Genomic DNA, 144,179 nt, shown 5'->3' with positions numbered 1-144,179 from the left:
GAAATTAGCGAAGCCCAGAAAGCGCTGCAGCTCGACGCGTGACTTAGGAACGGGCCAATCAATGACAGCCTGGACCTTAGCGGGATCCATCTTAATGCCCTCAGCGGAAATAACGGAACCGAGAAAAGGGACAGAGGCGGCATGAAAAGTGCACTTCTCAGCCTTCACATAAAGACAGTTCTCCAAAAGGCGCTGGAGGACGCGTCGCACGTGCTGAACATGAATCGAGAGAGACGGTGAAAAAATCAGGATATCATCCATGTAAACGAAAACAAAAATGTTCAGCATGTCTCTCAGGACGTCGTTAACTAGTGCCTGAAAGACAGCTGGAGCGTTAACGAGGCCGAAAGGAAGAACCCGGTATTCAAAGTGCCCTAACGGAGTGTTAAACGCCGTCTTCCACTCGTCCCCCTCCCTGATGCGCACGAGATGGTAGGCGTTACGAAGGTCCAATTTGGTGAAAAACCTGGCTCCCTGCAGGATCTCGAAGGCTGAAGACATAAGAGGAAGCGGATAACGATTCTTAACTGTTATGTCATTCAGCCCTCGATAATCCACGCATGGGCGCAGGGACCCGTCCTTCTTCTGAACAAAAAAGAACCCCGCGCCGGCGGGGGAGGAGGAGGAGACTATGGTACCGGCGTCGAGCGAAACCGACAAATAATCCTCGAGAGCCTTACGTTCGGGAGCCGACAGAGAGTATAATCTACCCCGGGGGAGTAGTTCCCGGAAGGAGATCAATACTACAGTCATACGACCGGTGTGGAGGGAGAGAAGTGGCCTTGGAACGACTGAACACCGTGCGCAGATCGTGATACTCCTCCGGCACCCCTGTCAAATCGCCAGGCTCCTCCTGTGAAGAAGAGACAGAGGAAACAGGAGGGATAGCAGACATTAAACAGGTTACATGACAAGAAACATTCCAGGATAGGATAGTATTACTAGACCAATTAATAGAAGGGTTATGGCGCACTAGCCAGGGATGACCCAAAACAACAGGTGTAAAAGGTGAACGAAAAATTAAAAAAGAAATGGTTTCGCTATGATTACCAGAGACAGTGAGGGTTAAAGGCAGCGTCTCACGCTGAATCTTGGGGAGAGAACTACCATCTAAAGCGAACAAGGCCCTGGGCTCCCTAACTGTCTGAGAGGAATGTCATGTTCCCGAGCCCAGGTCTCGTCCATAAAACAGCCCTCCGCCCCAGAGTCTATCAAGGCACTGCAGGAAGCAGATGAACCGGGCCAGCGGAGATGGACCGGAAAGGTAGTGCGTGATCCAGAAGGAGAGGCCTGAGTAGTTGCGCTCACCAGTAGCCCTCCTCTTACTGATGAGCTCTGGCTTTTACTGGACATGAGGTGACAAAATGACCAGCGGAGCCGCAGTAGAGACAGAGGCGATTGGTGATTCTCCGTTCCCTCTCCTTGGCCGAGATGCGAATACCCCCCAGCTGCATAGGCTCAGCATCCGAGCCGGCGGGGGAGGGTGGCAGTGATGCGGCAGGTGGCAGTGATGTGGAGAGGGAAGCAACGGAGAACGTGAGCTCCTTTCCACGAGCTCGGCGACGAAGATCAAACCGTCGCTCTATGCGAATAGCGAGAGCTATTAAGGAGTCCAGACTGGAAGGAACCTCCCGGGAGAGGATCTCATCCTTAACCTCGACGTGGAGACCCTCCAGAAAACGAGCGAGCAAAGCCGGCTCGTTCCAGTCACTAGAGGCAGCGAGAGTGCGAAACTCAATAGAATAATCCGTTATGGATCTATTCCCCTGACATAGGGAAGACAGGGCCCTGGAAGCCTCCTCGCCAAAAACAGAACGGTCAAAAACCCGTATCATCTCCTCCTTAAAGTCCTGATACTGGTTAATACACTCAGCCCTCGCCTCCCAGACTGCCGTGCCCCACTCACGCGCCCGTCCGGTAAGGAGAGAAATGACGTAGGCGATGCGGGCTGCGCTCCTGGAGTAAGTGTTGGGCTGGAGAGAGAACACCACATCACACTGAGTGAGGAATGAGCGGCACTCAGTGGGCTCCCCAGAGTAACACGGCGGGTTGTTGATCCTGGGCTCCGGAGACTCGGAAACCCTGGAAGTGGGCGGTGGATCGAGGTGGAGTTGGTGAACCCGTCTTGTGAGGTCGGAGACTTGGACGGCCAGGGTCTCAACGGCATGTTGAGCAGCAGACAATTCCTCCTCGTGTCTGCCTAGCATCGCTCCCGGGATCTCGACGGCGGAGTGAAAAGGGTCCGGAGCCGCTGGGTCCATTCTTGGTCTGATTCTTCTGTTATGAACTTGAGTGAAGACCCAAACGCGGTTTTAACAGAAAACAGAGTTCTTTAATAAAAACAGGAATGGCATAAATCCTCTTCCAACGTAGTCAATGGAACAAAAGAACGTAGTATAATGCAGGTTGCACCTGCCATGCAGACTCCGACAGGACAGGACAAGGTGGAAGCAAACGAGACGACAGCTTGCTTCTGGCATCAAAAAACACAAACAAGAATCAGACACTGAAAGTAGCAGGAACAGAGAAAGAAATAGAGACCTAATCAGAGGGGGAAGAGAGAACAGGTGGGGAAAGAGAGAATGAGCTAGTTAGGGGAAATGTAGAACAGCTGAGGGATGAGAGACAGAGAAGGTAACCTAAAAAGACCAGCAGAGAGAGAGAATGAAGAGAAAGGACAGGAACAGACATAACAAGACATGACAATACTACTCGCCAATGTCCAGACTCTTGACAACAAGGTTGATGAAATCCGAGCAAGTGTAGCATTCCAGAGGGACATCAGGGACTGTAACGTTCCTTGCTTCACGTTAACATGGCTTACTCGAGAGGCGCTATCGGTGTCGGTGCAGCCAGCTGGTTTCTCCACAAATCGCGCCGACAGAAACAAACATCTTTCTGGTAAGAAGAGGGGCGGGGGCGTATGCTTTATGGTTAACGAGACGTGGTGTGGTCACAACAACATACAGGAACTCAAGTCCTTCTGTTCACCTGATTTAGAATTCCTCGACCGCATTATCTGCCAAGGGAATTCACTTCGATTATAATCACAGCCGTATATATTCCCCTGGGTCTCAACCACACCCTGTGCAACTGGGTACTGGCCTTCCTGACGGGCCGCCCCCAGGTGGTGAGGGTAGGTAACAACATCTCCACCCCGCTGATCCTCAACACTGGGGCCCCACAAGGGTGCGTTCTGAGCCCTCTCCTGTAGCAGCAGCGCCTCTTCAACCTCAGGAGGCTGAAGAAATTCGGCTTGTCACCAAAAGCACTCACAAACTTCTACAGATGCACAATCGAGAGCATCCTGTCGGGCTGTATCACCGCCTGGTACGGCAACTGCTCCGCCCACAACCGTAAGGCTCTCCAGAGGGTAGTGAGGACTGCACAACGCATCACCGGGTGCAAACTACCTGCCCTCCAGGACACCTACACCAACCGATATCTCAGGAAGGCCATAAAGATCATCAAGGACAACAACCACCCGAGCCACTGCCTGTTCACCCCGCTATCATCCAGAAGGCGAGGTCAGTACAGGCGCATCAAAGCTGGGACCGAGAGACTGAAAAACAGCTTCTATCTCAAGGCCATCAGACTGTTAAAACAGACACCACTAACATTGAGTGGCTGCTGCCAACACACTGACTCAACTCCAGCCACTTTAATAATGGGAATTGATGTAAAATATATATCACTAGCCACTTTAAACAATGCTACTTAATATAATGTTTACATAAATAATGTAGGTTATCTCATATGTATACGTATATACTGTACTCTATCATCTACTGCATCTTTATGTAATACATGTATCATTAGCCACTTTAACCTAGGCCACTTTGTTTACATACTCATATGTATATACTGTACTCGATACCATCTACTGCATCTATCCTATGCCGCTCTGTACCATCACTCATTCATATATCTTTATGTACATATTCTTTATCCCCCTACACTTGTGTGTATAAGGTAGTAGTTTTGGAATTGTTAGCTAGATTACTCGTTGGTTATTACTGCATTGTCGGAACTGGAAGCACAAGCATTTCGCTACACTCGCATTAACATCTGCTAACCATGTGTATGTGACAAATGAAAATTGGTTTGACTTGAGCATACGTATTGATGAATCATTGTGACATGAAGTACAAGCGATAGTGTAATTATTGTGTAATAACTATGTAAAAGATGAATGAACGTGTTAAATTATTATGTGACGTGCAGTCATATTCAGGTCCTGATTGGTCAACAAGTTTATTTGACACATCGAAGTCTTCTCCTGGTCATCGTTTTCTTTTTGACACGCAAAGACCCAACCGGCGTTCCATAGAACTCCTGTTTGAGAATGAAACGACTGAACAGTATCGGCCAAAAATGTCACATCGGTGCATCACCAATTGATATTCAAATTGATATTACATTCTAAAATATGTGAGAACAATATGGACATTGCCTGACTAAATAGATTGGAGCATGATGGTTTTTCTGTAGCCCATGTGGCCGATGCAGGGACACATAATAAATCCATGAATAATAGTGGTAGCATGAATCTTACCATTTTAATCTCACCATCGTTGTTTTTATAATGAGAAAGTTACCAAAAACCGGGTTCCTTTTTATTGGAAGGATTTGTATGGAAAACAAAGTCGAAGCCAGAATTTGATGTTGTCGACCTCATAACAACTGCATGTGGTTTTATCTCAATAGAGTAACACAACACTCTTCAAATGAAGCGGGGGAAAACAAACAGAAGTGGCCACATCCCTCACAAAAACTGATTTTAAAAAATGAAATCACAGATTATTATAAGGGAGCAGGAAAACTGATGAATTGGCTACAATAATTACAAAGACTTTTCAAGCACCACATTGAGGAAATGTCTGGTTTTCAAGGTAGGCTTATTCCAGTACTTGAATTTCTCAGCTCCACATTCAAATAGGCCACTTCAAGCCCCTTGTATTGCTTAAAATTGCTGGTGTAACATGGGAACACTTATTTATCATGTTATTTCATTACCAGATCATACTGTCAATAAGCCCACTAGCCTATGTAATGTCACTATATCCAGAATAAATAGCATTGGGTGTTGAGCAATAGTCTAGCTTACACAACAGCACACAGTAGACATCTGAAAACATGAACACATTACTTGATGCTTTTCTGTTACATCTAACGAGACCCTGCTGTAAATCAACAGACGATCAACATCAATTCCCTAGGGATATTAGATCGAACGTGGCTCCATGCACAATGGTCTTCACCAGCATAACGAATGACATTCCTCACGAATACCCTTTTTATAGCACTACGCGCATGCGATGCAACAGCCCATCACAACAGCTATTCGTCACTTTACTGTCATTCAGAAAATTCCTTCCTGGATCAGATGATGACATGTGAAACTGTCAAGGCGTAATTAATCAGCTGGACACCAAATGCACATCCAACAAGTATTATGCATAATTATTGAAGAACCATGTTACTGACCGTATCGATTTCGGTTAAGTATCAAGGTAAGGTGACTATTTCGGTTACAAGTATTCGATTTTGCAATCACATTTATTATTTTGGATTTGTGTGCCCATGAAAACTGGTTTCACTCCGTAACATAAGACACAACATGTTACAGAGTTAGGCAGCATTTCTGAGATCTCTATACAAAAAAAGAATTGTCCAACAGCTAGATACAGGATTCTTACAGGGTTTAAGTTGAATGTCTAATTTAACTGATTAATGCTTAATATACGATATAACGACAACTTACACTGCCATACATGCAAGGACAGAAAACAAAATATTTTGTGTTACAAGATTTTGGACAAATCCATCGAGACACCAACCATGATAAAGGGTTAAACATGAATTGTATAGAATATAGCTATGATCTTATTAGCTTATAGCTATGATCCAACTTATCTTAATGTAAGACATGAAACTAATTGGTAGATTATTATCAATGACTTAACAGCTGTAACAAGGATACAAGTGAGAAATCCTCACTTGTATCCTAGTTTATAGAAAATACCCACAGACACAGTTGCATCTCACAGATATATTTGTTCACACAGTTTATTTTATATAGACTAATACACCTATTGTTTATAGTATGCACCATGTGTATGAGTTGTCCCAAAAGGGCAGTCCCATGGGACCCAACTCACATGGCTGAGTAGAGAACTAAAACTCCCTGTACTGCTGTTCTGTTTAACTGCTCTGTTCCAGCTGCATCCTCAGGCCCTGCAGGAAGAGGCCTCTCCCTCTTGCTCTAATGACAGGGTCTGTGTCACACACACACACTTTAGGTCCACAAACATGTGCACACAAACACCGCAGTGATATAAAAAGCCTATCCTGAGAACCAGTATAGCCACACAGTACACTGCTGCAGATGAACAACAATGTAGTTGGGCTGAGGGAGCCATCTCATTCTCACAATACTGCCAGAAAAACAGTCCGAGGTCTGCATCACTGAACTGTACAACAGCTAAGTTCAAGAAGCATTAGCCAAGCTCCACAGCCTCTAGCAGTCACACATCAAAACCAGTGGACCCACCAACATCTCGTCGTCAATAAAAAACACCAGGGTCTAGGTTTGACTGACTGTTCGGTTTCTCAGAGTGTGACAGATCTACAGAAATGATACAAGGCCAAGAAGAGGGAGAAAATATACAGTTGTTGTCGAGAACATGAAACAGGGTTATTTGGTTGTCCTCGTAGGAGAACCCTGAAGAATCCTATTTGGTTCCAGGTAGAACGCTGAGAGTTCCTCAGGGTTATCCAATGAGGACAGCCTTTTGAAACCATTTTTTCTAAGAGTGTAGCCTACAGTGGCTTGCGAAAGTATTCAACCCCTTGGCATTTTTCCTGTTTTCTTGCCTTAGAACCTGGAATTAAAATGGATTTTTGGGTGGTTTGTATCATTTGATTTACACAACATGGCTACCACTTTGAAGATGAAAAATATTTATTGTGAAACAAGACAAAAAAAAATGAACTTGAGGGTGCATTAGTCAATACATTGTAGAGCCATCTTTTGCAGCAATTACAGCTGCAAGTCTCTTATAAGCTTGCCACATCTTGCCACTAGGATTTTTGCATATTGTTCAAGACAAAACTGCTCCAGCGCCTTCAAGTTGGATGGGTTCCGCTAGTGTACAGCAATCTTTAAGTCATACCACAGATATTCTCAATTGGATTGAGGTCTGGGCTTTGACTAGGCCATTCCAAGACATTTAAATGTTTCCCCTTAAACCACTCGAGTGTTGCTTTAGCAGTATGCTTAGGGTAATTGTCCTGCTGGAAGGTGAACCTCCGTCACAGTCTCAAATCTTGGAAGACTGAAACAGGTTTTCCCTCAAGGATTTCCCTGTATTTAGCGACATCCATCATTCCTTCAATTCTGACCAGTTTCCCAGTCCCTGCCGATGAAAAACATACCCACAGCATGAAAGCCACCACCATGCTTCACTGTGGGGATGGTTTTCTCGGGGTGATGAGGTGTTGGGTTTGCGCAAGACATAGCGCTTTCGTTGATGGCCGAACAGTTAAATTTTAGTCTCATCTGACCAGAGTGCCTTCTTCCATATGCTTGGGGAGTCTCCTACATGCCTTTTGGCGAACACCAAACGTGTTTGCTTATTTTTCTTCTTTAAGCAATGTTTTTTTTTCTGGCTACTCTTCTGTAAAGCCCAGCTCCGTGGAGTGTACGGCTTAAAGTGGTCCTATGGACAGATACTCCAATCTCCGCTGTGGAGCTTTCCAGTTCCTTCAGGGTTATCTTTGGTCTCTTTGTTGCCTCTTTGATTAATGTCCTTGTCTGGTCTGTGAGTTTTGGTGTGCGGCCCTCTCTTGGCAGGTTTGTTGTGGTGCAATATTCTTTCCATTTTTTAATAATGGATTTAACAGTGCTTCGTGGGATGTTCAAAGTTTCAGATATTTTCTTTTTAGAACCCACCCTGATCTGTACTTTGTCCCTGACCTGTTTGGAGAGCTCCTTGGTCTTCATGGTGCCGCATGCTTGGTGGTGCCCCTTGATTTATTTTTTGAAACAAGTTATTTTTTTTCATTTCACTTTATCAATTTGGACTATTTTGGGTATGTGCAAATAAAAACCTATTTACATTACAGGTTGTAAACAAAATAGGAAAAACGCCAAACGGGATGAATACATTTGCAAGGCACTGTATATGTGAAGAAGTGAAGATGGCTTAAAAGGCTTGCTGCTGCTGCTGTATTATGTGATCCTAAATTAACGCTCCACAGATACTGTGGAAAAAAGCAGCCAGCCAACTGACAGAGCAACCGCATTTCATTTTACACCAAGCTACTTTTACTGACAGCAGCAGAATGACCACCTGCCTGGGACAATAACAGACCAGTATGAGGCTGGAGTGGGCCAGCAGCAGGATGTGGGATAGGGTTCAGTTAGTGAACTGTACTGTACAGGGTGAGGGGAAGGAGGGATAGACCATTACCTCACTACTTGCTCACTTTGTAGTACACACTTCAAAGAGGTGAGAGATCAGAGCTGCTAGAAAATGGTAAGCTGGTATGATTGGAGTGATGTCAGTTCCAACACAGGATGTCTACTGCTAGTGATGGTCTTGACTGTTTACTTGTGAATGGATGTGTCCATACATTAGTCAGAACACGTGCATGATGTGAAGGTGTACATATTTCTACATGAAGGCCTGTAGGAGTAAAGAAGATCAATGGTGTGACACAGCTCATAGAGAGAGAGCAATTGAAACTGTGTACATTAATTGAACTGCATGTAAGCATAAAGAACTACCCATGAAAGAAAGTATGCATGTGTGACCGACCGTGTGTGTGTGCGCGCGTGTACTCCCTTAAGCGTTAACCCACAGTGGATGACCAGAGGAATGGACTTCCAGTAGCTACAGCTGAAGTTGGAAGTTTCCATACACTTAGGTTGGAGTCATTAAAAGTAGTTTTTTAACCATTCCACAAATTTCTGGAAAACAAACTATAGTTTTGGCAAGTTGGTTAGGACATCTACTTTATGCATGACACGAGTAATTTTTCCAAAAACTGTTTACAGACTATTTCACTGTATTACAATTCCAGTAGGTCAGAAGATTACATGCACCAAGTTGACTGTGCCTTTAAACAGCTTGGAAAATTCCAGAAAATTATGTCATGGCTTTAGAAGCTTCTGATAGGCTAATTGACATAATTTGAGTCAATTGGAGGTGAATGTATTTCAAGGCCTACCTTCAAACTCAGTGCCTCTCTCAGCCAAGACCTCAGAAAAAAACAATTGTAAACCTCTACAAGTCTGGTTCATCCTTGGGAGCAATTTACAAAACGCCTGAAGGTACCACTTTCATCTGTACAAACAATAGTATGCAAGAATAAACACCATGGGACCACGCAGCCATCATACCGCTCAGGAAGGAGATGTGTTCTATCTCCTAGAGATGAACATACTTTGGTGTGAAAAGGACAAATCAATCCCAGAACAACAGCAAAGGACCTTGTGAAGATGCCTAGAGGAAACAGGTACAAAAGTATCTATATCCACAGTAAAATGAGTCCTATATCAACATAACCTGAAAGGCCACTCAGCAAGGAAGAAGCCACTGCTCCAAAACAGCCATAAAAAGCCGTTCCAAAAAGCAGTTTCCAACTGCACATGGGGACAATGATCGTACTTTTTAGAGAAATGTCCTCTGGTCTAATGAAAAAAAAATAGAACTGTTTGTCCATAATGACCATTGTTATGTTTGGAGGAAAAAGGGGGATGTTTGCAAGCCGAAGAACACCATCCCAACCGTGAAACACGAGGGTGGCAGCATCATGTTGTAGGGGTGCATTGCTGCAGGAGGGACTGGTGCACTTCAAAATAGATGGCGTCATGAGAGAGGAAAATTATGTGGATATATCTCTAGACATCCGTCAGGAAGCTAAAGCTTGGTCACAAATGAGTTTTCCAAATGGACAATGACCCCAAGCATACTTCCAAAGTTGTGGCAAAATGGCTTAAGGACAACAAAGTCAAGGTATTGTAGTGGCCATCACAAAGCCCTGACCTCAATTCCATAGGAAATTTGTGGGCAGAACTGAAAAAGCATGTGCGAGCAAGGAGGCCTACAACCCTGACTCAGTTACACCAGCTCTGTCAGGAGGAATGGGACAAAATTCACCCAACTTATTGTGGGAAGCTTGTGGATGGCTACCTGAAACATTTGACCCAAGTTAAACAATTTAAAGGCAATGATACCAAGTACTAATTGAGTGTATGTAAACTTCTGACCCACTGGGAATGTGATTAAATAAATAAAAGCTGAAATAAATCACTATTATTATTATTCTGACATTTCACATTCTTAAAATAAATTGGTGATCCTAACTGACCAAAGACTAGGATTAAACGTCAGGAATTGTAAAAAACAGAGTTGAAATGTATTTGGCTAAGGTGTATGTAAACTTCCGACTTCAACCTTATAACTAGGGTTACAAAGGGTCGGAAATTTTCCATGGGAAGATAAGCCCGGGAATTTGGGGAATTTTGCTTAAATTCCTCAAAAAATATTAGCTTATAACAGTGAACCTTTTTTGTGGGATACAAAAAGCAATTCTAGGTCTTGTGGCATATGTTGGTTAACCTATCCCCAATTCAATGGAATTGCAACCCTCTGCATGTGCAGTTCACTCTTACATCACATGTGCAGCTGATTCTCAAGATCTTGCACACTATTGAGATGCTATTGAGCCCACAATACTACACTGTCTAAGCCAAGGACTACATGCTTTCTGGTGAGTTTTGATTACAATACTGGGGGGAATATATTTTATATGACATACATGATTTTTTGTTAACTAGTAAATAGTAGCATACAGCATAGTGTGTTTAAATCACTTCTAACTTGTTAACAATTTTTGCTAGTTAGTTTTTGCTACCATGTGGATTTTAGATTGCTTGAGCCTGCTAACTGAGGAGTGATAATTCACCTGTTTCCATACATGTTTTATTTCTAAACAACTCCTTTGTAAAGACATCTAAAACATTTAACTGCTTAACTATTGCTTTGTACATGGAATTGTATTAGTTGTTTTTTTACTCTTTTTTCTAATGTTTACAGGAAAATACCACACATCTGATGTGGAGACTAGAGGTCGACAGATTAATCGGAATGGCCGATTAAGGCTCGTAAGCAGTCATTCAAACAGCACTTTTGTGCGTTTTGCCAGCAGCTCTTCATTGTGTGTCAAGCATTGTACTGTTTATGACTTCAAGCCTATCAACTCCCGAGATTAGGCTGGTGTAACCGATGTGAAATGGCTAGCTAGTTAGTGGGGTGCGCGCTAATAGCGTGACTTGGAGTAGTTGTTCCCCTTGCTCTGCATGGGTAATGCTGCTTCGAGGGTGGCTGTTGTCGCTGCGTTCCTGGTTCGAGCCCAGGTAGGGAAGAGGAGAGACGGAAGCTGTACTGTTACACTGGCAATACTAAAGTGCCTATAAGAACATCCAATTGTCAAAGGTTAATGAAATACAAATGGTATAGAGAGAAATAGTCCTATAATAACTACAACCTAAAACTTCTTACCTAGGAATATTGAAGAACCAACAGCTTTCATATGTTCTCATGTTCTGAGCAAGGAACTTAAACGTTAGCTTTCTTACATGGCACATATTGAACGTTTACTTCTCCAACACTTTGTTTTTGCATTATTTAAACCAAATTGAACATGTTTCATTATTTATTTGAGGCTAAGTTGATTTTAATTGATGTATTATGTTAAAATAAGTGTTCATTCAGTATTTTTGTAATTGTCATTATTACAAATTATTTTTTATTTATTTAATATTATTAGTAAACAAATATATATTATTATTATAATAACAAATATATATATTTATTTGTCTTGCTCGAGCTGTGTATGCAACTGGTTCACCTCTAATGCTCACAGGCAATGTGTATTGGAAGAGATTTCTGAATGAATGTTCTTCGCCCAGCATACACCCCTCCAACCAGACTACTTATCTACTCATTTGCTGGATGCAGATTTCAACAGAGGTCAAGTGAAGGTCAAGCAAATCATAGAGAAAGCAGACTATTGCAATCATCTCTGATGGGTGGACGAATGTTCGTGGGAAAGGAATAATTAACAAAATCATCTCCACCCCTAAACCAGTATTTTGCAAGATCAGACACACCAGCCTCTACATTGCAGATGAGCTGAAGGCAGTCATTAATAACCTTGGACCACAGAAGATATTTGCACTGGTGACAGACAATGCTGCGAACATGAAGGCTACTTGGTCTAAAGTGAAGGAGTGCTACCCTCACATCACAACCATTGGCTGTGCTGCTCATACACTGATTCTGCTCCTCAAGGACATCATGGTGCGGAAAACAATGGATACACTACGAGAGCCAAGAAATGGTTAGGTATGTGAAGGGTCATCAAGTTATAGCAGCAAGCTACCTCACCAAGCAGTGAGAAGAATAAGAGCACCACATTGAAGCTGCCCAGCAACATGTTTGACAGTCTCCTGGAGGGGAAGGAGTCTCCAAGAAATGGCCATAACACAGTCTGCCGATATGGACAGCTCCATCAAGAGGATCCTCCTGGATGATGTATTTTTGGGAGAGAGTGGTAACTCTATAACCTATAGCAGTAGCCATTGCACAGATTGAAGGAGACAATGCCATTCTGTCTGATGTTCAGACTCTGCTTGCAGGTGTAAGAGAAGAAATCCATACTGCCCTGCCCACTTCACTGTTGCTCCAAGCAGAGGAAACTGCAGCTCTGAAATACATCAAGAAGCGTGAAGACTTCTGCCTGAAGCCCATACATGCCGCAGCGTACATGTTGGACCCCAAGTATGCTGCAATAGCATCCTGTCTGGTGCAGAGATCAACAAGGCCTATGGTGTCATCACGACAGTGTATCGCCACCTTGGCCTGGATGAGGGCAAGGTTCTTAGCAGTCTGGCAAAGTACACTTCTAAGCAAGGGATTTGGGATGGAGATGCAATATGGCAGTCGTGCCAACATATCTCATCAGCCACCTGGTGGAAGGGACTTTGTGGATCTTGTTGTGGATCTTGTGGGTCCTTGTTTGGCAACACACACACACACACACACACCAAAGCACGCAATAGGCTGACCAATACAAGGGTTGTAAAATGTGAGGCTTTTTGGGCCTGACAACAAGCCATCCTCAACAAGGTTGGAAAGTGACAGTAAAGAGGAGGACTCAAGAGTCTGATGTTCAAGAGGTGGACATTGAGGAGGTCCAGGGAGAAGACATGGAAGCCTGAGAGGAAGACAACCAAAGCTTTAGTTTCTAGACTATCAACTTAGATGTATGTTGAAAATGTTTTTCGGAAGATGCGATTGATCATTCAATATTCCCTTTTGTTGTTCAGTGAAATCATCCCACGTGGAGAGTTAAATCATTTAACTAAAGTTCCATTTGTAACTAAACAAATGGTTTTATTTCTATTGGAAGGATTTAATCATTTGCAATTATGTCTACTTATGATAAGGTAAAAGGTTTATGTTTCTGTCTCCATATGATATGGTAAATATATCCAATGGGAAAAAAACATCTACATTTAAACGGTATTAATATTAATTCCCATGGAAAGTTTCCACCTCCGAATATTCCCCAGAACGTGCAACCCATAGCGGATGACCAGAGTGAGTCATACTTCCACAAGAATTCTGAATGACCTGATTGCCAGTCACTGTCAATCTGCTGCCTCTCTCCTAAAAACAGTATACTGTAGCTCTCTCCCTCACACAATCACTCCCTCTGTACCACTACAATAGCAGAACACTAGGAAATGACCATGTTATGTAACAGAGCAATGTTAAACACCCACAAAAACACTCTCTCTCGTACTGTTGGGCATTTCACTCTACAAGACAGATCACATTAACATTCGGTTTCAGTTTGAATTACAGTATGTGACAACCTCAGTCTTCAGCTCACCTCAAAACTCCTATAGATACCAGCTGAATCCTAACTTAAGATATCAATGTGGAACTCAGACTTTCACATCAAGCCTACATTGACATAAATAAGAGATTCGTATGACAACGTCAATTCCGTGCAGATTTTGATTGAATAGTAAACACAGCTTGGACTATGGTGGCACTGACCCGTATAAAAACACATCACACGTGGTGCTCTATTAAGTCATCCACTCATAGTGTCCTGGTGCTTCTATCCCAGTTTAGTAAACTAGGGCAGAAACCAGAAATAACATGTGACTCCAGTCTCTTCATCAGAGACAATCACGTAGGCAAGGTTCCGAAAGGTAGGGTAGTTCAGGCCACCCAGCCGATTTACTACAGACCAGCAGGGTGTGTATCTGGGTCAGGCTCACATCTGATTCACTACAGACCAGGAAGTTGTGTATCTGGCTCAGCTTCACAGCTGATTTACTACAGGCCAGGAGGGTGTGTATCTGGGCTACAGTATCTGGGTCAGCCTCACAGCTGATTTACTACAGACCAGGAGGGTGTGTATCTAGGTCAGCCTCACAGCTGATTTACTACAGACCAGGATGGTGTGTATCTGGGTCAGGCTCACATACACACGAATCTGGGCTTCGCTGTTTTTACCCAAACATGGATTCCTATTGGGTTCTAAAGTTACTGCAATGTTATTAATACATGTGTGCGTGTGTGTCAGGTAGGGTGCAGAGTAGAGGTCGACCGATTAAAATCGGCATGGCCGATTAACTAGGGACGATTTCAAGTTTTCATAACAATCGGTAATCCGCCTTTTTGGACGCCGATTACACTGCAATCCATGAGGAAACTGCATGGCAGACTGTCCACCTGTTACAGTAATGCAGCGTCAGAAGGACCTTGTGGCTACAAGGAGCCAAGGTAAGTTGCTAGCTAGCATTAAACTTATCTTACAAAAACCAAAATCAGTCTCCACGTAATCACTAGTTAACCTAGTAATATTGTCAACCATGTGTAGTTAACTAGCTTGTCCTGCGTTGCATACAATCATATCGGTGCCTGTTAATTTATCATCGCATCACAACCTACTTCATCTTTGCCAAATGGGTGATTTAACAAAAGCGCATTTGCGAAAAAAAGCACATTCGCTGCACAAATGTACCTCACCATCAATGCCTTTCTTAAAATCAATACACAGAAGTATATTTTTTTTAACTGCATATTTAGTTCAAATAAATGCATGTTAGCAGGCAATATTAACTAGGGAAATTGTGTCACTTCGCTTGCGTTCAGTGCACGCAGAGTCAGGGTATATGCAACAGTTTGGACTGCCTGGCTCATTGCAAACTGTTACTTGTCTCTGTTTCCAAGAAAGCTAAGGTAACTGAGCTAAGCGACTACCGCCCCGTAGCACTCACTTCCGTCATCATGAAGTGCTTTGAGAGACTAGTCAAGGACCATATCACCTCCACCCTACCCGACACCCTAGACCCACTCCAATTTGCTTACCGCCCCAATAGGTCCACAGACTACGCAATCGTAATCACACTGCCCTAACCCATCTGGACAAGAGGAACACCTATGTAAGAATGCTGTTCATCGACTACAGCTCAGCATTTAACACCATAGTACCCTCCAAACTCGTCATCAAGCTCGAGACCCTGGGTCTCGAACCCGCCCTGTGCAACTGGGTACTGAACTTCCTGACGGGCCGCCCCCAGTTGGTGAGGGTAGGTAACAACATCTCCACCCCGCTGATCCTCAACACTGGGGCCCCACAAGGGTGCGTTCTGAGCCCTCTCCTGTACTCCCTGTTCACCCACGACTGTGTGGCCATGCACACCTCCAACTCAAATCATCAACTTTGTGGACGACACTACAGTGGTAGGCTTGATTATCAAAAACGGCGAGACGGCCTACAGGGCGGAGGTGAGGGCCCTCGGAGTGTGGTGTCAGGAAAACAACCTCACACTCAACCTCAACAAAACAAAGGAGATGATTGTGGACTTCAGGAAACAGCAGAGGAAGCACCCCCCTATCCACATCGATGGGACAGTTGTGGAGAGGGTAGTATGTTAAGTTCCTCGGCGTACACATCACAGACAAACTGAATTGGTCCACTCACACAGACAGCGTCGTGAAGAATGCGTAGCAGTGCCTCTTCAACCTCAGGAGGCTGAAGAAATTTGGCTTGTCACCAAAAGCACTCAAACTTCTACAGATGCACAATCGAGAGCATCCTGTCGGGCTGTATCACCACCTGGTACAGCAACTGCGCCGCCCACAACCGTAAGGCTCTCCAGAGGGTAGTGAGGTCTGCACAACGCATCACAGGGGGCAAACTACCCTCCTGGACACCTACACCACCCGATGTCACAGGAAGGCCATAAAGATCATCAAGGACAAAAACCATGCGAGCCACTGCCTGTTCACCCTGCTACCTTCCAGAAGGCGAGGTCAGTACAGCAGGGAGCGAGTGACAGAAGCTGTTATTCAATCTCAAGGCCATCAGACTGTTAAACAGCAACCACTAACATTGAGTGGCTGCTGCCAACACACTGACTCAACTCCAACCACTTTAATAAATGGGAATAGATGTAAAATATATCACTAGCCATTTTAAACAATGCTACTTAATATAATGTTTACATACCCTACATTACTCATCTCATATGTATATACTGTACTCGATACAATCTACTGCATCTTGCCTATGCCGTTCTGTAGCATCACTCATTCATATATCTTTATGTACATATTCTTTATCCCTTTACACTTGTGTGTATAAGGTAGTAGTTTTGGAATTGTTAGGTTAGATTACTTGTTGGTTAATACTGCATTGTCGGAACTAGAAGCACAAGCATTTTGCTACACTCGCATTAACATCTGCTAACCATGTGTATGTGACATAAATTTGATTTGATTTCCTAACAAAGAACATAATTAACTTGCCAGAAATGTACATAATTATGACATAACATTGAAGGGTGTGCAATGCAACAGAAATATTTAGACTTAGGGATGCCACCTGTTCAACAAAATACGGAATGGTTCCATAATTCACTGAAAGAATAAACGTTTTGTTTTCAAAATGATAGTTTCCGGATTTGACCATATTAATAACCAAAGGCTCGTATTTCTGTGTGTTTATTATAATTAAGTCTATGATTTGAGATTTTATAGAGCAGTCTGACTGAGCGGTGGTAGGCAGCAGCAGGCTCGTAAGAATTTATTAAAACAGCACTTTACTGCATTTGCCAGCAGCTCTTAGCAATGCTTGAAGCACAGCGCTGTTTATGACTATCAACTCCTGAGATAAAGCGCCTATAAGAACATCCAAGTCAAAGGTATATGAAATACAGAAAAATAGTCGACGCGTCATAATTTCTATAATCACTACAACCTAAAACTTCTTAACTGGGAATATTGAACCACCAGCTTTCATATGTTCTCATGTTCTGAGCAAGGAACTTAAACATTAGCTTTTTTTTTTCATGGCACAAATTGCACTTTTACTTTCTTCTCCAACACTGTGTTTTTGCATTATTTAAACCAAATTGAACATGTTTCATTATTTATTTGAGACTAAAAAGATTTTATTGATGTAGTGTATGAAGTTAAAATAAAAGGGTTCATTGTTCAGTCAGTATTGTTGCAATAGTCATTCTTACAAATATATATATATAACATTTTTAAAACAAAATCAGTCAATTAATTGGTATTAGCTTTTTTGGTCCTCCAATAAATCCGTATCGGCGTTGAAAAGTCATAATCGGTCGACCTCTAGTGCAGAGCTGATGTGAAGGTCAAAAGTGACATTCCAGGATAGTATTACCAGCACGTAAGACGTAAAGAATGTAGTGAGGAGAGCCTCCCATTGTGTGGGTACGTGATACTGAGCTACGTGTCTCTCTTTGTATACTGGACCTTATAGCTGTGATTGCATGAGTTTGTCCCCATCCGTCTCTAGACCTTTTCCATATAACATAGAAACTAAAATCACACCCACCTCAAACAGAACAGCCGAAGTATAATTCAAATGTTTTAAATTATGTTTTAATCTGTAGCTGAAGTACCTATACCTATGCCCAGGCTTACTGCCCTTCTCTCTGCCCATCTATTCCATACAGTCACTGATGCTGTCGAGTGAGGAGGTCACCACATTTGGGGCCCAGCTGAGGCTGCTACTACCTTAGACACATGACAGCCTTAGAGCAGCAGAGAAAACACTCATCACACATTTTCACCTGGCTCTAACATGCACACACAGCTCTTCTCTTACTGCTCTGTTCTCTACTGGTCAGTACTGGTCTGGTACATGGTGTTGCTGTCTGTGTGACGTTTTGTATCTTAGGGCTTCGAGGCTGAGGCAGGTCTGTACTGTAACAGAGGCAGGAAGCCATCCTAGTCCCTCCCCGCCTGGCTCATTGTTTGGAAGGGCAGCAGCTAAGGCCATTTCCTGTCTGGGAAATGCTGAGGCACTGCATACCCCCCCGTACACCGAACCTAATATCACACCATCCTACCTGCCCCTACTGCAATGTCGGCCATTGCTACCCCGTCTCAAGAGAACAAGTAAATCTGAGAACACTGGGAGACAGTACTGTCACTGACCCTTTAGAGGGGGATTTCTGGTGACACCTCACACCAATACGCCAGGGGTGTTAATGACACACACAGAAACCCCCTAGAGAGACACACACATCAGGAATCATGTAGAAACTTCAGTTCCTGGCATCTTTATCTGAGTGCACCACTTCCCCAGAACCGATACCATTTAACTGGACTGTGTTTACAAGGCTAGAAAAACTATTTTATATAGGTCCTATCTGCTTTACACATTTATAATGTATTTTACCAGGTAAGTTGACTGAGAACTGTCATTTACAGAAACAACTTGGGGAATAGTTACAGGGGAGAGGAGAGGGGGTGAATGAGCCAATTATAAATTTGGGATGATTAGGTGACCGTGATGGTATGAGGGTTAGAATGGGAATTTAGCCAGGACACTAGGGTTAACACCCCTACACCCCTACTCTTACGATAAGTGCCATGGCTCTTTAGTGACCACAGCATATGGTCTCCCATCCAGGGACCAACCAGGACCAACCCTGCTTAGCTGCAGAAGCAAGCCAGCAGTGGGATGCAGGGTGGTATGCTGCTCCCGTCATGCCTCCACGGAGCAGAGCTTTGAACCCAACCTGTGGAGCGTGAAACAAACACAGACGCTCATATCCGACAAACAAGAACCTCTCCCTCTCTTAGCAACCAAACATGCATGAAGAGTTCTATTAGAACAGCTCTGACCAACAACCAGTGTTGTTATGGCGTTGCAGCATGGTTTCGGGTCATCTGCTGGCTTGAGACAATATCCAGGATGACCAAAATAACTTGTGGTTTCCTAGAATCAATGATATTTAGCAAGGCCACTCAAATACCCCACGCACATTTATAAACCTTCACCATAACAGAGTTCTATAAAGCAACAAACATGTTATTGAGCCTCCAAAAAGCCTTAAACGTTATTCCAACATTCATAGCGCTAAATGGACCGTATATAGTATTTGGCACTTGCTCAAGGCTGTATGATGTGAAGACATAAGCTCCTTTAAAAATAAAAATGTCATCCTCCAAAATATAAGCCCTTCTCATCCACCCCCACATAGTAGAACCTTAACACCCCTTCCCCAACATCACCCAAATTCTGCCCCTGGCATCATATAATTGCACCCCTCCCCCACTGACCTACCCACCCTATGAGTGTGTTCTGCAGGGCACCATGCCATCCTGTCACACTGTGTTTGTGTGAAGGGGAGGTGAAGAGGCAGAGGGGGGTACATTACTGTGTCAACACCCCCCTACAGCACTCCCCCCTACAACTTATACTTAACATATATGTTTCCCATGCCAATAAAGCCCAATGAATTGAATAGATAGAGAGAGAGAGCAGGGCACTGATACAAAGGCAGGGGAGAGACTGATAAGACACGGGTCAGTGGTTGTAGGAGTGGGGAGGAGGGAGGAGTGTGTAGTGGCGTGGAGTGTTTGTGGGGGTATTCTGTGTGTGTGAGATACAGTTGAGCCGTGACAGTGCAGTGTCAGGGGTTGCCAGCGAAACATCACAGCCAGAGGCAATTAACCCTCTAGTGGAATAGACGAGGGCAGGCAGATGGTATTAACTCGATTAGAGTTAGCACATTTCTCTAGAGAGTTCATTAAAGAACACCCAAAATGTACCAACTACAAAAAAAACACATTAACACCACCTTCAGCCCCCCCCCCCCAACCACACACACACACACTTAAACCCAGTCAGACACACAGACAATGTCAAAGTGTGTCTGTGTAGCTGTAGAGCTATAGGTGTAGGTCTGATGGTACCAGTACAGTCCTACCAGGGACTGACAGGTCAAAGACGGAGGGTGGGATTACAACCAGCCCATATAATCCCTAGTCCTAATCCCTGATTGTCTGCCACTCATTGGGTCACAGCAAATGGTTTCTAGAGCAGCATGTGTATTCGTGCTCCATTGTGCCACTCCAGACTTTTCTTTTTATTATAAAAAAAACACTATTTTAAAACACACACCCCTCACACACTGAGGTAACAAACTTGATTAAAAACACAATAAGAACACATGAAGACTGAGGATCTATACAGCTGTACCAACAACAAGACAATGGGTAGAGGCATCTAAATTCCATTATTTTGATTCAATTAACTTCACTGACTTAATAAATCAAGTGATTATTCAGCAATTAATTACCAAAGCAACAGTCCATAATTGCCACCCATTCCACTACTACTGCAACTGTCCACATTCCATAGGTTAGGCCTTGTGGAGTGTCTGCCCTGCATCTCACCACAGTAAACCTTTATTTCACGAGTTATACTGCAGTACAGGGGTAGACCACTAGATTCAGCCTGAGGTTTTGTTCACTGCAAATTGACCATAACAAAAAAAAATGTATTTGAAAATAATAATTTCATACCTTGATAACATTGAGACACAATCACATCTTTTATATATGTGGGAATACTTGGAAACAAGATTTCCACAATAAAACTCAGCTTTGGCTGAATTACTGGTGATTTCACAGTCTTTTCTTTTTTGAAAACTTTGGGGGCAAACTATGTATATATATTTTTTAAATCACTCACTGACAGTTTTGGCCCGTGGGCCACCTGTTGCCGACCCCTGCTATACTGAAACCCAATCTTCTGCTGTTCCAGCCCGTCTCTGGGGCATCACCTCCCCTGAACGGGGCCAGTAACAGTTCCATTAACAATGCATTAGCTCATTATTCTATCCCCAGACTATACTCCACCACAGCACCCACCGCAACCTGTTTATCCCATCACCACGGTTACCGTCACGGCGCCGAGCCCACCGTGTCTCGTCTAAGATCTAGACCTGATGATATAGGGATGTGTGTGTGAGTGAGCGATACTAAGGCTACACAATTAACTTTTGAAGTTAGTTTACCAACTGAGGGCGATGAGGTCTGTCTAAGACTTAACATGTGTGTAAGGGAGATATAATTGGAAAGAGAGAGAAAAGGAGCGCTAGACACTAGTGAGATAGGAAGTGTGTGTGTGTGTGTGTGTGTGTGTGTGTGTGTGTGTGAGGAAGAGAGGGGGATAGTAGATGTGTGAGTGTGTTTTTAACTCAGCTGTGGTTTATGACAGTTCTCAGGTGTGGTCCGTACACAGAACAGACAAACTCTACCCTCCAACACCCTATCCCTGGTTGCATTCCTGAGAATTCACAGCTTCCTGTAGGAGCGAGACATACGTACACGTCTGACAGGACATCCCAGGGAGGGGACAGAGAAATTAAAGCAGGTGTGTTTACAGGGCACCAGAGTGTATCCTGGCAGCCAGCCCAGTGGTGAAGGAAGAGTGCTGGGGCTGGACTGGAACTGAGGGTCATAATACAGGATCACACACACACACACACACACACACACACACACACATCACTGGGGAGGTGGCTCTTTAGGAACCAGGCTAAGCGCTGGCACACATCGCACCGAATTTGGATTTGCGTTCGTTGGTGTGCCGATCATTCAGTGTGTGGTGTTTAAGGGAGCAACTGCTGTAGACGTCTGACTGCCTAGACATGTCATGCGATTCCACATGTAATCATTGTGCACTCAATTTTTTCCCCGCAAAATTTCATTGAGGTGCTAAGTACTCTCAGCCAGCAAACGCTATTGGTGTGTCTGAGCCCTAACACATCTCACATCACAACACACAGAGAGAAAGAGAGAGTCAGGCTGTAGCTCCAGAATGTGAGTGAACGGCGTGAAACAATGCCAGAAATGCCCTTTGTCATGAGAGGCTGTTACCTTTCCTGACATATTCATCAGAAAAGGCCAATAAAATCTCTAGAACTGACTATTACACACAAACATAAATAACCAGAAAACAATGCTAAAATCAGATACATAACGTTACCACAACATTCAGAGAACATTCGCCACCAGTTGAAGTGGACGCCTGTCTTACATTTCTGCTTGGTTCCCATTTCCTCAAAAACCTCCCCTGGGAATCATTATGAAATCAATCAGGCTATTTCTGGAGACAACCAAAAAAGGTCTCGCTCAAGTCTGGGTGAGTTGAGCTCTGAGGTCAGGAAGGCAGAATGGTAATGTTGCCAGAGTGTCCTCCTCATCCCCTTTCTAATCCTACCAGCAATCTGATTAGACCCACATGACCTTGTAAGGCTAAACACCTTTAGGAGCATCATAACATCAAAGAGTAAGACAGAGCTTCATCTGTGTACATAATACTAGATGTCGACCGATTAGGACTTTTCAACGCCGATACCGATTATTGGAGGGCCATAAAAGCCGATACCGATTATTGGAGGGCCATAAAAGCCGATACCGATTATTGGAGGGCCATAAAAGCCGATACCGATTATTGGAGGGCCATAAAAGCCGATACCGATTATTGGAGGGCCATAAAAGCCGATACCGATTATTGGATGGCCATAAAAGCCGATACCGATTATTGGCGGGCCATAGAAGCCGATACCGATTATTGGCGGGCCATAAAAGCCGATACCGATTATTGGAGGGCCATAAAAGCCGATACCGATTATTGGAGGGCCATAAAAGCCGATACCGATTATTGGAGGGCCATAAAAGACGATACTGACTAATCGGGTGATTTTATTTATTTATTTATTTATTTGTAATAATGACAATTACAACAATACTGAATGAACACTTATTTTAACTTAATATAATACATCAATAAAATCAATTTAGCCTCAAGTAAATAATGAAACATGTTCAATTTGGTTTAAATGATGCAAAAACAAAGTGTTGGAGAAGAAAGTAAAAGGTCACATATTTTACATGGAACATATTGCAATGTAAGAAAGCAAACGTTTCAGTTCCTTGCTCAGAACATGAGAACATATGAAAGCTGGTGGTTCCTTTTAACATGAGTCTTCAATAGTCCCAGGTAAGAAGTTTTAGGTTGTAGTTATTATAGGAATTATAGGACTATTTCCCTCTATACCATTTGTATTTCATTAACCTTTGACTATTGGATGTTTTATAGTCACTTTAGTATTGCCAGTGTAACAGTATAGCTTCCGTCCTCTCCTCGCTCCTCCCTGGGCTCGAACCAAAAACAAAATTACAATTAGCGCACGCTAACTAGCTAGCCACTTCACTTCGGTTACACGAGCCTCATCTTGGGAGTTGATAGGCTTGAAGTCATAAACAGCGCAATGCTTGACGCACAACGAAGAGCTGCTGGCAAAAAGCACAAAAGTGCTGTTTGAATTCATGTTTATGCACCTGCTTCTGCCTACCACCGCTCAGTCAGACACTTAGATGCTTGTATGCTCAGTCAGATTATATGCAACGCAGGACACGCTAGATAATATCTAGTAATATCATCAACCATGTGTAGTTAACTAGTGATTATGATTGATTGTTTTTTATAAGATATGTTTAATGCTAGCTAGCAACTTACCTTGGCTTACTGCATTCGCGTAACAGTCTCCTTGTGGAATGCAATGAGAGGCAGGTCGTTATAACGTTATTGCGTTATTACTAGTTAACTGTAAGGTTGCAAGAACGGTTCCCCCGAGCTGACAAGGTGAAAATCTGTCGTTCTGCCCCTGAACGAGGCAGTTAACCCACCGTTCCTAGGCCGTCATTGAAAATAAGAATGTGTTCTTAACTGACTTGCCTAGTTAAATAAAGATTAAATAAAGGTGTAAAAAAATACAAATAAATCTGCGCACAAAAACACAGATTTCCGATTGAAAAATCGGCCTGAATTAAATCGGCCATTCCGATTAATCGGTCAACCTCTATATAATACTCAGTTAAATTTTTTTTGATGTCAACCTCCGTCACCTCCTCCTCAACCTCCGTCATCCCAGTGCAAATTCACAATGGTGATACACCCAGCAATGGTGATACACCCAGCAATGGTGATACACCCAGCAATGGTGATACACCCAGCAATGGTGATACACCCAGCAATGGTGATACACCCAGCAATGGTGATACACCCAGCAATGGTGATACACCCAGCAATGGTGATACACCCAGCAATGGTGATACACCCAGCAATGGTGATACACCCAGCAATGGTGATACACCCAGCAATGGTGACTTTACCATCTGATCTATAAAGAACAGAGTGGCCAAACCGACCACTATGAGGAGGAGTGTTCCAATGTTCGCTCAATTCAACTGTCATCGTTTTGTGTGGCACAGTGCTTGTCTGTATGTTTTAACTATGAGTGATGTCTCTAGTGAGTGGACACAGTAGTAGGAGTGTGCGCGCAACAGGTAGGGTGCAGAGCAGATGGCCAGAAGTGCCATTCCAGGATATTAAACAGCAGGTGTGTGTGTAACTGGGAGTAAACCCAGTCAAACAGTAAGGTAATTATCACCGCTAGTAATATCTAGCGATCCCCTGGCCACCTTGCTGTGTCAGCCGACCTGGGCCACGGCACAATCTCAGTCATTGAGCTCCACTGACAGGGAAATGGGGGCAGTGGGGAGGGGGTTAAAAGGGCACCAACATCAGATTCAGGCCACATACAGTAGTATTACATCGCAGTGTCAGTCTGCACATAGGTCCTAACATGTAGGTACCATGTAGCAGTAAGCTTTTGGTTTTAGGCAGATGAGCAAATATGAAACGGTGTATGGGATTTTCCTTAGCCGAGTAAGAATGTGTGTGTGAGAGAACGTGTGTATAATTTTGATAACCGTCTCACTGCAAAAGCAGAAGTGGCACAGACAGTGCTATCCTGTAGTGAGAAATCAAATCAAAGTTTATTTGTTAGGTAGACTGAATACAACAGGTTCATCTTACAGTGAAATGCTTACTTACAGGCTCTATACCAATAGTGCAAAAAAGGTTAGGTGATCAATAGGTAAGTAAAGAAATAAAAACAGTAAAAGGACAGTGAAAAACAGTAGCGAGGCTACACACGGTAGCGAGGCTACACACGGTAGCGAGGCTACACACGGTAGCGAGGCTACACACGGTAGCGAGGCTACACACAGTAGCGAGGATATATACAGACACAGGTTAGTCAGGCTGATTGAGGTAGTATGTTAAAGTGACAATGCATATATGACGAACAGAGAGTAGCAGTAGCGTAAAGAGGGGTTGGCGGGTGGCGGGACACAATGCAGATAGCCCGGTTAGCCAATGTGCAGGAGCACTGGTTGGTCGGGCCAATTGAGGTAGTATGTACATCAATGTATAGTTAAAGTGAGTGTGCATATATGATAAACAGAGAGTAGCAGCAGTGTAAGAGGGGTTGGTGGGGGAGGCACACAATGCAAATAGTCCAGGTAGTCATTTGATTACCTGTTCAGGAGTCTTATGGCTTGGGGGTAAAAAACTGTTGAGAAGCCTTTTTGCCCTAGACTTGGCACTCTGGTACAGCTTGCCATGCGATAGTAGAGAGAACAGAATGACTGGGGTGGCTGGGGGTCTTTGATCATTTTTAGGGCCTTCCTCTGACACCACCTGGTGTAGAGGTCCTGGATGGCAGGCAGCTTTGCCCCAGAGATGTACTGGGCCGTACGCACTACCCTCTGAAGTGCGGTCAGAGGCCAAGCAATTGCCCTTTACCAGGCAGTGATGCAACCATTTAGGATGCTCTCGATGTTGCAGCTGTAGAACCTTTTGAGGATCTCAATGCCAAATATTTTTAGTTTCCTGAGAGAGAATAGGCTTTGTCATGCCCTCTTCACAACTGTCTTGGTGTGTTAGGACCATTCTAGTTTGTTGGTGATGTAGACACCAAGGAACTTGAATCTCTCAACCTGCTCCACTACAGCCCTGTCAATGACAATGGGGGCGTACTCAGTCCTCCTTTTCCTGTAGTCCACAATCATCTCCTTAGTTTTGGTTACGTTGAGGGATAGGTTGTTATTCTGGCATCACCCGGCCAGGTCTCTGACCTCCTCCCTATAGGCTGTCTCGTCGTTGTCGGTGATCAGGCCTACCACTGTTGTGTCACCTGCAAACTTAATGATGGTGTTGGGAGTCATGCCTGGCCATGCAGTCGTGGGTGAACAGGGAGTACATGAGGGGACTGAGCACACATCCCTGGGGGGCTCCATTGTTGAGGATCAGTGTGGCAGATGTGTTGCGACCTACCCTCACCACCTGGGGGCAGCCCGTCAGGAAGTCCAGGATCCAGTTGCAGAGGGAGTTGTTTAGTCCCAGTCTCCTTAGCTTAGTGATGAGCTTCGAGTGTACTATGGTGTTGAACGCTGAGCTGTAGTCAATGAATAGCATTCTCACATAGGTGTTGCTTTTGTCCAGGTGGGAAAGGGCAGTGTGGAGTGCAATAGAGATGGCATCATCTGTGGATCTGTTTGGGCAGTATGCAAATTGGAGTGGGTCTAGGGTTTTGGGGATAATGGTGTTGATGTGAGCCATTACCAGCCTTTCAAAGCATTTCATGGCTACGGACGTGAGTGCTACGGGTCTGTAGTCATTAAGGCAGGTTGCCTTAGTGTTCTTGGGCACAGGGACTATGGCGGTCTGCTTGAAACATGTTGGTATTACAGACTCAGACAGGGAAATGTTGAAAATGTCAGTGAAGACACCTATCATTTGGTTAGCACATGCCTGGAGCACACGTCCTGGTAATCTGCCTTTTGTATGTTGACCTGTTTAAAAGTTCTTACTCACTTCTGCTACGGAGTGCGTGATCACACAGTCGTCCGGAACAGCTGATGCTCTCATGCATGCCTCAGTGTTACTTGCCTCGAAGCGAGCATAGAAGTGATTTAGCTCGTAGAATAGGCTTGTGTCACTGGGCAGCTTGCGGCTGTGCTTCCCTTTGTAGTCTGTAATAGTTTACAAGCCCTGCCACATAAGACGAGCGTCGGAGCAGATGTAGTATGATTCAATCTTAGCCCTGTATTAACGATTTGTCTGTTTGATGGTTCGTCGCAGGGCATCATAGCAGGATTTCTTGTAAGCTTCCGGGTTAGAGTCCCACACCCTGAAAGCGGCAGCTCTGCCCTTTAGCTCAGTGCGAATGTTGCCTGTGGGGACGACCTTCGATGCACTTATTGATAAAGCCAGTGACTGATGGGGTGTACTCCTCAGTGCCATCAGAAGAATCCCAGAACATGTTCCAGTCTGTGATAGCAAAACAGTCCTGTAGTTTAGCATCTGCTTCATCTGACCACTTTTTTATAGAATGAGTCACTGGTGCTTCCTGCTTTAATTTTTGCTTGGAAGCAGGAATCAGGAGGATAGAGTTGTGGTCAGATTTACCAAATGGAGGGCGAGGGAGATCTTTGTACGCGTCTCTGTTTGTGGAGTACTGGTGGTCTAGAATGTTTTTCCCTCTGGTTGCACATTTAACGTTGATAGAAATTTGGTAGAACTGATTTAAGTTTCCCTGCATTAAAGTCTCCAGCCACTAGGAGAGCCACCTCTGGGTGAGTGGTTTCCTGTTTGCTTATTTCCTTATACAGCTGACTGAGTGAGGTCTTAGTGCCCGCATCTGTCTGTGGAGGTAAATAAACAGCCAAGAAAAGTATAGCTGAGAACTCTCTAGGCAAGTAATGTGGCCGGCAATTTATCACAATATATTTCAGACGAGCAAAATCTAGAGACTTCTTCAGATTTCGTGCACCAGCGGTTTACAAATATGCGCAGACCACCCCCCCCCCCTCGTCCTACCGGAGTGTGCCGTTCTATCTTGCCAGTTCAAGGTATATCCCGCAAGCTGAATATCCATGTCGTCAATTCAGCCACGATTCAGTGAAACATTGGATATTACAGTTTTTGATGTCCCGTTGGTAGGATATTCGTGATCGTACCTCGTCTAATTTATTGTCCAATGATGGCACGTTGGCGAGTAATATTGATGGTAACGGCAGCTTTCCCACTCGCCGTCTGCGGGTCCCCATGAGGCATCCCACTCTGTGTCCTCTGTACCTGCGTTTCTTCCTCTTGCAAATAACAGGGATGTTGGCCCTGTCGGGTGTTTGGAGAATGTCCTGTGAGTCTTGCTTGTTGAAGAATAATCCGAGGTGAGTGATCGCTGTCCTGATATCCAGAAGCTCTTTTTTGCCATAAGATACGGTTGCAGAAACATTATGTACAAAATAAGTTACAAATAACGCGAAAAAAACAAACACATAATAGCACAATTGGTTGGGCACCCGCCATTTTAAGTGATCTTAGGTACAGTATTACAGCCTATTCATGTTAGAATTACAGTTAATGGTGCTGGTCCCATCTCTATGCCATATGTCATTTCATTAACAGTGGGATAAGGGGGTACTTCAATTGCTGGGGAAATCAACTGCCATCAATGGATTTCTCATGCAGCATAACCAAGCACACTTGGATTTGACCCTTCCTGGATCCCACACCGTGTAGTGCTTATTACACACATTCCCTCATCAGTATAGCCTGTCAGGTAGACTAATACAGTGCCTTGCGAAAGTATTCAGCCCCCTTGAACTTTGCGACCTTTTGCCACATTTCAGGCTTCAAACATAAAGATATAAAACTGTATTTTTTTGTGAAGAATCAACAACAAGTGGGACACAATCATGAAGTGGAACGACATTTATTGGATATTTCAAACTTTTTTAACAAATCAAAAACTGAAAAATTGGGCGTGCAAAATTATTCATCAGTCCCTCTCAAGTCTATGTATATAGGGAAGCAGCCTCCAAGGTGGTAGTGATGGCTATTTAACAGTCTGATGGCCTTGAGATTGAAGCTGTTTTTCAGTGTCTCGGTTCCAGCTTCTGTTTTTTAACCTTTATTTAACTAGGCAAGTCAGTTAAGAACAAATTCTTATTTTCAATGACGGCCTAGGAACAGTGGGTTAACTGCCTTGTTCAGGGGCAGAACGACAGATTTGTACCTTGTCAGCTCGGGGATTTGAACTTGCAACCTTTCGATTACTAGCCCAACACTCTAACCACCTCGCCTTCTGGATGATAGCGGGGTGAACAGGCAGTGGCTCAGGTGGTTGTTGTCCTTGGTGATCTTTCTGGCCTTCCTGAGACATCGGGTGCTGTAGGTGTCCTGGAGGGCAGGTAGTTTGCCTCTGGTGATGCGTTGTGGAGACCGCAAAACCCTTTGGAGTGTGCTGCGGTTGCGGGTGGTGCCGTTGCAGTACCAGGTGGTAATAGGAGCCCGACAGGATGCTCTCAATTGTGCATCTGTAAAAGTTTGTGAGGGTTTTAGGTGCCAAGCCAAATTTCTTCAGCTTCCAGAGGTTGAAGAGGCGCTGTTGCGCCTTCTTCACCACACTGTGTGGGTGGACCATTTCAGTTTGTCAGTGATGTGTACGCCAAGGAACTTGAAGCTATCCACCTGCTCAACTGTGGTCCGGTTGATGTGGATAGGGGGGTGATCCCTCTGCTGTATCCTGAAGTCCGCGATCAGCTCCTTTGTTTGGTTGACGTTGGGTGAAAGGTTATTTTCCTAGCACCACACTTCCAGGGCCCTCACCTCCTCCCTGTAGGCTGTCTCGTCGTTGTTGATAATAAGGCCTACTACTGTTGTGTCGTCTGAAAACTTGATGATTGAGTTGGAGGCGTGCGTGTCCACACAGTCCTGGGTGAACAGGGAGTACAGGAGGGGGCTGAGCATGCACCCTTTGTAGGGCCCCTGTGTTGAGGATCAGCGAAGTGGAGGTGTTGTTTCCTACCTTTACCACCTGGGGGCAGCCCGTCAAGAAGTCCAGGACCCAGTTGCACAGGGTAGGGTTCAGAACCAGGGCCTCAAGCTTAATGATGAGTTTGGAGGGAACTATGGTGTTAAAGGCTGAGTTAGTGTCAATGAACAGCATTCTTACATATGTATTCCTCTTGTCATGATTGGCAAGGCAGTGTGATGGCATCGTCTGTGGATCTATTGGGCCGGTAAGCAAATTGAAGTGTGTCTAAGGTGTCAGGTAAGATAGAGGTGATATGATCCTAGACTAGTCTCTCAAAGTACTTCATGATGACAGAAGTTAGTGCTACGGGGCGATAGTCATTTAGTTCAGTTACCTTTGCCTTCTTGGGTACAGGAACAATGGTGGACATCTTGAAGAACGATCTGGCCTTAATGGCCATATACTCTTATAAATCGCCACCCGGCACAGCCAGAAGAGGACTGGCCACCCCTCAGAGCCTGGATCCTCTCTAGGTTTCTACTTTTCTAGGGAGTTTTTCTTAGCCACTGTGTGTCTACATCTACATTGCTTGATGTTTTAGGCTGGGTTTCTGTATAAGCACTTTGTGACATCTGCTGATGTAAAAAGGGTTTTATAAATACATTTGATTTACATGAGTACAATACGCTCTAACAACTTTTCTGCAATGTTATGCCAATGTTCATGACATTACCTCATGATGACAAGGCTGATGGAATGTTGCCAACTGTAATTTAGTATCAGATTGCATATGATGTACTGAAACTCCCCTGCTACTACTTCCAAACGCATGAGACTAATGCAACAATATATTTTCTACTCCAGGTTATGAGGATGGATTATGGTCGCTCTGTTATAGTTACATGTAAACTATAAACTAGAGCCAATAAGTTGACTCCTCACTGAAATGTCCAAGGACACAACTAAACACACATAAATCATGTATGATGCTGTGTGCAATCCTTAACACATGCACATAAGGGGTAAACACAAAGACTAGGATTTACTGTCAAACCCATTGACAGCCCTTACTTATTAAGCTTGCATGGAAATTCAACATTGAATTGCACGTCAGGGAGAAATTAGCATTTGAATCTGGAAAGTTTCCTCTCGGGACATCGCATGCTTCGGGTGATAGAAATCTGAATGCACTACCAGGGCTTTGAAAGTTGACGGAATAATAGTTTCCTGTGGATATTGTCTCACATTACTACCGCCAAAAGGACCAACCACATTAACAACCGGTAAAGTAAATTAAAATATACTTGTATTCAACATTCTGGCATGTGGAGATCGCGAGAGAAAACTTTCCTGATTCAAATGCTCATTTCTGCCCGACGTAGAATTCAATGCAATTCAACGTCGGGTTTCCAGGAAATTACTAAAATAACCTCCTGAAAGAGCAATGGATTTAATTGCGGCATTGCGCAGTCATGCATGGCCCAGCCAATATATACTGAACAACAATATAAACAGTGTTGGTCCCATGTTTCATGAGCTGGATTAAAAGATTCCATACAATTTTCCATTTGTGCACACAACACTTTATGTCCCTGTTAGTGAGATTTTCTCATTTGCCAAGATAATCCATCCACCTGACAGGTGTGACATATCAAGAAACTGATTAAACAGCATGATCATTACCCAGGTGCACCTTGTGCTGTGGACAATAAAGGGCGGTCTTGCGGTGGGGTTGTGTATTGGGCTGGCATACGCTACAGACAACGAACATAATTGTTTTTTATCTATGGAAATTTGAATGATCCTTTTTAAAGGATACACAGGTGCACATCTGTATTCCCAGTCATGTGAAATTCATAGATTAAGGCCTAATTAATTATTTTAAATTGACTGATTTCCTCATATGAACTGTAACATCTTTGAAATTCGTGCATGTTGCGTTTCTATTTTTCTTCAGTATAAAATACTGGAGTTAATAGCGTGACTGCTCGTTGTATGACAGCCTAACATAGAAACTTTGTCCATGATAGGCTGCTGCAGTGAGTGTGACACCGAAATGTGAATAGTACGGATCTGGGAAATAATATGGGGATTTCCACGACATCTTCCCGACAAAATTCAAAGGAAAAGGCAGCGTGCTGTTCCGTCATTGTTTGACAAACATACAGACCGGGGGCGTTTATAGTAGTAGCATTAAGGCCATGCTATCTTTAATGGCCCACATTTCGTTGCCTACGCACAATACTGAACATCTGTCCCAAAGCTGATTCTCCGCATCGAGAAAAGCTTAGTCGTGCGCTAGACACGGCATGTCCATAAAATTCTCCATCACTGTCATGTTAATGTGTCTGGAATTGAAAAAACTTAATTCAAACATACTCCAGACATCAAGTTATCGCTTACACAGAATACAAAACCCTTCGTCTCCAAAAGACTACCTGAATTCCAAAAATCCATGCATTTTGTCGGGACTGCTGGGCGCAGGAGCGGAAGAGATTCAGAATAATTATACGGCATTGTCTATTCTTACCTGCTTCCACCGTATCTGATAAGTCGTAGTTTGATGCTGTCCTGGGGTATTCTTTGAGTTTCCTGGCGCTGAGGTTCAAAAACCCGGAGTTCGCTCCTTCTTCCAACGCTCTTTCCAAGCCGCGGTTGGGAGGCAGGTTATTGCCACTGATGTTACTTTGTATCGAGGCAGAAGCGAGCTGGGAATGGGGACGAAGGTCTGGTCCCAACGTCGCCATATTAGCCCCTGCTTTATTTAAAATAAATGCACTGCAATGACTGTATCCAAGCACAAACTATGGGAGAGACTCCAACGGTTTGCGAATTTCCTCTTCGACTGCCTCGGCTCCCACTGCGACTGCGCTATTTACAGTACTACATTGAACTCTTGCCAGACCAACGGCATACTGGTACATTTGGATTTTGCGACCCCTGCTGACGAAACATAAAACTTCCATAATTTATCTTCAAGACCTACGATGGCATGACTATCTGTACTGTAGCCTACCCATGTAGTTCATATGAACTGAGTGATACAGAACAATAACATATCTTAGGGATGCAGTCACAGTGAGTATGGGGTTTGAATGATTGAAAGGCCTGCACAATAACTTTACAGAATTACAATTACAGAAAAACTTTTCATACCATTCATTTCATGTTATATCTTGGCTGAGGATTCCTGGAGTTAGTTAAATCTGATAGAGAAACAGAGAGAGCGAGAGAGAGGGAAATACACACAGAGAGACAGAGAGAGAGAGGCCTCACTGCCAATGAGAGTGCTGAGTCAAGCGCTTGAATAACCTGCTTGCATCAGCAGATATACTGATCACTATGGGGGCTACACAATAAACACACATACACACTGACACACATACACATAAAGTGAGAGAGACAAACAGAGAGGTAGAGATATATGCCTTCAGATACAGATCCGAAAGAAGACAGTGAGTGAGGGTGGTGGAGTGACAGACTTGTCTCTGTTTTGTCATACCTCATTTCTCATCCTATCATCTTTCAGTCTGGTTACATCTGGAGTTAGTAAAGGCTTCTGGGATTCTATTCCAGACTAATCCTGCTTAAGAGAAATAGCCTATAGTTCTACTATTCCCAATATTCATGACTGTGACTATTTATTTTCAAGGCCTGAAAAGCATGTCCACATCATGTCACTTCCCACTGGGCACACACTGGTTGGATCAACGTTGTTTTCAAGTAATTTCAATGAAATTACGTTGAACCAATGTGGAATAGACATTGAATTGATGTCTGTGCCCAGTGGGTTATTTGTCACTTTCATCATTACTTCATCTTCTATTATTATCAGATGATAAGTACAATGCAAATAAATGGATACTCCTGATAGTTCCTCTTTTCTGTTCAAGCTGCATTCTGCAGTGACACAGGGTTCGATAGGCTTAGGGCTGATTTCTGCAACATCTCCTTCATGCTGAACAAAGCATTACTTGCCACTGCAGGGAACCTATCAGGACGACAAAGCAGAATTCCCTACTCTTGACCAAAACATTAATAAGGAAGACTATTACATATGGATTAGGTTCAATCTGTTTCTTTGTGCATGAAAACTCAATTCCCACCAGAGATGTGTGAGCTGTTGGAATGAATGTGTATAAGATTTAGTAGGCCTACTTGTCAAGTCCAATATATAATCATGTGTAGTTCTGAGACACTTCTTGGAGTTTGAGCCTTTGACCTTTGATAAAACATGTATTACACAAAGACATAGCTCACTCGCTATTTGAACTTGGAGTTTGTAAATTCAGAGCTTATTTAAAAATAGCGTATTTATCTAAAGTTATCATTCACTTCATCATTTGTTGAGGAACACCCCCAGAGAGACTTCTTGCGTCTGGTTTGAAAAGGGCATTGCTTTACCACAGACATTTCAACCCAACATTAAATACAGGAAGTAAAGATATCCTCCGACCCACTCCTTGCTCAACAAGTTGACCGTTTTACAGCTGTGTTATTTCAGATGTCATACGACAAAAAGACTCAGGTTCAACCATGTCCTTCATTTTGGAATCACACAAAATGGTGAGTACTTTATAGTTTGACAGAATATGAAATAGTTTCAGAGATTCTAAAGGGGATCACATATGTGATTGTTCTGAAGGTTTCAATACTACTTGTAGGTGTATCTTAACTTCAGTATAAATATAGGTTTGATGTCCCCATTGATATGTTGTTCATTTGTAATATTCTAATGACAGTAAAAAAAAATCTAAATATCCAAGTGATTTTTATTAGAATAATTCTGTATCATTTCAGAAGCTCGACAGAGTCAATGTCCTTCATGTCCATCCGTCAGTCAAACAGTGAGCTCTGACCTGCACTTTATTGTCCAACTCTAATATGGACTCACAAGATATCAAAAAGGTTGGTGTTCATGTGGAAATAGCCCCTTCACAATAAAGATATGGTTGTAATATTAATATCTTTTACAACATTTTATTGTATATGCCTTAATGGGAAAGTGACATATGAAGTCAAATAATCTGTCAAATGAACTTGTAATGTTGGAGATGAGAATATATTCTGTGAATACTGACTCAAACAACGCCACCATGCAAGTCTTATACATTTCAAGTTGATCTGAATATATATTTTCTGCTGGTAGTTTCCATTCAGGAAGTATAACAAGAGCTGTTGTTTTGAAGGAAATTGAGGTATAACTGCGTTCATAGAAAATCTTTCTCTCTCTCTCTCTCTGTGTGAAGTTGGTCAGTCGAGGCACTGCCTCTCCTCTTCGGAAATCCAACAATGTGAGCTGGTATGTGGACACTGTCCCCACATCCCCCTATCTAAGTCCACCACACGGACACTGCACTGAGAAAGAAAGCAGCGGGGAAGAAAAGAGCACAGGGAAGTCCTCTCATGATGATGATGATGATGAAGGACACTTTAAGAGTAATGAAGCACCCGGGAGTTACTTAAACAGGGAGAACCCCTCTCTGCTGACCCCAGGTGATGACAGATATCACCTGCCCAGAAGTAGCCCCGTTATCTCCTGCAGGAGGAAGTCCTTAACATGGCATGGAGATACAGGGCTGTCTCTGTCTGCATTGCCCCCTACTACTGTGGCCCCTCTGGGTCTTAGTAGTGACCCCCCATCAACATCTGACCGATATCATCTTCATCTTACTGAGCCCCCACTGGCAGCAGAGAGGTCAACTGGTACTGTAAAGGCAGAGTCTACCCCCTGTCCCTGTCCTACTATATCTCAGTCACATAAGCCACGCTGTGTCTCCATCTCTGCCAACCTGAACCGCCTGCTTACCAGCGGGCTCCATCTGCCCTTCAGGGGCTCCCAGGGGCCAGGGCTGGACCAGGAGGAGGGTCCCCGACTACGCTCAACCTCTGATGCCCATCCACAATTAGGTAACCTTTTCAGCTGTCCTGATATGGTAGACTTCACAGGTCTTTACAGGTGCAGAGGGAAAATAAGAAAGTGAGAACTCAAGGTTCCTTATGTCTAGTTCACTGATTGATATGTTTTTGTCATTGTGCTTTGACATTAAAGTGCCTATTAAGGATAAAAGACAAAGTGATATTACACACTGCTCTGCAGACATTATCAAGACTGGCTGTGACCTGGACAAGGTAAATTCCCTCTCTGAAACATATTCGGTTAATTATATTTGCTTATTTATATTTTGTTTATTTTTGAAGCATCTACAGTGCCTTCAGAAAGTATTCAGACCCCTTGACTTTTTCAACATTTTGTTAAATTACAGCCTTATTCCAAAATGGATCAATTATTTTTTTCCCTCAGCAATCTATACACAATATCCCATAATGACAACACGAAAACCGTTTTTTATAATTTTTTGCTAATTTATTGAAAATAAAGAACAGAAATACCTTATTTACATAGGTATTCAGACCCTTTGCTATGAGACTCGAAATTGAGCTCAGGTGCATCCTGTTTCCATTGATCATCCTTGAGATGTTTCTACAACTTGATTGAAGCCCAACTGTGGTAAATTCAATTGATTGGACATGATTTGGAAAGTCAAACACCTGTCTATATGAGGTCCCACAGTTGACAATGTATGTCAGAGCAAAAACTAAGCCATGAGGTTGAAGGAGTTGTCCGTAGAGCTCTGAGACAGGATTGTGTCGAGGCACAGATCTGGGGAACGGTACCAAACATTTCTGGAACATTGAAGGTCCCCAAGAACACATTGACCTCCATCATTCTTAAATGGAATAAGTTTGGAACCACCAAAACTCTTCTTAGAGCTGGGCACCCGGCCAAACTGAGCAATCGGGGGAGAGGGATGGTCACTTTGACAAAGCTCTAAAGTTCCTCTGTGGAAATGTGAGAACCTTCCAGAAGGACAACTATCTCTGCAGCACTCCACAATCAGGCCTTTATGGTAGAGTGGTCAGATGGAAGTCACTCCTCAGTAAAAGGCACATGACAGCCTGATTGGAGGCAGCTAAAGGCAGCTAAAGTCTCTCAGACCATGAGAAACAAGATTATATGGTCTGATGGAACCAAGATTTAACTGTTTGAACTGAATGCCAAGCGTTACATCTGGAGGAAACCTGGCACCATCCCTACGGTGAAGCATGGTGGTGGCAGCATCATGTTGTGGGGATGTTTTTCAGCGGCCGGGACTGGGAGACTGGTCAGGATCGAGGCAAAGATGAATGGAACAAAGTACAGAGAGATTCTTGATGAAAACCTGCTCCAGAGCGCTCAGGACCTCAGACTGGGGCGAAGGTTCACCTTCCAACAAGACAACAACCTATGCACACAGCCAAGACAATGCAGGAGTGGCTTTGGGATAAGTCTCTGAATGTCCTTGAGTGGCCCAGCCAGAGCACGGACTTGCACCCGATCAAACATCTCTGGAGAGACCTGAAAATGGCTGTGCAGCAATGCTCCTCATCTAACCTGACAGAGCTTGAGAGGATCAGCCGAGAAGAATGGAAGAAACTCCCCAAATACAGATGTGCCAAGCTTGTAGCGTCATACCCAAGAAGACTCGAGGCTGAAATCGCTGCCGAAGGTGCTTCAACAAAATACTGAGTAAAGGGTCTGAATACTTATGTAAATGTGATATTTCATTATTTTAGTTTTTATATATACATTTGCAAAAATGTCTAAAAACCTGATTTGCTTTGTCATTATGGGGGTTACATCCTTAGAATAAGACTGTAACATAACAAAATGTGGAAAAGGTCAAGGGGTCTGAATACTTTCCAAGGGCACAATATAAACTCTGACATGATGCTTTATGCCTGGTGTGTAGGAGAATGCTCATTTCATAGTGGTGGACATGGTGCTGGAGGCCTTGGAGGGGGTGAAGTGGGCTGTGAGTCTGAGTCAGAAGAGCTGTGGGGCTATGGGGAACCATACAGAGGCCTCAGAGGACTCAGGGGCCCAAATCGGCATCCACCCCTCAAAGACACACTCTCTTGTTTCCACTGACAGTGGATATGAAGGTAGGGAGCAAGAGGATGTAGTAATGAAAGAGGGCTTTAAAATAGTAATGAATTGTCATGAAATTGTCATTAACATTTTGGACCAGATCACGTTGAATGCTTTCCTTTCATTGCCAACCAATGTTCTTGGTGTGTAGAGAATTTATGCAAACACAACCAACCCACCTGGTCATATCAGATGCGTGGTCATAGAGGATTTAGATAGAAAGCCATTTAGGGGTGTGGTAGACAAGGCCCTGACAGAGAAGGATGTCAGTGGGACAATGTGAGAGAAGCGTGTTCTCTGAGTTAATGTTTTTCATATCACCTCTGTTTGCATTGTAGGTTGTGGCGCAAACAATAGACCAATAACCAGAGGCGCTAATATGTCCTTTAAAAGGTAGAAACAAACAAACAGCTACAACCATCACACCTCTGATTAACTGTGATAGTATTCATCATAGTCTACATACAACAGCCTACAAAATCATTCCTATTCATCTTGAGTCTTGTTCTTACCCCCATTATGTCCATACTCAGTTCCCTGGGTTTTCCCATAATGCGCTGCTCTGCTGAGGGCCTAGCCCAGCAGCTGGTGTGTGACTTCAGGAAGCAGTGGTTTCCCACACAGGAGCTGAAACGCGGCCGTCAGAGCATCAGAACCTCGCTGCAGGAAGTGAGAATCACTGTGGTTACAAAATGCCCCTGCTATCAAACACACAAATACAAAAGCAAATTTTAACAGGCATACTTTCTGTTGACAGTTCTATTCCGGCTAGCAGGAAAATTGCAATAGAGTAGATTTGTGAAATATCGTCACTGACACACGAGGAATGACTGTGAAATGGAAATTACTTCAATAGGATGTTTACACCAGACAGGAAGTGTTTACCAATCAATGTAGCAATTTGACTGACTGTCCTACTCAATCCCCAGCTTCCTGGAGGAGTTTGTATGGTGAGTGATGCCCGTCTTAGTCTGAGTGAGGAGATCAGACAGAGAACCAGGATGAGGGGAACTCTGAACTGGGCCCCGCCCCGGTTCCAGATCATCTTCAGCGTCCACCCCACCCAGAGGTCAGTATGGTGTCACACTGACTTCACTGATGATGACTATTCCTACAGGGGATGGGCTTGTGCAAAAGTTTAACATTATTCTCATTGTGTCATGGTATTACTCCCTTTCACTCTCTGTACAATACATTTGTTCTCTTCATTTGTATGTGAATCAATCTGCAATAAGTCTGTTAATGTTTCCTTCATAATTCTGTCTCCTGCCCAGGCGCAGTGAGGTTGTTGCCTCCCAGCACTTCCTCTGTGCAGGCTGTGGAACTGAAATAGAACCCAGTAAGTACTACTCTAGTCCAGAGAGCTGGACACTCTGGGTGATCCACATGGAGCCACAGCAAGCCCTTTAATGTCAAAACTGAGGCAGAGCTCTGTACATATTTCCTTTGCCGTGTGGCGCTCTGAGCTTTCATGTTTCTGGGTGGTTGTGGAGGAATTCTCTGGCGTGTGTGACTGGATGATTTACAGAGCTCACCTGCTGTATATTACCTGTGAGAGGAACAGACACACTGCATACAGTCTCACTCTTTCTCACGCATGCACACACACACACACACACACACACACACACACACACACACACACACACACACACACTCTCTGCTGGGCTTTCACTAACAGAGGCCTGCAGGTCTGCTAGGAGATGATGTTGTTGTTATGGTTGAAGATCCAAGTTTAACTGCTTAACTGTAGCCTTTTTACTCCACCTTGTGAATTCATTTCTGAACTAAACAAAAATCATACAGTGTTGCAGTTCTCAAAGACATAGTATAATCTATCCTGCTGCTTTCTACATTATACATTATATGAATATCAGTCCATCTAGATCGCATTGCTCTCATACCTCAGGATACATCAAGAAGCTGCGCTACTGTGAATACCTGAGCAAGTACTTCTGTGACTGTTGCCAAGGCGGTGCTGAGTCTGTGATCCCAGGCCGGGTGCTGACCCAGTGGGACTTTGGAAGGTACCCAGTCAGTGATTTTTCCAAGCAGCTGCTGGACTCAGTGTGGCACCAGCCTCTCTTCGACCTGACCTGTGTTGGCAAGACCCTTTACAGCAGGGTGCGAGAACTGGACAGGTTCATGGTAAGTAGACCCCTATAGGAGCTAAGATACTGTATACATGGTTTTAACTAGTCTGAGGTCCGTTCTTATTATTGTGCTTGAGTGCGGTGTGACTGTCGACTGAGAATATAAACTGGGCAGGTCAGTGGATTAGGTTCAAGCTAACAACTGCAGGTTTATAGACAATGAGAGATATGGTCTGGGATCAGGTTTACAGCAGTGGTGAATCCTCTTCTTCAGCAGTGTCTGGGGTGCTCATGTCTGTACGAAGAGGAAACTCAGAATAGGGATCTCGGAGTCACTGGGAGAATGTGGATTAGTCTGTGTCTTTGGTTAGTCCTCTAATGTTCAGTGGTGACATGCAGGGAATGTTGCCGAGGCAAATCCTCATACACATATTGATTACATTAACACTCTTCTCCCTCCCAAGGACCTGCAGGAGCAACTACTAGGCATTAAAAGACTCCTGAAAGCATGCAGATTATCTGAGGGGTAAAGACATCCACTTAATGATTCTCCCTTCACAACTCTCTCACACTCTAATTTCTTATGCCAACTTCTTCACCACACATGGCACTTTTATGATCTAGCCTGGGTATTGATTTAGATTTATTATGAATAGCCATAATAGTCTTGGTGCTTGACAAAGTTCTTAATTTCACCCCCTTTGTGCTGTTGTTATTATGCTCAGGGTTCTGAAGGAGTTTGAGCAGCTTCCTGATCACCTGACACAAGAGCCACACCTGTTCTCCATGGATGACCTCCTGAGGGTAAAACGGGGTCAGCTGGTGCCGCTGGCCAGGGCCGTGCTCCGGGTGGCCATCGCCCACGTGGAGAGCTGTCAGGTATATCCACCAGTTGCAAAATCACAGATGGACAAATAAATGTATATTCTAATATCATGACTTCACCTATAACCTCAGTAGTTATGCAGTGCTCAATTGTTGAGACTAAGATCTGTTGCGTTTTATCCCAGGTATGCCTGGCTAGAGGCTTCATCTGTGAGTTCTGCAAGCAGAAGGATGTGTTATTTCCCTTCCAGAGTGAGACCTGCAGACGCTGTCAAGGCAAGTGTTTTTCTGATCAGACAGAGACAGCCCGCTCTTCACCTTGACTTTTTTTTAAATCCATATAAATCTGCTAACGATGCCTCTCTCTCGTTTTAGTGTGCAAGGCCTGTTTCCACAAAGACTGCTTCAGAGATGAGGAGTGCCCTAAATGTGCACGGATCCAATGTCGAAAAAAGCTGATGGACACGTTCTGCCTCTAGAGTATATGTTGGAAGTGTGGGAAAATATCCTCACATTCTTACATGTGTTTGTCTTTTGAATCTGAATACAGAGTATTCCAAATAATAAAATGCTGTGCATTAAAATGTAACAGTATATTTTCTATTTGAATTCACTAAGCATTTAACATGAAAGGAGCAGGTACTGAGTCAGGTACGGACCCTCCTCATTTTACCAAGAAGAAAAGATGCTGCTTAGACCGAATATCAGAATGGGTTTTTAGGAATCTGAGTGGGATTGTGTTTATCTATAATTTTCGGAATTACAGTACTGTACCTTCTGCTCAGTATTACAACAAAAGAATGTGGAATATTGCGACATCTGTTGGACATTTGAGTGAATCACCTCACATTCTCATGGCCATAAAACAATGCCATGCACTTATGTTAGAGTGATATAATTTCTACCTCTATTCACTCATTATGCCGTATCCCAGGACTGTAACATTTGTATTGGGTGAAATAGCCTAAAGCAGTCTGCTGAATAAACCCAGTTGACAGGCCCAAGCTTTGAAATATCATACACTTTACGATTGACATTGTCTTGTAACTATCACAATAAGACATGCATATACTCACCGACAAACCTATATTGAAGAATGAAAGGTACAAAATTATTGTCAGAAGTGGGATTCGAACCCACGCCTCCATGCAGAGACCAGAATACCCCTTTCCAGGAAGGATTTTAACCTTGAGTCTGGCGCCTTAGACCGCTCGGCCATCCTGACAACTATAGTTAGCGAAAGAAAACAGAGCATCTATTCATTAAAGTATCAGTGATCGTCATTTTTTTAGGTAGTGTATAGCCACACTACGATTCTTTTCACAGCCAAAAAACGTGAACCTTACGATATCGTTAGCGAACCATTTCCTTTTTTGTTAGCGAAACTAGCTAGCTAGTTAGCATTTTGTTTGGAAATAGCTACCGTTAGCTAGATAACGTACTACTAGTGATATTGCAAACATATATATATATATATATATATATATATATATATGTTTGCAATATCACTAGTAGTACGTATATATATATATATACACTGGAAATGAAAAATAATATATTACAATAACTTGAGTTGTAGAATAACATTTTATTTGGTATAATGTATGAATTGTCAGTGGTTGAGCTTAGTTTATAATCAACATTATACAAGATATGGCACTTTGTGGGCTCTGGGTTGATAAATTGACGTTGGTTGCTGAATTTTACTAGTTTTGTACCTGAGAAAAAATTATTGTCAGAAGTGGGATTTGAACCCACGCCTCCATTCGGAGACCAGAAACCCCATTACTATGGAAGGTTGAACCTTGAGTCTGGCGCCTTAGACCACTCGGCCATCCTGACAACTGAACTTTAAAGAAGGTAATATTAGTTATAAAGATAAATATATCAGAAGCTCTTTTATATGGTGGATATGATGGATATATAATTAGATTTGTTCGGGTTCTAGGTTCGCTACAAAGTTTACTATTCATTAAACACTTACCAGTATTTACACATTTGTTATTTTAGCTGTATTTAACAAAAGACGGAGGTTGCGTTACCCCATGTGACTGTGTTTGCCCCACCCGTATTGAACGACGTAACGAGTCATTCTTATGAAACGTAAAAAGAGGCGTGTTTTGTCTAGTGTTATGCAAAGTTCAAGTAGCTATATAACTCCACTTAAAAATAATTATCCTGCTAACTAGCTAGCTACCAAAAGATGTCGTTTTACAGAAACGCCGTTTGGTTCGTTAAAGGGCTTCAAGAATACACAAAGTGAGTATCGGTTTTTGATAGCTGGTGTTGCACATGAATGGAATGTTGGAATTGTATAGGTTTGAGTGACCAACACGCGCTCATGCCTTCATAGTTACATATTGATGTTACCAAAGAATCCATGTATTTGTTAGTTAGTAGTCATACAATTACTATACTGACAACCTCAATATTACTGCCGTTACTTTGCCATTTTAAACATGTTTGCTTTATTTTATCTCAGTTCCTTAATCACCATTAACCGTATGTTGAGATGTCTTTTTCTTTTGTTCAACAGAAGCGGATATGAAGCAGCAGCTAAGCAGTTTAATACTGGGGACCTGGACGTAAACCTGAGTGGCAGGTCTTTTGTAATTACTGGGGCCAACAGCGGCATTGGAAAAGCTACTGCCCATGAAATAGCCAAAAGAGGTAAGGCAAAGTCATTGTCCTATGAGTGTTTAAAACAACAATGAATATGGTTTTCACCTTGAAATGTACACCACTAATCTGTAATATAACTGTTGACCATTGTTAGTTGATGATTAACAGTAGATTTATGAGTGAGTGCTAGTAGGTGGGCCAGATGCAACTAACCTCGAGGTGTGGTCGCATAGAGGTTTATATAGACAGACTCACAGACCAATCATGAGGACAATATTGTGTTCAATTCCTCAGATGGCTGATCATTAGTTGTGTGAAGGGGTTCTTTGAGGTCACTATAGTTTACCCAGTTTTTTTATATAAAATTGTGGTTTTATTGCAGGAGGGATTGTCCACCTGGTGTGTCGTAACAAGGAACGGGCACAGGAGGCGAAGGAGGAGCTGGTGGAACAAAGTAAAAACCAGGTAACGAGGACTGAATGACACAAAGAAAGAATCAGTAAAGAAAGAAACACCACACACGTTTATTCATGCCCAGCAACTGTCTGGTGAGGGATGAAGAGCAAGCCATTGAGTCAATTGTGAACAGCTTTGTTCATAGGGTCATAATGTGGCATATTCATGGGGTCATCATAAGTTAGGTGCTGCACAGATTAGCTAGGCTAATCTAACAATGATAAGGATCTGTTATACCCAGGTGGGTGGAAGTTGCGGAGATTTACAGATGAGATTATCTGCTTCCTGCCTTGCTTAGACTGATTCATGTGGACAAGCACTTAGTCAAACAGAGGATGGTTTGATAGTTCCTGCACAGTCATGTCTGGGGGTTGTTACGCCTCTGGTTTGGTAGAAAAGTAACACTGCTGTGTCTATACTCAAGTCCCTGGGTCACACTCACAAAATTCCATGTTTGGCTTCTTTGTGTTCAAATTTGAATACTGTAATCAATCTTTCCAACTGCCAGCGTAATAGTTCAGAATCAGACTTAATGTGGTTCTATGTTGTTTCCTTGTCTGTGCAGAATGTCCATGTTCACATCGTTGACATGTCCAGTGCAAGACAAGTGTGGGAGTTTGCAGAGAGCTTCTCAAAAAGCAACAGCATTCATGTACTGGTAAGGTATCTGTTAGGTGGATGAATCATCTCCAAGCCCCACACATGGGTTAGTCCATTGAATAGATTAAAGAGTTGATAGGCTGCTAGTTTGGATAGGATGATATATGAATGATTCAATAGGAGTGATTGGGTATGATTCAACATGAGTGATTAGATTCATTGAATTAATTCAATACAAGTTTATTAATTATGATTCTTTCTCCCCCAGATCAACAATGCAGGGTGTATGGTAAACCAGAAAGAGCTGACAGAGGAAGGTGTAGAGAAGAACTTTGCTACGAACACTCTCGGTAAGTAAGATCAACCCAAGGGCAGTAGTCACGTCTCATTGGAAACAATGCACACCACATACTTATATAGGTTGATATGTTTTTTCAGTGTTCTTCCTCGTCATTACTGTTCTCTTGGTTAGGTACCTTCATCCTAACCACAGCGTTGATACCAGCCCTGAAACAGGCACAGGACCCACGAGTGGTGAGTCATGTCCTGCCATAGACAGATGACATTGGCCCAATCAATGAAATGATAAAAGTTTGAAAAGTGGCTCTTGTATGGCCTTTCCTCCATTAGTTCTGTTTGTTCTTGTATTAATGTCTAATTGACCAGCAGAGGGCCCAGTGTGTCTGAACAAATGCATCAGAGGAATCTATTACATATTACAAAAGGACATGTTCCACCTGTCTAGCAGTCCAACAGCCCATATTGTCATGATGATAATAACCCCTCTCCTCCAGATCACAGTGTCTTCAGGGGGCATGCTGGTCCAGAAGATGAATGTAGACGACCTGCAGTCTGAGAAGGGGACGTTCGACGGCACTATGGCCTACGCTCAGAATAAAGTTAGGACATTGTGCATCTCCACTACCCACTCACACCTGAGCAAATGCATTACCTAGCCTATGACCGCAAAATAAATTGTTACAGTTCTGTTATATTCTCTGTGAAAGTGATGTGCTGTGTGTTGTGGTGACAGAGACAACAGGTGATACTGACCGAGAGATGGGCGTCCCAGCATAAAGAGATCCATTTCTCATCAATGCACCCTGGCTGGGCTGATACTCCAGGTACTAACACTTATCTAAAGTTAGAAATCTAGACAAATATTCATCAGTACAAGTATTTCTAGATGATTGTTCTGTGTTGAAAAAACTCCCTGTATCTGTGTTGACTTGCTAATGTATCTGTGTCTCTGTGTTCCCTGTAGCTGTCCAGTTGTCCATGCCTGACTTCCATGCTAAGATGAAGAACAAGCTGCGTACGGAGTCCATGGGGGCCGACACGGTGGTGTGGCTGGCTGTCTCAGCAGTGGCCTCCAACCAGCCCAGTGGACTCTTCTTCCAGGGTGAGACACAGGGATGGAGAGTGTTGAGGGGGTATTTTTGCTTAGAAATGCCTCCCTGATAGATGCATCCTAGCTGTTCAGATACCATCCTGCTATCTCTTACATCTGCTCCTCTATTTATTTTTTTCCCATAATGCCCCAGACCGAATGGCGGTGCCCACACACCTTCCGCTGGCTTTATCCAGGTCCTCTCCGGCCGATGAGGAGAAGCTGCAGGCAATATTGGAGCAGCTCGCACACAAGTTCAAACCTTGACCTCTCCTACAGTGGTCAAAAGGTTATGAACAGACACCCTCAAGCCCATGTGTCCGTTGACAAACACTCCTCTTTATAGATATGCACTGTATAAAGCGGACATAGCGGTAATATTTTTACAACAATTTTCTATTTATGATGATGATCTGTAAATTGATTGCTTGCTATTGCTAAGATCAAAGTGTAGCCACACAGAGCATTTCAGTGGCTCATATTTGGGGTAGAGGCCTTCACTGGTCGTTCTGAAATGGACCTGGGGTTTTCCCATCCAGACCTGAAATGCATAAATTTGTAAAAAAAGAAATATAGAAGCCCGTTCAGTACAACTAGACCCGGTCCGTTCCGAGTAAGACAAGCAGCAGAAAGGTCCATTTAAAAAAAAAAAAAGCTACTTTATTAACTGGAGCTGATAAAAAGGGGAGGTAGAGAGAGTGACGCTCTAGCAGGGGCTGTGCTGTGTGTGTAGTATGCTGTGAGAGGGAAACCGCAACCAACCAAGCCGACTTACGCTGTAGTAGAATAATAGCTGCCATTGCTAGGTTATCATCCAATATGATTACGTAGTACCTGTCTTGACTGCACCAAACTGGGAGAAGATAGCTAGGCTAATTGAGGCTGCATGCACTTTCTCGTCCTACACATTTACAAACAACAATGACTCCATTCCACAGGAGGTTGGTGGCACCTTATTTGGGGAGAACAGGCTCGTGGTATTGACTGGAGTGGAATGGTATCAAACACATGCATGGAACACCACAAATAAATAATCCTAACGTTTAAATCTATAAATATACAAAAATAAGACTCATTAATATCAAAGACGAATAGAAACCAATTGTAGTATATAAATACAAATAGAAAATAAAATTGAATTATTACCCTATTGCTAACAAAAAACACAAATAAAACAAACTTGCACAAATCCTATTTTACACAAATAGAATAACACACAAGAGAACCTGATTTATTGCACTTCAAACAATAAACACACAAACTAAATTGCACAACTAGTTGTATTAGTACTGTACAAAGTTAGAGGTGTGCTATTTGATTGCCCTGCTCCCCCTATCTCGGGCTTCCAGTAGGGAGACCTGAAGTCAACCTACCTCCGCCGCCTCCCCATCTTGTACTTCTGAGTGTGAAACCTTCCCAGGCAGTTGCCTGCCTAGCTCACAAACTAGAATCAGGGCACCCACTCGGTGACATGATATCATTGAGGTGACGTGCAAATGAGTGATAGACTATTTGCGCAAATGTCACCATTCGGATTATTATTATTATTAAAATAAAATTGTACGGCCGCCCCCGGCAAGATGCTGGCCATATCGCCTATGCCGAAATCTGCCACTGAACACATGGTTTCTAGGTGTTTGATGCCATTCCATGCTCTGTTCCCATTGGCGGTTCTAGACCATTTCAACTGGGGGGGCCAAGCTGGGGCCATTTGTACTGTTCGAGGGGCCAGTTACATTAGATGTTATTGTTATCTTTTTCTTCACTGCATTGCAGGCATTAGCAGTCAAAAGACCATGTTCATAATCAGCATCGTTGCCACTTTCTAATAACGAATGTAAAAAAAGAACAATAGCAAACATTTTCATACTGCACATTTAGGGGGGCCACAAGGAGGTCCAAAATTGTTGTCACGGGGACACTGCCTGTTCCGGCCATCATTATGAGCCGTTCTCCCCTAAGCAGCCTCCACTGCTCCATTCAGAATATAAAGTAGCAGCCTACCTGTGGGCTCTTCGTCGTTGTAGCCTATCCTTCTCCTTTTAACTTAATTCCATTTTAATTCAATCTTCTATTGATTAGGTATCTCCTAACTTTTGCCCCATGTGGAGGCTCTATGACTGTAGCCTATTACCGCTTTGATTACCTATGATTGGCCAACAACAAGCTACATGCACCAGTCTCGTGAATAAATTATACCATTTCTCTCTTTACTGCAGCAGTCGAGTTCAGGTCTTTATGGGTCATTCTGGACAAGTCAGTTAACATTACACATAGCTGAGACCAGTGACAATCAGATCCAACCCAGACCCGTGACATTATTATTTAGAATTCTCGATCGACCCGATCGAGTATCAGGAATTTGGGTACAGGGGGATCCGTGAAGACCTCTAGTTTGGTGTCATTTGATGCTTCATAACGTTTTACACCGTACTACTTTCCTCAAATTCTTCTACAAAGGCTTTTCCATTAGCTTGAAGGTTGCATACTACGTACAGTTCAGTACTAATACAGTACATAGTGATTACGTCAGAACTTCTGGAAACTGGACCTTCTATTTCAGAATGTGCTCTAGCCAGGCAGCTGCTTTAGGTTGATGGATGAATAAATCATGTTTTACTCAGATTTAGCAGTTATGTTTGGAGTAAAAGCAACACAGCACATCACCCTGACCACACCATCCCCACTATCAAACATGGTGGTGGCAGCATCATGGTTTGGGCCTGCTTGTCTTCAGCAGGGACAGGGAAGATGGTTAAAATTGATGGGAAGATGGATGGAGCCAAATACAGGACCATTCTGGAAGAAGACCTGATGGAGTCTGCAAAAGACTTGAGACTGGGACGGAGATTTGTCTTCCAACAAGACAATGATCCAAAACATAAAGCAAAATCTACAATGGAATGGTTCAAAAATAAACATATCCAGGTGTTAGAATGGCCAAGTCAAAGTCCAGACCTGAATCCAATCGAGAATCTGTGGAAAGAACTGAAAACTGCTGTTCGCAAATGCTCTCCATCCAACCTCACTGAGCTCGAGCTGTTTTGCAAGGAGGAATGGGAAAAAATTTGTCTCTCGATGTGCAAAACTGATAGAGACATACCCCAAGCAACTTACAGCTGTAATCGCAGCAAAAGGTGGCGCTACAAAGTATTAACTTAAGGGGGCTGAATAATTTTGCACGCCCAATTTTTCAGTTTTTGATTTGTTAAAAAAGTTTGAAATATCCAATAAATGTCGTTCCACTTCATGATTGTGTCCCACTTGTTGTTGATTCTTCACAAAAAAATACAGTTTTATATCTTTATGTTTGAAGCCTGAAATGTGGCAAAAGGTCGCAAAGTTCAAGGGGGCCGAATACTTTCGCAAGGCACTGTATATGCATATTATATTTGGATAAACACTCTGAAGTTTCTAAAACTATTTGAATGATGTCTGTGAGTATAACAGCACTCATATGGCAGGCAGCAACCTGAGGCAGACAAAAATCCAACCAGGAAGTGGGAAATCTGAGGTTGGTCGTTTTTCAACTCATTCCCTAATTGAATATATAGTGGGATATTGGTCATGTTGCTCTTCCTAAGGCTTCCACTAGATGTCAATAGTCTTTAAACTTGTTTGGGGCTTCTACTGTAATGGAGAGGCTCATAAGGGCTCTTTGAGTCAGAGGTCTGGCAGAGGGCCACAAGCTCATGATGCTCGTTCACGTGAGAGGTAGCTCACGTTCCATTGGTTTTCTACAGACAAAGGAATTCTCCGGTTGGAACATTATTGAAGATTAATGTTAAAAACATCCTAAAGATTGATTCTATACATCGTTTGACATGTTTCTACAGACTGTAACGGAACTTTTTGACATTTAGTCTGCTCCTAGTGAACATGCATTGTGAGTTTGGATCTGTTTACAAACGCGCTAACAAAAGTAGCTATTTGTACATAAATGATGGACATTATCGAACAAAAAAAATATTTATTGTGGAACTGGGATTCCTGTGAGTGCATTCTTATGAAGATCATCAAAGATAAGTGAATATTTCTAATGTTATTTCTGACTTCTGTTGACTGCACAATATGGCAGATATCTTTTTGGCTTGTTTGGTCTCTGAGCTCCGTACTCAGATTATTACATGGTTTACTTTTTCCCAAAAACTTTTTTGAAATCTGACAGCGGTTGCATTAAGAAGAAGTGTATCTAAAGTTCCATGCATAACACTTGTATTTTCATCATTTATTATGAGAATTTCTGTAAATTGAGGTGGCTCTCTGCAAAATCACCGGAAGTTTTTGGAACTACTGAAAATGCGACAATGTATACTGCGATTTAAAAATATATATAAATATTAACTTTATCGAACAAAACATACATGTATTGTGTAACATGAAGTCCTATGAGTGTCATCTGTTGAAGATCATCAAAGGTTAAAGATTAATTCTATCTCTATTTCTGATTTTTGTGACTCCTCTCTTTGGATGGAAAAATGGCTGTGTTTTTCTGTGACTTGGCTCTGACCTAACATAATCGTTTGTGGTGCTTTCGCCGTTAAGCCTATTTGAAATCGGACACTGTGGTGGGATTAATAGAAGTGTATCTTTAAAATGGTGTGAAATACTTCTATGTTTGAAGAATCTTAATTATGGAATTTATGTTTTGAATTTGGCGCCCTGCACTTTCACTGGCTGTTGTCATATCGACCCCGTTAGCAATCTCAGCCCAAAGAAGTTAAAGATAATTTAAATATCACTTTGAAATTATCTTCTCCGCCCACTTTATTTTATGGATAAAGAATCTGCCATGAAAACTAAACAAATTCACAATGAAAGTTAAATCGTCCATATCGTTTAGATCAAAATAAAACATATCAGTCGTTCAAATTAACATTAATAGTAGTTTATTTTAAAATAAAATCTTCTCACTCCAAAATCTTCTGACATAAGAACAGTCCCAAAATAAATGGTTGAGTCTCTGGGTCACAACCACAAAATACACCTTTGTAATCGATAGCTATTTTGAATAATAAAGGTCTTTACAGGTTAGATTCTAAGAATGAGTTTGTATGATACTTCATCTTATTAGATATGCAATATTTGCCAGACAACGATACTTTGTTCCAGTTTCCTTGTCATAGGACTATATTCCAGTATATTCTAGCAGAGGGAATAGTAACATCTTGATATTTTTCTTAAATACAGTGGGGCAAAAAAAGTATTTAGTCAACCACCAAAAGTTCTCACACTTACAAAGATGAGAGAGGCCTGTAATTTTCATCATAGGTACACTTCAACTATGACAGACAAAATGAGGGGAATAAATCCAGAAAATCACATTGTAGGATTTTTAATGAATTTATTTGCAAATGATGGTGGAAAATAAGTATTTGGTCACCTACAAACAAGCAAGATTTCTGGCTCTCACAGACCTGTAACTTCTTCTTTAAGAGGCTCCTCTGTCCTCCACTCGTTACCTGTATTAATGGCACCTGTTTGAACTTGTTATCAGTAGAAAAGACACATGTCCACAACCTCAAACAGTCACACTCCAAACTCCACTATGGCCAAGACCAAAGAGCTGTCAAAGGACACCAGAAACAAAATTGTAGACCTGCACCAGGCTGGGAAGACTGAATCTGCAATAGGTAAGCAGCTTGGTTTGAAGAAATCAACTGTGGGAGCAATTATCAGGAAATGGAAGACATACAAGACCACTGATAATCTCCCTCGATCTGGGGCTCCACGCAAGATCTCACCCCGTGGGGTCAAAATGATCACAAGAACGGTGAGCAAAAATCCCAGAACCACACGGGGGGACCTAGTGAATGACCTGCAGAGAGATGGGACCAAAGTAACAAAGCCTACCATCAGTAACACACTACGCCGCCAGGGACTCAAATCCTGCAGTGCCAGACGTGTCCCCCTGCCTAAGCCAGTACATGTCCAGGCCCGTTTGAAGTTTGCTAGAGAGCATTTGGATGATCCAGAAGAAGATTGGGAGAATGTCATATGGTCAGATGAAACCAATATAGAACTTTTTGGTAAAAACTCAACTCGTCGTGTTTGGAGGACAAAGAATGCTGAGTTGCATCCATAGAACACCATACCTACTGTGAAGCATGGGGGTGGAATGATCATGCTTTGGGGCTGTTTTTCTGCAAAGGGACCAGGACGACTGATCCGTGTAAAGGAAATAATGAATGGGGCCATGTATCGTGAGATTTTGAGTGAAAACCTCCTTCCATCAGCAAGTGCATTGAAGTTGAAACGTGGCTGGGTCTTTCAGCATGACAATGATCCCAAACACACCGCCCAGGCAACGAAGGAGTGGCTTCGTAAGAAGCATTTCAAGGTCCTGGAGTGGCCTAGCCAGTCTCCAGATCTCATCCCCATAGAAAATCTTTGGAGGGAGTTGAAAGTCCGTGTTGCCCAGCAACAGCCCCAAAACATCACTGCTGTAGAGGAGATCTGCATGGAGGAATGGGCCAAAATACCAGCAACAGTGTGTGAAAACCTTGTGAAGACTTACAGAAAACATTTGACTTCTGTTATATACCCTTTGTTGGCAATGACAAAGTATTGAGATAAACTTTTGTTATTGACCAAATACTTATTTTCCACCATAATTTGCAAATAAATTAATTCAAAATCCTACAATGTGGTTTTCTGGATTTTTTTTCTTCTCATTTTGTCTGTCATAGTTGAAGTGTACCTATGATGAAAATTACAGGCCTCTCTCATCTTTTTAAGTGGGATAACTTGCACAATTGGTGGATGACTAAATACTTTTTTGCCCCACTGTACATGTTATTACACTTATAGTTTAAAATGTCAACTACTTCCAGCTGTACTGAGGCTACAAAATCCTTCTCCAAAAAGAAGAATAGCACCTTTTTAGGGACAGCTCTAACAAATATTTGAAACTCCTCAGGAGTGAATGTAACATTGTGTGTTCTCATGATTTCTGGATAATCATATAATTGTCCATTGTTATTCGATGTTTTAACCCAGATAATATTGTTGTCAACCCTGTTCTGGAAAAAAAGACTTGTTGTATATCTATGTGGGGGAAATTGTTGTACATGAGGTTCCAAGTTAGAAGTACTTGTTTATGAAAGTTAGCAAGCTTAATAGTTGCATTTGAGTAAGAATTCTAGACCACGATTCTGTTTTGAAAATTAAATGAGGGATTATATTCCAAATGCAATCCTTATTTCCTAAATAGTTTTGTGCAAAATTGTAATCAGTAAAGTAACTTTTGGATTACCCAAACTCAGTAACCTAATCTGACTACATTCAGTTACTTTTGGTTTAAATGTCTCATTGATTCGAGTTGAAAAATAAATGCTGTGCTCATAGAATGGCATGCTTTGAGCACGCCTGAAAGTGCTATTTACATGTGAAAAATGAATGCCATATGCTGCATTTGCTATAGGCCTATTGTTTACCTTTTTGTTGGTGACACTTTGATATCTTGATAATATGCAGCTGTTTAAAGGGAACATCCACAAATGAAACAATAACAAAATGAAAGCCCGCCTCTGTTTTGCTGAGGGATGGGCCTGGAGAAATGTAACCACTCTCAAATTAATAGACAGCTATGGATGCAAGGACTGACCATCCATGATATAAAAAATATTGTTTTAATCATTTTGAGGCTATACAGTGTTTGTTTACATTTACAATGTTTACAAACAGTGGAATAAAAACCGCTTATATTTTGGGTTCTCATGGAGTGTGACAGTTGAACTAAGCTCATGAGGAATTTATAAGTTATATTCTTCAAGAATCCATGGATATGGATATATGTTCAAAAATGGATGTAGCAACTACATATTGCCCCTTCAAGTCTATCAAAAGTGTGCAAGTTTGAGCTTGTCCAAACCACAATTCGTAAACCGCAAATAGCTATATGAGAGATCAGCAATGTGACACATCAATGCGCTATGTAGATATCAGTAATAAGTGATATCCGTATCGCAGTAGACTATACCACTGCTGTCATCTTTACCTCCAAGCATTTATTCAAGTTGGATCATCTTTGGATGCCGACAGCAGTTGCACCATTGGAAGACACAGCTTGGATTTTAGCCTACATAAACCTATTCCTGCTCTTTTCCAGCGATCCATCATGTGTCATCATAGGGGTCTCTGACTTGTGGTCAGACTCGCTCAGGTGGAACAAATTTAAATTTACGTTTTTTTTTATGCTGATTTGAATGTCATTGAGAAAACAGAAGTTTCAAATATTTTTTTTCGCAAACATTTAAATTTAAAAGGATTTAAAAGGAATCCTCGAAGGAATCTAGTTTTTCAAAAGTATTTGATTTCAATATTACATGTAATCCGTTACTCCCCAACCCTGTTCCTCCATATGAAGTTAAATAGTAAACCAGTTAGCTTTGGTGCTTGACTGCTGTTGTTAGGATAGAACGCTCGGATCAACCGTTAAAGACATGGGTGAGGCTAAAACTTTAAGAGGGTGTGAACAATGCTGAATGGGTGTAGACAATAGCTCTCCTATGTATATTTTTGTATTCATTTAAATTTTAAAAATCCCCATCCCCGCTGGAGGTCTTTTGTCTTCTACTAGGCCATAATTGTAAAAAAAGATTTGTTCTTAATTAACTGACTTGCCTAGTTAAATAAAGGTTCAATATTTTTATTGAAGTACCAAAACATTCAAGGCCATTTTCTCAAAAGTGAAGTCACAAGTTTATCAACTTTCAAATCAGAATTACTTTCCAATTGTTCCTCAAATGCAGTGTGTGTGTCTGCTTTTATCCAATGTAAAAAAAAAAAACATTTAAAAATTTGCTACGTAAGACCGAATCAAGGCGGTCGGTCACATATACTAAGCAAAAATATTAAACGCAACACAAAGTGTTGGTCCCATGTTTCATGAGATGAAATAAAATGTTTCTAAACACTCCTACATCAATGTGGATGTGACCATGATTAGGGGTCATCCTTAATGATGAGTGAGAAAGTTAAATAGCATACTCCCATGACACGCTAAACCTTGATTCATTCAGGATTATATGTAATCATGGTAGCATCCACATTAATGTTGAAGTTTAGAAACATACTCAATTCGTATTTACAATAAGTGACTCCAAAATGACATAATTACATTCTACTGGACAGAAAATAATCTGAAACACAACCAAAACAAACTACACATGTGTTGGATACATTTGCTGAGTCACAAGCTTGATGTAAATCAAATCAAATTTTATTTGTCACATACACATGGTTAGCAGATATTAATGCGAGTGTAGCAAAATGCTTGTGCTTCTAGTTCCGACAATGCAGTAATAACCTAACCTAACAATTCCACAACTACTACCTTATACACACAAGTGTAAAAGGATAAAGAATATGTACATAAAGATATATGAATGAGTGATGGTACAGAACGGCATAGGCAAGATGCAGTAGATGGTATCGAGGACAGTATATACATATGAGATGAGTATGTAAACAAAGTGGCATAGTTAAAGTGGTGAGTGATACATGTATTACATAAAGATGCAGTAGATGATATAGAGTACAGTATATACGTATACATATCAGATAAATAATGTAGGGTATGTAAACATTATATTAAGAAGCATTGTTTAAAGTGGCTAGTGACTTATTTTACATCAATTCCCATTATTAAAGTGGCTGGAGTTGAGTCAGTGTGTTGGCAGCAGCCACTCAATGTTAGTGGTGGCTGTTTAACAGTCTGATGGCCTTGAGATAGAAGCTGTTTTTCAGTCTCTCGGTCCCAGCTTTGATGCACCTGTACTGACCTCGCCTTCTGGATGATAGCGGGGTCAACAGGCATTGGCTCGGGTGGTTGTTGTCCTTGATGATCTTTATGGCCTTCCTGTGACATCGGGTGGTGTAGGTGTCCTGGAGGGTAGGTAGTTTGCCCCCGGTGATGCGTTGTGCAGACCTCACTACCCTCTGGAGAGCCTTACAGTTGTGGGCGGAGCAGTTGCCGTACCAGGCGGTGATACAGCCCGACAGGATGCTCTCGATTGTGCATCTGTCGAAGTTTGTGAGTGCTTTTGGTGACAAGCCGAATTTCTTCAGCCTCCTGAGGTTGAAGAGGCACTGCTGCGCCTTTTTCACGATGCTGTCTGTGTGGGTGGACCAATTCAGTTTGTCTGTGATGTGTACACCGAGGAACTTAAAACTTACTACCCTCTCCACTAACTGTTCCATCGATGTGGATAGGGGGGGGTGTTCCCTCTGCTCTTTCCTGAAGTCCACAATCATCTCCTTAGTTTTGTTGACGTTGAGTGTGAGGTTATGTAGTGAGTCATGCTATGTCTTCCCTAATTACTTTTGGTCCCCTAAAATGGGGGAACTATGTACAAAAAGTGCTGTAATTTACCCTCAAATAAAATCTCAGTCTGCACTTTGAAATCATAGTCACTGTATCATTTAAAATACAAAGTGTTGGAGTAGAGAGCCAAAACAACAACAAATGTGTCACTGTACCAATACCTTTGGAGCTCATTATAATTAGAAAATATTTGACCAATCTCTGAAGTGGTATGTAAAATGCATATCAGTTTATGAATAAATTGTTTTGAATACATTTTTAATCTGTTTATGTAAGTAAGTAGTAGTAGTAGTCTGTAATTGACTCACATCTGGAAACCTAATTCATGCCTTTGTGGCTTGACGTTTTTCTTACTTTAATCTCAGATAACGGCCACAATTTGGTATTCAAATAGTTTTCAGATTAATAATCAATCAGTTTGCACTCGAGAAATAGCCATTGGCTCCTGTCTTTTCTGACAAAGAGGAGCAAGAGTGCCCTGGCTGAACAGAAGTGAAGGTGGAGGCAGAGAAACAGCAACAAGTAGAGAAACTTATCCAGGAGAGGGGGAGAGGGAATCCGTCAGCTTGAGGTATGGATTGACACTGGAAACCTGTAGTATACCATGTCTCCTAAAATAAAATTGTATATATTTAATGTTACTATAACCACAGATTGTAGTAACTGAGGGAGGTGTTTAAGAAGATGCCGCTTGTAAATCCATAACCAGTATGTCTGTATTGTGTTGTTCCTGTGTGATTCTAGGCTGAGATGGGCCAGGAGGCGAAGGAGAAGCAACAGATGTTGGAGACAGCGATAGATAGCAATCTCCAGGAGCAGGAGAAGCTGTTGGCTAAGTGCTTCACAGAGAAAGAGCACAGGGTATCGTGAAGGGTGTAGGCAATGGCTTTGGTAACTACTTCAACTATATAGGAAAGCCTGTGAGAAACTCAATGCGCTTGTGTTAAAGTCGCAGGTCAGATCCTCTACTCCCAAACTCAAAACAGGAGCAGTTGTCAATGGCATTACCCCTGGCTCAGACAAACGGGTGTTACTGGCCCTCCCACCGCCCCAAACACTTTTGAATTTGCACAGTTGAAAACCTCCAATTGATGCTCCCCATTGTTATTGCTAAGAAATATCCACATCAATATAAACACCAAACTTGTTGACCTATCATACTGTTGCAGCTACTGAACCAATCACTGATGAGGTACACTGGGGCTAAAGTAAAAGCCTCACTTCATTTGAGAATGTTCTTCATTTTATAGCACTACGTTTTTCATGCAGATTTTTTTTTAAATAAACTTATATTGGCTCAGCGGTATAAGGCACTGCATGTCAATGCTAGAGGCATCACTACAGACCCTGGCTCGATTCCAGGCTGTATCACAACCGGCTGTGAATGGGAGTCCCTTGGGCGGCGCACAATTGGCCCAGCGTCATCTGGGTTTGGCCGGGGTAGGCCGTCATAAATAAGAATTTGTTATTAACAGAATTGCCTAGTTAAATAAAGGTTAAATAAATAAAATAGATAATAACCGACACTCTTAGATTAGATGAAAAATACAATTCTTTATGTTTTGTATTTGTCAGTTAGAGGACTACAGTAAAACTTTAGCTCCAATACTATTGTTTTTTCTCTCCAAACATCTCGTCAGCAAATAAGTTTGACGATTTGTAACTCATTGTGATTGCTGTTTGAATAACCTTGCATTGACTTTCTGGACAAAGTGTGATTTATTGACAGATTGAACAATGGAGAGAGCTGATGAGCTGAACAACTTGTTTTAAATGAAGAATTCAGCTGAATCTCTACATGAATACTTGGCATTCACATGAAGAGACATCCTGTCTTTGTCACCTCATATACATTTTATGAAATACAAACATGAGTACATCAGCTGCAGTACAACAAGGGGAAATAAAATGATAGAATGATAAGAGCACACATCTCTACTCAGATGACCTGTACGCAGATCAGCTTTAGGATGAGACATGTAGGAATGATATTCTTAACGACTGGAAAATCTCCAATAATCTGCTGCTTGGACAAACTAGAAACATACTCAATGCACATTAAGACCGGAGGGAAATGGCACAGAGCAGGATTAAGGAGTTAGCTTCCTTGCTTTGATAAACAGATATACTATAGCTCTTGATTTTCTGATTCCAGTTCCTGCTGTGTGATAAACCCCCCTGGGTTACATACACACAGTACAGCACCAACCTTTGAGAATCATACTGCATCACATAAAACTGGTATGCCTAGGTGACAGACTGACAGTTCATCCATTTAGTAACACTAGTGTTGCCAATGATAACATGCTGATGAAAGCAGAGAAAGAGACTGGTATCCAGGTTACATAAAAACATAACACGAAAAACATATTTCAAATCATATCAGCAGTCATTCAGATATTGTAAATCAGTCTTGGTTTATGAATCAACATGGAACTCATACCTTTTTGCCTCCCAACAATGATAACTGTACAGAGGTCATTAAATGAGGAAACGGATAGGAATAGTATAATTCTCAAGTCAGTGATTGACTACTACAGTAAATAGCATTAGAGCCCCATACAGCCATTCTCCACCAGTAGATATGTATTAGATTAGGCCCAAGATATGTGTGACGGATTAATCAACATGCTAGTATTCATGAAAAAGTATCATGACTAATTATGGTTGTATAACACAAATATAAACATGCAGACAGGTTGTTGTGGTTTTACAATAGTGGCTCTGCCTAGAAAACAAATCATGTGCATGAACTTGAACAACTGTAGTTATATCCAGGATATGACACCTATCATAACCATCAATACACTTTGAGAATGTTAAAGCGTAAAAAACTGTATGTATCACACAAAAGTCCTGATTCATAGCCACACTATCAGTCAATGATAATGACCTTGATGGTGTGTGTATTACATGAGAGATGTCTATCTTGGAGGATACAGTAACACACACACAGCAATAAATAAACTCATCGTAACACAAATACATTTGACACACACATCCACTAACAACTGATCACCAGTCTGGTATACCCCTCACCTCAATGGAAAATAAATATTTTCAGCCTACAACCCTGTGTCATTTGAGTCTGTAGACAACATATTGTAAGTGTATGTATTGGACAATAAAAAGTGCTTTGTTATGATTTTGTTCTCTGAGAAATTGAACCATAACAACTGAAGTGCAAATAACATAGAAGTGACTACAAGTAGTGAATCATGTTTAAGTAAAAGGCTGCAACATTTCTGGAACTTTCGTTTTCCCGAAATTCCGGTTGGAAAATTCACGGAATAGGCAGGAAATCCGGTATCCAATGACCAACCACTATTTCTGGAAAACCAGGGAATTTATTGAATGTTTCTGGAATTTTGCCACCCTAAGTCCACTACCGAAGTCAAAAGTATAGTAAGTGGCATTTCAATAACTCTACAATAAAGTAAAGTAATGAACATGTTCTTTATGATTTACAATTTCAATTGGCAAGACTAAACTAGAACTTCAGTTTGTAATACAGTATTCATTAAAAAAAGAAAAACATTTCTTTCTCCAAGTCCTCTACATCTGTGGCGGTCAACCATTACCTGACAGTGAGATGCCACATGTAGACTTGTTCACCAGCTGTGTGTGTATGTGTGATGACTTTCAGAGAGCATAGAAGCTATACAGTAGTACCCTCAAATTCACCTCTGGACCTCATTGCTCCCCTATAATCAGGGACTGATTTAGACCTGGGACACCAGGTGGTTGCAATTAATTATCAGGTACAACAAGAAACAAGCAGAATTCGTAGCTCGTAGGGTAAGAGCTTAATTCCCATACATTAGGCTATGACCCTCCTGACACCAACTGTAACATGATCCACCTAGAAACAGTAGTATTTTGCCCTCTGCAGACTGCAACAATGTTAAAAACAAAGAGTCAAACCAATGAGCCTTATAAGGTCAACTTTGGGTCCTTCTGTAGTTTCATGAATATATTAGAGTATTCCATCTTGCTGCTGTACATACAAGTTACATATCTAACTGGTATTCATAACCCAGGTACATTTCGTGCTTCAATTTGTTTTAGGACCATTAATTCATTCTTTCTGTTAACCGGAGGGAAAGCTATAAGAAAATAAGAGGAAGGCACTTCAATATAAGCTTTATATTTGTCCACCCAGCTGTATTTGATGTTCAGTAGGTAAACTGAGTTCCCTTTACTACAAAACTATTGTCATAAATATAATAATAAACCAAACAATATAGGGAATTATTTATGCAGCCAGTGTAAAGCTTTTCACGTTTAGTCATCAAGAGGGACGAGGACAGGCAAGAAAGGCCTGGTGTTTCTAGGTTCTGTGGATGTTGCTCTGCTGTTGTAAGTTGTTTAGCTGTTGTTGTGGTGGTGGTTGTTCTTGTTGACATTCCCTCTTCCTCTCAGGATGACAGCCACCAGGCTGTAAGCTCTACCCTGATAGGTAGATGGAGCTCCATGTTGCTCCCTGTCAACGATGACCCTCAGGAGACCACTGGAGTCATGTCCCAGAGCTGTTGACACACACACAAACATAAGCTGTATAAAAAAACAGACTCCTTCATACACATATATGCACCCAAGAAAATACTTTGCATAAATGTATCCTCCTGTATTAGATACAAAGTGTCTGGTCGTGTCTGTCTCACCTTGACGACTTTGTCGGCCCCAGAGGTCAGCAGCCAGCCTGTGGTGGGCTCGTAGTGCATGTAAACTATGCTGTGCTTGCTGTCATGGAATGTCGCCGTGGGCGCCCGGCTGTAAGACGGGGAGGGAGGAAAACAGTTATCACCAAACGTATAGGAAAAAAATTTGATGAACAGAAGATGTCCCCAACCAAGGATCACCATACCAATGTGACATCGGACCACCGAGCCAACAGAGGCCCTCTTGTCGATCCCCGCGACAGCACCCCCCCCATCTCCGAAGCAACGGCCCTATAGGCAACAGTACTCCTAGAAGCACCCCAACCCCCTATACCATGGGATGCTCCATGGTAAGACATGTAGCTATTGAGGATGCCAGAACCTTGTGCTTTCCTGGAGCAAAAATTAATGATAATTTAGTGAAGCTTCCCACAATACAGAAGCACAATTGGCACAGTGTCATCCGGGGTAGGCCATCATTGCAAATAAGAATTTGTTCTTAACTGACTAGCGTAGTTAAATAAAAAGGTTAAATAAATAAAAAAGAGCCCATGGGTCTAACTGCATCAGCAGACTCCTCCAAATGCATCACTGGCTGAAAATGTACTGTGCCTCAGTGGAAGTGGCGTTCATTTACAATTTTGACCGGTTCTGGGAGCTGAGGGATTGTTTCAGTGAGGACAGAATAGATCCCAACTACGGAGGAGCACAGACTCTCTTCCAGCATAAAAAAGTTGCTTATTCTGACAGTCACAGCCCAGGCCCTCATGAGTCTATCGCCTTCCCTCCACCACAGCAGCAGAAATCGGTGCTGTCTCAGGTAATCCCTACCATTATATCACAGCGCCATCCTAAGACTAGAGGTCGACAGATTAATCGGAATGGCCCGATTTCAGGTTTTCATAACAATCAGAAATCTGTATTTTTGGACACCAATATGGCCTATTTTTTTATTTTTATTTTACACCTTTATTTAACTAGGCAAGTCAGTTAAGAACACATTCTTATTTTCAATGACGGAACAGTGGGTTAACTGCCTTGTTCAGGGGCAGAACGACAGATTTGTACCTTGTCAGCTCGGGGATTCAATCTTGCAACCTTACAGTTAACTAGTCCAACGCTCTAACCACCTGCCTTACATTGCACTCCACGAGGAGACTGCCTGTTACACGAATGCAGTAGAAGCCAAGGTAAGTTGCTAGCTAGCATTAAACTTATCTTATAAAAAAACAATCAATCAATCATTATCACTAGTTAACTACACATGGTTGATGATATTACTAGTTTATCTAGCGTGTCCTGCGTTGCATATAATCGATGCGGTGCACATTCGCGAAAAAGGAATGTCGTTGCTCCAACGTCTACCTAACCATAAACATCAATGCCTTTCTTAAAATCAATACACAAGTATATATTTTTAAATCTGCATATTTAGTTAATATTGCCTGCTAACATTAATTTCTTTTAACTAGGGAAATGGTGTCACTTCTCTTGCAACAGAGTCAGGGTATATGCAGCAGTTTGGGCCGCCTGGTTCGTTGCGAACTGTGTGAAGACTATTTCTTCCTAACAAAGACAACCAACTTCACCAAACGGGGGATGATTTAACAAAAGCGCAATTGGAAAAAAAGCACAATCGTTGCACGACTGTACCTACCCATAAACATCAATGCCTTTCTTAAAATCAATACACAGAAGTATATATTTTTAAACCTGCATATTTAGCTAAAAGAAATCCAGGTTAGCGGGCAATATTAAACAGGTGAAATTGTGTCACTTCTCTTGCGTTCATTGCATGCAGAGTCAGAGTATATAGAGAGATTAACAGCAGCATGCTTCATTGGGAAGGTCGCTTAACATGTACAGCACAGAACGGTGTACAGCACTGACACACCAACACAAAAGACCAATGATTGGATGAAATAAATTAATAATAAGATTGTGGGGGCTGTATTGTTAAGACTTCAGCTTCCGATATTATCGATCATAATCTGTTGCTGAAAAAAAGTATGTGTTATGGCTTTACATACTCTGCTATATTGTGGATAGAGAGCTACCTATCTAAATAAGTATTTTGCTTTAAAATATACTTAAGCATCAAAAGTAAACGTAATTTCTAAAATATACATAAGTATCAAAAGTAAAAGTATTAATAATTTCAAATTTCTTACATTAAGCAAACCAGACTGCACTATTTCATTTTTGTAATTTTTATTTAAGAATAGTCACTCCAACACTCAGAGATAATCTTAACTACAGTATTCAATGACATTCTAGATTATTCTGTGCTTCCAACTTAGTGGCAACAGTTTGGGGTAAGGCCATTTCCTGTTTCAGCATGACAATACCCCCATGCACAATTTTTATTTTAATTTTTTTTTTTTTTACCTTTATTTAACTAGGCAAGTCAGATAAGAACAAATTCTTATTTTCAATGACAGCCTCGGGGCAGAACGACAGATTTGTACCTTGTCAGCTCGGGGATTTGAACTTGGTTATTAGTCCAACGCTCTAACCACTAGGCTACCCTGCCGCCCCAAAATCGAGGTCCATAAAGAAATGGTCTGTCGAGATCGGTGTGGAAGAACTTGACTGGCCACTAGGCTCTGACCTCAACCCCATCGAACACCTTTGTGATGAATTGGAACGCCGACTACGAGCCAGGAGTAATCACCCAACATCAGTGCCCAGCCTCACTAATGCTCTTGTGACTGAATGGATACTCCAATATCTATTTGAAAGCCTTCCCTGAAGAGTGGAGGCTGTTATAGCAGCAAAGGGGGGACCAACTCCATATTAATACCCATGATTTTGAAATTAGATGTTCGACAAGCAGGTGTCCACATGTCATGTATTTTTACTCAAGTACTTTACACCACTGATGTTATTAGCTTTTTTGTGCACAGTTATGTGTGTTACTCACTCCTCGTCTGTGATGGACTCATGGCAGCTGTCACACACCCGCACCTCGAACTCAAAGCCCATGAGAGGGATGGTGGAGCGCTTGGCAGAGCACTTTCCACACACAGCCTGCCCACACTTCCTGCAGTGGTGCTGGGGGAGAGGAGATAGGAGATACTGAGGCTTGGGTTGGCCCTACTCAGCTGGCAGACAACGACAATATATCTCACTCATGTAGACTCACAAACAGGTGAGGCCACACCAGGGCTGTTTTTCTGTATTTCACCAAGCCATAGTAAGAACACAAAATAGGGACTTCTCCTGCCCTTTTGTGGACAATAGGTGAACTACACCCCAGAGTGATAGTGACAGTATGGAGCCCACTGTACCTGGCGCAGGCCGATCTTCTTACTGTCCCACATCTGTTTGAAGTTCCAGAAGAATGGTTGCTCACACTTCTGACACGAGTCACTGTCCAGCCACTCTGGGGTCTGTGGGAATACACAGATAGACAGGTTGAAAACAGACCTTAAATACAGTAATTCTCTAGAATCAGCTTTCCCTTTCTCAATCCTACCTTTAACCATTGGGAGTTAATAAAGGGAACTGACCCATAATCAGTGCTTAGGTATAACCTAAGTGATAGATGGTTAGAGCCGAACAAAGCCATAGGTAGTCAACACAGATTCAGCAAACTATCTGCCATATTGGCACTGAACACCTCATTTGCATTCAGTACATGAACATTCAAATTTTCATTCAGTTTGTCATTCTCTCTGTCTGTGCATCTATGGCTGTGGTTTAAAGCCACTCGGTCCGTTTCAGGTCTCTCTCTCACACCCCCCCCGCAATCCGTCTCACTGCCTTGAGGTTTCTCTTCCTCCCTCCTTCTGCTCCATCCCTCTATCTTTATCAGTCCATCCCTCCCTCACCTCCTGTCTGGTCACGTCCATGTTCCAGATGACGATGCCTCCATCTGAGCTGCAGGAGATCAGTTGACGTGTGTGTGGCGCATAGCACAGGCCCTGGACCTTATCACTGCATAGTTAACACACACACAAGGATGCAGTATATAAAGCTTGATTTGATTATTACATTTCATACATTCTATCCACAAGTGCTCTTGGTTTTCCATTTTGCGGACTGACACCTTCTCCAACTGCATGACTGTACATGTATCAGCCTAAAGTTATGGATCATTACTTAGCAGAAACGCCCCTTAGGAGACTACTAGAGGCATTTCAACAGTTTCTAAGACTGTATCACCCAGATGAATACACTGGGTTTTAATACTACATTGGGAGTACATTTGAAGACTATATTGGACGACCATGTTGACGTTCAGTGTGCAAGTCTTACTTGTGTCCCTGCAGTTCTATGGCGGTGCCTTTGCGTCCCCCGATGTCCCACATGATGATGGAGTGATCTGAGCTGCCAGAGAACAACACTCTCTGGGCCGGGTCCCAACACAGTGCCGTCACGTTGCCTAGAGACAGCAGAACACTTAACACACATTCTTAGATCGTACTGGAGATAACAAACATTCCCAGCCTCTGGATCTTTAACCTGGTCAAGGCTGCACCAAGTGGAACAAACTAAAGAAACAAACTAAAACGGCTCACTGAGTTTCTACTTTTTGGTAAGACAGCAAATGCACATCCACCCCCCATAACAGAAGGACAACTTGATTATTTACTTGTAATTTTAAAATATGGTGCAAATTCATCACGTCAAATATAAGCCAGTACACCAGGCACCAAATATGATCCATTGTCCTCTTAACACCCACTCTCATCCCGTAGCTCTTCCACCATCCCATGTACTGTGTATTATTGTGAATGTAAATTACCACCAAAAAGTTAGAAAGAGCAGAAAAGTAGGGTAAAAATAAAAAAGAGGAGAAAGAGAAAAATGATTTCAAGAAAATAGGGAGAAGTCAAAACAGGACAAAACAAGAGACGACCAGACAGGACAAGACAGGAGGGGACAACAAAGGACCAGACTAGTGGATAAGTTGCCAGTTAGAAGAGATAATAATTAGGTAGGAAGTGCCATATTTGGGGTTGCCTGGGGGCAGTGTAGGATAGAAATGGTTCTAAGATTGTGTAAAAGTCCTTCAGTTTGTTATTTAGTTTGATAACGGATATCTCCAGGGAGGCTAGGTCAGACCATAAACTAAGCCAGTGTATGGTTGAAACATTGGATCGGCTTTTCGACTTGAACAATATCCCTTTTTTCCCAGATTGTTAATGAGATCAAAATAGTCCTTAAAAGAAACAGGGGTCGTCATCATCAAAATAGTGTAGTATACAGAGTGAAGGGGATGAAAACATGGTAATATGGAAGATGACAGACAATGCTGGGAACTTTTTTCCAGTAATTCTCAATGATGGGAGAAAGCCAGAACGCATGGAGATGAGTGTCGGGAACATCTTTTTGGCAGAAAAAACACAGAAGCGAATCAACAAGCCCCATCAGCCACCAAGTTCCATAGATATTGTGGAATTTATGTAGGACTTCGTACTGGATAAGTTTAATTTTCTTATTATATGAGATGCTGTGGGCAGTGGTGAATACTTTCTTCTGGGCTTCCCTGTTAAGGGAGATGTCCAAATCGCTGGTTCCATTTCTCTAGGGAGGATAGAGCATCACCTACTCCTGTCAGTTTTTTAAACATTTTGGAAGTAATATTTATTGAACTCCGGTTGTCTAAGAGCAATCGGCTTAGCTCCGAGATATGTTAATGCTTCGGATTGAATTGCAATTTAGATTTAAGTAGCTGTTTAATCTGTAGGTACAGAACACTTGAGGAGCTATTCAAATGAATCCTTTTCTGTATCTATTCTGAACAAAAATAGAAAACGCAACATGCAACAATGTCAACGATTTTACTGAGTTATAGTTCATAGAAGGAAATGAGTCAATTGAAATAAATGAATTAGGCCCTAATCAATAGATGTCATGACTGGGCAGGGGCGCAGCCATAGGGAGCCCACCCAATCAGAATGAATTTTTCCCCATAAAAGGGCTTTATTCGAGACAGAAATAGACCTCAGTTTTATCAGCTGACCGGGTGGATGGTTTCAGACGATCCTGCATGTGAAGAAGCCGAATGTGGGGGTCCTGGGCTGGTTACATGAGGTCTGCGGTTATGAGGCCAGTTGGACAAAATTCTTTAAAACGGCGTTGGAGGAGCGATATGGTAGAGAAATTAACATTAAATTCTATGGCAACAGCTCTGGTGGACATTCCTGAAGTCAGCATGCCAATTGCTTGCTCCCTCAAAACCTGGAGACATCTGTGGCATCTGTCACATTGTGTGTGTGACAAAACTGCACATTTTAGAGTGGCCTTTTATTGTCCCCAGTACAAGGTAAGCCTGTGTAACGATCATGCTGTTTAATCATCTTATCGATATGCCACATCTATCAGGAATCATTTTAAATATATTAATACGACCGGCAAGAGACAGAGGAAGAGGTCTATCTTTCAATAGTTGAGGGAAATTATATTCAAACAATTTATCTAGCCTGTGTGGTACTTGTACTCAGAGATATTTAATGCCTTGAGGTAACCATCTGAAGGGGATATTTTTGGCTAAAGAGTCCCAATAAAATAGATTTATAGGGAGGATCTCTGATTTGCCCCAGTTAATCTTATATCCTGAGATACTACAGAATGTGTTCATTGTTCGAGAGCAAGAACTTGTTGGACTTATCCCTGAGTTCATGGCTATTTTGTTGTGTTCTTATAACTAAACGCCTGTTTCTGTCAAAATAAGAATGTAATTAAGTTTGAGTCTGGCCTGTAATAGTCGCTTAGGAATATTATTGGTTTGAATGGATGCAAGGAGGGTATCAAGAGCATTGACATTTTTCTCAAGTTCCTATTTTATTTTCCTTCTTTGCTGAGCAGAAGGAGATCATTTTCCATCTAAGTACAACTTTAGCAGTTTCCTAGAGTAGCATTGAAATTTGGGACATCAAAGATGCATTACCGATGAAAAGGTCTATATGGGAATATGCTTTATGATGAGGTGAGAAATAGGTATAGTCTCTCTTGTCTGGATTGAAGAGGCGCCAAATACCCACCATATCATGTGTCCTTTAATGGTCCTGGGGCGCATGTTGAATGCATGTGACATATGGGCTCCTGTTAACTAGTGGGTCAAGAATAGTGTTAAAGTCCCCAATTAGAATTCTTGTAAATGCTCGAAGATTAAATACAAAAATGGAGGACAGACAGTATTGGGACCATATAAATTCAGTATGGTGTATGATTGTACCATAATAAAATGGAGGACAGCCAGTATTAGGACCATATAAATTCAGTATGGTGTATGATTGTACCATAATAAAATGGAGGACAGCCAGTATTGGGACCATATAAGTTCAGTATGGTGTATGATTGTACCATAATAAAATGGAGGACAGCCAGTATTGGGACCATATAAATTCAGTATGGTGTATGATTGTACCATAATAAAATGGAGGACAGCCAGTATTTGGACCATATAAATTCAGTATGGTGTATAATTGTACCATAATAAAATGGAGGACAGCCAGTTTTTGGACCATATAAGTTCAGTATGGTGTATGATTGTACCATAATAAAATGGAGGACAGCCAGTATTGGGACCATATAAATTCAGTATGGTGTATGATTGTACCATAATAAAATGGAGGACAGACAGCATTGGGACCATATAAATTCAGTATGGTGTATGATTGTACCATAATAAAATGGAGGACAGCCAGTTTTGGGACCATATAAATTCAGTATGGTGTATGATTGTACCATAATAAAATGGAGGACAGCCAGTATTAATTAGGACCATATAAATTCAGTATGGTGTATGATTGTACCATAATAAAATGGAGGACAGCCAGTATTGGGACCATATAAATTCAGTATGGTGTATGATTGTACCATAATAAAATGGAGGACAGCCAGTATTGGGACCATATAAATTCAGTATGGTGTATGATTGTACCTTAATAAAATGGAGGACAGCCAGTATTGGGACCATATAAATTCAGTATGGTGTAAGATTGTACCATAATAAAATGGAGGACAGCATGTATTGGGACCATATAAATTCAGTATGGTGTACTATTGTACCATAATAAAATGGAGGACAGACAGTATTGGGACCATATAAATTCAGTATGGTGTATGATTGATTGTACCATGAATTAAGATGAAGCGCTCTTCAGTCTTTGAAAAAAAATTATGAGTTTAAATAGTGTTTATTTTTTTGAGGATGGCAACCCCTCTGCTCTTGGGAGTTAAAGGAAGAATAGTAAAATTGGCTTATTCACTTTATTTGTAATTTTTCATGTTCAAGGTCAGTTAGATGTGTTTCTTGTAATAAACATATCTGACTTGAACTGCCTGAGAGGGGAGAGGATTCTCAACCATTTTTTTGGGGGGGGGGGGTGAATTTATTCCTCTAAAGTTCCAAGAGGATGCAGTTAGAGTTGCATCCCTCAGTTTAGGTTGGCATTCAAATATATGTGCTATTAATACAGTATTATACATGTCTATGATCGTCAATGTAAATGTTGCTGAGAATATGGCATACCAGGGATCCCATTAATCTAACAGGCAGTTTGATCAGGCAGCAGCTAGAGAGTAAGATAAAAAAGGATCGACCTTCGAAACATATAACGCACAACCAATGACATACACATATTCAGTAAGCAGGACAACAAAAAATAAATACAATGATGCATTGAATGAATGTTGAAAAAAATTAAAGTGAATTGCCTCTCTAGGCCACTGGGGGTTTACGCTCATGTAAATCTCTTGAGCCATTCTTGAGCACCCTCGTGTTAAATTCTTACTTATGTTCAGGGCAGTTTAACAGGCAGATAATTGCATAATGGCAAACGTGTAATAGGGTTGAATGGCGAGAACCCGGTTACCGAGATTTACCACCCAAAACCATTCCCTTTTCCCGGAATAAATAACTGAGAGAAACATGTCAATTATAATAAATGATTTATATGAACAGCATGGCGTGAAATGGAAATGAATGTGTACCACCTCCGCTCAGAGTGGGGACAGACCCATCTCAGTATGGAGCACAGTTCACAATTTTTATTTATTTTACCTTTATTTAACTAGGCAAGTCAGTTAAGAACAAATTCTTATTTTCAATGATGGCCTAGGAACAGTGGGTTAAGTAGCATTGAAATCTGCCTGTTCAGCGGCAGAATGACAGAATTGTACCTTGTCAGCTCGGGGGTTTGAACTTGCAACCTTGCGGTTACAAGTCCAATGCTCTCGCCACTAGGCTACCCTGCTGCCCCGGCATGTAGACCTGTCATCTCATCATGGTCACTTTTTCTTCTTGTGACAGGTAGGCCTACGTTTGCTGCAGCAGAGCCTATGTATGTTACAGTAATATAAAGACAGAATGCACGTCTAATTTACCCATCTCCAAATAAAATAAAATTCTATTTTTCACATGTGCCGAATACAACAGGTGTAGTAGACCTTATAGTGAAATGCTTACTTACAGCCCTTAATAAGCAACAATGCAGTTTAATAAAAAATACAAAAGATACAATTAAAATAAAAGTAACAAATAATTAAAGAGCAGCAGTAAAATAACAAGAGAGAGGCTATAAACAGTGTATACTGGTTAGTAGAGGTAATTGAGTCCTCAACTGGCAGCGTCATTAAATAGTACCCGCAAAACACCAGTCTCGACGTCAACAGTGAAGAGGCGACTCCAGGATGCTGGCCTTCTAGGCAGTGTTGCAAAGAAAAAGACATATCTCAGACTGGCCAATAAAAAGAAAAGATTAAGATGGGCAAAAGAACACAGACACTGGACTGTCATGTCTTTATTTTAGTTGGTCAGGGCGTGAGTTGGGGTGGGCATTTTATGTTGTTTTTCTATGTTTTGATTTGTTGTTATATTTCTATGTGTTCGGCTTGTATGGTTCTCAATCAAAGGCAGGTGTCAGTCGTTGTCTCTGATTGGGAGCCATATTTAGGTAGCCTGTTTTCTATTGTGTTTTGTGGGTGGTTGTATCCTGTGTTAGTACCATACGGGACTGTTTCGGTTGATTGTTTGTACTTTTGTTCAGTTGATTTATTAAATATATCATTATGGACACTTACCACGCTGCACATTGTTCTGATCCTTGCTACTCGTCCTCTGAAGAAGAGGAATTCCGTTACACTGGACAGAGGAACTGGCTAGAAGGCCAGCATCCAGGAGTCGCCTCTTCATTGTTGAGACTGGTGTTTTGCATTTAATGACGCTGCCAGTTGAGGACTTGTGAGGCGCCTGTTTCTCAAACTAGACACTAATGCACCTGTACTCTTGCGCAGTTGTGCACTGGGGGCCTCCCACTCCTCTTTCTATTCTGGTTAGATCCAGTTTGCACTGTTCTGTGAAGGGAGTAGTACAAAGCCTTGTAGAAGATCTTCAGTTTCTTGGCAATTTCTCGCATGGAATAGCTTTCATTTCTCAGAACAAGAATAGACTGACGAGTTTCAGAAGAAAGTTATTTTTTTCTAGCCTGTAATCGGACCCACAAATGCTGATGCTACACATACTCAACTAGTTTAAAGAAGGCCAGTTTTATTACTTCTTTAAACAGAACAACAGTTTAACTGTGCTAACCTAATTGCAAAAGGGTTTTCTAATGATCAATTAGCCTTATAAAATACTAAACTTGGATTAGCTAACACAACGTGCCATTGGAACACAGGGGTGATGGTTGTTGATAATGGGCCTCTGTACACCTATGTAAATATTCCATAAAACAAATCAGCCATTTCCAGTTACAATATTAATTTACAACATTAACAATGTCTACACTGTGTTTCTGATCAATTTTATGTTATTTTAAATGGACAAAAAAAGTGCTTTTCTTTCAAAAACAAGGACATTTCTAAGTGACCCCAAACTTTTGAATGGTAGTGTGTGTACAGTGCCTTGCGAAAGTATTCGGCCCCCTTGAACTTTGCGACCTTTTGCCACATTTCAGGCTTCAAACATAAAGATATAAAACTGTATTTTTTTGTGAAGAATCAACAAGTGGGACACAATCATGAAGTGGAACGACATTTATTGGATATTTCAAACTTTTTTAACAAATCAAAAACTGAAAAATTGGGCGTGCAAAATTATTCAGCCCCCTTAAGTTAATACTTTGTAGCGCCACCTTTTGCTGCGATTACAGCTGTAAGTCGCTTGGGGTATGTCTCTATCAGTTTTGCACATCGAGAGACTGATTTTTTTCCCCATTCCTCCTTGCAAAACAGCTCGAGCTCAGTGAGGATGGATGGAGAACATTTGTGAACAGCAGTTTTCAGTTCTTTCCACAGATTCTCGATTGGATTCAGGTCTGAACTTTGACTTGGCCATTCTAACACCTGGATATGTTTATTTTTGAACCATTCCATTGTAGATTTTGCTTTATGTTTTGGATCATTGTCTTGTTGGAAGACAAATCTCCGTCCCAGTCTCAGGTCTTTTACAGACTCCATCAGGTTTTCTTCCAGAATGGTCCTGTATTTGGCTCCATCCATCTTCCCATCAATTTTAACCATCTTCCCTGTCCCTGCTGAAGAAAAGCAGGCCCAAACCATGATGCTGCCACCACCATGTTTGACAGTGGGTATGGTGTGTTCAGGGTGATGAGCTGTGTTGCTTTTACGCCAAACATAACATTTTGCATTGTTGCCAAAAAGTTCAATTTTGGTTTCATCTGACCAGAGCACCTTCTTCCACATGTTTGGTGTGTCTCCCAGGTGGCTTGTGGCAAACATTAAATTACATTTTTTATTGATATCTTTAAGAAATGGCTTTCTTCTTGCCACTCTTCCATAAAGGCCAGATTTGTGCAATATACGACTGATTGTTGTCCTATGGACAGAGTCTCCCACCTCAGCTGTAGATCTCTGCAGTTCATCCAGAGTGATCATGGGCCTCTTGGCTGCATCTCTGATCAGTCTTCTCCTTGTATGAGCTGAAAGTTTAGAGGGACGGCCAGGTCTTTGTAGATTTGCAGTGGTCTGATACTCCTTCCATTTCAATATTATCGCTTGCACAGTGCTCCTTGGGATGTTTAAAGCTTGGGAAATCTTTTTGTATCCAAATCCGGCTTTAAACTTCTTCACAACAGTATCTCGGACCTGCCTGGTGTGTTCCTTGTTCTTCATGATGCTCTCTGCGCTTTTAACGGACCTCTGAGACTATCACAGTGCAGGTGCATTTATACGGAGACTTGATTACACACAGGTGGATTGTATTTATCATCATTAGTCATTTAGGTCAACATTGGATCATTCAGAGATCCTCACTGAACTTCTGGAGAGAGTTTGCTGCACTGAAAGTAAAGGGGCTGAATAATTTTGCACGCCCAATTTTTCAGTTTTTGATTTGTTAAAATGTTTGAAATATCCAATAAATGTCCTTCCACTTCATGATTGTGTCCCACTTGTTGTTGATTCTTCACAAAAAAATACAGTTTTATATCTTTATGTTTGAAGCCTGAAATGTGGCAAAAGGTCGCAAAGTTTAAGGGGCCGAATACTTTCGCAAGGCACTGTATATATATTTTACCCCAAAAACATATGGGGGATTGGAAATGCAGACAATTACATTGATGGAAGCAACAATCCGCAATATCAAAGCTGATCCACCCATGGAAAAAAAAACATTTTATACAATAAGTAATAATAAAAAGACAACAAAAATATATATGTAGTACCGACAATCTGCAAAGGCAGATTAGCCACTCGTTTTTGTCTACTGTGTTATTGACTTGTTAATTGTTTACTCCATGTGTAACTCTGTGTTGTCTGTTCACACTGCTATGCTTTATCTTGGCCAGGTCGCAGTTGTAAATGAGAACTTGTTCTCAACTAGCCTACCTGGTTAATTAAAGGTGAAATAAAAAATAAAAAAAATAAAAGTTGCCGGATCCTCACAAGGCACCCCAATCTCCTTCCACAAAACCTCTGTCTATTTCTCCTGCGAATGACGGGGATGAGGGCCTGTTGGGGTGTCTTGATTAAATCCCTCTTGTCCGACTCATTTAAGACAAAGTATTCGTCCAGTTCAAGGTGAGTAATCGCTGTTCTGATGTCCAGAGGGTCTCCTCGATCATAAGAGATGGGAGCAGCCACATTATGTACAAAATAAGTTACAAACAATGCGGAAATCAAACAAAATAGCACGGTTAAGAACCCATGAAATGGCCATCCCCTCCGGCGCCATCTTAATCTCCATCTGACTTTCAGGGTTACCTTGTTTTTCAATTGTAAACGTCACTTTTTTTTATGTAGCTGCAGAGATTTAAAATAGCCTTTCACTCAAATATCGTCGGTTTAAATCCGTGCACAAGTGAGCCCCCTCCAGCAGTCTCTCTCCATCAACTCCATTCAAATTGCATCCAAAATAATTGATCCTGTTCTAGATTGATATACAGTATAACCCTATACTAGAGGTCGACCGATTAATCGGAATGACCGATTTCAAGTTTTCATAACAATCGGTAATTGGCTTTGTCGGACACCGATTATGGCCGATTACATTGCACTCCACGAGGAGGCTACGTGGCAGGCTAACTATCTGTTACACGAGTGCAGCAAGGAGCCAAGGTAAGTTGCCAGCTAACATTAAACTTATCTTTTAAAAAACAATCAATATTAACATAAATCACTTGTTAACTACACATGGTTCATGATATTACTAGTTTATCTAGCTTGTCCAGCGTTGCATATAATCGATGCAGTGCCTGCCTGTTAATTTATCATCGAACTACAGCCTACTTCACCGAAAAAAGCACTATCGTTGCACCAATGTGTACCTAACCATAAGCATCAAGGCCTTTATTAAAATCAATACACAAGTACATATGTTTAAACCTGCATATTTAGTTATTATTGCCTGCTAACATGAATTTCTTTTAACTAGGGAAATTGTGTCACGTCTCTTGCATTCTGTGCAAGCAGAGTCAGGGTATATGCAGCAGTTTGGGCCGACTGGCTCGTTGCGAACTGTGTGAAGACCATATCTTCCTAACAAATACCGTGATTAATTTGCCGGAATTGTACATAATTATGACATAACATTGAAGGTTTTGCAATGTAACAGCAATATTTAGACTTAGGGATGCCACCCGTTAGATAAAATACAGAACGGTTCCGTATTTCACTGAAAGAATAAACGTTTTGTTTTCAAAATGATAGTTTACAGATTTGAACAAATTAATGACCTAAGGCTCGTATTTCTGTGCGTTATTATATTATAATTAAGTCTATGATTTCATATTTGATAGAGCAGTCTGACAGAGCAGTGGTAAGCAGCAGCAGGCTCGTAAGCATTCATTCAAACAGCACTTTCCTGCAGCTCTTCGTTTGCTTTTTTACATGGCAAATATTGCTCTTTTACTTTCTTCTCCAACACTTTGTTTTTGCATTATTTAAATCAAATTGAACACGTTTCATTATTTATTTGAGACTAAATTGATTTTATTGATGTATTATATTAAGTTAAAATAAAAGTGTTTATTCAGTATTGTTATAATAGTCATTATTACACACACACACATATATACAGTGGGGAGAACAAGTATTTGATGCACTGCTGATTGTTGTTATTGACCAAATACTTATTTTCCACCATGACTTCGTAACATGTCTATGAATGTCCTTGATTGGCCCAGCCTGAGACTAGAACCTAATCAAACATCTCTGGAGAGACCTGAAAATAGCTGTGCAGAGCTTGAGAGAATCTGCAGAAAAGAATGGGAGAAACTCCCCAAATACAGGTGGTCCAAGCTTGTAGCGTCATACCCACGAAGACACGAGGCTGTAATCGCTGCCAAAATGTGCTTTAAAACAAAGTACTGAGTAAAGCGTCTGAATACTTATGTAAATGTGACATCAGTTAAAAAAGTATATAAATTAGCAAAAATTGCACACAAAAAAAAGTTTTTGCTTTGTCATTATGGTGTATTGTGGGTAGATTGACGAGGGGAAAAACAATTTAAATAATTTTAGAATAAGGCTGTAACCTAACAAAAAGTGGAAAAAGTCCAGGGGTTTGAATACTTTCAGAAGGCACTGTGTCCTAGCCTACTCTTTCAGGTAATAAATTCAATGTATTAGCCTTATGTTGAGCTAATTTATGATGTGTTATGCATGAAAAGCCTCTAACTTATAGCCTCGGTCTCTTGCGCAATACTCAAGCACCTGTGCTTCGCTGGCCTCTCCTTAAAAAACACTCCTTAACTAGGAGTCCCATGCAGGAACAGCTAGACTAGAATAGCTTGCTGAACATAATGTCTTTAGCATTTCTTATACCAATAGACTATTCGAGAAGAGATGCAAGCTGTTTTTTGCTGAATGTTAAATACAGCAGCCAATAGAACTCATGGGTAGTTAGAAAGAAGAGTGAACGCACGATGGCGGTAGGCTATAGCAGTTATTTATTCAGACCCATAACCATTCAATCTTCGTGAAGAGAAGTGAAAGCCTTCTGCATCCAATACTAGTCCTATAATATTCAAAGAACCCATTAGAATGATGAAAAGGACAACGAAATGTATTTAATTTAAATGGTGAAAGCGAGGAAGGAATGAAGCAACAGAGAGAGAAAGGTAGGCTAATAACATTAGAGGAAATATGAAATATTATGAAAGGTATAAATGAGTCAGCCTATTAATTATACAAATAGGCCTTACTATACACTGCTCAAAAAAATAAAGGGAACACTAAAATAACACATCTTAGATCTGAATTTAATATTCTTATTAAATACTTTTTTCTTTACATAGTTGAATGTGCTGACAACAAAATCACACAAAAATTATCAATCAAAATCAAATTTATCAACCCATGGAGGTCTGGATTTGGAGTCACACAGAAAATTAAAGTGGAAAACCACAGTACAGGCTGATCCAACTTTGATGTAATGTCCTTAAAACAAGTCAAAATGAGGCTCAGTAGTGTGTGTGGCCACCACGTGCCTGTATGACCTCCCTACAACGCCCACCGCCAAACCGGTCATGCTGGAGGATGTTGCAGGCAGCAGAACGTTCTCCACGGCATCTCCAGACTCTGTCACATGTGCTCAGTGTGAACCTGCTTTCATCTGTGAAGAGCACAGGGAGCCAGTGGTGAATTTGCCAATCTTGGTGTTCTCTGGCAAATGCCAAACATCCTGCACGGTGTTGGGCTGTAAGCACAACCCCCACCTGTGGACATCGGGCCCTCATACCACCCTCATGGAGTCTGACTGACTGACTGTTTCTGACCGTTTGAGCAGACACATGCACATTTGTGGCCTGCTGGAGGTCATTTTGCAGGGCTCTGGCAGTGCTCCTCCTGCTCTTCCTTGCACAAAGGCAGAGGTAGCGGTCCTGCTGCTGGGTTGTTGCCCTCCTACGGCCTCCTCCACGTCTCCTGATGTACTGGCCTGTCTCCTGGTAGCGCCTCCATGCTCTGGACACTACGCTGACAGACACAGCAAACCTTCTTGCCACAGCTCGCTTTGATGTGCCATCCTGGATGAGCTGCACTACCTGAGCCACTTGTGTGGGTTGTAGACTCCGTCTCATGCTACCACTAGAGTGAAAGCACCGCCAGCATTCAAAAGTGACCAAAACATCAGCCAGGAAGCATAGGAACTGAGAAGTGGTCTGTGGTCACCACCTGCAGAACCACTCCTTTATTGGGGGTGTCTTGCTAATTGCCTATAATTTCCACCTGTTGTCTATTCCATTTGCACAACAACATGTGAAATGTATTGTCAATCAGTGTTGCTTCCTAAGTGGACAGTTTGATTTCACAGAAGTGTGATTGAATTGGAGTTACAATGTGTTGTTTAAGTGTTCCCTTTATTTTTTTGAGCAGTGTATTTCAAAATGAAAATCAAATTCACTAGCCTATACTTGTAAATTTGTAGGCAGCGTGTTCTCTTCTACTTTATCATTGTTTGAACAATGTGTGTCATTTCAATCCATATAATACAGCATGTTAATGTAGGGCTCATAAATGTATTTAATATATGGATCATCAGACTCAGGTAGAATCAGGTTTGAATTTTTATGCTGATCAAAGCCCTTACAAACCCAGACATATGTATATGCTTCATAATGCTTTGAATGACACTTCCAGTGTTGTTGGGAAATACTTGGTGACCCAGGAGAAAAGTGATTTATTCTCAGGATGGAACATTTGTAAAATACAGGGAAAATATTCAACCCTAATGTGCAACTCTATTGATAAGAGACAGACCTGGAATAGTGGTGCTGTCAGCAGTTGTCAGTCACATGCTTTTTTGTCAAAACAGGAAGTAGGGGATGTGACTATGCTACAACAGCTGACCCCAGATCAGAACATAGGGTTTGTAAATAGCTGTGAGGGTTGTCCTCTGGGGTGTATATCTCACACAGCTCATTAGCTCGGTCACTACTGGCAGGGGATCAAGTGGTCGGGAGGGACAGTCAGTGGGTAACAGACCTACTTGTAAAATCTACATAATTTTTCCAAACCTGGGTTTAAAATAGTATTTGTGTTTTCTTTCAAATATTTGGGGTCACTTTATTTGGTTTCCACTGCGTAATGAACCACTGGAGTAGTCCAAAACGGGCGAACCCCCCCAGCTGGAGTTATAAGGCTGGTGGAGGATGGGATAGTAGAGGACGAGTGTTGTGTTCCAACGTGGGATGTAGTAGTAGTACCTGTGTGTCCTTTGAAGGTGGTGACCAGACTACAGCTGTCCTGCTCCAGCTTCAGGATGGTCACCTGACCGGAGTGGTCACCCACAAAGGCGTGCCTTGTCTCCACATCAAACCTGGGAGAGGTTGTGTCAAGGACGGTCTCCAGCAAAAACATGACAGTGGCAATGACTGATTAAAGAGGCAATCTGCAGTTGCTAAATTCATTTTTGGCTTTATAAATGAATGATATGTACCCATAGATTATTGAAGTATATAACGTATAAATGCCTCATGACCTTAGTTCAACTGTCGTACCACATCAGAACTGAAAATAATGAGCTTGTTTGACTCCAATGTTAGTAAATAAAGTAAATGTAAATGGTTTTTTAAAGAACATAGTTAAAACTATAATTGTGATATCATTAATGGTCAGTCCTTGCATCTATAGCACTGTCTATGAATTTGAGAGTAGTTACATTTCTAATCTTTTACCTAAACATGGGCGGGAAAATACTTTGTTATCGTTTAACTACGGATTGCTGCTTTAACTGAACAATTTGCATCTGAGCAACTTCACACACATTTATTCTATTCTCAAAGTGTTACCTTGTTGAAACCTACTGGATCTGATCTGTATGTGGTTCATTCTAGTCAGAGAAAGGTTGACTGCAAAATCATATATACTTAGTGTCTGAGCTCAAGAGTCCTTTCAGTGACCTTCTGAGGGCGCAGCCAGGAACACAGTTCTCCCTGTGACCTGGATACAAGAGGCCAGAACAATAACAGTCAGAGAGAAAAAAAAGACAAATCTTCTCACTTAGCATAATGTCATTTCTCCTTCTTCTGAAAAAGGTTGCTGTACTAATCTGACCCTAGGCCAACTCAGAACTGTGGCTGTTATGGAGAATTAGCTGGATGACATACTAAAGAAAATACACGTTCCAAGTTGATTTCTTTAAATTTCAAAAATTTTGGACATTGCCTCCTTTAGGTTTGCAAGGCAAACAAAGCAAAACAATGGCTGCCATATGAATGGTGTCAGCTGAAATGCAACGCCGTTTTGCTTTGCTATATTTAACATGGGAAGTGTTTATCCCTGGCTTTGAAGAAGCAGTCAGTCTTATGACCTCACAGAGCTGGTTGGTATTGAGTGCCCTCCACAGTGGAGTGGACTCAAACCTTTCATCTCGCCATTACAGAAAACTCTCTGGACCGCTGCCTTGGTGACCGCATGACTGAAGGCTGTTGTTAGCATCTCCCAATAAGAACAACTACTTGGACACTAATCTGGCTCCTTCTCTGGTGTACCCCACAGCGCTTCGTTGTTATAAAAACATACACTTGTTTGAGGTGAAGAAGACAGTCAAAAGTCATTACCACTTGAAATATGTTTTGTGGCTTTACATTTCACTTAAGTATCCGTTAAGATAAAGTGCCTTCAGAAAGTATTCATACCCCATGACTTATTCCACATTGTTGTGTTATAGCCTGAATTCAAAATGGATTAAATTTATTTATTTTTTTCCTCATCCATCTACACACAATACCCCATCTGTTCCAATTGGCTCATTCAGCCCCCTCCTGTCCCCTGTAACTATTCCCCAGGTTGTCAATGTACTGGGTAAAATAAGGGGTTTTATAAACAGGTGAAAACATGTTTTGACATTTTTGAAAAGGTACTGAAAATGAAATACAGAAATATCTCATTCACATAAGTATTCACACCCGAGTGTTAGAATAATCTTTGGCAGCGTGGTTGCTGATCATTGCTAGACAGCCATTGAAGTTTTGCCATAGATTTTAAAGCAGATGTGGAGTAGCAGTCAAAAGTTTGGACACCTACTCATTCAATAGTTTTTTTTATTTTAACTATTTTTTTACCTTGAGGAATAATAGTGGACATAAAAATATGAAATAACATATGGAGTCATGTAGTACCCCACAGAAGTGTTAAACAAATCAAAATATTTTATATTTGAGATTCTTCAAAGTTGCCACCCTTTGCCTTGATGACAGCTTTGCACACTCTTGGCATTCTCTCAACCAGATTCACCTAGAATGCGTTTCCAACAGTCTTGAAGGAGTTCCCACATATGCTGAGCACTTGATCTCTGCTTTTCCTTCACTCTGCGGTCCAACTCATCCCAAACAATCTCAATTGGGTTGAGGTCGGGTGATTGTGGAGGCCAGGTCATCTGATGCAGCACTCTCCTTCTTGGTCAAATATCCCTTACACAGCCTGGAGGTGTGTTGGGTCATTATCCTGTTGAAAAACAAATGCTAGTCCCACTAAGCACAAACCAGATGGGATGGTGTATCACTGCAGAATGCTGTGGTAGCCATGCTGGTTAAGTGTGCGTTGAATTCTAAATAAACCACTGACAGTGTCACCAGCAAAGCACCCCCACACCATAACACCTCCTCCATGCTTCACGGTGGGAAACACACATGCAGAGATCATCCGTTCACCTACTCTGCGTCTCACAAAGACATGGTGGTTGGAACAAAAAATCTCCAATTTGGACTCATCGGACAAAGGGAAGGATTTCCACCAGTTTAATGTCCATTGCTCGTGTTTCTTGGCCCAAGCAAGTCTCAGCTTCTTATTAGCGGTCCTTTAGTAGTGGTTTATTTGCACCAATTCGCCCATGAAGGCCTGATTCACACAGTCTCCTCTGAACAGTTGATTTTGAGATGTGTCTGTTACTTGAACTCGGTGAAGCATTTATTTGGGCTGCAATCTGAGGCTGGTAACTCTAATGAACTTATCCTCTGCAGCAGAGGTAACTCTGGGTCTTCCTTTCCTGTGGCGGTCCTCATGAGAGCCAGTTTCATCATAGCGCTTGATGGTTTTTGGTGCAACTGGCTTCCGGGTTGGATGTGCGCTGTGTTAAGAAGCAGTGCGGCTTGGTTGGGTTGTGTATTGGAGGACGCATGACTTTCAACCTTCGTCTCTCCCGAGCCCATACGGGAGTTGTAGCGATGAGACAAGATTGGATACCACGAAATTGGGGAGAAAACGGGGTAAAAATTCAACAAAAAAATAAAAATAAAAAAAGGACTTGACATTTTCCGCATTGACTGACCTTCATGTCTTAAAGTAATGACGGACTGTAATTTCTCTTTGCTTATTTGAGCTGTTCTTGCCATAATATGGCCACAGTATTTTACCAAATAGGGCTATCTTCTGTATACCACCCCTACCTTGTCACAACACAACTGATTGGCTCAAACACATTAAGGAAAGAAAAAAATTCCACAACGTACTTTCAACAAAAGGCACACCTGTTAATTGAAATGCATTCCAGGTGATTACCTCATGAATCTGGTGGAGAGAATGCCAAGAGTGATGCTGATGCTGTCATCAGGGCAAAGGGTGACTCGGCCACTCAGGAACATTCACTGTCTTGGTAAGCAAATTGTGTAGATTTGGCCTTGTGTTTTAGGTTATTGTCCTGATGAAAGATTAATTAATCTTCCAGTGTCTGGTGGAAAGCAGACTAAACCAGGTTTTCCTCTAGGATTTTGCCTGTGCTTAGCACCATTTCTTCTCCCCAGTCCTTAACAATTACAAACATACCCATAACATGATGCAGCCACCACTATGCTTGACAATATGGAGTGGTACTCAGTCATGTGTTGTATTTGCCCCAAACATAACACTTTGTACTCAGGACAAAAAGTTGTGCTTTGCCACATTTTTTGCAATATTACATTAGTGACTTGTTGCAAACAGGATGCATGTTTTGGAAAATGTTTATTCTGTACAAGCTTATTTCTTTTCATTCTGTTAATGAGGTTAATATAGTAACTACAATGTTGCTCCAGACTCAGTTTTCTTCCTATCACAGCCATTAAAAACTATGTTTTAAAGTCACCATTGGCCTCATGGTGAACACAGTGAGCAGTTTCCTTCCTCTCTGGCGACTGCGTTAGGAAGGACGCCTGTATCTTTGTAGTGATTGGGTGTATTAATACACCATCCAAAGTGTAGTTAATAACTTCACCATGCTCAAAGGGATATTCAATGTCTGTTTTTTCACCCATCTACCAATAAACGCCCTTCTTTGTGAGGTATTGGAAAACCTCCCTGGTCTTTGTGGTTAAATCAGTGTTTGAAATGTACTGCTCAACTGGGAGACCATACAGATAATTGTATGTGTGGGGTACAGATGAGATCGTTATTCAAAAGTCATGCTAAAAACTATTATTGCACACAGGAGTGAGTCCATGCAACTTGTGAGATATATTATTAAGCACATTTTTACTCCTGTACATATTTAGGCCTGCCATAAAAAAAGGGTTGAATACTTATTGACTCTAGACATTTCATCTTTCCATTTAATTTATTTCTAAACATTTAAAAAAAATAACATTCCACTTGGACATTATAGGGTATTGTGTAGGCAGGGATTTTTTTTATATTTTTAATCAATTTTAAATTCAGGCTGTAACAACAAAATGTGGAAAATATAAAGGGGTGTGAATACTTTCTGAAGGCATTGTACAGTTGTGTCCAAAAGTTTTGAGAATGACACAAATATTGATTTCCACAAAGTTTGCTGCTTCAGTGTCTTTAGATATTTTTGTCAGATGTTACTATCTAATACTGAAGTATAATTACAAGCATTTTATACGTGTCAAAGGCTTTTATTGACAATTACATGAAGTTGATGCAAAGAGTCAATATTTGCAGTGTTGACCCTTCTTTTTCAAGACCTCTGCAATCCGCCCTGACATGCTGTCAATTAACTTCTGGGCCATATCCTGACTGATGGCAGCCCATTCTTACATAATCAATGCTTGGAGTTTGTCAGAATTAGTGGGTTTTTGTTTGTCCACCCGCCTCTTGAGGATTGACCACAAGTTCTCAATGGGATTAAGGTCTGGGGAGCTTCCTGGCATTGGAGCCAAAATATCAATGTTTTGTTCCCCGAGCCACTTAGTTATCAATTTTGCCTAATGGCAAGGTGCTCCATCATGCTGGAAAAGGCATTGTTTGTCACCCAACTGTTCCTGGATGGTTGGGAGAAGTTGCTCTTGGAGGATGTGTTGGTACCAGTCTTTATTCATGGCTGTGTTCTTAGGCAAAATTATGAGTGAGACCACTCCCTTGGCTGAGAAGCAACCCCACACATGAATGGTCTCAGGATGCTTTACTGTTGGCATGACACAGGACTGATGGTAGCGCTTACCTTGTCTTCTCCGGACAAGCTTTTTTCCAGATGCCCCAAACAATCGGAAAAGGATTGATCAGAGAAAATGACTTTACCCCTCAGCAGTCGAACCCATGTCCTCAGCAGTCGAACCCATGTACCTTTTGCAGAATATCAGTCTGTCCCTGATGTTTTTCCTGGAGAGAAGTGGATTCTTTGCTGCCCTTCTTGACACCAGTCCATCCTCCAAAAGTCTTCACCTCATTGTGCGTGCAGATGCACTCACACCTGCCTGCTGCCATTCCTGAGCAAGCTCTGTACTGGTGGTGCCCCGATCCCACAGCTGATTCAACTTTAGGAGACGGTCCTGGCGCTTGCTGGACTTCCTTGGGTGCCCTGAAGCCTTCTTCACAACAATTGAACCGCTCTCCTTGAAGTTTTTGATGATCTGATAAATGGTTGATTTAGATGCAATCTTACCGGTATGAGGATTCTGTGTTATGCACTATAGCCCGTTACAATATATGTGATTGAATATTATCTGCTGTTGGCTTGTGTGGATGTATGTATGTGTTTTGCAACATAGCTGACTTGAAACATCGTTAACAGTTTCAGAGCCATGGGCCTTTCTCATGATGGAAAAATACAGAATAACATGAAGACAGGAACTGTGCAATTGGGTTGGGGGGCACATTCAGAACGTAGCGTTGCGAGAACAAACAGTCTTTTGTTAGATAACAGGAGCCAGGTGCGAGATAACGGTATCGAGCATGAGCGCATATATATTCTTCACAGCAAGTTACATCTATCAACTGGAGCGCCCGGGGGCTGGTACCAGCTTGTTCGACAACAATCAACGATAGGCTGGGTGAGTCTCAACCACGCCCAGTCTCTACTCTGACAGGCCGGCTCGGAAGCAGGAACTAATACTGTCATCAGGGTATATTATAATATCTTTGTCAGGAACAAGTCAGTTCTCTGTTTTTGCCCTGCGAGGTGGGACAGAGAGCCCGTATATACGAAAATTGCATTTACCATTTATTGCTTAGCTAATAAAAAATACATAGTATACATAGTAGATAGTATGACTCATTGTTTATATTTATCCTGATACCAGATTCTAATTGACGCAATTCTAACAATTGGTGACCCCGAACGTGATCTGGTGAAGGATTTCGCTGGACATTGGTGTGCCAGCCGATTGGCCAGTACTGTCATCGGACGGTGTGTCTCACAAATCCTGACCGGTCAACTAAAAAAAGGTAGGCAGACACCTGTTGTGAAAAACTAAAGTTCTGCACATTGGAGTTATCCAAATTTAGTTTTGTGAGACACCTGTTTGATGTAAGTAACAATTCTATTAATTTATATTGGTAAAGGATCATATGCAATTTTGAACTGATTGATCACTTTTATGGTATGACAGTGAATGTAATGTACTAGGTAGTTTGGCGAAGCTACTGGTTTATGTGAGGGTGGGTCGGCGAACCTACCAGTGTGAATGTGAGGTGAACGGCAATATAACTGTGAATGTAATGTACTAGGTAGTTCGGCGAAGCTACTGGTTTATATGAGGGTGGGTCGGCGAACCTACTTGTGTGAGTGTGGATGAACGGCAATATAACAGCGAATGTAATGTACTAGGTGGGTCGGCGTACCTACTGGTTTGTGTGGGTGAGTCGGCGTACTTACTGGTGTGAATGAAGATTTGATAAGGACAAATCGAATGATTGTGGTACATTAGTTATCAGTCGGCCTACTGATGACGGGCTGAATGATCTACGGATAATAGTACAGGCAAGAGACCTGTGTTATATTGGAAATAAGATACGTTCCTCAAGTGACTGTGGTACATTAGTTATTAGTCGGCGTACAATAACAGGTGAATGACCTAAGGGTAATGAGATGGGTTTTATTGGAAATAAGATAAGTTCACTGAATGAATGTAGTACATTGGGTATTGAGTGGGAATAGCTAATACCTTTTTGAACGACCTACGGGTATTTCTTGAAGTCATACTGTTAATTGACTAAGGAGGTAGCAACGTTGACATGAAAAAAAGTGGTGAATTGGAAATCATTCTAAAAATGATATGATACACACCCCAAATGTATTTAACAATGACTAGTCAAGAGGCTGAGAAGGTGTTGAAAACTTTGAAGTTCACTTTGGAAATAATTGGTGGTAGAAGCGGGGATAAAAGCTATACAGGGAGTGGACAGAAGAAGGCAGCATTGCCGCGCCCAACGGGCTCCCAGTCGACAGGGAGCCTGGTTTGATATTGGAGACGCTAAAACGGAGAATAAGGAGAATCCTCGCTGGGGAAAGGCTTGGGCCTTTGAATTGTAATGTTTTCTGGGAATTGTCTCGGTGCCAGAGTTTGCTAGTATAGACAATTATAATGGTATGGTTATTGGCGGGGAAACTCAGTCATTTAAATGGCTTTGGGGTAAAGTTTTTGCCTTCGATGCGGGGGACTGGGGTTCGTGTCTCAGCCTTGACATCGATAGACTAAAATTCATTCTGATTGTAGTTAAAATATTTATGGGTTTTGCCCGGATTGATACGGTTATTAATATTTGTTCAAGATATGACTGAACGTTTTGATAGTTTGTTTAGGTTGAATTGAGAGACTAATTATTTCGAGATAATGGCGAGGCAATTTCTATGTAATACATTGTGTTTCCCAAATGATCACTGGAATAGCCTATTGGGAATGGAGTCTGATTTTTTTTAAGGTGATGGGATGAGACAGTTATCTAAATCTGATGAATTCTAAATAATAATGAAGAGACAATTACGATAGATTTGTGCCCATCGAAATGTTCTTATGAATTTAGCGAAGTACATGGTACGTTTACATTTTGGGGTAGAGGAAGTTGGAAGGTAAAACTGCGTAATTACATTGACTACACAATAACATTCCTCAAATTATGACAGAGAAAATTGGTTGTGTCATTTAGAAGGAAAATGTGTGCATTATAGCTTTGAGTCACTTTACAGAAAAAAGTTCAAAATACATTTTTAAAAGTAGCTGAATATCGTTTTACAATAATTCCCAGTTATTGATTTTGGTTTGATTGTTCAGATAACCTCCTGTTTAACTTCAAATGGTGTTAAGGTATACTAACATTAGAATCTGTTTTCATTATGGGGAACAATGAAAAGCCCGCAAAGTGGATTGCAGGCAGGAAATTTAAAACCAATTATTTGAGGGTATTATTATAATTATTAGGTTTTGTTTGCAGCAAACGTTTTGGGTTTAAGGGGATTTCAATGTTCCCAGAGACAAGATATCTTAAAGGGGTACACTCACATATGAAATATTATAAGTTTTTATTTTCTGAGTCTTAATTAAACAGGTGAAATCTTTTGATAGAGGAATGTTGTTTAATATAGTAAGAAACACTTCTTTGGAGGGGTGGTATGACTTATGACCTCCATTGTAACTTTCCTTTGTGGTCTGACCAGCCTCATTGGAAAGCCATTTGGATGGAGAATATAGGGTCATTTGTAATACTGATATTAAGGTAATTTAATACAAAAAGGCAGTGAAATTTACATTATAGTGTCATATTTTCTCTGATGAATGAGGTGTGAAAATTAGCTAGGATAAGTTTTAATTATGGTAGACTCATGTTAAGTATTTGGGACATATTTTGAGCCAACGGGGCAGGGAAGAAATTGAGATATTTGTGTTTGGTTTTAACACCTGTGTACAGGAGGGCCAGTGTACCTGTGTAACTGGGGAGGGTGTCCGTATGGGGATTACATGATAACCAACTTGGGACAGTTCTGGGTTTGGAGAAGAGGGTATCCTTATAGCATAGGGGATCCCACAAAGGTGGATAGGTTTTCTATGATATGGGGGAAACCTGGGAGCACTGTTGAACTCTGTAAAGGTGATGAAATCCAACTAACCATCAAAACTATTAAGCTCTCTGATGCAGGCACTTACACCCTCGGACTACAAAGGACCAGGACAGACACGATGGGTGTGTTTTCTATTAAGGTGCTGCCAAAACCACAGAGGTCCCAGACAAACCAGAGCCAGACACACTCCTCTACCACCCCTGGACCAAGCCTGCCACCCACCACCACTGTGTCAAATCCCATTCAGGTAATTAACGTTAGAGACGATTCAGCTATTGATCAATTAGGCACTGAGACTGGTTTTGATGGTAGGGACAATTTGTGGCTGTCTTATATGAGGTATACAGCGAAGACCCTGAAAAGAAAGGCAATTACAGTTGCATCACGGGTACAGGTAATTGCATAGACTATGGGAGATTGCCTGAAGCTGATTGCAGTAGTAACATGACCATCAATGGCACTTGGCCAGTTGCAGGACTAAACCAAACTAGTGGTCTGGCTGATGTGTGGTGCTTATGTGGACCCAAAAGAGTACCGAGACCAATTCTTAGAGGAGACTGGCAAGGTACGTGTGCTCTGACCAGTTTGATAATTCCACTGACCATTGTTGATGTTACTGCTGAACAGCTGTTGGGTTCTGTATCCAGGGGACCTGAAAACATTCCATCCCGTGGGAGACATAGACGTAGTGCTCCATGGACGGAGGATGTTGTTGACATACACACTAATCTGTTGTGGGTGCCTATTGGGGTTCCTCATGAATTTCAGGCATTGGGTAGGAATGACAGACTCTGGCACTTACTACCTATTATAGGTCCAGCCATAGTGGAATCAAGACAGACTGCATGGATTAATTATATCTACTATAATCAACAGCGTTTTGTGAATTACTCCCGTGATGCACTCACTGGTATGTCTGAACAGCTTGAGGCCACATCTAGGGTTGCCAGACAGAATAGACTTGCTTTGGATATGCTTCTTGCCAGTCAGGGGGGTGTCTGCAAGATGTTCGGTGAACAATGTTGCACATATATTCCTAATAACACCAGTCCAGATGGTAGTATATCTAAGGCCCTTAGTGGGCTTGATGCACTATCTGCTGAGATGAGGACCATGGCGGGGGTGGAGGAGTCTGGACTGTTCTCTTGGTTGGGAGCCTGGTTTGGTAAGTACACTGGTATGGTGGTTACTGGATTTCTGACCCTAATTCTTGTATTTTTATTATTGATGTGCTGTGCTGCTTGCATCATACTGTGTTTTAAGAAGTCTGTTACAGATGTGGTGAAGGCTTCAGGCATGATGCCTTTGCTTGATGCTCCAGTTGGAGATGCTGAATCAAGCTTTCAGGGGAGGATGGGACTGGCTGAGGATGACCCATGGTATGCTGTGGGTGAGGTAGTAGAATAAATATTACACCACCACAGTTCCTTGTTTTACATTTTTGTTTTATGATACGTTTTCTTTCCAGTATGTTTGTTCTCCCTGTTGTGAAGGTTTGGAGTCCCTGGGTGGCACGGTGCCCACCTGGTGCAGGATAGGAGTAACTGAGAGGACCAAGATGGTTTATAATAATGCTTTGCTCTGCTTTACTCTGTTTTCCATGACCAAAGTTTTATCCTACATCTTACATGTCAATAAACAATAAAGTCTTATCCTGTTTTTGTCAAAAGGGGGAGACAAAAGCATATATCATTTGTTGATTTTTTTTTCTAACTTTCTTGGTTGATTTTTCTTTTCTGTTTATCTGTAAAAAAATAAAAATAAAAAATGTTTTATTAATAATACACTTTTTATTATTTTCATGAAATGCTATTAACATATTACTATGTTGGGACCGCTGAAATCAAGGATAATGAGTGACACCCTTGTGGGGGTCAAAAGGGGGAATCAAAAAATCCAGTTAATGCATCACTTCATATATTCACAAAATAAAGGTTTAAAGTTCCTGGGTTCATCAGCAACCTAGTATATCGGATGGTGTCTACTCTGACAGGCCGGCTCGGAAGCAGGAACTAATACTGTCATCAGGGAATATTATAATATCTTTGTCAGGAACAAGTCAGTTCTCTGTTTTTGCCCTGCGAGGTGGGACAGAAAAATTGAATTCACCATTTATTGCTTAGCAAATAAAAAATACATAGTATACAATCGGTGACTCATAGTCAAGTTTATCCTGATACCAGATTAGAATTGACGCAATTCTAACACCGGCAGCAATATCCTTGCCTGTGAAGCCCTTGCAGGTAACCATGTTTGACAGGGGAAGAACAATGATTCCAAGCACCACCCTCCTTTTGAAGCTTCCAGTCTGTTATTCAAACTCAATCAGCATGACAGAGTGATCTCCAGCCCTGTCCTCATCAACACTCACACCTGTGTTAACAAGAGAATCACTGACATGGTGTCAGCTGGTCCTCTTTTAGCGGGGCTGAAATGCAGTGGAAATGTTTTTGGGGGATTCAGTTCATATGCATGGCAAAGAGGGACTTTGCAATTAATTGCAATTCATCTGATCACTCTTCATAACATTCTGGAGTATATGCAAATTGCCATCATACAAACTGAGGCAGCAGACATTGTGAAAATTAATGTGTCATTCTCAAACCTTTTGGCCACAACTGTATGTGTGGCATAGCAACATCATGTGAATAGCATAGAAAGAGTAGAATAGGTTGTTTCTAACTGATGAAGGATACTGTAGTCCAGAGACCCAGGCTATGGTGCGGTATAACCCCAGCTGTGTTCCACTCTCAGAGCAGTGCCAGGTGAGGTTCTTGTCCTGTCCTGTACTAAGGACCCACTCCATCTCCAACACAAAGAGCACCACTGTCACTTTGCCCTGGTGGGCTAAAAAACACACACACACTTATGAAACACATCATGATAATAAAACAGATAAAACAATACAGGTATATATGACCAAACATAGTATACAGTAGATGGATTGATGTTCTTTGCATCCTCAATCTTAGCTTATTGCTTTTAGAGGTCTTGCAGATAAAACCAAGCAAAGTGCCATGAACAGAAAAAAATATATATATATTTTGACTGGTTTAATCCCTTCCTGCCATTGACCGGAGTCAGCTGAGTCACACAGAGAACACAGCCTGTGTCTACACTTCCCTTCTCACCCTCATAGGTCCTTTCCAGGGTCATCTTGTTGTAGTCTTCAGACAGGATGAACTCCTGAAACACAGGAAGTATGTCACTCACTGGTTTTCCCAAGAAGTAGCGCAATATTTATTATGGAACATACTTTTGGGTCAAAATTATCCAATGCTTATATAACTTTACGAAGAGCCCTAAGCAAAAATGGAAGTGCTTAGCTTTAAAATTATATCCATGTTATTTTTAGACAGGCAATTATTCTGCAAATAAATCCCATAATCTACACATAATGACAAAGGGTTTTACAGCAACCCTAGCCTACATCTCCAATGAGATCACAAATTACAAAAATGTGAGGGCAATTATTCTACAACGCGCTTAAATTTCCCAGTGAAACAGCCATTCCTGAAGATAAAAGCATATTTACTATCCCAGTGTTGATTGATCCATCTTACTGCTTAGCCAGTCATGCAAGAGATTAGTCAGAGATACAAACCCTCTGGGAATATAGATCAGTGCTGGGTGTCTGGAGAAGCAAAGACTCGGTGAAAGAGTAACACACAGTAACTACTCAGTAACCCGCTGATGTGAAACCATGACAACCAACCCCCAATCTGACCCTGGTACTGGGGTACAAGTTTTGGTAGCCATATGTGTGTCAGGGTTGAGGCTGGATGCTAAGTAGAAAAGTATATATGTAACGCCCATACATGAGTATGTTAAAACTACATAAATTGTCACTTACAGAGATGGTTCCATTCTCCATTCCCACAGACAGCCTCCTGGTCTCTGGGTTAAAGGACATACAGGAGCACGAAGCTACAAAAAGAAAGAAATGACAAGTCTAAGAAAAGTTGGTGTGTATTAAAACTGGAACAGATGGTAAAACAGATTCCATACAGCCAGAATAGCTAACGACAGCTCACAAAATGAGGCCAATGGAGTTTAGGCCTAGATGCTTAACTCCATGCATGCTTAAGTAGCTAATGAGAGACGAGTACTCACCTGGCATAGTGTGATAGATGCTGGGCCAGTATTGGCCACTGTCTCTCTTCAACCATATCCGGATCGTCCTGCGGGTCAGATGCAAACTTTGGTAATGGTATTACGGTAAAATCTCCCTTAGGTTTTTATGCGACCACTTTTCCCAAAAACTCTTAAATATCTGCTCCGAATTAAGATTAAAAAGATGTCTGCAGAAAGAATGGGGTGTCAGCTATAACATGACACTTTCAGTTTGCAAAAAAAACAAAACGATTTTGTTGAAGTGGATTTAGACCCAGTAACAAAATTGCACCATGGGTTCCTGATCTGTACTACACAGAAATTCATAATTACAGATCATCACCGATCCTCCACCAAATGTCCCAGTGGGTGCGAGACACTGTGGCTTGTAGGCCTCTCCAGGTCTCGCACCCACTGTGAAATTTGGAGGAGGATCGGTGATGATCTGGGGGTGCTTCAGCAAGGCTGGAATCGGGCAGATTCATGTGTCCTTCACAACGACCAATCAAGCCACGTACAAGGTTGTCCTGGAAGAAAACTTGCTTCTTTATGCTTTGATAATGTTCCCCAACTCTGAGGATTGGTTTTTCCAGCAGGACAATGATCCATGCCACACAGCCAGGTAAATCAAGGAGTGGATGGAGGACCACCAGATCAAGACCCTGTCATGTCCAGCCAAATCCCCAGACTTGAACCCCATTGAAAGCCTCTGGAATGTGATCAAGAGGAAGATGGATGGTCACAAGCCATTAAACAAAGCCGAGCTTCTTGAATTTTTGTGCCAGGAGTGGCATAAAGTCATCCAACATCAATGTGAAAGACTGGTGGAGAGCATGCCAAGACACATGAAAGCTGTGATTGAAAATCAGGGTTATTCCACCAAATATTGATTACTGAACTCTAAGTTAAAACATTAGTATTGTGTTGCTTGAAAATTAATATGAACTTATTTTCTTTGCATTGTTCGAGGTCTGAAAACACTGCATCTGTTTTGTTATTTTAACCAGTTGTCATTTTCTGCAAATAAATGCTCTCAATGACAATATTTTTAATTGGAATTTGGGAGAAATGTTGTGAGTAGTTTATAGAATAAAATAAATGTTAATTTTACCCAAACACATACCTATAAATAGTAAAACCAGAGAAACTGATCATTTTGCAGTGGTCTCTTCATCTTTTACAGAGCTTTGTGAGAAAATGGAGCATTTTCTATGTTTTGTGGGAAAAACGAGAGGAATATAAGTGTTAACAATTACATAATGTTATTTTAACCAACTATGAGTAGGCATTGCCTACTAAATTGGTTGATTCTGTCATTGGAAACACTTATCTTTCTCTATCTTTTTTTAATACAAAACATAGAAATGTGCAATTTACACATACTGTATGATGTTGGGCTGGTGAGATGATGAATATAAAGTTGAACATTTTTTAAATTTCCCTTTAATAATTCATAAAGAAAATGAACACAAGTAAAATCACAATAACTAATTGATAGGTCTATCATTGCTCGTTACTTATGTGACCTTTGAATGACTGGAATGAGCATGTGGTTGAGACTGTGGGAATGTTATTACACGCTAGAGAGCGATGACCAGTGGGCTTTCATGTCAGCTGACTGCCAAGCCCGGTTGTTTTTATGCAACGTCTGCATGACAGTATATCAGTGGCCGATAGCCAGACAGACACAGTGTAGAAGTCAGGTTTCTGATAAGATACATCTCTCTCTCTCTGCCTATTAGTTTTAAAGCGGGGTGACATTGGTACACGTCAAGTGTGTACAGGTCTAACGGAGCGAAGACGCTAGGTGACCACGTCCAGCCAGAAAGAGCCATGACGACATGCTGCATACAAAATAAGCTCAAGCTGACTAAACTCCATGGTGAAGGAAGTTTCTGATGACCTCAACCAACAGAATTGAGCAGAGATCAGGCATTGTGGAATTCAGCTTTGAATACAGCGATTTCACCCAAGGTCTATACTTTTTTTTTTTATTATGAAATGATTGTGCCTAATTTTGTCTTCTTTAGTTTCATGCCTTTGTTTGTTGAAATCCATACTTTTTCAATAAATGCTACTCAAATATAGCGTCATGAAAAAAAATACTTGCCTTATCAGATTCTCTGATTCTGCATATTTTTTATACTGAATGTAACCAGATCTTTAACCAAACCCTAATATTAGATAAGGGGAACCTGAGTTTACAAATAACAAAAAAAAAAAATATTTTTTTATTTAATTAACAAAGTTCTGCAACACCCAATTTCCCTGTGTGAAAAAGTATTTGCCCCCTTACTCTCAATAACTGGTTGTGCCACCTTTGACTGCAACCAAATTCTTCCTGGAGTTGTTGATCAGTCTCTCACGTCGCTGTGGAGGAATTTTGGCCCACTCTTCCATGCAGAACTGCTTTAACTCATTTTGGGGTTTTCAAGCATGAACTGCTTATTTTAAGTCCTGCCACAACAACTCAATTGGTATTAGGTCTGGACTTTGATGAGGCCATTCCAAAACGTTTAATTTGTTGCTTTTTAAACACTTCCATGTAGACTTGATTGTGTGTTTTGGATCATTGTCTTGCTGAATGACCCAGCTGCATTTCAACTTCGGCTCACAGACAGATGGCCTGACATTCTCCTGTAGAATTATCTGATACAGAGCAGAATTCATGGTTCCTTCTATTAAGGCAAGTCGTCCAGGTCCTGAGGCAGCAAAGCATCCACAAACCATCACACTACCACCACCATGCTTGACCATTGGTATGAGGTTCTTACTGTTTTTTTGCCAGGCATAATGTGACCCATGCCATCCAGAAAGTTCACACAAGTTTGCTCAAAAAAAAGCACCTGGACTCTTGGAAGAATGTGCTATGGACAGATGATTCAAAAGTATAACTTCTTGGAAGATATGGGTTTTGTGAAAAAGATACAGCAATTGAGACTGCATTGATTCCATGTGTTATTTCAAAGTTTTAATGCCTTCACTATTATTCTACAATGTAGAAAATAGTACAAATAAAGAAAAACCTTGAATGGAGGAAGTGTCCAAACTTTTGACTGGTACCGTGTGTGTGATAGATAGATATATCTATCACACACACACACAGACAGTTGAAGTCGGACGTTTACATACACCTTAGCCAAATACATTTAAACTCAGTTTTCACAATTCCTGACATGTATAAGGCCAGTTAGGATCACCACTTTATTTTAAGAATGTGAAATATCAGAATAATAGTGGAGAGAATTATTTATTTCAGCTTTTATTAATTTCATAACAATCCCAGTGCGTCAGAAGTTTACATACACTCAATTAGTATTTGGTAGCATTGCCTTTAAATTGTTTAACTTGGGTCAATCTTTTCGGGTAGCCTTCCACAAGCTTCCCACAATGTTGGGTGAATTTTGACCCATTCCTCCTGACAGAGCTGCTGTAACAGTCAGGTTTGTAGGCCTCCTTGCTCGCACACGCTTTTTCAGTTGTGCTTCACAGTTGGGATGTTGTTCTTCGGCTTGCAAGCCGAAGAAGTGGCTTCTTCCTTGCAGAGCGGTGGCTTCTTCCTTGCAGAGCGGTGGCTTCTTCCTTGCAGAGCGGTGGCTTCTTCCTTGCAGAGCGGTGGCTTCTTCCTTGCAGAGCGGTGGCTTCTTCCTTGCAGAGCGGTGGCTTCTTCCTTGCAGAGCGGTGGCTTCTTCCTTGCAGAGCGGTGGCTTCTTCCTTGCAGAGCGGTGGCTTCTTCCTTGCAGAGCGGTGGCTTCTTCCTTACAGAGCGGTGGCTTCTTCCTTACAGAGCGGTGGCTTCTTCCTTACAGAGCGGTGGCTTCTTCCTTACAGAGCGGCCTTTCAGATTATGTCGATATAGGACTTGTTTTACTGTTGATATCGATACTTTTATATCCGTTTCCTCCAGCATCTTCACAAGGTCCTTTGCAGTTGTTCTGGGATTGATTTGCACTTTTTGCACCAAAATATGTTAATGTCTAGGAGACAGAACGCATCTCCTTCCTGAGCGGTATGACAGCTACGTGTTCCCATGGTGTTTTATACTTGCGTACTACTGTTTGTACAGGTGAACATGGTACCTTCAGGCATTTGGAAATTTCTCCCAAAGATGATCCAGACTTGTGGAGGTCTACAATTTTTTTCAGAGGTCTTGGCTGATTTCTTTTGATTTTTTTCATGATGTCAAGCAAAGAGGCACTGAGTTTGAAAGTAGGCCTTGAAATATATCCTAGGGGAACCTCCAATTGACTCAAATTATGTCAATTAGCCTATCAGAAGCTTCTAAAGCCATGACATCATTTTCTGGAATTTTCCAAGCTGTTTAAAAGGCACAGTCAACTTGGTGCATCTAAACTGCTGACCTACTGGAATTGTAATAAAGTGAATTATAAGTGAAATAATCTGTCTGTAAACAGCTGTTGGAAAAATGACTTGAGTCATGCACAAAGTAGATGTCCTAACCGACATGCCAAAACGATAGTTTTTTAACAAGAAATTTGTGGAGTGGTTGAAAAACTAGTTTTTATATGAGTCCAACCTAAAGTGTATGTAAACTTCCGACTTCAATTGTATACTCCTCTTCTGACCAATTAATCAGTATATAATGTAATCGCACACACAGTTTAATGTTGTGTGAAAAGCACAGATGCTCATTCTGTTTAGTTTGATATTAATAGGCATGTTTTTTGCCACTTAAGATATGCACCTACTGTAATGACACCTGATTGTATGAAATATTATACCTTAGGTGCTAAAACAAAAATTGGGCCAACCAAGAATGTATTTTTTGGAAGTGGTTTGTTGTTCACACATTTATGAACATCTGCAATCTCACCTTTGCTAGAGTAGCTCAGGAAGGTTAGCCGCCACCACACACACTGTGTAGCCTAAGGGAGGGGTAAATCTAGTGAGTCTTGCATAGAAGGTGTGGGAGGAGCTGCAAATGGAAATTTCCCCATTGAAAGTCTATGGCCTTTGAAATGCATTACATTTTATGCATATATTGCTATGGTTTAAAAAGTAGAAATAGTATCAAAACTGTTTTGTCAGATAATCTAGTCTGAAGTAGTCAGTAATGTTAGCTTAGTGTCTCTCGCTCAAAGGTTTTGAGCAGGGGTGGGCAGAAGAAAAATAATATGAGTATGTTGACTCAAATTACATTTGTTGCTGTTATAAACACACTAAAACCCTAAAAGTATTACCTCTGGTTAGGGCAGTAGCATGTGTGTGAGATTAATTGCAATAGGTCAAAATAAATAACTTGAATGTCAATGATTTATTTTGTACAACATAAAATGTGCATAAATTAACAGCTACTTTGCATATTTAATGCCAATGTGCATATTTAATTTCTTTATTTATCCTTTATTTAATTTAACCAGGCAAGTCAGTTAAGAACAAATTCTTATGTACAATGATGGCCTACCCAAGCCAAACCCAGATGATGCTGTGTGCCACCCTATGGGACCCTCAATCACGGCCGGATGTGATACAGCTTGGATTTGAACCAGGCATTGTAGTGATACCTCTTGCAATGAGATGCAGTGCCTTAGAGCGCTGCGCCACTCGGGAGCCCAAATGCATACATATATATTTAATCCCAATTCATTTTGAAATGCACATTGTATAACTCTGCATGATGGGAAATTCATATCCTGGAATGTTAGTTAATCTGAGCCCACCTGTGTCATTTTAGTGCTATTTTTGTTAAACACTTTCTCTAGCGACAGTTGACCCAGAATTCGGACACACAAATTGTATTATCTCAGCAATGGTAAGATTTTCAACTGTATTATTGACTATGTTTTGTTTATTCCATGTGTAACTCTGTGTTGTGTTTCGAACTACTTTGCTTTATTCTCGGCCAGGTCGCAGTTGTAAATGAAAACTTGTTCTCAACTTGCCTACCTGGCAAAGTAAAGATGAAATAAATTACATACATGCAAAGTGTACTATGCTTCTGAGATTCTGTTGTAATCATTGGGTATGTTCAGTTCAAGCGATGTTTATTTTAACCCCCCCCCCCCAACTACAGAGGACAAACATAAGAACAAGGTAAGCGTTATATAGTATTGACCTTTACCGAATCGATGTGGTCGGAACTGAATTACACAAAGCCTTGTCTCTGCTCAACTCCGTTTGTGGAGTGAATAAGAAATTATTATTATTAAAGAAATTATTATTATTCACCTTGAGTTTAGTCAGCTAACGTCGCATAAATAAACTCGAGCAATGATCGAGCGGTCGTCGGTTCGGATGGAAAACCCACTAAGCGATAGGGATCTTATAGCGTCAAGTTTGCATAGAAATTGTGCAAAATGTATGTAATATTGTAACGTTAGCTAGTCGCATATTTGAAAACATGGTCTCATAAAAGGGTATAGTAAAGCAGTATCATCCTACCTGTCATCAGACACGCTGATCACCCCGTCCTCCTTTGGAATTATAATCGCCGTGTTCACAACATCTTGGGAAGACTCGATTTTATTGAGCAGAACAGGCGTCCGAGTCTGCGGTTTGGGTTGTATTTCTGACGCCATGCTGGAGGTATAGCTCCTTCGCCAGTTCTGTCTCTCCGTAACATAACACCCTAATCGAGCCGCATAGGTATTCTAGGTTGTAGTAGCTTGAAACTGTTTGAACACAGCGACCCGTGTGTTGCAACAGCCAAAGATGCTGCTTGTCAGCTGACAAGACATTCACCTACTACGACGCCCATGTTCGAACCATGGACATGCGCGAAAAAACTAGAACGCAAGGCTACCGGAAGTTGCAATGTTGTTTTACTTGTTACTGCATATACAAATGGTTAAAACAAACTAGAAATTAGCACATACTGATGAAATCACAGTTATGTGATATTCAGCATTCTTACTATGTAAACAGTTCTGCAATATTAATGGCGTATTTTTGTAGGTACTAACGGAGGCAGGCTAACATTTGCAATGGATCATAGGTCAAAGCAATGACGTTTGAAAGCTTATGGGGAAATGCAAAGCCGGAGGTATTTAGCTCCTTCGTAACATAACACCCTAGCCGAGCCGCATAGGTTGAGGTTGTAGTAGCTAGCAAGCTAGAAACTGTTTGAACACAGCGACCCGTGTGTTGTAACAGCCAAAGATGCTGCTAGTCAGCTGACAGGACATTGAACAACGACGCCCATGTTGACTCCATAGATATCGAAAAAATAGAATGGAAAGGCTACCGGAAAATCAATATTAGAAAAGTTGTACTTATTATTTTAATAATATTACATATTATTAAAATGATCACATACTAATGAAATCACATCAGTTATTTGATATTCCGCATCCCTACTATGTAAACAGTTCTGGGAAAAAAAGCTAAATAGAGAGTCATTTTATTGGCGTATTTTTGTAGGCATTAACGGGGGTAGGCTAACTGCGTCCGCAATGGTCAAAGCAATGACATATGACATTTCAAAGCCTATGGGGAAATGAATGGGTGTTTTGTAGGGTTTTTGGATCAACGCCGAAAATAAGGTCAGTGTTAAACACAGGTTTAGGAGATCTTATACGCTTTGATCTATGATATAATCTTCATCAGCTAACATCACTTTTTGTGAATTTTGAAACATTTTATGTAATCAAAATAAGCACAAAGGATTCATAAAGGTAATGTTAACTAAATGCTATTGTCTCATATAGAACAAAACGTATAAGATCTCCTAAGCCTGCAGTTAACCTCAAACCTAATTTCTGGTGATTATCCCAAAACTCCATTATTTTCCCATTAATTTCACCTATAGGAATGTTCAACGAACCAGAGGTAGAAAATGCTAACTCATTTCCGATTTTTAGGACTACAAGCTGACAAGCTCTATTGATTGGCTTGAATAAAACCTTTCTGAATAAATTAGGCTATAGCAGCTGCAGTATTATTATCCCATTGAAATGTTAAAAAATATGAAATTTGAAAATTATGCACAAACGAAAACATCACTTTCGTATGGTAATAACGAAACCTTCAAAATAAAGTCTAGCATTTCATCACATTGCATTTTAATCAATGGCCACTATTTTTAAGACCAATAATGAAAGTTACAATGTTGAGACTGATATGTTGATAATATTGGGCTGTAGAGGAAACACCTGTCTTAGCTAAAATGGGGTGGAAATGATTCAGTATGGTCTCTAGTTCTAACCAAATATGTTTTAAAAATTATATATATGTATATTTATTTTTTTACAAAGACATATGTTTTGTTTTTTAGCGGGACTGTTGGCAATGTCACGTTCTGACCTAAGTTCCTTTGTTTTGTCTTTGTTTTAGTATGGGGTGGGCCGTCTATGTTCCTTTTTCTATAATTTGGGATTTCTGTGTTTGGCCTGGTATGGTTCTCAATCAGAGGCAGCTGTCAATCGTTGTCCCTGATTGAGAACCATACTTAGGTAACCTGGTTTTACTTTTGAGTTGTGGGTGATTATTTTCCATGTCAGTTCCAACATGGAACTGGTTTGGTTTTGTTATTGCACGGTGTTGTTTATTGTTTTGTTCAGTATTCATTATTTTTATTAAACAATATGGACACTTTCCACGCTGCGCATTGGTCCTCCGATCCTTCCTACTACTCCTCGTCAGAGGAAGACAACCGTTAAAGGCAAGGCCTGCTGCGGCTTTTTACTCTGCCCACTCCATTGCCCCAATGCAATACTGTATATGTGGTGGCAGGGTAGCCTAGTGGTTAGAGCGTTGGACTAGTAACCGAAAGGTTGCAAGTTCAAATCCCTGGCTGACATTGGCGACAGGTTTTCATGCAAATATTCTGAAATCTAAATAGAAAAAGAGCACTTTCTCACCAGAAACCACGTTTCCATCCAGTTTTTATGTGAGTAGTCATATCCTATATAAAGAAAATTATGACAGCTGTGATGAACAGGTAGTTTTGGTACAATCAAGGCAGACAGATAATTTTTAAATTCCAAGGTAAACAAGGTGACTTTTCACAGAGTACACAGACTTGGAGCTCGGAGCGACAAGGCCAAGGGTCCCAGACCTATCATCTCAAAATTTGAACACTACCAACAAAATGAGCTAAAAGGGACCAAATTCGGTCTCAATTATCAATTTTCACAGGAGATAAACGAACATCACAAGAGACTGTATCCTGTACAGAGGCAACAGAGGGAGAGTGGTAAGCGTGCCTGCCTCATTGTGGACAAACTCTTTATAAATGGACAGCTCCATAACACCATGGCTGTACTAAATTCTACAGTGACTTCAGGTTACGAAAAAAAAAGAATGTGAACTGTAAAAATGTGAACACTATGAAGTTGATATGAACACACACGCACTCAATTACATGCTCGCTTAGACATACGGACTTATACATACACACCTGATCTCTCTCTCTCTTCTCTCACTCTCGCTTTCTCCTCTCCTTCTCTCCCCTTTCTCTTTATCGTCGATAAGTTTTCTGTAATTTAATGTTTTTTATTTGTCTATCTTTTCTATGTCTTTGTCTACATGTTTATCTATGTTTACAACAAGCCAGGGGATGATATCATAACAGGAATGTTGTGGAATAATAACATATTGTATGGGATACATTTGTACTGTAGTGAAGCCGTCTCTATAGTAATGCAAGGTCTCTTTCATGATCATGTAAAACGTCAATTGCTATGGCAATACTGGGATGTGTTTTTCAATGAAAATGATGCAACTATGATGGTGATATGATATGGAATACAATTATCACCCTAAATACTAAGGCTATACTCACTTCATGTTACACACATAGACACTCAACCATGCAAATTGTCTGGGTTACTATTTATTTGGACATCACACATTATAGTCTTACTCTAATCCAGACATCATACACACTCTCACTAAATCACATCCAATATCATACACATCATCCTACTCATATTTACTACACACATATCTTGGCCCAATTTTCCAACATCTGTGGCATTGGCTCACAGGCAAACAGGCAAGGGAATAAAACAAATATTGCTAGAACCTGTTTCTTGAATTCTAAATATCAGACATTTGAAATCTCAAAATATGACCGTCATAATACCTCTTATGGCAGTAACTTAACAAACACTAATTATGGTCATTTTAGACTGAGAATAGTATGCTAATCCTTTGCACATGAACGCTCACTCATTCGGGAACAATTGCAATCAATATATATATTTACGCTCAGGGTGTCGCCGGGATCTCTGCTGAAAAGTTAGTTTCTGTTGGTTTTCTTCTCTCTCTCTGAAAAGTTAGTTTCTGTTGGTTTCCTTCTCTCTCTCTCTCTCTCTCTCTCTCTCTCTCTCTCTCTCTCTCTCTGTGTGTGTCATGGTTAGAGGGTATAGTTCAGAGTGACATTCATTCATGTTGTTGTATAATGAATGTTTCGGCGGTTGTCGTTCTTCGCGCTCAATGATACCGAATTCCTAGCTGCAGACTAGTAATTAATATCAAAGACTTGTTCTTATTCTGTCGGTATCGATAGTCTAAGAGTTTAACCACGTGGTATGTTTAAAAGATTCAGCAATCGTCTCAACCTTTGGCCTCTTGTGATTGAGAGAAAAAATGGTTTGTAACCTTTGTCCTCTTGTAATGGAGAAAAACATGGTCTAGTGAGAACTTCTCAAAGTTGGGGTTTTATTCAGGAGTTGCAGAAAAGGGCTTGTCCCAGGATGCCCGACCCTAACTGGGCTCATGGGCGGTCCTCTGATTTAGTTCAACTCAAAATGGAATTGTAGTTTCCTTCATTAAACAGTCCAAAATCACATTACACAATTTTACAAACAGTATCTTCCTCATTCATTCATCTTATACAACAATTAGATGTAAACCTTGTTGGGGATGAATCAGAATTAGTTGGGTAACATAGATAAGATGTTTCATTTTCATAATATGTTTGTGAGATACTTGTCATTTAGAATGTATCTTTTTGTACTATAGTGTTGGCCGTTTGCAGTTATCCTTTCTCTGTCAGGGTTCAGAGGGCCACACAGAGAGGAGAGGTCTGGCTTGTCTTCATATGTAAACATATCTTTTAAACCATGTGAAGGAATGATTGAGGGGGAACCAATTATCTCTTCGCTCCACAATGTCCATGTGCCAGCCACTCCCTACTTTTCCCATCGGGGAGAGGAGGATGGCAGTGTCTGGAACCATTCTATGTTCCCTCTGAGGTTGCCCTTATCTTGAACTAGAGGCTCACTCTCCTCCGTGAGCTTGTCCAGGATGGGTTGTATTTGGAATGGGAGTGTCTAAAATGACAATTGATATATCCCATTGGATGAGGTAATGTCTTGGTACTATTTTGTACCAATAACGAGATAAGAGCTTCGTTTAGGAGACCAAACTGAACAATAACTTATAGCTAAATACTGTCTGGTGATGGGATACTCCTCTCTCAAGTAAAATCTTTCTTTGTATAATGTTCTTAAGATCTGTTATTTGTCATGTCGACTAGGGGGGTGGATCTTTGCTATAAAGGATCTCAGTTGCCAATATGTAAACACTCTCAGAGAATTCATTTATAGACACTGAATTGATCTGAGAGTCACAGGGTTGTGATGGAGCTCATATAATTAAAGATTTACTTTATGATAACTCTGACTTGTGTGTGGTTTGCTCTCATGATTTGGTAATACAGGAAATGTCCACTACAACCTCATATCTGAGGCTATTAAATTAACAGCGTTATGGCAATGTGGCCGACACCGCCTCTCATGAGTTTTACAAACTTGTACCAAACGGACCAGTTCGTAGCTGGATTATTCACCAATCTTTTATACCTTCTCCGGAACATAAATGTTGTTCGGACCTCAAGTTCTGTGAGGTGGAAGAAATTCCTTTGTTCTCTATGAAACTTCACTCTGTCTCTATACTGTGTCCATGAGACAATCTCTTCCAGGAATTTAAGACCTCTCTGACCACAGCAGCCTAGTTGTAGGAGGCAGGGAGAGGGGGATGGGGCTTGCTGTACCCAAAGAGGGCAACGTCATGACAACTGTTTACAGGAAACTCGCTCTACAAACTTAGATGAAGTTGCGTGGAAAAAGAAATTAAGTGGTGAAATAATTTTCTGTCATGGACAAAGGAACTCAAAAGGTGTGATGATATTAATTAACAAAAATGTTGATCTGAATGTGCAAATAGTCCAGAATGATTCGCAAGGAAGGTGGATCTTTCGGAATATGAAAGTGGACGAAAAAGAGATTTGACTCATTAATTTATATGGTCCAAATCAGGATGATCCATACTTCTTCGAAAATATTCATACCAATTTATTGAACTTACAAATCAAATCATTATGGTTGGAGATTATAACACAGTGTTAAGTACCTCAATGGACCGAAAAGGAAATCACTCTACAAACTATCATCACCGTGCACTGTGCCCTTAAGAAAATCACAAATATTATGGACACATTAGAAAGAGTGGATATTTGGAGACTATAAAAACCCGACCTAGTGAGAAATACATGAAGGAGACTTAATCAAGCTAGTTGTCTTGACTACTTTCTTGTCTCTTTCTCTCTTGCATCATAGGTTAAAAAAAATTAATAGGAGACAGAATGCGATTGGATCATCATCTAGTTGGCCTTCACATAACTCTTATAGAATTTCCACGTGGACGGGGATATTGGAAATGGAATCAACATTTACTGGAGGACAATTTATTTTTTACTAAGACATAGTCATTTATAACTGAATTATTCCAGTACAATATAGGTTCAGCAAATCCCCTTATTGTTTGGGATACTTTTAAGTGTACCTTCAGAGGTCATTCAATTCTATATTCATCATAGATAGCAATAAAAATGATACGACAGAGATACAAAATAAGTTAAAGGAAAAACAAAAAGAACTGGAGGAACTTATTCAAGAACGATCTAATGTAATCTATTACATAAATAAAGCAAACTGGATGGAATATGGACAAAAATGCACCAAATTCTTCCTGAATCTCCAACACAGGAACGCTAACAAAAATAATTAGCAGAAACTCGTTCCTGAAAAGGGAGTCATCTATGATTCTCCAAATTATATTTTAAAAGAGGAAGCTAAATATTTTATGCAGATGTTCTCTTTTCCTTCTCATCCTAAACCACTGAATTATGATTATTGTAAGGAATTCTTTCCAAATAATAATTTAAAAAAATGAAAATTAACAAATGTACACAAAGATCAGTGCGAATGCCAAATTACAGAGGAATTACTTTTTGAGGCTATTAAACCATTTGAATCTGGAAAAACCCCAGGGCTTGATGGATACAGGTAGATGTATATCAAGTCTTTTTTGATAAACTCAAAGTTCCATTGCTAGATTGATTTAACTACTCCTGTAGAAATGGTAGTCTGTCAGGTACTCAGCAGTAAGGTCTGATTTCACTATTATTAAAACAAAACCCAGATGGCAAATATAAAGACCCAGTATATATAAACATCTGGAGGCCTCTTACACTTCAATGTTGTGATGAATAAATACTAGTGAAATGCATAGCACTCAGAATTAAAAAGGTTTTACCATGTATTGTTCATCCTGATCAGACAGGTTTTTTTTACATGGACAATGCATTGGCAATAATATACAACTACTAGAAATAATAGAACATCATGAAACATCTAAGAAGCCAGGCCTGGTATTTATAGCGGATTTTGAAAAGGCCTTTGATAAAGACTGGATTTTATTTATAAATGCCTGGATTTTTTCAATTTTGGTGATTCTCTAATAAAATGGGTAAAAGTAATGTATAACAACCCCAGGTGTAAAATAGTAAATTGTGGCTACTTCTCAAGAGAGCTTTGAATTGTCAAGAGGAGTTAAACAAGGGTGTCTGCTGTCACCATATCTATTCGTTATGGCCATTGAAATGCTAGCTATTACAATCAGATCAAATAATTAGAGGATTAGAAATCCAAGGCTTAAAAACAAAGGTGTCCATGTATGCCAATGACTCAAGTTTTATATTAGGTCTACAATCTAGATCCCTGCAATGTCTCATTGACGATCTAGATGACTTTTCTGGACTAAAACCTAATTATAATAAGTGTACAATATTATGTATTGGATTTTTAAAAAATACAACTTTTTACATTACCCTGCAGTTTACCTATAAAATGGGCTGACGGTGAAGTAGACATACTTGGTATTCATATCACAAAATATATTAATGAGCTCTCCACAATGAATTTCAATAGAAAACGTGTAAAATGTTTACACAATCCTGCAACCATGGAGAGGTAAATACCTGTCTATTTTTGGAAAAAAATTCCCTGATTAACTCCTTAGTCATATCTCAGTTTACTCACTTACTTATGGCGCTGCCTACTCCTGATGATTCGTTTTTCAAATCATATGAGCAAAAAATATTTTGCTTTATTTGCGATGCTAAACCAGACAAAATAAAGCGTGTCTATCTACTGTATATAATGAATATGAATTGGGTGGGTTGAGATGATTAAATATAAAAGCACTAAACCTCTCTCTAAAAGCTTCACTTATTCAAAAGTTTTACTTGTTGCCACGATTGTTGGAAGCATACTCGGACCAACGTGCAGCGTGATCTGGGTTCCACATCTTTTTATTTAAAGTAAGTGAACCACACAACAAAACAATAAAGACTAAACGAAATGACAACAGAGTGCTAACATGCAACTACACATAAACAATATCCCACAAAACACAGGTGGAAAAAAAAGCTACCTAAATATGATCCCCAATTAGAAAAACAAAACTAGAACCCCACATAGAAATAATAAAATAGACTAACCCCCAGTCACGCCTTGACCTACTCTACCATAGAAAATAAGGTCTCTCTATGGTCAGGACATGACACTTGTACCCTAAATGGTTCTCAAATAGATTACTAAGAAAAGCTCATCCATTGTTTAAAAATGTCCTTTTTGCCTTTGTGCAGATTGCCATGTCTAATTTTCGATTAATTGAAAATTATACTTTTTCAAAGTATTTCTCTTTTTCAAACAAGCATTACAGAGCTGGCTACAATTTCAATTTCATCAACCTGAAAAGATAGAACAAATATTAGAACAAATATTCTGGCTAAACTCAAATGTGCTGGTTGATAAAATACCTGTATTTATGAGAAAGATGTTTGAGAAGGGTATTTTGTTTCTAGTAACACGATGATTGATCCTTGACTGCCATTTGACAAATACAAATATTCTCGTTTTTAGGCCTATATCCATAAAAATGTCATTATGTAGACTAGCCTAACCACACTGTATCTGCGAGTTGCTGGCTAGAGCGCACGTGCCAGGACCAGAGTAGGCACATTTGCTATTTGACACAATTACAGTTTTTGTGACAGAACTATCATTAGAGTTGAAAAGGTGATGGAAACACATTGAACTTTAGATTTTTGTTCGGTAAGCTACATGAAAACTTAAGCGCAAAAGTAGGTTACATTTTGTGGAAACACACCACTGGTGTGAAAATACAGATTTTTTGAATATTCGCATGAAAATCTGCAGCCAATTGGATGGAAACCTAGCTAGTGATGTGTTTCCATCAAATTGACTTGTTGCGGATAAAATTGCCTGTGCGTAATTCCGTAGTGCATATCAAAGCAAATGTTATTTGTCACATGCGCCGAATACAACAGGTGTAGGTAGACCTTACAGTGAAATGCTTTACAAATCCTTAACCAACAATGCTTTACGAAGTTTTAAGAAAAAAGTGTTAAGTAAAAAATAGATAAGTAAAAAAATATATATATTTAACAGCAGCAGTAAAATAACAATAGCGAGGCTATATCCAGGGGTACCGGTACAGAGTCAATGTGCGGTGGCACCAGTTAGTCAAGGTAATTGAGGTAATATTCACATGTAGGTAGAGTTAAAGTGACTATGCATAGATAATAAAAAGAGAGTAGCAGCAGTGTAAAAGAGGGGTCTGGGTAGCCCTTTGATTTGCTGTTCAGGAGTCTTATGGTTTGGAGGAAGAAGCTGTTAAGAAGCCTTTTGGACTTGGACCTGGTGCTCCGGTAGCAGAGAGAACAGTCCATGACTAGGGTGGCTGGAGTCTTTGACAATTTTTAGGGCCTTCCTCTGACACCGCCTGGTATAGAGGTTCTGGATGGCAGGAAGCTTGGCCCCAGTGATGTACTGGCCCGTACGCGCTACCCTCTGTAGTGCCTTGCAGTCGGAGGCCGAGCGGTTGCCATACCAGGCAGTGATGCAACCAGTCAGGATGCTCTCGATGGTGCAGCAGTAGAACCTTTTGAGGGTCTTAGGACCCATGCCAAATCTTTTCAGTCTCCTGTGGGTGAATAGGCTTTGTCGTGCCCTCTTCATGACTGTCTTAGTGTGTTTCGACCGTGATAGTTTGTTGGTGATGTGGACCCCAAGGAACTTGAAGCTCTCAACCTGCTCCACTGCAGCCCCGTCGATGAGAATGGGGCCATGATCGGGCCTCCTTTTCCTGTAGTCCACAATCGTCTCCTTTGTCTTGATCATGTTGCGGGATAGGTTGTTGTCCTGGCACCACACAGCCAGGTCTCTGACCCCCTCCCTATAGGCTGTCTCATCATTGTTGGTGATCAGGCCTACCACTGTGTCATCTGCAAACTTGATGATGATGTTGGAGTTGTGCCTGGCCATGCAGTTATGAGTGAACAGGGAGTACAGGAGGGGACTGAGCACACACCCCCGAGGGGCCCCGTAATGAGGATCAGCGTGGCAGATGTGTTGTTACCTACCCTTACCACCTGGAGGCGGACCGTCAGGAAGTCCAGGATCCAGTTGCAGAGGGAGGTGTTTAGTCCCAGGGTCCTTAGCTTAGTGATGAGCTTTGAGGGCACTATGGTGTTAAACGCTGAGCTGTAGTCAATGAATAGCATTCTCACATAGGTGTTCCTTCTGTCCAGGTGGAAAATGGCAGTGTTGAGTGGAATAGAGATTGCATCATCTGTGGATCTGTTGGGGCGGTGTGCAAATTTGAGTGGGTCTAGGGTTTCTGGGATAATGGTGTTGATGTGAGCCATGATCAGCCTTTCAAAACACTTCATGGCTACAGACGTGAGTGCTACGGGTCGGCAGTCATTTAGGCAGGCTACCTTAGGCAGGCTACCTTAGGCAGGTTACCTTAGTCTTGGGCACAGGGACTATGGTGGTGTGCTTGAAACATGTTGGTATTACAGACTCAGTTAAGGACAGGTTGAAAATGTCAGTGAAGACACTTGCCAGTTGGTCAGTGCATGCTGTGGTTACATTCCCAAGTAGCCTACCGAATAAAAAATACTTGTTAATTGGGTTTCCATCTACTTTTCAACTCCACTGATGGTTTGTCTCAAAAAATGTTGCCTTATACAGGCTAGTAAATGCGCCCACCAGTATTGGCGCTGCACTAGCCAACAGCTCGCAGATAGGCTACACTGCATATAAAACCAATAGTATACATGATAAGATTATTATGGACAAAAGAGAGATTATTTTTAATTGTCAAACGACAGTGTTATATAAATATTCATACACATGGCTCATATATTATACAGCACTAAGCTGATCTGCTTGACTCAAGTCATTTCTAGTACTTCTGCTAAAACTGTCCCCCAGGACACATACCCAGCAATAAACTGCCCCCTCAGCTCTGTTATCTCAGCTTTATTGTTTCAAGACCCCTCTGATCTCTGGTCTCACTGTCCCCCAGGACACATACCCAGCAATAAACTACCCCCCTCAGCTCTGTGTTTCAAGACCCCTCTTATCTCCGGTCTCACTGACCCCTGACACACACATACCCAGCAATAAACTACCCCCTTCAGCTATGTTATTTCACGACCCCATTTGCTCCCTTATCTCACGACTCCGGGTCACACACGGACATTCCATCACACGAACACACACACACCTGGTCATAATGGGACACACAAACATCTTCTTGCATAAACACACACACACTCCACTCCCCTTTCTACTGGGCAGGAGCCAGGATGGGACGACTTCACGGGGCACCAATAAGGCTCCTGCACAGGCTCGGTCAGGACCCGCCTCCAACCTTCACCAACCAGTCAGAAGACAGAACTACAAGAATCAACCTACGTCATTCTATGTACAAAATCTGTTGCACACTCTGTTTAGGGATCCTTGTCAGCTGCCTCCTTCTGAGCCATATGACTAGGTCCGTGCACGCTTAATTAGAGGACAAGATATCTTTTACATAATAAACTGCCTTTTTGCTATACTTGATTCCACTCTGTCCAGTGTCTTGATTTGGTCTCTCTCTCCGGTAGCTAATCATCAACAACAGTCAAGCATTGGCATCAAGTCACCAGAATAAGACCCTCGATATTTCTTGGAAAGGAGCATCAAGCTAAACAGTGTGCAATTTTCACCACCGTGAAGTTCATCATAACATATTTCATATGTAGCCTAATAAACTCCATGCTTGACCGAGTCAAGTGGGAGGACCACACAACATATTATATCAACATTTGTTCTTGTATAATGTATTTTATCTACACAAAAAGAACCCACCTTATCTAGCATATTTTGTTTTGTCAACATTTGGAAATTTTACTGGCAAATGTGCTGTTTCCACCAGGCCTCTTTTAGGCCTACTTTACTCGCATATAATGTAGGATGGAAACCTGGTTTAGTCTTAGCTAAACTGGGGTGGTAATTATTAATTGAGGTCTCTACTAACCAAATATGTTTTGTTTTTTGAGGGACATTGTGTCACACGGTCTGCTGCATGGCTTTTTACTCTGCCCCATGCCCCAATGCAATACACTGTATATAGGCTACTGTATAGAATATGCCTACATATTGGGTTGTAGAGAAAAAAACGTACAACCTGTCTCAGCTAAAGTGTCTATTTATATGGCCCCTGTGCCCTATGCCTCTGTCATAGAAATAGATAGAATATATTGGTCGAATTAATAATAGAATGTATGATTTCTTTGATTATTCTTTGTTGATTTTTAAAGAAGACGCTTCATCTCTGAGTTGCCATGGAGATTCCTCTAGGAATTTGCCGCCCAGGACGGCATTCTGGGATTACTGGGTCTCCCCAAACTATCATGGCGTCCTGTGAAGATGGCGACTACCATTAAACAGGCGTTGCTGGATGTCCTAACTATTTAAATTCAAGGCATTTGAGACATAGGTAAAAAAAAAAAACAGTGTGCATATGTGTTATAGCGCAAGCATCGGTTGTCTGCATTACATATTGTTGGTTTTGTGCGACGAGTTAAGTAATCTACAAACTGTTAGCAAGCTAGTCGAATGAATGAGGCCGCGGGTGCTGATACGGCGTGTCTTTGTTAGAGAACACGTAGTGGATAACTAGCTAGCTACGTTAGTCATTTTAAAGTTCACAAGTTTTAAAAATTGTTACGCTTAAGACTTAACTTTTTTTGGGTCATTGGGTGGGATTAAAAACGACACAATCCCCTCGTTGATAACTAGCTAGCATTAGCGTGCCATGTTAGCTAACTATACGCCAACTAGCTAACGTTAGTGCTAGCGGGCTAACGTTACTTTACTTTGGTTGCTATGTAGCTGCCCAGCAAAGTACATTTCTAACTCTTAGTAAGTGTTCAGCACAGTTGTTTTTATCTAACGTTACAGAGCAAGTGTTATTGCCAGTTGAGATGAACGATTACAAAAAGGTTGCATGTAAGTGGGTCATTGGTTATGTAATACTGCTGCAGTGTTTCTTTTTGTTGTGTGCCCAGACTCAGTGTAACCAAGAGGACATTCATGGCTGTTTGTTTAACTGTAGTAATGTAATTCATTTGTATTGTCTTGACATTCTGAAACAGGCAGGGGTTATTCATTGGTCAGATTCAGTTGCAAACGTTTTGCAATGGAAACCGTTTATTATAGAAAGTAGGAACCACAGAAAAGGGAAGGGGCCTACCTGAATTTGTACAATAGAAACACTGATTTTCGTTGCAAAAGGTTTCAGTTCAGAGTAGACCTATAAACAGGTTTGCAACAGATGGACCATTTAACAACGGAATCTGACTAATCAACACATCCCTGTTGAGTGCCCTGGAGTAACTGTACTGTTTTTCCTTATAGAGTGAGAGACGAGGGCCAGGCGAACAGTGCTAGTGGCCAGAGGTTTTCAGGCCATCACTCACCCCCCACACAGAGCTGATAAAATGGAGTGTGCAATGGACACTCGGCAAGGTGTGTTATCAAGATTTACTATAGAAATATGCCTGTAATACGATGGATGGTTATCCACAGAGGGTTATACCAAAATATGGGAAATTCATGACCAAAACTATTTTACTTGGCAATGCTTCTTAAATTCTAATTTGGAAAGCACCGGTGTCTTATAAACGCCTGTTTTCTAGTTGCTGGTGGAACTCCAAAATATAGGAAATATTCAGAAGTATATTAAATCCACGTTTTGTCCCAAGTGAGAGATGCTTCTCGTGTGTGACATAGATCTTTGTTTGGGTTGTGTGTGTGCTGTCACCTATTTATACACATGACCACTTATTTTACATTTACATTACATTTAAGTCATTTAGCAGACGCTCTTATCCAGAGCGACTTACAAATTGGTGAATTCACCTTCTGACATCCAGTGGAACAGCCACTTTACAATAGTGCATCTAAATCATTTAAGGGGGGGGGAGAAGGATTACTTTATCCTATCCTAGGTATTCCTTGAAGAGGTGGGGTTTCAGGTGTCTCCGGAAGGTGGTGATTGACTCCGCTGTCCTGGCGTCGTGAGGGAGTTTGTTCCACCATTGGGGGCCAGAGCAGCGAACAGTTTTGGCTGGGCTGAGCGGGAACTGTACTTCCTCAGTGGTAGGGAGGCGAGCAGGCCAGAGGTGGATGAACGCAGTGCCCTTGTTTGGGTGTAGGGCCTGATCAGAGCCTGGAGGTACTGGGGTGCCGTTCCCCTCACAGCTCCGTAGGCAAGCACCATGGTCTTGTAGCGGATGCGAGCTTCAACTGGAAGCCAGTGGAGAGAGCGGAGGAGCGGGGTGACGTGAGAGAACTTGGGAAGGTTGAACACCAGACGGGCTGCGGCGTTCTGGATGAGCTGTAGGGGTTTAATGGCACAGGCAGGGAGCCCAGCCAACAGCGAGTTGCAGTAATCCAGACGGGAGATGACAAGTGCCTGGATTAGGACCTGTGCCGCTTCCTGTGTGAGGCAGGGTCGTACTCTGCGGATGTTGTAGAGCATGAACCTACAGGAACGGGCCACCGCCTTGATGTTAGTTGAGAACGACAGGGTGTTGTCCAGGATCACGCCAAGGTTCTTAGCGCTCTGGGAGGAGAACACAATGGAGTTGTCAACCGTGATGGCGAGATCATGGAACGGGCAGTCCTTCCCCGGGAGGAGGAGCAGCTCCGTCTTGTCGAGGTTCAGCTTGAGGTGGTGATCCGTCATCCACACTGATATGTCTGCCAGACATGCAGAGATGCAATTCGCCACCTGGTCATCAGAAGGGGGAAAGGAGAAGATTAATTGTGTGTCGTCTGCATAGCAATGATAGGAGAGACCATGTGAGGTTATGACAGAGCCAAGTGACTTGGTGTATAGCGAGAATAGGAGAGGGCCTAGAACAGAGCCCTGGGGACCCCAGTGGTGAGAGCGCGTGGCGAGGAGACAGATTCTCGCCACGCCACCTGGTAGGAGCGACCTGTCAGGTAGGACGCAATCCAAGCGTGGGCCGCGCCGGAGATGCCCAACTCGGAGAGGGTGGAGAGGAGGATCTGATGGTTCACAGTATCGAAGGCAGCCGATAGGTCTAGAAGGATGAGAGCAGAGGAGAGAGAGTTAGCTTTAGCAGTGCGGAGCGCCTCCGTGATACAGAGAAGAGCAGTCTCAGTTGAATGACTAGTCTTGAAACCTGACTGATTTGGATCAAGAAGGTCATTCTGAGAGAGATAGCGGGAGAGCTGGCCAAGGACGGCACGTTCAAGAGTTTTGGAGAGAAAAGAAAGAAGGGATACTGGTCTGTATTTGTTGACATCGGAGGGATCGAGTGTAGGTTTTTTCAGAAGGTGTGCAACTCTCGCTCTCTTGAAGACGGAAGGGACGTAGCCAGCGGTCAGGGATGAGTTGATGAGCGAGGTGAGGTAAGGGAGAAGGTCTCCGGAAATGGTCTGGAGAAGAGAGGAGGGGATAGGGTCAAGCGGGCAGGTTGTTGGGCGGCCGGCCGTCACAAGAAGCGAAAAAACTAGCTCCAGCTTAGATGTTGGGAAATGTGATATGTCTGGCAGCTAAAATGACGAGGTATCGCCTCACTCAGTACAAAAGTTGGATTTAATATCTTTCTGAATATTCTCTGGTTATCAGAGTTTCACCAGCAACTGGAAACAGACACCCATGCCCAGACATGCTCAGAAACTTTGGTGGCGAGTATGTATATTTTAAACCTCCCGCTTTGGGCTTCATGTGTAAATGTGCAGTATATACATTACCAGTCAAAACTTTGGACACACCTACTCATTCTAGGGTTTTTCTTTATTTGACTATTTCCTACATTGTAAAATAATAGTGAAGACATCAGAACTATGAAATAACACATATGGAATCATGTAGTAACCAAAAAAGTGTTAAACAAATCTAAATGTATTTTATATTTGAAATTCTTCAAAATACGTAGCCACCCTTTGCCTTGATGACAGCTTTGCACATGCTTGGCATTCTCTCAACCATCTTCATGAGGAATTATTTTCCAATAGTCTTGAAGGATTTCCCACATATGCACTTGTTGGCTACTTTTCCTTCACTCTGCAGTCCAATTCATCCCAACCATCTCAATTGGGTTGAGGTCAGGTGATTGTGAAGGCCAGGTCATCTCATGCAGCACTCCATCACTCTTTCTTTTGTAAAATAGCCCTTACACAGCCTGGAGGTGTGTTGGGTCATTGTCCTGTTGAAAAATAAATGATAGTCCCACTAAGCGCAAAGCAGATGGGACGGTGAATTGCTGCAGAATGCTGTGGTAGCCATGTTGGTTAAGTGTACCTTGAATTCGAAATAAATCACACACTGTCACCAGCAAAGCACCATCACACCACCACCTCCATGCTTCACAGTGTAACTACACATAAAGAGATCATCCATTTAGTCCCACAAAGACAGGTTTTAATCCAAAATCTCAAATTAAGACTAACGGTCCTCATGAGCGCCAGTTTCATAATATCGCTTGATGGTTTTTGCGATTGCACTTGAAGAAACTTTCAAAGTTCCTGAAATTTTTGACTAACCTTCATGTCTTAAAGTAATGATGGATTGTCATTTATCTTTGCTTATTTGAGCTGTTCTTGCCATAATAAGGACTTGGTATTTTACCAAATAGGGATATCTTCTGTATACCACCCATACCATGTCACAACACAACTGATTGGCTCAAATGCATTAAGAAGGAAAGAAATTGCACAAATTAACTTTTAACAAAGGCACACCTGTTAAAAACCTCTTACAGCTCCCCCCTACCTGTAGCTCAGGCACAGAACCAAGGATATGCATATTCTTGATACCATTTGAAAGAAAACACTCTGAAGTTTGTGTACATGTGAATTGAATGTAGGAGAATATAACACAATAGATCTGGTTTAGATAGAACAATGAAAAAACATAAGTATTTTTCTTTTTCTATCATCTTTAAAATGAACAAGATAAAACAAACATTCAGATAGGATGATGGGGACAACTTCAGTGAAAAATACAAGAGGGCAACAGTACTTGTGCATAGTTTCAGAATGATAACTTCTTAAATGAGTGTGCTACATGACATTTATCATGAAGTCATCCAGGTGTCCCACACAAGTAGCCCAAATGTACCCAAAAGTGGCCAAATTGGTGAAGGTATACATTTGGAAACCAATAACTATATACAAAATACCAAAATGGTATTCTAACACCCCCCCCCCCCCCCACACAAAAACACAAAAAATGGGGGGGAATTATTGATTAGAAAATATATGGGGGGGGGGAAGAGATCACAGTGGTTGTAGAGGGTGCAACAGGACAGCACCTCGAGTAAAAATGAACAGTTTAGGGTTCCATAGCCGCAGGCAGAACAATTGAAACTGGAACAGCGGCAAGGCCAGGTGGACTGGGGACAGCAAGGAGTCATCATGCCAGGTAGTCCTGACGCATGGTCCCAGGGCACAGGTCCTCCTCCTCCGAGAGAGAGAATTAGAGAGAGCATACTTAAATTCACACAGGACACCGGATAAGACTCCCATTCGGAGTCAGTGTCACTGAAAGAAAATGTTCAGTTAGAATAGTTTCACATATGAGCCCTGTATCAACAGGTATAATAAACAGATATATATAGAGAGAGTTGAAGGTTGGATATATTAGGTTGAATATATTATATTATTATTATTACCTTCTAGATCTACTGTCTCTTTTATATTATGACATTTCAGCTTGATCTACTGTCTTTATTATATTACAACAGACCAGCTGAATCTACTGTCTCCATTTCACTTTGGCCATTGATGTGGTCCTGCCCTCTCCTCAACAGCCTCAAAAAGGCTATTTCATGTGGGTTGGGATGGGGCGGCAGACACACGCTTCTCACATTTCATGACATTACATGTTTATATATTGCTTCTAAAATGTAAAAAAAAAAATCACAAATATTTTATATTATTAATTTCAAACAAGGGCATTAGCATGATGCGAACTTACCAGTCCAAAACGATGTCCTCTCCTGTTCAAAAAATATTCCTCCACAATCGCTAAATGAATCGTCCTACAAGAATCTCTGTCTCACCTTCCCAATTTATTCTAAAATTGTGTGTACATCTGTATATCTAGACTTAGATTTAGCTTTCCCTGAATTAGTCTCCATAATGACTGATATATAAACAGCTGAATCTGCGCGTTCACCAAGCAATGCAGTGCGTAACATGTGTTTCTCCTTCCGGTATGAAGCTTCAATAGCGAATGACTCACTTTACGCTGGAGCTTACTACATGGGTTGTTCTTGCAACACATAAACATGGCGTATTGCCATTTAGCTCAGCTCATTGGCTATCTACCCATCTAGATTTCAAGACGATCAGTGGTCATTGGGTTAAAATACAGTCAATCAACGAAACAGCGGGCAAATCATTGGTGCACAATGATGTAATGACTTGTTGTCTTCAAATCGGTTTCTTTCAGTCAATACATCCCGCGAAATGGCCCATCATGTTTGATTGTGTTACAAACAAACCAGTTGATTACAGTGAAACCAAACATGACTGGAAAAGTCATTTTCTGTGTGGGTTATTTACCTGGAATGTGTCGTTGAAAATGGAATGAGACGGAATTCACGACACAAGCGGTTCACAAAATGTTTCGTGTTAGCCTATAAAAACGGATTTTATCAAACAAAGGATCATTCATTGTGTAACAATGAGCATTGGAATTGCAAACAGACGAAGATCGTCAAAGGTAAACAATTTATTTTAATGCAGTTTGTGATTATGTTACGCCTGTGCTGATTAATTTTTTTTTATGGGGCTCTATGCTCAGATAATCGCATCATATTCTTTCGCAGTAAATGCTTTTTTAAATCTGACAACGCAGTTGGATTAGCAAGATTCTAGGCTTTCGATACATGTGAGACACTTGTATTTTCATGAATGTTTAATATGACTATTTATATAGTGATCACCGTATGTTGTGGAATTTCAGCCCGCTAGCGGGTTCCGTGCGCAGAGGGGTTAATTGAAATGCATTCCAGGTGACTACCTCATGAATCTGGTTGAGAGAATGCCAAGAGTGTGCAAAGCTGTCATTAAGGCAAACGGTGGCTACTTTGAAGAATCTAAAATATATTTGGATTTGTTTAACATTTTTTTGGTTACTACATGATTCCATATGTGTTCATAGTTTTGATGTCTTCCCTATTATGTTGCACATCTTTTAGAATTTTAAACAACTTTACCTGACACTCTTGTCCCTGCTCCCCTTTTTTCTTCTGCTGCTGTGGCTGAAAATATTTCAAACTCACCTGAGGAATTTTTTTAAATTGAAGACCGATAAATGTAGCTATCTTGCTTGCACTTTATGCAGTTCCAAACAAGCTAGCAAGCTAACTTGCTAGACTAGTAACTTTAGTTAATCATGTTTCTATCATCAACATACTTTTGGATATTTGTTAGCTAATTGCCATTACAATTGTGGCAGCAATATTATAGAGCTAAATGATGTTAGTTTTTAGGTTATATCTATCTTATGTAGTTTACTAGTTGGCTAGCTAACGTTAGTCAAACAACCTAACTTACCTTTCTTGCAGTTTCTCATGCAGGATCACTCTGCGGGGATTCAAGTGAATTGTTTCAAGCCGCAGGGCTTCTGTATTGCGCACTGGTCACTCGTATACTGGTCCCTGGCGTGCCGTTTCTCGCACAGGTGTATTCTGAAGTGATTCAAGTGAATTGTGTTTCGCGCCATAGAGCGTCTGTATCGAGCATGGGTCACTCGTGCACTTGTCACTGGCACGGGTGTTTCTTGAGTTGTAGGCTGCCTGCCACAGCTCACAGAACTAAATAACCTTTAGAACTGTGTTGAACCCAGACACTGTTTTTTTTTTACCAAGAAAAGTGAATGTGCTTTACAGAACTTTATTGAAACTATGTTTGGTATTTATTTTGGTGTGGTGGAAATGATTCTGCCGTGGAGCAGTGCAACACTTAAGTGAACCTAGAGGAAACCCTGCCCCAAGTAAATGTTTGTTGAAAGTTTCTTTGCCGTGCTTTCGGTAGACTTTGGCTAGATCATGAAATGCCAATGACACACACACCAGAGGTTGCCAATTCTCTTCCTGGCCACCTTTCGTTAGGAATGTATGTCCCATGTTGCTGATGAAATTCACCAAACTCGTAATTTATCCAGACAAAGAAATGCGATTGGTTAATCTGTGACTAAAGAATGTGGTTGGCTAATCTGTAAATAAGGAATATGATTGGTTAATCTGTGCAGGTGGGGACGAGGCAGCAGAGAGTGAACACACTCTAGAGGAAACGTCTGCAAAAGAAGGAAGTGAGATGCTGCACAAGAAGAACAAGAAGCACAAAAAACACAAGGGCAAAAAGAAGAAGAAGAAACGTGGCAAGGTAGAGCGGGAGACCAGCTCAGAGTCGGTCCCAGAGTCCGACGTAGAGAAGCCACCAGTCAGAACCAGAGCAGGGTGAGGCTCCTCCCATTAGACCCCGAACATTGTTTGATTCCTCCCGTTAGAACCACAACAATGAGGAAGTTCGATTAAGCTTAACTGCTGTGCACGTGCTTAACCTATGTCACTTTTGTTTTGAGAAGACTTTGCCGTCAGTCAGAGCAGGGCATATGGCTCACACCCGGAAGACAGCGCAGTTCCAAAACGAATGCAATTATCAAATCAAATCAAATTTTATTTGTCACATGTACATGGTTAGCAGATGTTAATGCGAGTGTAGCGAAATGCTTGTGCTTCCAGTTCCGACAATGCAGTAATAACCAACAAGTAATCTAACTAACAATTCCAAAACTAATTTCTTATACACAGTGTAAGGGGATAAAGAATATGTACATAAAGATATGAATGAGTGATGGTGCAGAGCAGCATAGGCAAGATACAGTAGATGGTATCGAGTACAGTATATACATATGAGATGAGTATGTAAACAAAGTGGCATAGTTAAAGTGGCTAGTGATACATGTATTACATAAGGATGCAGTAGATGATAGAGTACAGTATATACGTATACATATGAGATGAATAATGTAGGGTATGTAAACATTATATTAGGTAGCATTGTTTAAAGTGGCTAGTGATATATTTTACATCCTTTCCCATCAATTCCCAATATTGAAGTGGCTGGAGTTGAGTCAGTGTGTTGGCAGCAGCCACTCAATGTTAGTGGTTGCTGTTTAACAGTCTGATGGCCTTGAGATAGAAGCTGTTTTTCAGTCTCTTGGTCCCAGCTTTGATGCACCTGTACTGACCTCGCCTTCTGGATGATAGCGGGGTGAACAAGCAGTGGCTCGGGTGGGTGTTGTCCTTGATGATCTTTGTGGCCTTCCTGTAACATCGGGTGGTGTAGGTGTCCTGGAGGCCAGGTAGTTTGCCTCCGGTGATACGTTGTGCAGACCTCACTACCCTCTGGAGAGCCTTACGGTTGTGGGCGGAGCAGTTGCCGTACCAGGCGGTGATACAGCCCGCCAGGATGCTCTTGATTGTGCATCTGTAGAAGTTTGTGAGTGCTTTTGGTGACAAGCCAAATTTTTTCAGCCTCCTGAGGTTGAAGAGGCGCTGCTGTGCCTTCTTCACGATGCTGTCTGTGTGAGTGGACCAATTCAGTTTGTCTGTGATGTGTATGCCGAGGAACTTAAAACTTACTACCCTCTCCACTACTGTTCCATCGATGGGGATAGGGGGTGTTCCCTCTGCTGTTTCCTGAAGTCCACAATCATCTCCTTAGTTTTGTTGACGTTGAGTGTGAGGTTATTGTCCTGACACCACACTCCGAGGGCCCTCACCTCCTCCCTGTAGGCCGTCTCGTCGTTGTTGGTAATCAAGCCTACCACTGTTGTGTCGTCCGCAAACTTGATGATTGAGTTAGAGGCGTGCGTTGCCGCGCAGTCGTGTGTGAACAGGGAGTACAGGAGAGGGCTCAGAACGTACCCTTGTGGGGCCCCAGTGTTGAGGATCAGCGGGGTGGAGATGTTGTTGCCTACCCTCACCACCTGGGGGCGGCTCGTCAGGAAGTCCAGTACCCAGTTGCACAGGGCGGGGTCGAGACCCAGGGTCTCGAGCTTGATGACGAGCTTGGAGGGTACTATGGTGTTAAATGCCGAGCTTTTCACCCGGCGCTTACTCCTCCCACCAGAGCAACATGGGCCAAATATTTGAATGCACTCACTGCTAGACTCTGCCCATTACACCCAGACCTGTGCTGTGCCTGGTCACCCCTAGATGGTTTCCTCACTGGAATATAGGAGACAAAGCAGCAGAAATGTTGCACTAATCAGCCAACAGGCTCTTGTTTGTCTTTATACTACTTGGACGATTGTGAATATTTGCTGTAATAATAAATGATTTCTTTGTTGTTTTTAGCTTGAGGAGTGCTGGCCTTGTGGCTTCTGATGTAGCAGCAGGCACAAAAGATGAGGCAACAAAGGGCTTGATCAGAGGTAAGGAGTGTGGCTCTGGGTTCGGGTGTTGGAAATTAACAGATACTAAAGTTATTTGTTGCTAATGCCTGTGTACCGGTCCAAGCAGATAAACCTGAGGTATGTGATGCTAAAGCCAGAAAACACAAAAAACATTTTGGGAAAAAGAAGAAAAAGAGGAGGAGAAAAGGGGAAGAGAAGCAGGAGAAGAACTCACCGTTACACTCCCCATCAGAGAGCGAATCTATGTCAGGGTCAGATTCTGAGTCTGAGGAGAAGCCAGCTGGCACGGATGTGCAAGCAGTTCCCATCCTGTCCTCCCTACGCCTAACTCTCGGCCAAAAAGAGGGATCTCTGAAAATGTGTCAAACCTTGGATGAGCAGTCTGCGGATGCACGAGGAAATACAGAAGAGAAGGCGCCCCCTGCTGACAGGGAGGAACAGACCGTCTCCGTCATAAAGGCAGAGGATTCACGGAGCGACAGGTGCTTCAGTCACTCCCAGGAGCTTCCGGACATCATCCCCAAGCAAGGCGGCCAGAGAGAGGAGACAAACGCAGGGCAGAGGTCAAAGGTGAATAACCATGCTCCCTCACGGTCAAGGTCACAGTCACTGACGGACACTAAAAGAGCCAGATCGAGTGTTAGTCTTTCGACAAGCTCCAAGCGGTCCAGATCAAGCCGCAGTCGTTCACAAAGCCCCAAGCAATTGTCTGGTCTGCCTGTGTCTAGCAGGGGCAGGTCTCGATCCTTCTCAAAGAGCATGACTCCCAAGAGGAAGCAGTCTAAGTCCCTTAAAATGACAGGACGTAAGTCCCAATCTCTGACTCCTAAGAGAGGATGCAAGTCCCCTTCTCTGTCCCCCAGGAGAGGACACAAGTCCCCTTCTCTGTCCCCCAGGAGAGGACGCAAGTCCCCTTCTCTGTCCCCCAGGAGAGGACGCAAGTCCCCTTCTCTGTCCCCCAGGAGAGGACGCAAGTCCCCTTCTCTGTCCCCCAGGAGAGGACGCAAGTCCCCTTCTCTGTCCCCCAGGAGAGGACGCAAGTCCCCTTCTCTGTCCCCCAGGAGAGGACGCAAGTCCCCTTCTCTGTCCCCCAGGAGAGGACGCAAGTCCCCTTCTCTGTCCCCCAGGAGAGGACGCAAGTCCCCTTCTCTGTCCCCCAGGAGAGGACGCAAGTCCCCTTCTCTGTCCCCCAGGAGAGGACGCAAGTCCCCTTCTCTGTCCCCCAGGAGAGGACGCAAGTCCCCTTCTCTGTCCCCCAGGAGAGGACGCAAGTCCCCTTCTCTGTCCCCCAGGAGAGGACGCAAGTCCCCTTCTCTGTCCCCCAGGAGAGGACGCAAGTCCCCTTCTCTGTCCCCCAGGAGAGGACGCAAGTCGTCTCCTCTGTCCCCCAGGAGGGGACGCAAGTCGTCTCCTCTGTCCCCCAGGAGGGGACGCAAGTCGTCTCCTCTGTCCCCCAGGAGGGGACGCAAGTCGTCTCCTCTGTCCCCCAGGAGGGGACGCAAGTCGTCTCCTCTGTCCCCCAGGAGGGGACGCAAGTCGTCTCCTCTGTCCCCCAGGAGGGGACGCAAGTCGTCTCTGTCCCCCAGGAGAGGACGCAAGTCGTCTCCTCTGTCGCCCAGGAGAGGACGCAAGTCGTCTCCTCTGTCCCCCAGGAGAGGACGCAAGTCGTCTCCTCTGTCCCCCAGGAGAGGACGCAAGTCGTCTCCTCTGTCCCCCAGGAGGGGACGCAAGTCGTCTCCTCTGTCCCCCAGGAGGGGACGCAAGTCGTCTCCTCTGTCCCCCAGGAGGGGACGCAAACTGTCTCCATCTCCAAGACGAGGGCGGCGGTCTGAGTCCAGGCCTCGTGGTCGTGTCAGGAGGTCGAGGACCAGAACCCCCCCCCCTCGTCGTGGTAGACCCTCAAGGTCCTGCTCACCTGTGAGGCTGACTCGCCGCTCACGCTCCAATTCTAGACGGCTCCGTCATTCCCGGTCCCTGAGAAGAGGCCGGCGCTCCAAAAGCAGCTCCCAGTCTCACAGGAAGAGGTCCCCCCCCAGGACACGACGGTCCCGGTCTCCGGTCAGGAAAGGCAAGCGTACTCGGTCCCGCTCTGTCGTGATCCTGAAGAGGAACAGGAAAGGCTCACTGTCCAAATCCCCAACAGGCAAGAACACCAAGTCCCGCTCCAGGAGCTGCAGGAAATCCAGTTCACCAGTACAGAAAATACTTTCTAGATCACCAAAGCGGAGCAGGACAAAGTCCAGATCCCCAATACGCAGTAAACCATCAAGATCACCATCCCCATGTAACAGGTCTTGTACTCCTAAATCCAAATCGCTGAAAAGAAACAAGTGTTCACTGTCAAAATCGCCCAAAAGAGACATATCGAAATCTAGGTCTGTCTTAAGCGACAGGCAATCTGAGAGCGTATCCCCAGAACGCTCAAGATCCAGGTCTACTGACCTGAAGTCTCTGAAATCAGTCAAACATACTGCAGACAAGACTGTGAATGATGAACCACCTTCCAAGCCTGTTGGGGAGGCTGTAGCAACAGCTGCAACAGTGCCCTGGAAGCCCCTCCCTTGGGCTGCACCCTCCAGTTCTATCATACAGGGCAAGCCAGTGGCTGGGCAGGCTGACGAGAGCAGCTCTGAGATTCCATCTGAAGACCATGACTCCGCAGCAGAAGAGCCAAAGGGAGCAAGAAGCCCAACAAGCTCCTCTGAAGAAGAGCCAGATGAGCATGCTATCTCCAGGTCTGTGTCACCAGAGACCGTTTGTGCTGATCGTCGCTACAGGGTATCATCTTCTAAATCCTCCATCAAGAAGGCATCATCCTCGAAACAACGTCAGTCCTCAAAATCAGCATCTCCTGCCAGGAAGTCCCACTCACCTGCCGGCAGAAAGACGTCCACCTCTCCCTCACGGAGGTGCTCCCGGTCCAAGTCTACCTCTCAGTCCAAGTCTACCTCCAGAAGGAGGCGTTCCAAGTCCCCATCCAGGAAAAGGAAGTCTGTCTCCCCACCTGCCAGACGGAAGAAGAGGTCCAAGTCCAGAAGTCCTGTCTGGCGCAGGAGATCACGCTCTAAGTCACCGGCACGGCGCAGGAAGTCACATTCCAAGTCCAGGACCAAGCACTCAAAGTCCCGCTCCCCGGCCAGAAGGAAGAGGTCCAAATCCACAGACAGGCGCAAACGCCTCAAGCCTCGTTCTCCAGGCCGGAGGAGAAGGTCCGTGTCGCGACGGCGCCGGCCCATCATGCGAAATCGCTCGTTTGACCGCCGCGACCGATGGAAACGGGAACCAAGCCATTCACCCATCCTCATCCTCCGCAAGCGCCGGTCCACATCTCGAAACCGCCGCAGTGCCAGCAAGACCCCTCCTCGTCTCACTGAGCTGGGTAAGACTACAAGTATGGAGTTCTTTGGAACCCTCTTCCCGACAGCTAAAGCTACGAAGCTTCTGCGCATGTGCAGGATTCTCTATTTTACACACAATCTGTGCTCTACTTGTTCAGCTGCCTAGAGTACAGGCTACTCTGGCGAAAGCGGAATCAATGTCTGCAAGATCACATAATGATAGTGTTTTACCAAATATAAAAGGATAGTATAACGTTACTGTAAGACAAAAATAATCACCTAATTTCTTACGAGATTTTTGGACGATTGTGTGAATGGTCTCAATTCTCTCATGCAGCCAAAACTCAACCGAGTGCACCACTAGGTAAAATATGTGCTTTGATTGAAACAAAACACAGGTATGCTACAGTTTAACAAAAATGTGCAATACATTTCGCTCAATGTACATTCAAAACAACACTGTAGGTTACTTCAAACAACACTGTTGCTAGCTCAAGAAGATCTAAATGCATATCCCCATGAAACTAATTGATGCTGCATGGACGTTTCATCAGTAAAACTTGAATATGAGAATTCTCACACCTAGTTTCTAATATTTTAGGGTGTTTTTTGTCTTACAGTAACTTTATACTATGCTATTATATTTGGTTCTGTTATGTAGAATACTATCATGCTGTCTAGCAGACATTGTTTCAGATTTGATCAAACTTTATTTAACAAGCACCATTCGCCAGAGTAGCCTGTTCTCTGGACAGCTGAACAAGTACAGCAGAGACTGGGTGTAAAGTAGAGAATCCCACACATGCGCAGAAGCTTAGAACCTTTAGCTGTCGGAAAGAGGGTTCCAGAGAACTTGGATCCGCAGCCACTCCGTATATACATACACCAATCCAATGAATTGTCATAGTTTAGTACCCTCGGTTTAATGGTAGCTGTTCTAGGCACCTTAGAACAGATTAGGTGTGATTATGTAGTCTAAAATACCACTGTTGACAGATGTCTATTCTCCACTTTCTTCTCCCCTTTCTCTCTTCACAGACAAAGACCAGCTACTGGAGATAGCGAAGGCCAATGCAGCAGCCATGTGTGCTAAAGCAGGTGTGCCCATTCCAGAGAGTCTGAGACCCAAGGCCATCCTCCAGCTTCCCCTGCCCAACCCAGCCCCAACCCCTCTGAATCTGCCTCTTCCCCTGCCCCTGCCTCTCAACATGCCCGGCATGGGAATGCCCAACATGAACATGCCCAACATGAACATGCCCAACATGAACATGTCCAATATGGCCATGAGTGCTGCCATGGCCAGTATGAAAGCTGCCACCATGACTGCAGCCCTCACCAACATGGCCCAGATGTCAAACATGCCCCAGATGGCTCCCCTCCCCACCATCACCAACAAGCCCCCTCCTAGCCAGGCTCCCCAAACAACCCTTCCCCCCCTCAACCTGGACCACATAGAGGAGGTGAAGAGGAAGGTGACTCAGCAGGCCAACATCTACAGCATCAAGGAGCTCACTGAGGTAAGACTTACACTGTATGTAATAACAAAGACTTACTTTATCAATTGTGGATGTAGACCCCCCCATGATGTATTTACAGCAAGCGTCAAACTTTAGCTCAGACTCCCATCTGTATTGTTTTATGTAATGATTTTGGCAATTAAGCCCTTTATCTGCTTCCCCAGAGTCATGATCTTTTGGATACCATTTGTATGTCTCTGCATGCAGTTTGAAGGAATTTGCTAACTGTGCAATTGCTAACTAGTGTTACCGTCATGCCTGGAAGTCTATGGTAACTGCTAGCACGCTAGTAGATGCCATAGTCTTCCAGTCCATTGTGCTAATGCTAGTTAGCATTGGCTCACAAAACTACCTCTAACTTACTTCATACTTAATGCAGAGACCTGATCTGGGGAAGTAAAGGACTTCATTGCCAAAATCGCGAAGTATCCTTATTAAAGGTTACAAACATGAAGAGAATGAACCTGCATCTTACTGACGAGTCAACCGGTTCCAGATGTTTTATGTAGTGTCTTAAGGTTACAAGCACGACAAGACTCGAATGTGAAGACAACTGTGTTGTTTGGTGTGTTCTCTTGTATTATTCTGACTGTGTTGACTTCACAATGATTTGTTTACGTTTCTAATATCATTGTGTGTGTGTAGAAATGTAAGATGATAGCGGCAAGTAAAGAGGAGATGTCCATAGCGAAGCCACATGTGTCTGATGACGAGGATGAGGACAGGAAGCCCTGTGGCAAGAGCTTAAGTGTAAGAACTCCCAAGCTTCATTCTAGCATTCACCCACTATACATTCAAACATTCACCCATATTAGATGAATGATGAGTAGTAGAGTGATTTAGTAACATACATTTTTCTCTCTATTCAGCAGTAACTTTCTTTGGGGCGCATCAGAGGTACTCCCCATGGATACCATCACCAGGTGTCAAGGTTGTTGTGGTTATAGAGCAGGAACCTCATCAGATACTGCCAGCCCTTGTTCTCTGGACAATCATTCCCTCCCCAACCCCTCCCATCAGTACTCCAGCTGTCTGGGGAAGTGTTTGAAACGTCAGTGATCCTGTGTCCCATTGGACAGACTGGCCTGAGTGTTCTTGTGTGTCATTGGACGGATTGCAGTGTGTACAGTGTGGTTATCCCTAGCTTCGACACGTTGCTCAGACAGAGCTCTCTGGACAATGACTGAAGTAAAATGATATAGGAACATATTTTCAATGTTTTGTCAACCCTTTCTAATGTTAAACTTCTGTTCCTTTTTATTGTGTTCAGTAATAATATTTCCACCTCATGGTTCCTTTAGTGACGTTTTAACCTGTAATTAAGTGAACTGCTCGGTCTGCCCTCAGCACGCACGGGCATACAAATACACACATCAGTAATATGATGGTCAGGTGTGTCTTTAGTGACGGGCAGATGACCAGGTCTCTCCATTGAGAAGACAAACTTATCAGGTCTTTGTAGGATCCACTCTAAATGTTTTCACTTCTCTACATATTAACTGATGTAATCTTTAGCTATTTTAATAACAAATGCATTTTAGGATTTCCTTGATCAGTAGTAGAATATTATTTGGCTGACTTTGTACATAATATGTTGATTATTAAAGGAAACCAGAAAATCACCTGTTGTCTAATGTTCTTTATGTAGGAGCCTAACTGTTAAGGTCCCCCTTTTTTTTTCTAAATCTTTACCTTGTGGTCAGTACGGCAGGGGTGTATTCATTACGCCAATTCTGTCGCACATGTTTCTCCAATAGAAACTTGTTTTAATTGTTTGGATTAATTACCCCTGATGTACTATATATTCTTTGATTCTAATCAGAGACTGATTCAGACCTGGAACACAAGTTTTTTTAGTTTGCTTGAATGCTTGCTACATTTTGAAACAGTTTCTAGTGAACGACACTACACCAAAATGTTCTTGAACAGACTTTGAGGTACGTTTGCTCCCGTTTGGTGAGTGTGGCGAGGTGTGGCTTGAAGCAATGAGTGACGTATTTAAAAGGCAGTGGCCATGCTGACAGTATTCCACAACCCCTCCCTGTTTTTCATTGGGTTGTTCAGTACAGCACCATTTCCGTTCAATTGAATTTTCCGAACTTAAAAATGTATCGAACGTTGCTCCTGTTTGTTATTTCTGACCTCACAGCTATATGACTAACTGAGCCGTGTAAGTAAGTTTAACCTCTTTCCCATTCCAAAGGACAACCCTATTGACCTCAGCCAGGGATCTAGTGCTAATGGGTCCTGAGCCACTGGAGGTCCTTCTGCCTTGCACTTTGTGGGTTCTAAAGATCCACAGTTCATTGTTTTACTGGCCCTTATTTGGGCTTTTCAGACCGCACGTTCAGAGCAGGGCCAGGGGTGTATTCATTATTCCGACTGTTGCAACGATAACCATTAGCCGTTTATTCTAGGAACCAAGAACGGCAAACAAAATAAAATTGAGGGACCTACCTGAATTTGTCCAATAGAAACTTGTTTTCGGTTTCTGTTGCAAAATATTTTGCAACCGACTAAATGTTTTGCAACAGAATCAAATTAATGAATGCACACCAGCTATGATCATGCAGTTGTGACCATGGTGGCTCAAAGGCTCATGGAAGCTCTATGGTATAAAAAAAAAACAATGATGGTGGAACACTTTCGACAGCCGGACCATAGAGTCAGGAAAACGGGTCTCACACACTCATTCGGCAGCCCCAGTCAGTCCGCTGAATTCTGGTGGAGAGATCAGAGCTGAACTGTTCTCAGAGTTAGATAGTGAAAATGACAGACTTTTCTGAGGAAAGGCTGGACCACTACCTCTTGAATCATGTGAGGATTATATGCTGCTATGTAGTGTGTGTCGTGGTTATCGTGTGTGTTGATTATTGTGTATGTGTGTAATTGTGCTTATTGTGTGTGTGTTAGGTGGATCTGGTGGTACCGGACAGTGGACAGGCGTGCTGAGGTTCTGAAGGTGGTCAGAGATCTGACCGCTGAGGTCAGCAATATAGATGGATACTTCCAGTCCATTGCCCACGCTGGAGTCAACAACGAGAACATCAAGATAACAAAACGACTTTGATATCTTTCACACATGAGCCTTCAGTATGTCAATCTACAGAATTATGGGATCCCATCTCTGTCTGTGTGTGTGTTCAGTACCAGCCTGCCATGGTGTCTAAATGGGGCCACTGTGCTTGTGTGTGTTAATATTGTATGTGTTAATATTGTGTGTGTGCCTGTGAGGGGTCTGATGATTATGTGTGTAGGTCCTGACTCCCAGCCTGGTATTGGTGAGAGGGTTGATTGGATATCATGAGCATGTGACTTGTCAGTGAAGATCACAGGAGGCTGGTGGAACCTTAATCGGGGAGGATGGGCTCGAGGTAAAGATTGGAGCGGAATTAGTGGAATGGTATCAAATAAATTAAACACATGGCTTTCATGTGATTGATGCCATTCCATTTACTCCGTTATAGTCATTCATGAACCGTTGTCTCCTCAGCAGCCTCCACTGGTAGAGATACTATTCTCTGACTGGCTCACTCCTCCCCACTCCTGTCCATGAGCCAGAGAAACTCTACCAATGGTTGGAGCTGGAGAGCTTCACCAGACCCGCCCAGGACTTGCAGGTAGGATGTCTTAAAGCAGTTCAAAGAGTTAGCCAGTAAAATGTCTTAAATATTCTCAAATAACTATTGAGCTGCGTGCGTTTGTATGTTTGTCTTTTATAGGATGCCAAAGTGTGTGGAGGGTTTGTTGTTGCCATAGAGACAGTGGAAGGTGTGACGGAGGCGGAACTTGTTCCAACAGTAGAGCTGATCAACTATTATCTGAAGAAGGCCCACTTGCCCCACCTTCTGCAGCGCTGGCCAACCACAGAGAGAGCCCACTGCATCAAGGTCAGCTGGTAGTCATGCTTACTAACCCCTACTTCCCTACACCTAAACGACTCTCATACCATGAGAAACAAGATTCTCTGGTCTGATGAAACCAAGATTGAACTCTTTGGCCTGAATGCCAAGCATCACGTCTGGAGGAAACCTGGCACTACAGTGAAGCATGGTGGTGGCAGCATCATGCTGTGGGGATGTTTTTCAGTGGCAGGGACTGGGAGACGAGTCAGGATCGAGGGAACGATGAACGGAGCAAAGTACAGAGAGATCCTTGATGAAAACCTGCTCCAGAGCGTTCAAGACTTTGGACTGGGGCGAAGGTTCACCTTCCAACAGGACAACGACCCTAAGCACACAGTCAAGAGAACACATGAGTGGCTTCGGAACAAGTCTCTGAATGTCCTTGAGCGGTCCAGCCAGAGCCCGCTATTGAACCCAATCAAACATCTCTGGAGAGACCTGAAAATAGCTGTGCAGCGATGCTCCCCATCCAGCCTGACAGAGCTTGAGTGGATCTGCAGAGAAGAATGGGAGAAACTACCCAAGTACAGGTCTGCCAAATTTGTAGCATCATACCCAAGAAGACTCGAGGCTGTAATCGCTGCCAAAGGTGCTTTAATAAAGTACTGAGTAAAGGGTCTGAATACTTATGTAAATGTGATATATCAGTTTAAGTTTTATAAATTAGAAAAAAAATCTGGTTTTGCTTTGTCATTATGGGGTATTGTGTGTAGATTGATGACAATTATTTTATTTTTTAAATACATTTTAGAATAAGGCTGTAACGTGACAAAATGTGCAAAAAGTCAAGGGACCTGAATATACTTTCCGAATGCACTGTAAAACCAATACAGGGTGTGTTCAGTAGGGCACAGCATAGCAAAATATTTTGCATCAGAAAATGAATGTCCTTATTAAACAAGTCACAAGTCTATTTATTTTTTACTGAATCAAGTTTTGAGTTTATTATGTTGCATACATTGTTGAGTCTGTTGAAATGTTGGTTAAAATGTTTCATAGATTTGAATTTTCATGTAACACATATCAACTGCCTCTACGTTTATGATCCAGCAGAGTGCAGCATCGCTCCACTCCCTGTGTGTCATCAAGTAAAATGTTATTTGTCACATGCTTCGAAAACAACAGGTGTAGATGAACAATGAAGTGCTTACTTCCGGCTCTTGCCTGCAATGCAGAGAGTACAATAATAACACAAGGAAGAAATACACAATTGTTAACAACACCTTGGCTATATACACAATGCACCAGTACCGAGTTGATATGCAAAGGTACGAGGTAATTGAGGTAGATATGTACAGTACCAGTCAAATGTTTTGACACACCTACTCATCCAAGGGTTTTTCTTTATTTGTACTATTTTCTACATTGTAAATAATAGTTAAGACTTCAAAACTATGAAATAATACATATGGAATCATGTAGTAACCAAAAAAGTGTTAAACAAATCTAAATATATTTTTGATTCTTCAAAGTAGCCACCCTTTGCCTTGATGACAGCTTTGCACACTCTTCGCATTCTCTCAACCAGCTTCTCCTGGAATGTTTTTCCAACAGTCCTGAAGGAGTTCCCACATATGCTGAGCAATTGTTGGCTGCTTTTCCTTCACTCTGCTGTCAAACTCATCCCAAATCTCAACGATTGAGTTGGGGTGATTGTGGAGGCCAGGTCATCTGATGCAGCACTCCATCACTCTTCTTCTTGGTCAAATAGCCCTTACACAGCCTGGTGGTGTGTTGGGTCATCATCCTGTTGAAAAACAAAGATAGCCCCACTAAGCGCAAACCAGATGGGATGCCGTAGAAACCATGCTGGTTAAGTGTGCTTTGAATTCTAAAGGAATCACTGACAGTGTCATGAGCAAAGCATCATCATACCACCTCCGCCATAGTTCACAGTGGGAACCACATATGCGGAGATCATCCGTTCACCAACTCTGTGTTTGACAGACAAGGGAGTTGGATCCTTCTTTTTTATTTTACCTTTATTTAACCAGGCAAGTCAGTTAAGAACAAATTCTTATTTTCAATGATGGCCTAGGAACAGTGGGTTAACTGCCTGTTCAGGGGCAGAACGACAGATTTGTACCTTGTCAGCTCGGGGGTTTGAACTTGCAACCTTCCGGTTACTAGACCAACGCTCAAACCACTAGGCTACCCTGCCGCCTCTTCATTGCTCAGCGGCATTTCAGGTTATGTCCATATTGGACTCGTTTTACTGTGGATATATAGTATATCACAAAAGTGAGTACACACCTCACATTTTTGTAAATATTTGAGTATATCTTTTCATGTGACAACACTGAAGAAATTACACTTTGCTACAATGTAAAGTAGTGAGTGTACAGCTTGTATAACAGTGTACATTTGCTGTCCCCTCAAAAGAACTCAACACACAGCCATTAATGTCTAAACTGCTGGCAACAAGTGAGTACACCCCTAAGTGTAAATGTTCAAATTTGGCCCAAAGTGTCTATTTTGTGTGGCCACCATCATTTTCCAGCACTGCCTTAACCCTCTTGGGCATGGAGTTCACCTGAGCTTCACAGGTTGCCACTGGAGTCCTCTTCCACTCCTCCATAACGACATCACGGAGCTGGTGGATGTTAGAGACCTTGCACTCCTCCACCTTCCGTTTGAGGATTCCCCACAGATGCTCAATAGGGTTTAGGTCTGGAGTCTTGCTTGGCCAGTCCATCACCTTTACCCTCAGCTTCTTTAGCAAGGCAGTGGTCGTCTTGGGGTGTATTTGGGGTTGTTATCATGTTGGAATACTGCTCTGCGGCCCAGTCTCTGAAGGTTGGGGATCATGCTCTGCTTCAGTATGTCACAGTACGTTGGCATTCATGGTTCCCTCAACAAACTGTAGCTCCCCAGTGCCGGCAGCACTCATGCAGCCCCAGACCATGACACTCCCACCACCATGCTTGACTGTAGGCAAGACACACTTGTCTTTGTACTCCTCACCTGGTTGCCGCACCACACGCTTGACACCATCTGAACCAAATAAGTTTATCTTGGTCTCATCAGACCACAGGACATGGTTCCAGTAATCCATGTCCTTAGTCTGCTTGTCTTCAGCAAACTGTTTGCGGGCTTTCTTGTGCATCATCTCTAGAAGAGGCTTCCTTCTGGGACGACAGCCATGCAGACCAATTTGATGCAGTGTACAGCGTATGGTCTGAGCACTGACAGGCTGACCCCCCCCCCCTTCAACCTCTGCAGTAATGCTGGCAGCACTCATACGTCTATTTCCCAAAGACAACCTCTGGATATGACGCTGAGCATGTGCACTTAACTTCTTTGGTCGACCATGGCGAGGCCTTTTCTGAGTGGAATCTGTCTAGTTAAACCGCTGTATGGTCTTGGCCACTGTGCTGCAGCTCAGTTTCAGGGTCTTGGCAATCTTCTTATAGCCCAGGCCATCTTTATGTAGAGCAACAATTATTTTTTTCAGATCCTCAGAGAGTGCTTTGCCATGAGGTGCCATGAACTTCCAGTGACCAGTCAGTATGAGGGGATGTGAGAGCGATGACACCAAATTTAACACCCCTGCTCCCCATTCACACCTGAGACCTTGTAACACTAACGAGTCACATGACACTGGGGAGGGAAATGGCTAATTGGGCCCAATTTGGACATTTTCACTGAGGGGTGTACTCACTTTTGTTGCCAGCAGTTTAGACATTAATGGCTGTGTGTTGAGTTATTTTGAGGGGACACCAGATTTACACTGTTATACAAGCTGCACACTCACTACTTTACATTGTAGCAAAGTGTCATTTTTTTCATTGTTGTCACATGAAAAGATATACTCAAATATTTACAAAAATGTGAGGGGTGTACTCACTTTTGTGATATACTGTAAATACCTTTGTACTTGTTTCCTTCAGCATCTTCACCACGTCCTTTGCTGCTATTCTGGGATTGATTTGCACTTTTCTTACCAAAGTACATTCATCTCTAGGAGACAGAATGCGTCTCCTTCCTGAGCGGTATGACGGCTGCGTGGTCCCAGGGTGTTTATACTTGCGTACTATTATTTGTACAGATGAAAGTGGTACCTTCATGCGTTTGGAAATTGCTCCCAAGGATGAACCAGACTTGTGGTCTACAATTTTTTTCAGAGGTCTTGGCTGATTTCTTTTGATTTTCCCATGATGTCAAGCAAAGAGGCACGGAGTTTAAAGGTAGGCCTTGAAATACATCCACAGGTACATCTCCAATTGATGTACCTGTGGATGTCTAAAGCCATGACATCATTTTCTGGAATTTTCCAAGCTGCTTAAAGGCACAGTCAACTTAGTGTATGTAAACGTCTGACCTACTGGGATTGTAATACAGTGAATTATAAGTTAAATAATCTGTCTGTAAACAGTTGTTGGAAAACTTACTTGTGTCATGCACAAAGTAGATGTCCTAACCGACTTGCCAAAACTATATTGTGTTAACAAGAAATTTGTGGAGTGGTTGAAGAACAAGATTTAATGACTCCAACCTAAGTGTATGTAAACTTCCGACTTCAACTGTAGGTAGGGAAAAAGTGACTAGGCAACAGGATAGATAATAAACCGTAGCAGCAGCATATGTGAGGAGTCAAGAGTTAGTGCAAAAAGGGTCAATGCAGATAGTCTGGGTACCTATTTGGGTAACTATTAAGTAGATTTATGGCTTGGGGGTAGAAGTTGTTTAAGGTCCCATTGGTTCCAGACTTGGAGCATTGATACTGCTTTGCTGTGCCGTATCAGAGAGAACAGTCTAGGACTTTGGTGGCTGGAATTTCTGAAAATGTTTTGGGCCTTCCTCTGACACCGCCTGGTATGGAGGTCCTGGACGGCAGGAAGCTTGGCATCAGTGATGTACTGGGCAGTATGCACTACCCTCTGTAGCGCCTTGCGGTCGAATGCCAAGCGGTTGCCGTACCAAGCGGTGATGCAGTCAGTCAAGATGCTCTCAGTGCTGCAGCTGTAGAACTTTGAGGATCTGAGGACCCAAGCCAAATCTGTTCAGCCTCCTGAGGGGGAAGAGGTGTTTTTATTTTTTATTGAACCTTTATTTAACTAGGCAAGTTGGTTAAGAACAAATTCTTATTTACAATTACTGCTTACCCCGCCAAGCCCTAACCCGGACAACTCTGGGCCAAATGTACGCCGTGCTATGGGACTCCCAATCACGGCCGGTTGTGATACAGCCTGTGTGTGTGTGTGTGTGTGTGTGTGTGTGTGTGTGTGACACCTGCAGATGAGATGAGCGTTCCTAAAAGGCCACATCAGGGAGCCAGTCCTCACATTGCCTCATAGCAGACACCTAAGGCAGGCTTTATATTGGAAGACATGCCAGGCTACTGAATGACAAGGACTGCACTCTGTCCTCCTAGGCACCCCTTTTAGGGATTTGTGTGTTTATAAAAGGACCCTCATGCACTGTACTGTTTTGGGCTTATGTTTGCATACCCTGTTTTTGGTTAATGTTTTTCTATGTTTGCCGAGAAGGTGAAGAGAGGATGGTGGGAACACGGGGATCTGAGAGGATGGAGAGAACGTGTGGAGGAAACTAAATGTGTCTGACATGGTGAATGTTCCCAAAGACACTGAAAGAACGACACACACACACACAACAGTATTTGTAGTATAGCTGTTATCATTTGCACCTCTACGTCTTCAGGATCCCATCCATCCTGAGGCCTACTGCTCCTACCAGCATTCTGGCCCTTGGGGGCCGCAAAGTCAGATTTGTGCAGTGTATAATTTGTTTATAGAACCAGATCGTCTATGTAGGGAGAATCAGCTTTGTTGTGTGGCATCGTGGGTTAGGGTTAGAGTTAGGGTAGCGTCATGGGAGGGGACATGAATCACTGAGCTGACATTAAGGGTTAGAGATTGAGGTGACTGGGTGAGTCATGTCATGTCTCTCTCACTCATACACACACACTGTCCACCGGAATAGCCCCAGGAAAGAATACAGACATAGGGTAGTTATTGGAGACAGAAAAACACACTAATGTGATGTCATCTTGTGACTTAGTTTTATTGAAGGTTGTTTGTCACAAAGTTATGTGTGTGTGTGTGATTGTATGTATTTTACCGTTGGTGCTGCAATGATACAATGTGTGGTTTTGGCAAAGCCTAATGTTTGAAGATATCCCATTCCATTTATGTTCCATCTTGTCGGAGACACAGTTCTCCCAACATGGATTCAGGAGTTAAGATGGGCTGTGTTGTTGTGATGACTGCCTTACTGCCTGTCCTGTGGTGTGTGTGTGTGTCTGTCCCAGCTGATGAGGGTGCATGAATCTATTGGCTGCAGGCTCCATTCAACACTGTCCAATAGCATCTGGAGAGAGACAGAGAGAGAGAGAGAGAAAGAGAGCGAGAAATATGTGATCGTCGTAGTTTTTTCTTCTGTTAACGATAATCACGTCCTGTACGGTATTCAGTTGTTGCGGGGTTCAGACCACAAATACTTAGGCTATTCCCGGGAGCTCACGGCAACGGTGGAATTTACCCCAGGCACGTCGCTGGTGCACGAGGCTCTGCAGTCATCGACACACGGTCCCAGGATTTCTCTCACCGCTCTCCTGTCCTCTCTCCCCATCTTCTTTTCAGTTTTCTTCGCAGTGAGGGATGAAACGCTCTGTCAGCTGACATTTTTACTGCAGCAGCTGCGTGAACAGACCAATGGAGCAATGACGTGTGTCGGTGAGTTTCATTTATCACCATGTTCTACTGTATGTGTGTGTGTGTGTGTGTGTGTGTGTGGGTGGGGGGGGTGTCCTGTATGCTACAGTACGCTCATTACTATTCATCTGATGTTGCGCTTCACAGTCACATTTTGTGACTAAACCCCCGCTATAGAATGTATTTCACTATTGGCTATATATAATAGATAAATAGCTGGATTTCAGATGGATAACAGGTTGATTGTCTTTAGACATGTCCTGAGTCTAAACGTCATGATTTAAGCAACACAACCGGTGTCATGGCCCCTGTAGCACCTGGGGGGTGTCACTGCAGCGAATGGAGAGGAATGGGCTCTGATTAAAATATCCAGCCATATGCCGCTGATACAGGTCCAGATATAGGATACCTGATGATGCAGCTGCAGTACCAGTCACAGCCAAGAGATAACATTTAAATGTTGCATATTAATTTCTCTCTCTCGCGCACGCTCTCTCCATCTCTTTCTCTAAAATCGATTAAATTCAAATTACCTTTATTGGCACGAATGGGAACGACCAATACAAGATCAATGCTATAGCAACAACAACAACTTGTGCGGACGTTTTAAACATTCATACTAATTTCCCCAAAAGGGCAGGGGGTTTCTGAGATTTAGAAACCAAAGACTGATATTTAACAAAAATTACAATAAGGAAATTACATGAATGACAATTGCAATAACTAGCACATACTGTGCTGCCAGCGCCAAGACTATTACCATGTCGATGTTGAATGAAGGCACAAATGATTATTCCACTGAAATAATAATATAGATCATTACACTGAAGTTAAGTGATAACTGGGCAAAATAATGCCCTCATGGTGAGTAACTATAACTTGTTACCATGATATTGCAATGCTATTACCATTTTATCCTGTGCTGTAGTCAGTGGTGATTTAAGCATCTAAGTCTTGGTGAGGCAAACTCCACACACTTTTTTTTTAGATGCATGCCAGCACAGCCACTACACAACACAACACTAAACAATACATTAATTGCACTATAATGGTGACAAACGGGGCCCACAAACTGTTAGGGCCTACATAAAGTTGTCCCAACAGCAGAGCTTTCTTTTTAGCACCATGGAGTGAATCCTTACCATTGCTACACCTGGCTATCAGCGGAGCCTTGTCTGGCAGCAAAACAGTTCATTCAGCCTGATTTACTCCCTTTTTAAAAAACATAGCTGATATGGTTGACTTGCTTAAACAAATGTGATTTCTTCTGACAATTGAGATGTACAAACTATGGCATAAAGGAAGGATGAGCGGATGAGAGGTAATCGTAATTTCGATTAAGACATTTAATGAATGAGCTAAGATGGACGTAGTCAATACATCTATTTGTTCAGCACTTTTGAAATATATAACGACAGAATTCAGATCATGGGCCGTTCTTAACGTATTCTCCCTGTACATCAAGTCAGAACCTAGGATAAATAAAGGGGGCATATAAGCAGACAATGAAAGCTATTTCAATATTCAATGATGACGTTTCTCTAAAACAGGCTATATGCTACATGTGCACCACTAAGTCAGAACAGTAGGCTAAGTTCTGAGGGGGATAGGTGCCAAATTATTAGTGTGAGGCACATGGGTTACTAACAGCTTATTACACAACATACACGTAGTATTACTTTCTTAGCTACAGTATACATATCTCCCTAGCAAATTACATTATTTATTATTTAATACATTTTTGGAATCACTGTTGTGCTGTGCTCACTTGAACAGGAATGTGGTGCAGCAGTCCTTCTTGTGGACAAATTTTGTCATGATGATGACTGCTTGTCTAGCTTGGAAGCTAAGATTTTGAAAGTATTATGTTGACATGATCAGTTCAATCAAAGCTACTGTAGATATAATGTGATTTGACGTCATTTTATCTGTGGCCAATGACCTTGAGGATTCTTGGATGTGCACTTCAAATGTAAGTCTATGACAGCACCCGTTAGGGCTTGACATTTCTAGCTCTCCCTGTAGATTTTGAGGTGATGTAGTGTCCCCATGAGTGACAGAACACTGAGCCAATCACGGCACAAATAGAGAAGATGACCAACCCCTATGCTCTGTATTTTCCGCTAGCTGCCCCTACACCACAGAAAGCACTGAGCTAGGCTGAAGCACTTGCATGTTTGTACGTGGCTTTATTAACTCAATACATTTTTTTATATTGTTTTCCAAAATTACATGCAAAACAGGCAACAAAAAAACAAGTGGGGCTCAAAATGACAGGTCGCCACTGGCTGCTATGTAAAATTATACCAAGATTGCTCTCAGTTTCTACCACTCTGCACCCTGAGAGGTTGCAGCCTGTTCTCTCTGGCCAGTCTTGTTGTTTTAATGGGGTCTTCATGTCTATACAAAGTCTGCCTTTATTTGTGGTATTGTACTCTTTCAGACTAGGCTGTGTCAAAACTTGCATGCTTTTTTTCAACTGGCAGTGGAAGAGGGAATTTTCCCAGTTCAGCCAGCACGCTTGGAGGAGAACCATTGTACATGCAGTATGTATATATAATTCAAGCTCTGTCTCTGCTTTTTCTCTCTGTCTGTCTCTGTCTCTCTCCCTCCCTCCAGGCAGAACAGTGTGACTGTACGAAGAGAACTGGGAGGTGACTGGCTGACCCAGGGAGGAGAGAGACATATTCTGAGACAAACACACACAAAAAACTGAGCAGGGCTGTGTGAGTGTGTTAAACTCTCAGACGGAGTCCTGATCTAAACCGAACGCCGACACTCCCACATGTCTCCCCCCACCCCTATCCCCTCTCTGCCCTCCTATCTACTGTGTGTCCTCTCCATGTTCCTGTCCCTGTCCAGACTGAGGGGCATCCTCCCCCCACTCCTCTCCCTTGTCCTGTCCCTCCCCCCTGCTGCTAGCCAGTCAGTCATCACCACGTCCCAGGGCAGACTGAGGGGTCAGTTGACCCCCCTGCCTTCTGACCTGCTGGGCCCTGTGGTCCAGTACCTGGGGGTCCCCTACGCCCGCCCCCCCACCGGGGAGAGACGCTTCCAGCCCCCCGAGCCCCCACTGTCCTGGCCAGGGGTCAGGAACACCACCCAGTTCTCCCCCGTCTGTCCCCAGCCTGTAGAGGAACACAGCCTGCTGACAGAGATGTTACCTCTCTGGTACTCTGCCAATCTGGACATAGCCAGCACATACCTGTCACAGCAGAGTGAAGACTGCCTCTACCTCAATATATACGTCCCTACTGAGGAAGGTATGTAGTATATAGAGTACACACACACACACACACACACACACACAATCAAATCAAAGTTTATTTGTCACATGCGCCAAATACAACATTTAACCTTACAGTTAAATGCTTACTTACAGGCTCTAACCAATAGTGCAAAAAATGTATTAGGTGAACAATAGGTAAGTAAAGAAATAAAAACAACAGTAAAAAACAGTAGCGAGGCTATATACAGTAGCAAGGCTATATACAGTAGCGAGGCTATATATACAGTAGCGAGGCTATATACAGTAGCGAGGCTACATACAGACACTGGTTAGTCAGGCTGATTGAGGTAGTATGTACATGTAGATATGGTTAAAGTGACTATGCAGATATGATGAACAGAGAGCAGAAGTAGCGTAAAGAGGGGTTGGCGGGTGGATGCATCCATCTTTACATATTTCTGCATGCACCCACATATGTTTCTTTGCATACTGCAAGAGCTGTTGAACGCTCTGAAAATCTGGCTTGTGTGTGTGTGATTCCAGACATCCATGATGAGGGCGGTCTGCGGCCAGTGATGGTGTATGTTCATGGAGGTTCTTATTCTGAAGGGAGCGGCAACATGATGGACGGCAGTGTCCTCGCTAGCTATGGAAACGTCATTGTCATCACAATCAACTACAGGCTGGGAGTACTGGGTTAGTCAACTTCTTCATCAGCGTTGTCGTCATCTTTACCATCATCATCGTGAGATTCCGCCTAATCACTTTTCTGGCTTACTCTCTCACTGGTTGAAATGTCACCGGTCTGTGTTGCCACTGAGTAGCTAGCAGCCTGTAGACAGCCAGATTCATCTGTGTGTATGCCTGGTTAGAGGGGAGACATCAGCTTTGTGTTTATGGCTCACAGTAGGTAGGGTTAAATTAAGCTTTATGAGAGGAGGAGAGACAAGACACATTGGAAAAAATTAATCAAAAAACAGAGCAAACTAGAATGCTATTTGACCCTAAATAAAGAGTACAAAGTGGCAGAATACCTGACCACTGTGACTGACCCAAAATGAAGCAAGGTTTTGACTATGTAAAGATTCAGTGAGCATAGCCTTGCTATTGACTAAGGTCGCCGTAGGCAAACCTGGCTCTCAAGAGAAGACAGACTATGTGCACACTGCCCACACAATGAGGTGGAAACTGCACTTCCTAACCTCCTGCCAAATGTATGACCATATTAGAGACACATATTTCCCTCAGATTACACAGAACCACAAAGAATTTGAAAACAAATCAAATTTTGATTTAAAAAAACTCCCATATCTATTGGGTGAAATACCACAGAGTGCCATCACAGCAGAAAGATTTGTGACCTGTTGCCACAAGAAAAGGGCAACCAGTGAAGAACAACTATAATAAACTACAACCCATATTTATGTTGATTTATTTTCCCTTTTGTTCTTTAACTATTTGCACATCGTTACAACACTGTACATAACATTTGAAATGTCTATTCCTTTGAAACGTTTGTCAATGTAATGTTTACTGTTCATTTTTATCATTTATATCACTTATAAAATATCTATTTAATTTGCTTTAGCAATGTAAATATATGTTTCCAATACCAATAAAGCGCTTTGAATTAAATTTAATTGAGATAAGAGACGCAGGGTGTGAGGCAAGGAAGGGGAGGGAATAAGAGAGAGGGTAAGAGAGGAGGTGATCTAGAGAAAGAGGTAGTGCAGAAAGGGTTAAGAGGAAAAGAGTGGGAGGGGAGGAGGAAAACAAGAGGGGAGAAGAGGAGGGCTAAGTGATCGGATTTATAATCATTGAAGGTCACATGTATCTTGTGGCTCAGCCCTCAGTAACACACACACACTCCAGCTCATCCTGTTAGTGACACACTCATGTCCCTAGTGTGGCGTGTGAATTAGTGACACACTCATTTTGCGTGTGCATGTGTTCAGTGACACATGGATGTTCTGCTGTCCCAGGTTTACCCCAGGTCTGACTGAGGGTGGTGAGCAACGTTCACATGACATCATCAGTTACTGAGTCATGTCACCACATTACCCAGGGTCCTCAGGGTTTGGCTACACTGTAAAACATGTCTGTCAATCTGTGTTTAGACAATTAATTTGTTCTACAGTATAAGGGTTAGTGCGCAACTTTAGCCACTTACTGGATTAGGTTTAGGTTATAACGGCATACTGTAATACTTGTTGTTATTGATTTATTAAAATCACTAATGAGAGATTTATAAGTATCTGCTGTATTAACCAATCCCCAGTGAGAATACTAGTCTCATAATTGTAAGGAATCAAATCTAGTTTGAAGTGGAGATCGGCCTTTAGTTCCAAGTCCATATTTACATCCTGCTATTCATGTCTTTGATGAAAAGTATTTTTTAAATACAATACAGTGCATTCGATACAGTGTATTCAGACCCCTTCACTTTTTCAACATTTTGTTACATTACAGCTTTATTCTAAATTGGTTTAAATAAAATGTTTCCCTCAACAATCTACACATAATACCCGATAATGGCAAAGCAAAAAAAGGTTTTTAGAAATGTATGTAAATTTATAAAAACAACCAAACAGAAATACCTTATTTACATGAGTATTTAGACCCTTTGCTACGAGACTCGATATTGAGCTGAGGTGCATCCTGTTTCCATTGATCATCCTTGAGATTTTTATACAACTTGATTGGAGTCCACCTGTGGTAAATTCAATTGATTGGACATGATTTGGAAAGGCACACACCTGTCTATATCAGGTCCCGCAGTTGACAGTGCATGTCAGAGCAAAAACCAAGCCATGAGGTCGAAGGAATTGTCCGTAGAGCTCGGAGACAGAATTGTGTCAAGGCACAGATCTGGGGAAGGTTACCAAAAATGTCTGCAGCATTGAAGATCCCCAAGAACACAGTGGCCTCCTTCATATTGAGTGGAAGAAGTATGGAACCACCAAGACTCTTCCTAGAGTTATCCGCCTGCCCAATCGGGGGAGAAGGACCTTTGTCAGGGAGGTGACCAAGAACCTGATGGTCACTCTGACAGCGCTCCAGAGTTCCTCTGTGGAGATGGGAGAACCTTCCAGAAGGACAACCATCTCTGCAGCACTCCACAATCAGGCATTTATGGTAGAGTGGCCAGAAAGAAGCCACTCCTCAGTAAAAGGCACATGACAGCCCGCTTGGAGTTTGCCAAGTAGCACCAGAAGGAATCTCAGACCACGTGAAACAAGATTCTCTGGTCTGATGAAAACAAGGTTGAACTTTTTGGCCTGAATACCAAGTGTCATATCTGGAGGAAACCTGGCACCGCTCATCACCTGGCCAATACCATGCCTACGGTGAAGCATAGTGGTGACAGCATCATGCTGTGGGGATGTTTTTCAGTGGCAAGGACTGTGAGACTAGTCAGGATTGAGGGAAAGATGAACGGAGCAAAGCACAGAGCGATCCTTGATGAAAACCTGCTCCAGAGCGCTCAGGACCTCGGACTGGTGCGAAGGTTCACCTTCCAACTGGAGGAGAATGACCCTAATCACATAGCCAAGACAACACAGGAGTGGCTTGGGGACAAGTCTCTGAATGTCCTTGAGTGGTCCAGCCAGAGCCCGGACTTGAACCTGATCTAACATCTCTGGAGTAGAGGTCGACCAATTATGATTTTTCAACACTGATACCGATTATTGGAGGACCAAAAAAAGCCGATACCGATAATCGGCCGATTTTTAAAATGTATATATATTTGTAATAATGACAATTACAACAATACTGAATGAACACTTTTTTATTTTAACTTAATATAATACATCAAAAATATCAATTTAGTCTCAAATAAATTATGAAACATGTTCAATTTGGTTTAAATAATGCAAAAACAAAGTGTTGGAGAAGACAGTAAAAATGCAATATTTGCCATGTAAAAAAGCTAACGTTTAAGTTCCTTGCTCAGAACATAAGAACATATGAAAGCTGGTGGTTCCTTTTAACATGAGTCTTCAATATTCCCAGGTAAGAAGTTTTAGGTTGTAGTAATTATAGGAATTATAGGACTATTTCTCTCTCTACCCTTTGTATTTCATATACCTTTGACTATTGGATGTTCTTATAGGCACTTTAGTATTGCCAGCCTAATCTTGGAAGTTGATAGGCTTGAAGTCATAAACAGCGCAATGCTTGAAGCACAGCGAAGAGCTGCTGGCAAATGCAGGAAAGTGCTGTTTGAATGAATGCTTACGAGCCTGCTGCTGCCTACCACCGCTCGGTCAGACTGCTCTATCAAATCATAGACTTAATTATAATATAATAACACACAGAAATACGAGCCTTAGGTCATTAATTTGTTCAAATCTGTAAACTATCATTTTGAAAACAAAACGTTTATTCTTTCAGTGAAATACGGAACCGTTCTGTATTTTATCTAACGGGTGGCATCCCTAAGTCTAAATATTGCTGTTACATTGCAAAACCTTCAATGTTATGTCGTAATTATGTACAATTCCGGAAAATTAATCACGGTATTTGTTAGGAAGATATGGTCTTCACACAGTTTGCAACGAGCCAGGTGGCCCAAACTGCTGCATATACCCTGACTCTGCTTGCACAGAATGCAAGAGACGTGACACAATTTCCCTAGTTAAAATAAATTAATG

General features: G+C 42.1%; 6 protein-coding genes, 2 non-coding genes and 1 pseudogene across 17 annotated transcripts in view; 5 read left to right on the top strand and 4 right to left on the bottom strand.

Moving 5' to 3' along the window:
- The window catches only part of lrch1 (leucine-rich repeats and calponin homology (CH) domain containing 1), a 148,877-nt gene extending 115,902 nt beyond the window's left edge, over positions 1–32,975 (bottom strand). For 5 of the 7 annotated variants that reach the window (XM_064944345.1, XM_064944344.1, XM_064944346.1 and 2 more), the window contains exon 1: positions 32,631–32,975. In XM_064944345.1, coding sequence (XP_064800417.1) covers positions 32,631–32,847 — 217 coding nt within the window. In that variant the 5' untranslated portion in view covers positions 32,848–32,975. The remainder of the gene's footprint in view (positions 1–32,630) is intronic. The other 2 variants (XM_064944348.1, XM_064944350.1) reach the window with 1 other exon arrangement.
- Positions 32,976–34,512: 1,537 nt separating this feature from the next.
- On the top strand, positions 34,513–41,579 carry rubcnl (rubicon like autophagy enhancer). Of its 2 annotated transcripts, none has more exons than XM_064944342.1 (14): positions 34,513–34,666; positions 34,904–35,008; positions 35,350–36,010; positions 36,153–36,232; positions 37,894–38,086; positions 38,411–38,465; positions 38,606–38,741; positions 39,002–39,141; positions 39,347–39,411; positions 39,982–40,220; positions 40,630–40,691; positions 40,891–41,044; positions 41,176–41,266; positions 41,366–41,579. In XM_064944342.1, the coding sequence occupies exons 2-14, from the start codon at positions 34,985–34,987 to the stop codon at positions 41,467–41,469; spliced, it is 2,004 nt and encodes a 667-aa protein (XP_064800414.1). In that variant the 5' UTR covers positions 34,513–34,666; positions 34,904–34,984; the 3' UTR covers positions 41,470–41,579. The 2 variants fall into 2 exon arrangements, with proteins under 2 accessions (XP_064800414.1, XP_064800413.1); XM_064944341.1 differs by having other exon boundaries at positions 34,901–35,008.
- A 526-nt stretch (positions 41,580–42,105) lies between these two features.
- Positions 42,106–42,215, bottom strand: trnal-caa (transfer RNA leucine (anticodon CAA)). Its single transcript has 2 exons — positions 42,178–42,215; positions 42,106–42,151 (listed from the first exon to the last, which is right to left on the bottom strand). It is a non-coding gene; the product is annotated as a tRNA-Leu (tRNA).
- A 508-nt stretch (positions 42,216–42,723) lies between these two features.
- Positions 42,724–42,832, bottom strand: trnal-caa (transfer RNA leucine (anticodon CAA)). The gene is made up of 2 exons: positions 42,795–42,832; positions 42,724–42,769 (listed from the first exon to the last, which is right to left on the bottom strand). It is a non-coding gene; the product is annotated as a tRNA-Leu (tRNA).
- Positions 42,833–43,093: 261 nt separating this feature from the next.
- On the top strand, positions 43,094–49,308 carry LOC135519230 (dehydrogenase/reductase SDR family member 12-like). The gene is made up of 10 exons (XM_064944343.1): positions 43,094–43,249; positions 43,527–43,660; positions 43,995–44,077; positions 44,634–44,726; positions 44,937–45,018; positions 45,141–45,202; positions 45,463–45,567; positions 45,702–45,792; positions 45,933–46,070; positions 46,213–49,308. The coding sequence occupies exons 1-10, from the start codon at positions 43,194–43,196 to the stop codon at positions 46,323–46,325; spliced, it is 957 nt and encodes a 318-aa protein (XP_064800415.1). The 5' UTR covers positions 43,094–43,193; the 3' UTR covers positions 46,326–49,308.
- An 8,777-nt stretch (positions 49,309–58,085) lies between these two features.
- LOC135519227 (WD repeat and FYVE domain-containing protein 2-like) lies at positions 58,086–98,900 on the bottom strand. The gene is made up of 12 exons (XM_064944340.1): positions 98,188–98,900; positions 91,786–91,853; positions 91,526–91,599; positions 90,804–90,858; positions 90,369–90,519; positions 78,665–78,777; positions 65,307–65,433; positions 64,880–64,985; positions 64,337–64,438; positions 63,970–64,100; positions 61,050–61,158; positions 58,086–60,914 (listed from the first exon to the last, which is right to left on the bottom strand). The coding sequence occupies exons 1-12, from the start codon at positions 98,322–98,324 to the stop codon at positions 60,885–60,887; spliced, it is 1,203 nt and encodes a 400-aa protein (XP_064800412.1). The 5' UTR covers positions 98,325–98,900; the 3' UTR covers positions 58,086–60,884.
- Positions 98,901–110,782: 11,882 nt separating this feature from the next.
- On the top strand, positions 110,783–127,338 carry LOC135519226 (serine/arginine repetitive matrix protein 1-like). Of its 3 annotated transcripts, none has more exons than XM_064944338.1 (8): positions 110,783–110,889; positions 111,810–111,920; positions 118,690–118,897; positions 120,803–120,879; positions 120,968–124,240; positions 125,238–125,716; positions 126,362–126,466; positions 126,586–127,338. In XM_064944338.1, the coding sequence occupies exons 2-8, from the start codon at positions 111,893–111,895 to the stop codon at positions 126,589–126,591; spliced, it is 4,176 nt and encodes a 1,391-aa protein (XP_064800410.1). In that variant the 5' UTR covers positions 110,783–110,889; positions 111,810–111,892; the 3' UTR covers positions 126,592–127,338. The 3 variants fall into 3 exon arrangements, with proteins under 3 accessions (XP_064800410.1, XP_064800411.1, XP_064800409.1); XM_064944339.1 differs by having other exon boundaries at positions 120,965–124,240; positions 126,589–127,338; XM_064944337.1 differs by having other exon boundaries at positions 120,965–124,240.
- Positions 127,339–128,485: 1,147 nt separating this feature from the next.
- Positions 128,486–129,618, top strand: LOC135519527 (protein mab-21-like 3; annotated as a pseudogene).
- Positions 129,619–138,922: 9,304 nt separating this feature from the next.
- Positions 138,923–144,179, top strand: part of LOC135521141 (neuroligin-4, X-linked-like) — a 19,585-nt gene continuing 14,328 nt past the window's right edge. The window contains exons 1-2 of the mRNA XM_064947076.1: positions 138,923–139,558; positions 140,068–140,220. Coding sequence (XP_064803148.1) covers positions 139,081–139,558; positions 140,068–140,220 — 631 coding nt within the window. The 5' untranslated portion in view covers positions 138,923–139,080. The remainder of the gene's footprint in view (positions 139,559–140,067; positions 140,221–144,179) is intronic.

Source organism: Oncorhynchus masou, chromosome 29 (assembly GCF_036934945.1).
Source record: "Oncorhynchus masou masou isolate Uvic2021 chromosome 29, UVic_Omas_1.1, whole genome shotgun sequence".
NCBI lineage: Eukaryota > Metazoa > Chordata > Actinopteri > Salmoniformes > Salmonidae > Oncorhynchus > Oncorhynchus masou.
This window is presented reverse-complemented; position numbering and strand designations above follow the sequence as displayed.

Excerpts from the sequence above, each read along its gene's own strand:
- rubcnl (XM_064944342.1), top strand. The coding sequence starts at position 34,985 with ATGGACTCACAAGATATCAAAAAG. Across the intron at positions 38,742-39,001 it reads TCAGAACCTCGCTGCAGGAA|CTTCCTGGAGGAGTTTGTAT; the intron begins GTGAGAATCACT and ends CTCAATCCCCAG. Across the intron at positions 40,221-40,629 it reads GAGAACTGGACAGGTTCATG|GACCTGCAGGAGCAACTACT; the intron begins GTAAGTAGACCC and ends CTCCCTCCCAAG.
- LOC135519230 (XM_064944343.1), top strand. The coding sequence starts at position 43,194 with ATGTCGTTTTACAGAAACGCCGTTTGGTTCGTTAAAGGGCTTCAAGAA. Across the intron at positions 44,727-44,936 it reads GCAACAGCATTCATGTACTG|ATCAACAATGCAGGGTGTAT; the intron begins GTAAGGTATCTG and ends TTTCTCCCCCAG. Across the intron at positions 45,793-45,932 it reads TGGCTGGGCTGATACTCCAG|CTGTCCAGTTGTCCATGCCT; the intron begins GTACTAACACTT and ends TGTTCCCTGTAG.
- LOC135519227 (XM_064944340.1), bottom strand. The coding sequence starts at position 98,324 with ATGGCGTCAGAAATACAACCCAAACCGCAGACTCGGACGCCTGTTCTG. Across the intron at positions 90,520-90,803 it reads CCTGGAAAGGACCTATGAGG|CCCACCAGGGCAAAGTGACA; the intron begins GTGAGAAGGGAA and ends TGTGTTTTTTAG. Across the intron at positions 65,434-78,664 it reads CACCTTCAAAGGACACACAG|GCAACGTGACGGCACTGTGT; the intron begins GTACTACTACTA and ends TGCTGTCTCTAG.
- LOC135519226 (XM_064944337.1), top strand. The coding sequence starts at position 111,893 with ATGGAGTGTGCAATGGACACTCGGCAAG. Across the intron at positions 120,880-120,964 it reads AACAAAGGGCTTGATCAGAG|CAGATAAACCTGAGGTATGT; the intron begins GTAAGGAGTGTG and ends TACCGGTCCAAG. Across the intron at positions 125,717-126,361 it reads GCATCAAGGAGCTCACTGAG|AAATGTAAGATGATAGCGGC; the intron begins GTAAGACTTACA and ends GTGTGTGTGTAG.